Here is a 111,425-nt window from a genome sequence, read left to right on the forward strand (position 1 = left end):
CAAAGGGAACTTTCTTCCCAGCATCTGCTTCTCAATAGCAAGAAACCCAGCGGTAAAGGGCTTCTTTTTCTTTCTTTCTTTCTTTTTTTTTTTTTTTTAAAGAAATGGAGTCTCACTATGTTGCCCAAGTTTGAGCACAGTGGCATGACCATAGCTCACTGCAGCCTTGAACTCCTGGGCTCAGCCTCCTGACTAGCTGGGACTACAGGCTCTCGTCACTGCGTCCATGTAGGGCTTTTGAGATGTTAATTTGATAGCTTTTGACAGGGCAAGGGTCTACTAGGAAGAGCAATATGAGCTGGGGCCCAAAAGCATTGGTTTGGACCGAAACCCCTGTAGCACATGTGCCCACGAGGGGGTCAGCGGCGACGGTGATGGGGTCTGGAGAGGAGTAGCCCTGGCTGACGGGTTCTGAGGCTCACCACAAGGGACACCAACACCAGGCACTCCACACAGGTCTCTCATTTAATTTGCACTGCAAGGCCTCGAGCCCAGGGCTCTCTGTCATGTCATTTTACAGGTGAAAAAAGCAAGGCTCAGAGAGGTTAAGCAACACACCCTTGGTCACACAGCAATTGGCAGAGCCAGGATCCAAGCCCGGGCACACTGGCTGGGAGTCTGTAGCCTTTAAACCATGTGATGGCTGAGAACCTGTGTCGTGCTGGATTCAGCTACGTATTAACTCACAAATGCTTTGGGTTGTTCCTGCTCACAGGGAAGGCACCGGTTTAACCCTGTTTGAATAGTTCCTGAATTGTTATGAGAGGTTCTCAGAGTATGGCATTTGATTGATATCCTCAGAGTATTCTCATTTTGTAGACGAGAAAATTTGGAGGGAGAGAGGGTATTGTACTAAATGTCTGGGAGGCCAGGTTAGCCATGGATTAAGGATTCAGACCCATGGCTGTTTGGAGTCTAGACTGTTGGTCAGCCCACCAGGCCACACACGTTCTCAATTCCCAATTCCTAGTGCTGGCCTGGGTGCAGGTTGATTTTGTGTGTCATCTTGCAGGGTGTTTTGGAGAAATTAACGCTTAGATTCATGAACTCTGAGGAAGCAGATTGCCCTTTATAATGTGGGTGGGCCTCACTCAATCTGTTGAAGGCCTGACTAGAACAAAAGTTGACCTTCCCTGAGCAAGAGGGGACTCTCCAGAAGATGGCCTTGGCCTTCCTCTGCACTGCTGGCTCTCGGGGGTCTCCAGGCTGGCAGTCCACACTGTTGATTTGGACTTGTCAGCCCCAACAGTCACATGGGCCCGTTCCTTATAGTAAATCTCTCTACACACATCCTGTAGAACCATGACTGATAGTGGTTAAGTATCTCTCCAGAAATCTACATTTCTCCTGTGAGAAAATGGAACTCTCAACTTAAGAGGAAGCTAGGCCGGGTGCGGTGGCTCACGCCTGTAATCCTGGCACTTTGGGAGGCCGAGGTGGGCAGATCACGAGGTCAGGAGTTGGAGACCAGCCTGGCCAATGTGGTGAAACGCCGTCTTTACTAAAAACACAAAAATTAGCCAGGCATGGTGGCATGCGTCTGTAATCCCAGCTACTCGGGAGGCTGAGGCAGGAGAATTGCTTGAACCCAGCAGGTGGAGGTTACAGTGAGCTGCGATCAACCCACTGCACTCCAGCCTGGGCAACAGAGCAAGACTCTGTCTCAAAAAAAAAAAAAAAGAGGAAGCTACCTGTCTCAGGTAATCCTTTCCAACACCGTCAGGCATATGCTGCATCCCCATTTTACAGAGAGGAAAATGGAGGCCGAGGTCGGTGAAGTGAAATGTGCAAAGACCCACGGCAATTTATTGCTTGAGACAGAATCAAGCCCCTCTTCTAGCACCAAAGTCCATGGTATTCCACTCTCACCTCCCACACCCCCTTTCTCACCATCCCACACACTCCGGCAGCCCCAACATGGGGGAGAAGGTGACAGTCACTTGGCTCTCTGGCCTAAGGTCCCCTGCCACCATCAAGGACAACTCCCTTGCCAGCCTTCCACCCACCCGCTTAGTTTAAGGTCTAACGCTAATATTGGGTGCTGCCTGGCCTCTAAAACTGGAAGGGCCTTGAATGGCTTAACTGCAAGCTCCCCTCCCCACTCTCCTCCCACGGATAAGGTCCCCCCAGCCGGGCCTTATCGTGGCCCCAGGCGCATCTCCTGTTTATCCCTGAGAAGCAGGCTTCACTCCCCAACCACCCTAGGAATTAGTCACACGAGCCCATCACATCCTCCTGTGGGAACCAGGGGGACCCCGTCCTCTCGTTACTGCAAACCGGCTGCCCACCACCCCTGCCGTTCACTCTGCCCTCGAGTGCTGCCCCGTGTGGCCCTGCCTGGCCTGCAGTGCTCCCCCTCCCAAGCTGCGAGTGATGCGACTAGCAAACAGCTGTGCACCTCAGGTGTCCCGTGTTGGGTGCTGTGTTTGACCATCCCAAAACCCCAGTGTGGGAATCCCTCCCTCACCAACAGGGTGGAAAGGAGGTGATCAAAATGTACCTCTGGTGCAGGGACCATGGGGAGAGGGCCGCTGCTAGAGGGTGGGCAGGCCACCTGGCCAGCGAGGCAATGTGGCAGAGCAGTGGCCCAGCGACATCAAGGATTAGGAGATAGGCCACGTCTAAGGCGGCCTTGAATGTCGAGGATTCTGTAGAAATCAAAAGGACAAACAACTCAAATGCCTCTGGTGTCAACAACAACCAGCAGACATGTCGGTCCCGGAGGAATGGTCGGGCTCTGGATGGGACAGTCACGGGGACAGCTGCCTATCTGATAAGGGGCCACCAGGGAATTCACAGCAGTTTCCAACAGCAGAGCCCCACAGAGAGCAGAGACAAGAGACCTGCGCCTGGGAAGGAGACAGGGACAGGACTCTGGGGCAAGCATGAGAGAAGGATTAGCAATACCGCCCCCTAGTGGCTTCCGCAAGTGCCCGGCCTGTTAGGAACCCGAGTTCCTTGCTTTGGGGGTGGCTGCAGTCACAGGGCACTTACTCCTTCCTGTAACTGTCACGTGAAAGCAGAATGCCGCCGGCATGGGGGGGTGACTTTTCTCCAACACTCATCCTCTTGGGTCGTGGAATATGGATGCTTGTCATGAAATGGCTGAGCTCAAAGTATTCCATTCCACTTCAAATTTTCCAGACTTCCCAATTCCCCCGTCGGGGGTTCCCTACGCTGAGGGCCTGGAGTCTCCTGAGCTTTGGAAATTGCATGTGTCCGGCTCACTCGCAGAGGCTGACTCCGGAACTGGACAAAGCCCAGGCTTGAGGTGATGTTCTTTTGCTTTGCTTCTGAGCACAGCCAGCTCCACAGACTCGGAGGGCCGGAGGAGACAAGGAGGAACTTGCAGGAAGAGAAGTCTTGGAGCAGGAGGGGCTGAAGCCAGCCCTCACTTCATCCCAAACTACACAGACTCACTAAGCGCTCTGACCAGGAACAGAGACCAGAGTGATTTCAGAGAAAGAACTTGTAGATGACACTTGAAATGGCTTTTACAGATAATATTCTATGACGGAAGGAGACATCAGGTTGTTCTGGGTATTAAGAAAACAGGGGCTGGCCGGGTGCGGTGGCTCACGCCTGTAATCCCAGCACTTTGGGAGGCCAAGGCAGGTGGATCACAAGGTAAGGAGTTCGAGACCAGCCTGACCAACATGGTGAAACCCCGTCTCTACTAAAAATACAAAAATTAGCCGGGCACGGTGGCAGGCGCCAGGTACTCGGGAGGCTGAGGCAGGAGAACCGCCTGAACTCAGAGGGCAGATGTTGCAGTGAGCCGAGATCACGCCACTGCACTCCAGCCTGGGCGACAGAGCGAGACTCCATCTCAAAAAAAAAAAAAAAAAAAAAAAAAAAAATCCAGCACTTGGGAGGCTAAGGTGGGAGGATCACTTGACGCCAGGAGTTCAAAACCAGCCTGGGTAACATAGTGAGACCCCAGGAGTGACATCTACAGAAGAAAAAATTTTAAAATGAACGTGGTGCCGCATGCCTATAGTCCCAGATACTCGGGAGGCTGAGGCAGGAGGATCGTTTGAGCCTGGAGGCTGCAGTGAGCCAAGATGGTACCACTGCACTCCAGCCTGGGCAACAGTGAAGCCCTATCTCAAAAAAAAAAAAAAAAAAAAAAAAAAGGAAGAAAAAAAGGGCCAGTCTATTACCCCCTCCGTATAATCATTGCTACAAATTTGTTACAGACTCTTTGAAAGGGGCAACACCTGTTGCTTCACGCCATCTCTCAGAACTGAAACTTGAGGGAAAAACAGCCCTCTGCAGGGGACCGATATCAGTGGAAATATTTTCCCCTCCATGCTGACCTTGTCTGCGTTAAGGCAGGACATAAGGTACAGGGGCCAGCAGAAGAAAGTGCCCTCCACAACCACCACCTCTCACAACTGAGTGGTTAAAACCACCACAGAATTTGCTAAAAGCAGGACATGGAAGGTAACAGCTAGATGACATGTGGCTCTGCCTTCCATCTGGGACAAAAGGGCCAGGCCAGAGACAGAGGGCCACCCAACCGCATCCCCAGAGGCTGTGCACAGGCAGGCATGGGGTCGATTCCAAAGGCGAGGGTGAGAGGGAGGCCGGGTGACAAACAGGGCAACTCCAGCCAACCTGGGGATTCATGCCAAGTGGGGAAGCAATGGGGGACCCCAAAACACCCAGCCTGCCCAGAGAACACACCGGGTACCCTAGATGACAAGGATATCCTGCTCCTAGAAAAATCTAGAACGCCCCATCCAATCACTTTCCCTTCTCTCTTGCATTACCTTTCGACCTTCTCGGCTTGGCCCTCCTCACTCCAGGCTACAACCCAGTCTCCAACCCAGCTCTCCCAGGGCGCCTCACTGTTCTGTTTTCCCTGTATTTACTTATGTTGGTCTCCCCAAGCCAGGATGTAGGCCCCAAGAGGGTGGTGGCTTTTGTCTGGTTTGTTCCTGAGGTGTCCTCTGGTACCCAGAGGATATTTGATAGACATTTCTTGAATGAATGAATGAATGAATGAACAAAGGCATGGCCTTGCACTTACTGCTTTCATCATCCTCTCCCACCCCTGTCTGCTCAACAATGCTCCACTCTGGGTCTGGCCATCAGGGGCGGAAGCCGGCATCTAAGGCCACTCTGTTCCCAAGACCGGACAGGGACGTGGATCACTTAGAGGAGGTGGGGCGGAGACATGGGGCCTTCAGGCCTAAGGAAGCACGACTGCTGAGTGGATTCAGTGGGGACAGTGACCCCCAGTGGCCACTGAGAATTTGTGCATGAAAACAAGTGTGTTACTTCGACATGCCAGGGAAGGGAAGTGCGATCTGGCTCAACTTCCAGCCGCGTTAACTCAGTTTCTCATTTCTCTGTGGGTGACCCCCCTACATTTTCTCTTACCCCTCTCCCCTACCAAAGCAAGCAAAGTCCAAGGTTTTCTAGCCGTAGAGACTTTTTCTGGTGAAGAAACAGGCACAGACCCATGAAGTAATTTGTCCAAGGTCTGTCTGTCCTACACACACCTCCAAGGTTGAACTGTAGCTTAATAACCAGGGAGGCTGCAGGAGTCCTGGGAGACCCCAGACCAGGGAAGAAGGGGCTGGAGCAGCTCATCCTCCACCTCCTCCCTCTCCCCACTTGATGTTTCCAGAGTCAAGGACTCGGGACCTATGTTGTTTAAGTGAACGCTGACAACTATTTAGGTAAGGAGGGCCAAGGTCATCATTACACAGATGTGCTTTCAGCAAAGACGATGGAAGTGGATGTAAGGGAGGAAACTGGAGTAAACAAGGACCCCAGGAGACTTTCTCCCCTACCCTGTGGCACATCCTCCTGCCCCTCCCTGCTGGAGGGCCCTGGCCCTGTGGGCACTCGCCGAGGATGGCTGGGCCCGTTATCCACGATAACCCGAGGAGGCACCGCATACCCCTGTCTACCATACAGGCCTCTGCATGAAATGGAGGCTTCACCCTCTGCTGCCCATGCTGAGCCTCCAGCTTTCTTCCTTCAAACGCCAACCTATCCCCACAATCCCAGATTCCAGGGAAGTCAGGTCAAGTTCTCCCAAGCAGTCTCCTCAAGCCTGAGCCTGATTTTCTTCTAGGCACCCCCAGCAGCAGAAACTAATATTCAACAGTAGGGTTGCTGGAGACATCTGGAAATACTGCTCAAAACAGAAACAAAGACCCCTCCAAGTACAGATCCAGAACCATGAGAAGCATCTTCAGCACAGCAGCCACTGTAAGGTGGAAGCCTGCCTAACCTTCAGGCTGGGCTCCCTTTGCAAAAGCTTTCCCAATACACTGCCCAGATGGTCGCAGGCAGTTTTAGACTATGACACTGAAGGGACTTCACTTGGTCTTTTATTGCCAATTTTGATTTATATTTAAGGATGATGGCTGAGAAAGGCAGGCCATCAGGGGGCCCCCCACCCCAACTCCCACTATCAATGCACAAGAAACAGATTTGTAAAACCTAATATTGTTCTTCTTTTTCTCTTTTTTTTTTTTGAGACAGAGTCTCACTCTGTCACCCAGGCTGGAGTACAGTGGCACCATCTCAGCTCACTACAAACTCCACCTCCTGGGTTCAAGCGATTCTTGTGCCTCAGCCTCGCGAGTAGCTGGGATTATAAGTGTGTACCACCGTGCCTGGCTAATTTTTGTATTTTTAGTAGAGATGGGCTTCCACCATGTTGGCCAGGCTGGTCTCAAACTCCCAACCTCAAGTGATCCACCCACCTTGGCCTCCCAAAGTGCTGGGATTACAGGTGTGAGCCACCACACCCAGCAAAACCTAATACTGTTCCTCCCCAGGTATGGCCAGGAAGTAGGCTGCTCAATAAGGACAGGGGACCCATGGTCATTCATCTGTCTACACAGGATCAACAACTGCAAACCGCAACTCACGCCAGCCGCATGACACTGAAAGCTGTCTCTTTTCAGAAGAGCTGATGGCACCTCCTGCATACTGTCCTTCAGTCCACGGCCCCAGCAAAGGAGGATGTCAATCAGTGACGGGGCAGAGATAAGAAAATACTTTCGGCCGGGCGTGGTGGCTCACACCTGTAATCCCAGCACTTTGGGAGGCTGAGGTGGGCAGATCATGAGGTCAGGCATTGGAGACCAGCCTGACCAACATGGTGAAACACCATCTCTACTAAAAATACAAAAATTAGCCGGGTGTGGTGGCGGGTGCCTGTAATCCCAGCTACTCGAGAGGCTGAGGGAGGAGAATCCCTTGAACCCAGGAGGTGAGGATGCAGTGAGTAGAGATTGCGCCACTGCACTGCAGCCTGGGTGACAGAGCGAGACTCTGTCTCAAAAAAAAAAAAAAAAAAATGCTTTCAGTGGAAATGCATTTAACCAGAACAGACCGTATCCAGGGAAAGTTTTTTCCCTTAGATTTCTCAGTCTTGGCTGCGCATCAGAATTACTCCAGGAGCTTTAAGAAATCCTAATATTCAGACCATACCCCAGACCGATTAGGCCAAATCCTCCGAAGCACGAACCCAGGCACTGGTATGTCAGCTCTTAGGTGATTTCAACATGCAGCTACAGTTGAGAACCACCCGTCAAAACAGATACCATTTGACCAGGCATGGTGTCTCACACCTGTAATCCCAACACTTTGGGAGGCTGGGGAGGGAGGATTACTTGGGCCCCAGGAGTTTGAGACCAGCCTGGGCAACATGGCAAGAGCCCCATCCCGCCGGGCGCGGTGGCTCACGCTTGTAATCCCAGCACTTTGGGAGGCCGAGGCGGGCGGATCACGAGGTCAGGAGATCGAGACCGCAGTGAAACCTCGTCTCTACTAAAAAATACAAAAAAAATTAGCCGGGCGTGGTGGCGGGCGCCTGTAGTCCCAGCTACTCGGAGAGGCTGAGGCAGGAGAATGGCGTGAACCCGGGAGGCGGAGCTTGCAGTGAGCCGAGATTGCGCCACTGCACACTCCAGCCTGGGCGACAGCGCGAGACTCCGTCTCAAGAAAAAAAAAAAAAAAAAAGAGCCCCATCCCTAGAAAAAAGGTTTGAAAAATTAGCCATGTGCAGTTGTGTGCACCTGTGGTCTCAGGAGGCTGAGGCAGGAGAATCTCTTAAGCCTGGGAGGTCAAGGCTGCAGTGAGCCATGTTCAGGCCACTGCATGCCAGCCTGGGCGACAGAGCAAGACGGCATCTCCAGAAACAAACAAACAGGTATCATTTGGCATTTTAATACCTTTTCATATTGAATGTGAGCCACACCTGCATTATAAGTATACATGTGTTCACCTTTCCATTCTCTACAGTGTAAATTATCTCTAGGTTACCATCTTCCATCTAAAATGGAGGCAGACTCTCTGGCTTACTAGGTTGTGGATTAAGCAATAAAGTGATGCGTCTTCCCAATTATTTTCTTTGTTGCTGGTGACCTGAGTTAAAAAGGTGCCTCCTTGTCGGGCACGGTGGCTCATGCCTGTAATCCCAGCACTTTGGGAGGCCAAGGCGGGCGGATCACCTGAGGTAAGGAGTTCGAGACCAGCCTGACCAATATGATGAAACCCCGTCTCTACTAAAAATACAAAAGTTAGCCAGGCGTGGTGGCATGCGCTTGTAGTCTCAGCTACTTGGGAAGCTGAGACAGGAGAATTGCTTAAACCCGGGAGGCGGAGGTTGCAGTGAGTCGAGATCGCACCACTGCACTCCAGCCTGGGCAACAAGAGCAAAACTCTGTCTCAAAAAAAAAAAAAAGGTGCCTCCTCAAGTCCTCAGCACAATTTCCATCAGACTGAACTGCAGGTCCTGAACTGTCTGGCCAGCTTGACTGTGAAGACGGCACTGGGGTTAGTGCCTTCCTATGTCACAGCGACAGTATTGCACATTAGGAAATTCAACTGTGACAATGCCTCTCAAGGGGAGGCAGCAACACTAGCTTCTAAACGAGGCCTCAACCCTCTCACCCACGCAGCCAGAGATCTCCTGAGCTAAGACAAGCCTCCAATGTCTGTGACTGCCACCTTCGGTGACAGCATCACTTCGAGAGCCCACAACTCTCATGCTTACTTCTAATAAAGGGAACACATGATCATCTCGGCCTAGAGAAAGCAAAGGCAGACATAAATTGCTAAGTAAAGATACTTTGTTTGGTCCAGGTGCAGTGGCTCATACCTGTAATCCCAGTACTTTGTGAGGCTAAGGTGAGAGCATCGCTTGAGCCCAGGAGTTCGAGACCAGTCCGGGCAACATGGTAAAACCCCATCTCCCCTAAAAATATAATAATTAGGCCAGGTGCAGTAGCTCACACCTGTAATCCCAGCACTTTGGGAGGCCGAGGCAGGCAGATCACCTGAGGTCAGGAGTTAGAGACCAGCCTGGCCAACATGGCAAAACCCCATCTCTACTAAAAATACAAAAATTAGCCAGATGTGGTGGCACACGCCTGTAATCCTAGCTACTCGAGAGGCAAAGACAGGAGAATTGGTTGAACCCAGGAGGCGGAGGTTATAGTGAGCCGAGATCGTGCCACTGCACTCCAGCCTGGGCAACAGAGTGAGACTCCATCTCAAAAAAAAAGAAAAAAAGAAAAAAATATATATATATATAACATATACGTGTGTGTGTGTATATATATATATATATGTATCATATATATGTGTGTGTGCCTGTGTGTGTGAAATTAGCATGGCATGGTGGCACATGCCTGTAGTCCCAGCTACTCGGGAAGCTGAGGTGGAAGGATCACTTGAGCCCAGGAGGTCGAGGCTGCAGTGAGCTGAGATAGCACCACTGCACTCCAGCCTGGGCAACAGAGCAAGACCCTGTCTCAAAAAACAAAAAAGATACTTTTTTTGCTTTGAAAAACCAATCTAAAAAACTAACCTATTTAGATACCGAATTGTATATGAAATAAAATCTCAACTCTCTTTTTAGAATAAACAGATCCATAAAAATGCTAAGGAAATAAACTACAACATTAACGAGGGTTACTTCTGGTGGGAAGATGATGGGTGATTCCCATCTTTTTCACTGTTACTAACAGAATAAGCATCGTTACCTTTAAAATCAGAAAACAAACACAACTACCTTCCAAAGTTTAATCAATCAACTCCTTAGAAGTGAAATCTAACAATCACTTCAAATACTCTAAAATTCAACAGAGTAAAATCTCAAATTACTTTCTCATCTTCCTAATTCTTATTTAAAAGGAGTCCCTCCATGAAGTGTGTGAACTTTCACGAGGATGCCAGGGAGGACTCACTGATTTCCACACCGGATAACGTTGAACCGCTCCAGTTTCAGAAACTCATCAAAAAGAGGATTTACTATGTTAAAACGTTCATGTCCCCAAGTTAAAAACGGATACTGAATATAACGGCATCCATATTTCTGGAGAAAAATCAGTACACATGTCACTTCTGTTATAGAAATCCATTTACAGTGTGTCCCACTCCATGGAAGCCCTGGTCTCAGGCACCTCCAGCTTTACCGTCTCCCTGCACACACCGGGGGCCTGGTTGGCTTCGAGCAGAAGCCGAAGTCCCATCAAGGGTCCAGACTTTCCGTGCCTCCTTTGTTTTCATCAAGTCTGGGCCGCTTTAGCTCTGGTGGACTGCCCTGAGCGTCTCCAGGCATCTCTGCAACATTAACAAACATAAGGTTGGCAAGTAAATGAAGAATTCTGGAAGTCAGGGGTTGACATTTACAGAATACAGAGCTAAGACACAGAACTGAGCTGCCTGACGAGATCCTATACTAATATAATGGAAGTTCTATAGAGTGGTTCTCAACCAGGGGCGATTTTGCCTCTCAAGGGACAGTGGGCAATGTCTAGTGGCATTTTAGAATGTCATGGGCAAGCTGGGCGCGGTAGCTCACGCCTGTAATCGCAGCACTTTGGGAGGCTGAGGCGGGTGGATCATTTGAGGCCAGGAGTTCAAGACCAGCCTGGCCAACATGGTGAAACCCCGACTCTACTAAAACTACAAAAATTACCCGGGTGTGATGGCGCATGCCTGTAGTCCCAGCTACTCGGGAGGCCGAGGCAGGAGAATTGCTTGAACATGGGAGGTGGAGGTTGCAGTGAACCGAAATTGTGCCACTGCATTCCAGCCTGGGCGACAGAGCAAGACTGCATCTCAAAAAAAAGAAAAAAAAAATGTCATGGGCAAGAAGTGGCACCCAGGGATGCTGCTAAACATCCTATAATACACACGACAGTCCTCCACAACAAAGAATTACCTGGCCCAAAAGGTCAATAGTCATCAGGTGGAGAAACTTGATCTAGACGATCTCCTACTGAACCTACTCCCTGGCTCACCAGGATGCTCTCACTGGCCAGGTCCCCCCCTGCTGAGGCGTAAACAGGCAGCCAGTGGGTTTAAACAATGGTTCCAATAAGATGCATCCTTGCTGTCTCAGAACTGACTTAAAATTAGATGGCATTAATTTCCAAAAGAACAAAAGAAAAGATACCCTACCTTTAATTATATTAAACCAGTAACAGTATTACTTACCTGACTGAATTTCTTCTGTAGAAGGCGTGGAAATCACACTGGTTGGTACAGAACTTGGTGGAGTGTCTGTCTTTAAGGGTGTTAAGTTTATTCTCCTTGATTTAAAAAAAAAAAAAGTAGAGGGGTGATGGCTCATTAGTGTCACAGGAATTGTTTATGTATGATACCAACCTTCACAACTACCAAAGGAAATACTTCAATTTTCAGCTGAACATACGGTTCAAGGCATTAAATAGTAAGATGTGCCCACTTGTTTAATAACTGAGGATTACATTCATGCATTAAGTTAAACCATCACATTTATAATCGTCAACTTAAACCATAACCAGTCATCGAAAAGTTTCAAAACCTGTGTTCTGTTCATTACCCACGTTCTTGTGAACACTCTGCTGGCTGCTGTAAAAGGCAGTCAGATATGGTTTCTATATATGGAAAGCGCCAAAACACAGGTAATACTTTTTTAAAAACCAGAGTGTTGGGCCAGGCAACGCCTGTAGTCCCAGCACTTTGGGGGGCTGAGGCGGGCAGATCACTTGAGGTCAGGAGTTTTCGACCAGCTTGACCAACGTGGTGAAACCTCATCTCTACTAAAAACGCAAAAAGTCAGCCAGGCATGGTGGCGCATGCCTGTAATCCCAGCTACCTGAGAGGCTGAGGTAGGAGAATCACTTGAACCCAGAAGGCGGAGGTTGCAGTGAGCAGAGAGCATGCCATCGCACTCCAGCCTGGGCAACAGAGCAAGACCCTGTCTCAAATGAATAAACAAATAAATAAAAACCCAGAGTCTTAATTTTCAACAACTATTCTTGTTTGCAAAAGATTACACCTTCAAGAAGCTTGGTAAATAATTCAGAAGAAATCAAGGGGGGAAAATAATTTAATACCAAAAATAGTTCAAGGAATACCTTCCGTCACATAAAAACAAATAGAAAAATTGTAAAATACATTGCTAATCTGCAGAAAGAAATGAAAGATTTTAAGAGGGCGTTAAAGCCAGCAACCCATACACATATTATGAACTTGCCAAAGACCTGTTGGCGCAGGAGAGGCTGAGAGGCACAGGGCGCTTCTGTCCAGCTGGCCATCCCCAGCACTCCCCTCTGCATCCCCCTTCCCAGCCCTCCTCCTGACTCAGTTTATGGGAAGGTTGGGAGGCAGAGGGCTTGGTAGAGAAGGAACTATACAGGATCAGAGGGGTAACTGAACATCAGCTGCAGGGGAAGGATGAAAACGGGAGGCTGTGCTGCCTGACGGCAGAAGGATGTGCTAAGTGGCTCTGTATCCAGTAGGAGTGGCAGACACAGGCGTGCGTGCCAGCCACACTGACGTAAGCAGGGAGGAAATGACTCTGCACCTCCTGGGGATTATTTGTTATCAGATCAGGACCCCCGTTTCTCACCGACCAGGCTGCTGGAGACATCAAACGTGGTCTCAGGAAGACACTCCTGGAATTGCCTACATCCTGGGCAGAACAGCATAAATAAAAAATGGGACCTGCTTCCTGTCCTTGGGGGCTCACAACCAGCAGGGGAAACTGAAGCATCAAAGCACCTGCTATGGAATCTGATGTGTGGTGACAAGGGAAAGGCTGAAGGGCCACAAAGACTGCAAACAGAGAGGGTACATTCAAATGGGTCTTTCAGGAGACTCCTGGCATCACCAAGAGGAAGAGATGTCCTGGGCTTCCCCAGAGAAGGGAAGGACAGAGGCCTCAAAGGGCAGAGTGTGCTCTGGGAAGATGACATTCAGGACTAGGCTAGAGATGAAGGCCACAGACGCAGGAGAGAGAGTGGCCACAGTCCTGGATGACAGGCTGCAGCCAAATCACAGTGTGTGTGTGTGCATAGGAGCCTGGGCTTTATCTGACAGGCAGGAACTGGAGGAACAAACAGAGGCCTCTGTGTAAGAAATAACACTCTCGGATTTGAAGTTAAGAACCTCTGTGGCAACCTACTGGCATGAAGCATTCGCCACCTGAAATTTCACCTGCAGCAGAGTGGGAGCATTCTGTTTGCCTTTTGTGTCTCATTTTGCAGTGACATCTTGTTCTAACAAGTTCTTACCGGGGTGTTGTCTTGCTCCAGGCTTGCAGTGTGTTCAGAGTGACCCTCCGGGATGGGTGGGCTTTTGTGTTTTGACTACTGGACTGCAGGGTCTTCTCCTCCGAAGGCCCCGGCAAGGGGCTTTTGACAGCAGGACTGATGGAGGGAGGGTCCCTGATGGCTGCTGGGGCTGGGGCCTGTCTGGCCTGAGGCGGGGTCGTGCCAGGGCTGCTGGGGTCTTGGTTTCTGCTGGCTGGGGTTCCCTCTACCGGTCTGGGTCCTGGCGAAGACCCTCGATGTGTCTGACTCTTGGTTTTCTTTGCTGTATCAGGAGTTCTCATGCTCAAAACTGGCTTCTCTTTCAAAGGAATTCCAAGTTCATCTTTCTCAAATGTCACAAATGAGCAGTAACCATCCGTGGAAGAAATGGCCAGGAAGGCGCCATCGCTGGACCTTCGTCCCCAAAACAGGGAAAAGTTACAGACCTTACCAACACCCTCACATCTAGTTAGAAGAGGGAAGTTCGAGCAAAATCACAAGCTTGTTTGAAGGCAAAAACCAGGGAAAAGATATGACTGGAAAAGAGCGTGTGATAGCGACTCACTCGTGCAGTTTCATCGCAATTTGCTAAGTCGCTGCAACCTATCTGTGCTACTAGCAACTTTCACTTGAATAGGCTGGGTGCGGTGGCTCACGCCTGTAATCCCAGCACTTTGGGAGGCCAAAGCAGGTGGATCATTTGAAGTCAGGAGTTCGAGACCAGCCTGGCCAACATGGTGAAACCCTGTCTCTACTAGAAATACAAAAAAAATTAGCCAGGCATGGTGGTGGGCGCCTGTAAATCCCAGCTATTCGGGAGGCTGAGGCAGGAGAATTGCTTGAACCCAGGAGGCAGAGGTTGTAGTGAGCCAAGATCGTTCCACTGCACTCCAGCCTGGGTGACAGAATGAGACTCCGTTTCAAAAAAAAAACCTCACACTGGGCCAAGCAGGCCACGGGGGCTGAACTGGGGACTGAAAGGTGGCAGAAGGGCATTGCTGAGTGACATCTTCTACACAGGCCCAGCTTGGGGCACTTCCCTGTCCTGGGCAGCAGGGGCATGCAGGGAAGGGCTTCCTCCCAGAGGGCCTCAGGAGTCCCCAAATGGCTAAGGAGTCTACAAGGCCTCCCCTCAGTTTATCAGAGTCCAGTTAACCCCACAAGGCAATCTCAATGCCATCAAAACCCACCACTGTGAAAATAAGAAGCAAGTATTGTGGCAAACTAGAAATGGCTTTCCTTTTAATGTTGATTCCTTTAAAAAACAAAATTGGGGCCGGGCGTGGTGGCTCACGCCTGTAATCCCAGCACTTTGGGAGGCTGAGGCAGGAGGATCGCTTGAGCCCAGGAGTTTGAGACCAGCCTGGCCAACAGGGCGAAACCCCATCTCTACTAAAACCACAAGAATTAGCCAGGTGCAGTGGTGCACACCTGTAATCCCAGCTACTTGGGAAGCTGAGGCATGAAAATCACTTGAACCTGGAAGGTGGAGGTTGCAGTGAAACGAGATCACACCACTGCACTCCAGCCTGGGTGACAGAGTGATACTCGGTCTCAAAAAAATAAATAAGAAACAAACTTGGTGAATATGTCCCCCAAAGCCATCTTTAGTAATGAAATGCTCCCTAATCCCGGGGTGTCTTCCAGGATACGGCCACGGTCTCCTTCACTCACTCTCCTTCATTAGCAGCCACTCACCATGAAATGTCACTGAGGGTGTGGTAATGTATATTAGACACGTAACCGAAAGGGAAGGACTGCTGGGTGTCATACAGAAGCACGGAGTCCTCCGAGGCCACAGCAAACACCAGGCGGTAGGGCAGACTCATCAGCTCCACACCTGGGGGTCGGGGACACAGATAAAGTAAAACCGCAGAAACAAGGCTTCTGACCGGGTGCAATGGCTCACACCTAGAATCCCAGCACTTTGGGAGGCCGAGCCGGGTGGATCACTTGAGCTCAGGAGTTTGAGACCTGCCTAAGCAACATGGCAAAACCCCGTCTCTATCAAAAATACAAAAATTAGCCGGGCGTGGGGGTGTGTGCCCGTAGTACCAACTACTCAGGAGGCTGAGACGGGAGAATTGCTTGAACCCAGGAGGCGGAGGTTGCAGTGAGCTGAGATTGCACCACCATACTCCAGCCTGGGCAGCAGAGGAAGACTCTGTCTCAAAAAAAAAAGAAATTTATAAGAATAAAAATATATCCAGCATCCACTAAGGTAAAATTCAGTGTCTGGTATCTAATCAAAAAGTACCAGGCAAACAAAAACAGGAAGATATGACCCACAATGAGGAGAAAAAAAATCAAAACCAATCTGTATACAAGGACATTGAAAGAGCTATTATAACTGCATTCTATATGCTTAAGAAGCAAGAGGAAACTGAGGCGGGTGGATCACCTGGGGTCAGGAGTTCGAAACCAGCCTGGTCAACATGGCAAAACCCTACCTCTACTAAAAATAAAAAAAGTAGCTGGGTGTGGTGGCGCACGCCTGTAATCCTGGCTACTTGGGAGGCTGAGGTGGGAGATTCACTTGAACCTGGGAGGCGAAGGTTGCAGCGAGCTGAGATTATACCACTGCATTCCAGCCTGGGCAACAGAGCAAGACTCCTTCTCAAAAAAAAAAAAAAGAAAGCAAGCAGCAAGAGGAAAAATGGAGCATGGAGAGGCACAGAATATATAAGGAAAACCCAAAGTGAACCTCTAGAGATGAGAACCACAATGACGAAAAACACACTGGACGGGACCAAGGGCAGAGCATGCAGGAGACAGGGTTAGCAAACTCAAAACACAGCTATAGAGACTTCCAAAATCAAACACTGGAAGAAGAAAAAAACAAAAAAAGGAAGCAGTATCAAAGGCCAGGAACTAATTTCAAAGGACCTAATATGATACATGTGTAATGGGAGTATTTGAATAAGAGAAGGGAATAACAGAAATAATATTTGAAGGAAAAACGGCTGAAACTTCCCAAATGTAATAAATATAATAAAAACTATAAACTGATAGATCTACGAAGTTGAATGAACCCCAAGCACAAGAAAACAAAGAAAATGGCTGGGTGTGGGGGCTCACGCCTATAATCCCAGTACTTTGGGAGGCCAAGGTGGGTGGATCACTTGAGGTCAGTAGTTCGAGACCAGCCTGGCCAACATGGCAAAATCCCGTCTCTACTAAAAATACAAAAATTAGCTGGGTGTGGTGGCATGTGCCTGTAATCCCAGCTACTCTGGAGGATAGGAGGGAGAATCCCTTGAACCTGGGAGGCAGAGGTTGCAGTGAGCCAAGATTGCACCACTGCACTCCAGCCTGGGCGACAGAGCAAGACCCCATCTCAAAAAAAAAAAAAAAGAAAAGAAAAAAAGAAAATTGATAGTGAGAGACATAGACAAACAAAAGGAGTATGTCTATTCCTTTTAAAGTGCCTTAGGCAAGAAAATATATCCTGAAGAAAGAAAAAAAAAAAACTGACATGTATTTTGATAACCCTAGTCTTTGCTCCAGCTTTTAAAAATAACTAAACCGGGCCAGGCACAGGGGCTCACACTTATAATCCCAGCACTTTGGGAGGCCGAGGCAGGTGGATCACTTGAGTCCAGGAGTTCAAGACCAGCCTCGGCAACATGGTGAAACGCTGTCGCTACCAAAAATACAAAAATTAACCAGTCTCATAACCTGGTCTCAAAATAAATAAATAAATAGATTTAAATGTAAAAATAAAATATTTTAAAAATAACTGAACTGAACCAAACCCAGATACCCACCTTTCCCCATAAGACAGAATCCGAATCTCCACCCCACTCTGGTTGACCTGTTTCGGAGAGAAAACATAATACACCCCTGAGGCTCTGAGGATACCTGTTTCCACCACTGGCCTCAGTTCAAAGTAGACCGGACAGCAGCGAACAGCAAGAGTGGCTTTTCCAGGACACGGAAGATGAGCGATGGGCCTAATGGATTAATTGCAGTGTTAGGAAAAGGCACTGTGACTCAGCAAAAGCAAAAATAAAAGGTAAACATTTTGGCAGGGTGCGGTGGCTCATGCCTATAATCCCAGCACTTTGGGAGGAGGAGGCAGGCGGATCACCTGAGGTCAGGAGTTCAAGACTAGCCTGGCCAACATGACGAAACCCCATCTCTACTAAAAAAAAAAAAAAAAAAAAAATACAAGCTGGGTGCAGTGACTCATGCCTGTATTCCCAGTACTTTGGGAGGCCGAGGCAAGCAGACCATTTGAGGTCAGCAGTTTGAAACCAACCTGGCCAACATGGTGCAACCCCATCTCTACTAAAAATACAAAAATTAACTGGGGGTGGTGGCGGGCACCTGTAATCCCAGCTACTCGAGAGGCTGAGGCAGGAGAATCACTTGAACCCGGGAGGCAGAGGTTGCAGTGAGCAGAGATCGCACCATTGCACTCCAGCCTGGGCGACAAGAGTGAAACTCCGTCTAAAAAAAACATAAACATTTCAAACATTTCCTTGACTGCATACCTTCTAAGATTCTTCCTGGAGAAAACATAAGTGGTATTCATTACATTTTCACCAGATTCCACACATCCAGCTGGGGAACAGGGAAGGGAGGGAGAGGAAAGAAAAGTCACTGTTTCAGCAAACTGTTCACCAACAGAAACACAAGAGCCTTCAGTTCCGGTTTTCAAAATAGTTGCCCCTGAAGCTATAGTCTCTGGACAATGTTGTGACTGAGCACAAAAACAAATATTCTGGCACTGTCTGTTCTCAGCCCTTACTCTAGTTCTACCTACCTGTCATCTCCACCTACCTGTGGGCAATCCCCGGGGATCTGGTTCTGATCTTGGGCCGGGAGAACATAGCGAGCCTTTGCCATAGGGCACCTTTGAGCCTCCAGGCAATTCCTTGATTGAAGCACCATGACTAGATTCAGCTGCCCAGGCTCCTTTCTCCCTAGGACCCTCATCTCTATTTCCTGGATTCCAGCCTTGGATGCCATCCAAAGGCTGAGACTCGCCTTTCCTCAACTTCCCTATCCAGCCATGAGGCTGCCAGGAGACCTTGCCCTCTGCTGAAACCTCCAGCCTCCTTCAGAACCTGACTTCGCTCTGGGGAACAGTCCCCATCTGAGAGCTCTTCTCCACTCACCCCCTGCTGTACTCAAAACAGTTCAGCCCTGTCAGAGAGACCATCATACACTGCTGCTCTTGGAAACATCTCCCTGTTTTATGCTATTTCTGATACATATACACACACATAACTTTACATATGACTGTTTCATATCCACCAGGGAGGGCAGTAGACAGTATCAATAGTCTTTTTTTTATTATTGTTAATACATTCTACATAGCTGCCCTCTTTTTTTTTTTCTTTTGAGACGGAGTCTTGCTCTGTCACCCAGGCTGGAGTGCAGTGGCATGATCTTGGCTCACTGCAACCTCCACCTCCCAGGTTCAAGCAATTCTCCTGCCTCAGCCTCCTGAGTAGCTGGGATTACAGGTGCCTGCCACAATGCCCGGCTAATTTTTGTATTTTTAGTAGAGATGGGGTTTCACCATGTTGGCCAGGGTAGTCTCGAACTCCTGACCTCAAGTGATCTGCCCTCCTCCGCCTCCCAAAGTGCTGGGATTACAGGCATGAGTCACAGGCCCCTCTTTTCATGCCACTCCATTCTTCCATCCCCAAGAAATCCATTTTAACATTCAACAAACCATTATGTCATCTGTATATTTCCTCCATGCTCACATAATCATTACAATCAGTTATAACTCAATCACATGTATACCTCTATGATGTTTTTTATTGAGTCCATTTGTTTTACAAAACAGGGTATTATTGACACTTCTCCTTATTTTGCTTGTTTCAATCAACTACTCATGAAAGTTAACTTGCATAGCACTGATGCATTATTTTTTTGTAGCTGCATAATATTTACTGCAAGTTTCATTCACCCAACCTCTGTTAATGTGTATTTTTTTTTTTTGCTTTTGGTTTTTTACCACTATAAACAATGCTTGCAATAAGCATCCTTGAACATATACTTTTTTTTTTTTTGAGACAGAGTCTCACTCTGTTGCCCAGGCTGGAGTGCAGTGGCTTGATCTTGGCTCACTGCAACCTCTGCTTCCTGGGTTGGAGCGATTCTCCTGCCTCAGCCTCCCGAGTAGCTAGGATTACAGGAGCACATCACCACGTCTGGCTAGTTTTTGTATTTTTGGTAGAGACAGGGTTTTGCCATGTTGGCCAGACTGGTCTTGAACTCCAGACCTCAGGTGATCCACCCACCTGGGCCACCACACCCAGCCGGTTTCCAGTCTTAATTGGGTCTTCTCCATTTCTAGAATGTCCTCCTATATTTCCTTACAAGAGTTTTCTATTTTTCCTTTTGTGCTTAAGTACTGAATTCACCTGGAATTTATTTTTTACATCTAGACAAGGGGTCCAACTTTACCTTCTTCCACATAGCTGGCTACCCCAGCACTGCTCACTCAATAATAGAGTCCTCCCTTTGCAAGATCCATCTCTTGTACAACATGGTGGTTACGGTTCATAACAATGTATTGTATTCCTGAAAAATGCTAAGAGAGTAGATATAAAGTGTTCAAACCACAGAAATCCTAATTATGTGAGACCATGCTATGCTAATTAGCTAGATTTAGTCATTCCACAATATACATATACTTCAAAACATCATGTCGTACACAACTACATACAATTTCATGTCAATTAAAAAAAAAAAAAAAGATGGGCCGGGCGTGGTGGCTCATGCCTGTAATCCCAGCACTTTGGGAGGCCGAGGCGGGAGGATCACGAGGTCAGGAGATCGAGACCATCCTGGCTAACATGGTGAAACCCCGTCTCTACTAAAAATACAAAAAATTAGCCAGGCGAGGTGGCGGGCGCCTGTAGTCCCAGCTACGCAGGAGGCTGAGGCAGGAGAATGGCATGAACCCCGGGGGGCGGAGCCTGCACTGAGCCGAGATCACGCCACTGCACTCTAGCCTGGGCGACAGCGAGACTCCGTCTCAAAAAAAAAAAAAAAAAAAAAAACAGATGAGACCAGGTGCAGTGGCTCATGCCTGTAATCCCAGCACATTGGGAGGCTGAGGCAGGTGGATCACCTGAGGTCAGAAGTTTGAGACCACCCTGGCCAACATGGTAAAACCTCATCTCTACTAAAAATACAAAAATTAGCTGGGCATGGTGGTGGGCACCTGTAATCCCAGCTACTTGGGAGGCTGAGGCAGAAGAATCACTTGAACTCAGGAGATGGAGGTTGCAGTGAGCCAAGATCACGCCAACGCTCTCAAGCCTGGGTGACAAAGGTGAAACTCTCTCAAAAAAAAGAGGAATAGGTCTTTGTCCAACCTCAACACTTCCCAACCTTCTTAATGACATATTCTTGTCCTATCTGCTTTCAGTGTCTAATTCTCTTGAGAATTATTTAAGTAACATACAATTAATGACAAATAAATAATAGATTTTTTTCCACTGAAACAGCACCTGAGGTCATATACTAAATCGCCTTATATCCTGAGATCTTTTTCTGGATTCCGTGTTCTGGTCCACTCATCTATTTGTTTGGTCCTATAGCAACACCATATTGATTGCATAAAAGTAGTGTTACAGGATCTTCTGACATGTGTTGAGGCAAATGCCCTCCCAAGTATCACTGGTTTTTTTTCATACTTTCTTGGCCATTCTTCAGCATTTATTCTACTAAACAAAGCTGAGATTTCATCCAATTAAAAAAAAAAACTTTAATGCAATTCTAACTGGAAATGAAATTAGTATGTTAATTGTTAGAACATAATATATCTTTCCATTTGTTCAGAACTTGCTTTATAACCTTCAGTAAGACCTTCTAGACTTCTCCATAAAGGTCCAGCCCCTTTCTTATTAAATTTACTTCTGCCTGGGTGTGGTGGCTCACACCTGTAATCCCAGCTCTTTGGGAGGCCGAGACGGAAGGGGTGCTTGAGCCCAGGAGTTTAAGACCAGCCTGGGCAACATAGCAAGACTGTGTCTCTACAAAAAAATAAGAAAATTAGCCAGGCATGGTGCTACACGCCTGTGGTCCCAGCTACTAGGGAGGCTGAGATGGGAGGATTCCCTGAACTCAGGAGCTTAAGGCTGATGCAGTGGGCCATGATCACACCACTGTACTCCAGCCTGGGTGACGGAGTGAGACCCTGTCTCAAAAAATAAATAGATAAATAAATTTACTCTATGTATTTGGCAGGCTTTGCACTACTGTGAATGAAATATTTCTCCTCCTTCCATTTCTAAGTACTCACTGCCAATATAGACAAAAGATACGAATTTATATATATTTTACAATATCCAGCCATCTTATCAAATTCTTTTTAAAATTCTAATACTATTTTTAAAATCTCCTGGATTTTCTAGAAATATAATCCTATTGCAGTTTTTTATCTGTTCTTTTCCAATCTTTGTAATTTCATTTTCCTGTTTTTCCCACACTTACTAACACCACAAAGAATAATAACGTTGATAGCAGACATCCGTTTGCTACTTGATTTTAATTGAAAATATTTATAGAGTGGCCACTTGGTAAAGGATTTGCTACTGGGGCTGGGCGCAGTGGCTCACACCTGTAACCTGTAAGACCATCACTTTGGTAGGCCAAGGTAGGCAGATCACCTGAGGTCAGGAGTTTGGGACCAGCCTGGCCAACATGGCGAAACCCCGTCTCTACTAAAAATACAAAAATTACCTGGTCATGGTGGCAGGCGCCTGTAATCTCAGCTATTCAGGAGGCTGAGGCAGGAGAATTGCTTGAACCCAGGAGGTGGAGGCTACAGTGAGCCAAGATGGTGCCACTGCACTCCAGACTGGGTGACAGTGAGACTGTTTAAAAAAAAAAAAAAAAGGCCAGCACGATGGCTCACACCTGTAATCCCAGCAATTTGGGAGGCCAAGGCAGGCGGATCACCTGAGGTCTGGAGTTCGAGACCAGACTGACCAACATGGAGAAACCCCATCTCTACTAAAAATACGAAATTAGCTTGGCGTGGTGGCTCATGCCTGTAATCCCAGCTACTCCGGAGGCTGAGGCAGGAGAATGGCTTGAACCCAGGAGGCGGAGGTTGCTGTGAGCCGAGATCGTGCCATTGCACTCCAGCCTGGGCAACAAGAGTGAAACTCTATCTCAAAATAAATAAATAAATAAATAAATAAAAATTTTTTTTAAAAAAAGTCTGGGCGTGGTGGCTCACGCCTGTAATCCCAGCACTTTGGGAGGCCGACGCAGGAGGATCACAAGGTCAGGAGTTCGAGACCAGCCTGACCAACATGGTGAAACCCCATCTCTACTAAAAATACAAAAATTAGCCGGGAGTGGTGGCACACACCTGTAATCCCAGCTACTCAGGAGGCTGAGGCAGGAGAATCGCTTGAACCTGGGAGGCGGAGGCTGCAGTGGTGAGCTGAGATCACAGCACTGCACTCCAGCTGGGCAACAGAGTGAAACTCCGTCTCAAAACAAACAAACAAACAAAAAAAAGGATTTATTACTGGGTTTAGTGAATAACTTTTAATAAATGTTTAGTAACTAACTTTAGTAAATATGACCTAAACAACTACTTATTCTTGGGCCTGAGACTTCTTGAGCCAAAGTGTCATTTGCACATGTTCCACAGTGTTCTTTAAAGCCCCACCCACACAGCTGCATGTGTGATTCACGCCCTTCTCAGGCCCTCCCTGGCTCAGCTGGGATGGGACTCAGTGGCAAACCTGGCCAGTGCCCTCCCGTTTGGCCCAACCCTGGGCTATGTTGTCATCTTTATGCACTGGATGGTCCTGGAGCCATGGCAATGAGCAGACATTCTCCTCTGAGAACACTGTGGCCACAATACTGCCTAGCCTTATCTTGCTGGGCTGAGCCCCTTGCCTTCCTAGGGACATAGGGACAATAAACCTACCTAGTCCTTGCTACTTGGCTGACCTTTTGATTTTGACCACTGCTGCTTCCACAAGTTTGTCCATGAGTCTAATCCTGTTCACAAATGCGCTTCTTTATTGAGGAGAATAAAAACAATAAAGGAGCTTTATCTTTGGCTTTAGCACTACGACTTCCATATATATGCTAATGAATGAAAAAGCATTCATTAAAAGGTTTAAATAGTAAAGTTTCTTTTTTTTTTTGAGATCAGATATCACTCTGTCGCCCAGGCTGGAGTACAGTGGTGTGATCTCAGCTCACTGCACCCTCTGCCTCCCAGGTTCAAGCGATTCTCCTGCCTCAGTCTCCCAAGTAGCTGGGATTACAGGTATGCGCCACCACACCCAGTTAAGTTTTGTATTTTTAGTAGAGACGGGGTTTCACCACGTTGGCCAGGCTGGTCATGAACTCTTGACTTCAAGTGATCCGCCCACCTCGGCCTCCCAAAGTGCTGGGATTACAGGTGTGAGCCACTGTGCCCAGCCAAAAGTTAAATTTATCTAAGAGAAAATGTCTATCATTTTAATCTCATAACTCCCAAACTTTTCTGCACATTAGAATCACTGGGAAATCTTTTTAAAATTCCAAAAGCCAGGCCACCCAGACCAATTACACTACAATCTCTAGGGGTGGGACACAGGCGCCAACGTGTTTTTTGAAGCTCTCCTGGAGGTTCCAATGGGCAGGTAAGTTGGGGTCCCCCACTCTAATCAGCATTCACTGAGCTGATAAGCAGCAGCGTAAAACAGGAGCAGACATCCCCACTCGGCCATCATTCCCTTAAGTCCAAAGCTATGAAACACACCTGGCGTGAGGAGCAAAGATCCGTCGGGAGTGAAACTCAGTCTACGGAAGAAAGACTTCATGCTGTCGTCGTGAAACATCCGGTAGCTTCTTGCCTGTCGCACACAAAATTTATTTTTATTATTTTGTTTGTTTGTTTTCTACACACAAAGTTTAAACATTTTTCCAAATCTTTGCACTCACAATAAAGGCTTCCCAACTGCTGTATGTGCCTATGGTTTTCTTTACGTAGTGTCGTTTATTGTTGACATAATCATAAATGAAACTGAAACCTACTGCAAATCAAATAATTGTGCAGCACCGCAAGGGTAAACATTCATGAAAACTGACCACACATTTTTGTTAGGTAAAGCTATATGTATGTATGTGTGTTTTATGTGGTTCTAAAATTATTTTTAAAAACTCTTAAGAACACAAACCACAGGGTCAACAGTGGCATATCTGGGGCCTGAGACTGGCAGACAGTGGGAAGATGACCAGGAGACCTCTGCTTTCTGTCTGTGTGGATTCATTAGAATTTCCAACTGAATGCACTCTTTAGAGACAGAGTCTCGCTCTGTCACCCAGGCTAGAGTGCAGTGGCGCAATCATAGGTCACTGCAACCTAGAACTTCTGGGCTCAAAGCAATCCTCCCGCCTCAGCCTCCTGAGTAGCTGGGACTATAGGCACATGCCACCACATCCAGCTATTAATAAATGCACCCTTTAAAAAAAGAAAATAGTGGATTATTAAACTGGTAATCATTAATCTTTTAAAACAACATTTCTTTAACACCTGTCTGGGACAGTTTTTACTACTATTTATAAACATCAAGCATTTGCCAGACATGGGGGCTCACACCTGTAGTCCCAGCACTTTGCGAGGCCAAGGCAGGCGGATCACTTGAGTTCAGGAGTTCAAGACCAGCCTGGCCAACATAGCAAAACCCCATCTCTACTAAAAATACAAAAATTATCTGAGTGTGGTGGCACACTCCTGTAATCCCAGCTTCTCAGGAGGCTGAGGCAGGAGAACCGCTTGAAGCCAGGAAGCAAAGGTTGTAGTGAGCCAAGATCGTGCCACTGCACTCCAGCCTGGGTGACAGAGCCAGACACTGTCTCAACAAACAAACAAGCATTTAATTCTTAAGAACACAAGGAAGCAGGCATTACTATTCATATATATATGTAATAGATATATTTTTATATATATAAAATATAAAATAAATAATATAAAAATATATATTATATATAATATAAATATATAACATATAAAAGTATATATTATATATAATATATATAAAAATATATATATATACACTTTTTTTTTTTTGAGACAAAGTTTCGCTCTTGTTGCCCAGGCTGGAGTGCAAATGGCGCAATCTCGGCTCACCGCAAACTCCACCTCCCAGGTTCCAGTGATTCTCCTGCCTCAGCCACTGGAGTAGCTGGGACTACAGGCGTGCACCACTATGCCCAGCAAATTTCTGTATTTTTAGTAGAGACAGGGTTTCACCGTGTTAGCCAGGCTAGTCTCGAACTCCTGACCTCAGGTGATCTGCCCACCTCTGCCTCCCAAAGTGCTGGGATTACAGGCGTGAGCCACCGTGCCCAGCAAGCATTACTATTCTTACTTCACAGGTGTGACCTCTCAGTGCCTGTCAGCGCCCAGCCCACACCGCCTTACCCTGGTTCCTTGGATGCATTTGCACCACGTCCCCGGGTGGAGCCAGTAACCAGCTTGCTCCCCTGCACCTCGCTGCCTGCCTCAGTAGCCTTGATTCCTTTACAAATAGGGTCCTATTTTCATTTGCCAATTCTTTGAAAGTCAAAATCCTTCCTATTCCTAAATACCAGTGTTTTGGCTGGGTCTCTGCTGTCTGCTAGCAAAACTCTCTACCTACCTGCCAAGATAGTAAACTGCCTGCTGCCAGACAGATCCAACGCTCAACCTGCCTGTCTTCTGTTGCCTCATGTAGGGATCTTCCCAGATCAGTAGTGACCAGCCCTTGCTACACCTGAGAATCACGGAGGCCCTGCTTACCTCCAGCCAAGTGAATCGCGCCACTCAGGCTGGGGCCAAGGCATCCGTATTTTTATTTTTATTTATTTATTTTGAGACTGAGTTTCGCTCTTGTCACCCAGGCTGGAGTGCAATGGTGCAATTTCAGCTCACTGCAACCTCCACCTCCCAGGTTCAAGCAATTCTCCTGCCTCAGCCTCCTGAATAGCTGGGATTACAGGCATGCACCCGGCTAATTTTATATTTCTTGTAGAGACAGGGTTTCACCATGTTGGCCAGGCTGGTCCCAAACTCCTGACCTCAGGTGATCCACCTGCCTCAGCCTCCCAAAGTGCTGGGATTACAGGCATGAGCCATCGTGCCCAGCCTTACGTCATTTTATTTTTGAAATAGAGTCTCGCTCTGTCGCCCAGGCTAGAGTGCAGTGGCATGATCTCAGCTCACGGCTGAGACCTCCGCCTCTCAGGTTCAAGTGATTCTCATGCCTCAGCCTCCCGAGTAGCTGGGATTACAGGCATGCACCACCACACCTGGCTAATTTTTGTAATTCACTGAGATGGGGTTTGGCCATGTTAGCCAGGCTGGTCTCAAACTCCTGACCTCAAGTGATCCGCCCACCTCAGTCTCCCAAAGTGCTGGGATTCCAGTCATGAGCCACCGTGCCCAGCCAGCACCCATATTTGTAATTCTTCCCAGGTGATTCCACGGTGCAGCCAGGGTTGAAAACCACTGTCCTGTCCTCCATCAGTGGCTCTACCCTGGTCTCCAGATGTCCCCATTTCCATACAGACTAGCCCACCACAGTAACCGAGGAAGCCTTATTGTAGTTCTGGAATCGGCTCCTTGAGGCCAGTGATTTGGCCGCAAAGGTATGGGAGGAGCTCATGACTTCCTAAGTCTCAGTTAAAGCGCTGCTGAAAAAGAACGGCAAAATATTTTATACCTCTCCTTCAGCCCCTATTCCAGACAGCATCTTCGAAACATTGAAAGCCACACGCTTCTTCTGTATACTGTACACTCGCAGCACCCTGAAGAAAGAACATGTCTGATTTACCACTTCTAGTAAATGAATTATGCTTCACACAGAAACCACTTATTACCAACAGCCTATTACCACCTCAACAATTTTCAGCCTGCAAAAGCTTTTACCAATGATATTCACAACTGGGTAATTAAGAAGGAAGCAAGTATTAACAACCTAAAGGATATTACAGGCCAGGCGCGGTGGCTCACGCCTGTAATCCCTACACTTTGGGAGGCGGAGGCGGGTGAATCACTTGAGGTCAGGAGTTCGAGACCAGCCTGGTCAACATGGTGAAACCCCATCTCTACCAAAAATACAAAAAATTAGCCGGGTGTGGTTGTGGGCGCCTGTAATCCCTGCTACTCGGGAGGTTGAGGCTGAAGAATCACTTGAACCCGGGAGGAAGAGGTTGCAGTAAGCTGAGATAGTGCCACTGCACTCCAGCCTGGGCAACAGAGCAAGATTCTGTCTCAAAAAAAAAAAAAAAAATTTTTGATAAGTCACATTACTCCCACTAGCTAATCAGATTGTTTTACTGATGACTGTCTGAATAAAACACACTTGTCAGAAAATAAATGGCATTTAGAATACAATAGGAGATTCTATGAAAAATAAACACTAACTCCTCCATACCACTTTTATTCCAAGGCCATCTTATATTCAATTTGTTTTAATTAAAAGTAGTTAGATAAATATTCAAAAGGACTATTAAGTAACATAGGAGGCACTCCTCATTTTTTTAACTCTTTGTTCCAACAATACAATTAAATGCAATTATGCCAGTAAACACAACAACAAGACTTCTTTTCAGAAAGGACAAAAATAGTTTATTTTTATATCCATTTAAATGGAGTCATTAAAATCACTGGGCTGGGCGAGGTGGCTCACGCCTGTAATCCTAGCACTTTGGGAGGCTGAAGCGGGCAGGTCACCTGAGGTCAGGAGTTTGAGACCAGCATCGTCAATATGGTGAAACTCTGTCTCTACTAAAAATACAAAAATTAGCCAGGCATGGTGGCACAGACTTGTAATCCCAGCTACTCAGGAGGATGAGGCAGGAGAATCGCTTGAACCTAGGAGGTGGAGGTTACAGTAAGCCGAGATCGCACCACTGCATTCCAGCCAGAGTGACAGAGTGAGACTCTGTCTCAAAAAACAATTAAAAAAAATAAAAATCACTGTAGCACACCTGTAATCTTAGCACTTTGGGTGGCCAAGGCAGACAGATGGCTTGAGCTCAACAGATTGAGACCAGCCTGGGCAACATGGCAAAATCCCATCTTTACAAAAAAATATAAAAATTAGCCGGCTGTGGTGGTGCACACCTGTAGTCCCAGTTACTTGGGGGGCTGAGGCACGAGGATTGCTTGAGCCCAGGAGGTCAAAGCTGTAACTGCACAGTGAGCTGTGACTGCACCACTGCACTCCAGCCTGGGTGACAGAGTGAGCCCCTCTCTCAAAAAAAAAAAAAAAAAAAAAAAAATAGTAATAAAGATTTACTAAGTTCAGGGCCGGGCATGGTGGCTCATGCCTGTGATCTTAGCACATTGGCCAAGGCAGGCAGATCATTTGAGGTGAGGAGTTTGAGAACAGCCTGACCAACATGATGAAACCCTGTCTCTACTAAAAATACAAAAATTAACCGGGCATGGTGGCATGTGCCTGTAATCCCAGTTGAGACAGGAGAATCGCTTGAAACCAGGAGGCAGAGGTTGCAGTGAGCTGAGATTGTGAGATTGCGCCACAACACCTGCCTGGGTGACAGAGTGAGACTGTCTAAAAAAAAAAGATTTACTAAGTACAAACTTCGTTTAAGGCACTTGTCCTAATTAATTTCCAATTTCTGATTATGCTGTAAGAATGAGTATGAAAACAAGAACAAAAGAATCAAAGCTAGACTATGATAAATCTTGGTTAAGTTGCGATAAATACCTCTCTTCAGAAAATTCCAAGTAAATACAAAGAAATTCCAAGTAAATGCCAAAGCTGAATTTACCTGTCACAGCTCAGAGTAGCAACATATTGACCCAAAGGGTCCCAGGTTACTCCTTGGACATAACTTTTATGTTCATTAAAAATTGATATCTTTTGTCCTACAAAAAAAACACACACATATGCACCAAAACAGCATTACCAAAACCTATTTGAGCCCAAATAGTATAAACTATGACTTAAATATTATTCCCTTTACCATGCATCACTCAGCAGGCAGTAAGTGAGAGTCTCTGTACTAAACCCTGTGTCAGGCTCTGGGGTCACAAAGATGACTTCATGCAGTCCCCACCCTCAGGGAGCTCACAGATCAGACAGACCCATCAACAGGCAAGCATCACACATGTGGACCGGGGGAGAGGAGCTGACAGCACAGGGCAGAGGGTCTGAGAAGATCTAAGTTCAGCTCCCCAGGTCAGGCAGGATGAAGAGGAGATGAAGGGTGGAAGAAGGTATTGTCAGGGAATTCCCGGGTTAAGACAGCTTAGCGAAGTGAATATGGAGCAGGGAGAGGTTGCTGAGAACTGCTAATGGGTACAGAGGAGGGCCAAGAACAGAAGATAAGGAGGAAAGGAGAAGTATTACAGAGACCTTGTGTGTAAGGAAAAGGCTGTGAGTATTCGAGCTGAGAGGTTGTCTGCATTTTAAAGGTGAAACAGGTTTAGGAGATGACAAAGAGGGTCGCTAGTTGGGAAGTGACCGAGTAGACCAGGAGAGAGATGAGGAGGGCCCAGAGAAGACAATGCGAACAGGGATGGAAAAGGGACTTCGGGGAAAATATTTAGCACACAGAGATCGCCTGCATAAAAAGACAAGAGAGTTATGAAGCCTTGGCCATTCCTTTTTTTTCTTTTTTTTTTGAGACAGGGCGTGGTTCTGTTGCCCCAGGCTGGAGTACAGTGGCGCCGTCAGAGCTCACTGCAGCCTCAACTTCCCAGGCTCAAGAGACTCAGCAGCCTTAGTAGCTGGGACTATAGGCATGTACTACCACACCCAGCTAATTTTTGTATTTTTTTGGTAGAGAGAGGGTTTTGCCATGTTGCCCATGCTGGTCTTTAACTCCTAGGCTTGAGCAATCCTCCCAAAGTGCTGGGATTACAGGCGTGAGCCACTGTGCCTGACAAGCCATTCTTTTTTTTTTTTTTTTTGAAGTTTTTGGTGAGGTTCAGTAACAACCCATCACACTTATGATAAAACCTAAAATCCCGGCCAGGCGCAATGGCTCATGCCTATAATCCCAGCACTGTGGGAGGCTGACGCAGGCAGATCGCTTCAAGTCAGGAGTTTGAGACCAGCCTGGCCAACATGGGGAAACCCCGTCTCTACTAAAAATACAAAAATTAGCTGGGAGTGGTGGCGGGCGCCTGTAATCCCAGCTACTTTGAGGGCTGAGGCAGGAGAATTGTTGAACCCGGGAGGCAGAGGTTGCAGTGAGCCGAGATTGCACCACTGCCCTCCAGCCTGGGAGACTGAGGGAGACTCCATCTAAAAAAAAAAAAAAAAAAAACACGCACACAAAACAAGACAGGATGGAGGATGGAGGATGGCTTGGCTGGACAGCACGGAACTAAAAAGAGCAAAAATTTTTATAGACTGGATGAGAACTGGGCTGACACGGTGCTGCGAGGGCAGCCAACAACTGCCCTACCCAGGTACTTGAGTTGTAGAATTGGCAGGAAGAGATTTGGGAGAAAACAAAGTTTGACTAAAGGATGGCGGGGGATAAAAATGATTAGGAGCTAGCCACTACTTGCTTTTGGCATTTCACAGCTATTTTTACACCACTATAACTTTTCACATGTCCACTGTCTCCCCAGCTAGGGAACAGAATGTCCCTGGCTTTCCTTGATCTTCTAAAATGGAAACTTGATCCCACCTACCCCATCAACTAGCATGCAATGCCCTATAAATTATAAGTGACTTGTTAATCTTCCCGAGATCCTAACCTCCATAAAGGCAGGGCCCGGGCCTGTCATCTTATCTGCTGGCCCCACCACGTGGGATTTGCCTGGCCTCAGCATCAGTAACTTGCAGCACCACTGCTAAGCCTCTTGCCCTCTGACAATCCATGGCATATGGGACTAACCCCTATCCTGTTGAGCCAACCACCTAATTTAGTTCACTAAAACAATTTTTTGTGTTGCTTTTAAAGTTAAAGCAAGTAGGCCGGGTGTGGTGGCTCATGCCTCTAATCCCAGCAGTTTGGGAGGCCGAGGCGGGTGGATCACCTGAAGTCAGGAGATTGAGACCAGACTGGCCAATGGTGAAACCCCGTCTCTGCTAATGATACAAAAATTAGCCAGGTGTGGTGGCAGACACCTGTAGTCCAGCTACTCGGGATGCTGAGGCAGGAGAATCGCTTGAACCCGGGAGGTGGAGATTTCAGTGAGCCAAAATTGTGACATTGCATTCCAACCTGGACAAGAGCAAAACTCCATCTCCAAAAAAATAAAAATAAAAGATAAAGTTAAAGCAAGTTAGGGCCAGGGGCGGTGGTTCATGCCTATAATCCCAGCACTTTGGGAGGCTGAGATGGGTGGATCACCTGAGGTTAGGAGTTTGAGACCAGCCTGGCCAACATGATGAAACTCCATCTCTACTAAAAATACAAAAATTAACTGGGTGTGGGGGTGCATGCCTGTAGTTCCAGCTACTTGGGAGGCTGAGGCAGGAGGATTGCTTGAACCTAGGAGGCAGAGGTTGCAGTGAACCAAGATCGCACCACTGCACTCCAGCCTGGGCGGCAGAGCAAGATCCTGTCTCCAAAAAAAAAAAAAAAAGTTAATGCAAGTTAGACTTTTAGGCTTTTATAGATGCTTAGAATATTTCTTCCTGCTAGTAACAAAAATATATCATTTACCTTTACTGACATCCCATATGATGGCTGTGTTATCCACAGAGGCAGAAGCCATTAAATTCCCATCAGTTGCCCAGCAAATATCATACACATCTTCTAAGTGGCCCCTAGAATCCAAAAACAAAGAGGAAAAATGCTATTACTCCCCAGGTATAGCAGCTTAGGACTGTAATCTCAGCACTTTGGGAGGCCAAGGTAGACAGACTGCCTGTGGTCAGGAGTTCAAGGCCAGCCTGGCTAACACGGTAAAACCCCATCTCTACTCAAAATACAAAAATCAGCCAGGTGCGGTGGCTCACGCCTGTAATCCCAGCACTTTGGGAGGCCGAGGCAGGCAGATCACAAGGTCAGGAGATTGAGACCATCCTGGCCAACATGGTGAAACCACGTCTCTACTAAAATACAAAAAATTAGCCAGGCGTGGTGGTGCACACCTGCAGACCCAGCTACTCAAGAGGCTGAGGCAGGGGAATCGCTTGAACCTGGGAGGCGGAGATTGCAGTGAGCCAAGATCGCGCCACTACACTCCAGCCTGGCGACAGAGTGAGACTCTGTCTCAAAAAAAAAAAATTAGCCAAAAAAAAAAAAAAAAAAAAATAGCCAGGCGTGGTGGCGCACACCTGTAGTCCCTGCTACTTGGGGGCTGAGGCAGGAGAATCCCCTGAACCCAGGAGGCAGAGATTGCAGTGAGCCGAGACCATGCCACTGCACTCCAGCCTGTGCAACAGAGTGAGACTCCGTCTCAAAACAAAACAAAACAAAAAGCAATTATTAACTCAAAAAGGGACAAGTTATCAAAAATATAAGGGCAAGCTCCAGAACTAAGCATTAAAATGAGATTCCAAAATTTCCACTGGCACTATATTAGCTATAGCTGTAAAAAACTACTTTCAAGGACAGCTAGATCTGACCAGTCGTGGTGGCTCACGCCTGTAATCCCAGCACTTTGGGAGGCCGAGGTGGGCGGATCACCTGAGGTCGGGAGTTTGAGATCAGCCTGACCAACATGGAGAAACCCCATCTCTACTAAAAATACAAAAAAGTTAGCTGGGCATAGTGGTGCATGCCTGTAATCCCAGCTACTCGGGAGGCTGAGGCAGGAGAATCGCTTGAACCCAGGAGGCAGAGGTTGCGGTGAGCCGAGATCATGCCATTGCACTCCAGCCTGGTCAACAAGAGCGAAACTCCATCTCAAAAAAAAAAAAAAAAAAAAAAAAAGGATAGTTGTATCTTTAAAATTGAATACTTTTTCTAAGAAAAATTTATAGCAGAAACTAAGAAAATCCATTTTAATTATGCTTTCATCCTTTAAAACTATTGTCTTAGGACTGTTTCACATACATAAAACTTCTAAATTAGACCAGCCTGGGCAACATAGTGAGACCCTGTCTCCACAAAAAATTTAAAAATTAGCAGGGCACGGTAGCATGCACCTGTAGTCCCAGCTATTTGGGAGGTGAGAGGATCACTTGAGCCTGGGAAGTCAAGGCTGCAGCGTACTGTGATCACAGTACAGCACTCCAGCCTGGGCGACAATGAGACCCTATCTCAAAAGAAAAGAAAAAAAAAAAGTCAAAAGGTATATTCCATTTAATGCACTCATCGTAAAGAGAGATCACTGCCACGGTCCCTCCCAAGTTACCGCAGAGTCTTCACAACCGTCCAGTTCTCCTTGTTCAGCTGGGCCTCGTCCTCATCCTGAAAAGCTATCTGCTCCGGTTCCTTGTTATCATTCACCTTCCACAACAGGATGACAGCATCTGCGGGGCGATTCAGTAACAGTGATCCACGCTTCACCCACACTCCTTCATGTCAGGATTTTTCTTTTCTTTTTTTTTTTTTTTTGAGACGGAGTCTCACCCTGTCACCCAGGCTGGAGTGCAGTGGCGCGATCTTGGCTCACTGCAACCTCTGCCTCCCGGGACCATCCTGGCTAACTGTCTCTACTAGAAATACAAAAAAATTAGCCGCACGTCAGGATTTGTAGGGTATTAAAACAACATTTATGCTGTTCTGTGGACACTATGGCCAGGATGATTTACTTCCAAGCATTTCAACAGGGAAAGTAGGCAAATTGCCTTCTGAGCTAAAACTCCAAAATCAAATTCATAATAGATCAGAGCTATACAAAATCACCTTAAACAGAAGGGTCCCTAGGCCAGCAAATGCCACTGCAAAATGACTGGCTATGTTAACAAATCTGAAGGCATAACCTATAAATAGCTGAATAGAAAAACAAAACAGCAAAGAACCCCCAGTGCAAGGGTTGGCAAATGTTCCTAGCTGAGAAACCTTCAGCAAGTCACTTAGCATCTTGATGTCTCAGTTTCCTCACCTGTAAATGGGGATAATAGGCAGGGTGGGGTGGCTCACACCTGTAATGCCAGCACTTTGGGAGGCTGAGATGGAAGGGTTGTTTTAGCCTAGGAGCTCAAGGCCAGCCTGGGCAAGAGAGCAAGACCTTGTCTCTACTAAAAATCAAAAAAATTAGCCAGGTGTGGCAGCACACACCTCTGGTCCCACTATGCAGGAGGCTGAGGTGGGAGGATCACTTGAGCCCAGGAGGTGGAGGCTGCAGTGAGTCCTGATCTTGCCACTGCACTCTAGCCTGAGTGACAAAGCAAGACCCTGTCTCAAAAATGGGGATAACAATGTATCTACCTCATAGGCTATTGTGAGGATTAAATTGGTCAATGTGTATAACACACTTACAACACAATGGCTGGCAGATAGTAAGCCCCATGTAAGTGTCAGCTATTAATATCATTATAGATATCAGGTACTTTAGCCTGAGGTCACCCATTGTCTGAGTCCAATAACTCCCCACATTCTGACTCTACGATTACCACGTAACCTTCTGACCATCCTTTAGCTTCCCTTTTAGGAATGTGCACAGCAGGAGAGTGAATGAATGAGGTTGTGAGGACATACGCATTCCCATTCTTTTTTTTTCTTTTTTCTTTTTTTTGAGACAGAGTTTCACTCTTACTGCCCAGGCTGGAGTGCAATGGTGCGATCTTGGCTCACCGCAACCTTCACCTCCCGGGTTCAGGCGATTCTCCTGCCTCAGCCTCCCGAATAGCTGGGACTACAGGCATGCACCACCACACCCTGCTAATTTTGTATTTTTAGTAGAGACGAGGTTTCTCCATGTTGGTCAGGCTGGCCTCTAACTCCTGACCTCACGTGATCTGCCCACCTCAGCCTCCCAAAGTGCTGGGATTATAGGCATGAGCCACCGCACCCAGCCTGCATTCCCATGCTAAGTTAACCGGAATCCTAGTCGCACACATTAGTCTGGGAGCTTGGTTAAGATGCCATTGGCCCTGATGGATGAACACTCTCCACGTGCTGACAACAGCAGGTTTCTGGGCCTCCAAGGCCAAGGGACTTTGGAAAATGGGGGCTGCCATGTGCAACCTCAGGGCAGACAGCAGGTAGCCACCCCCAGGTGGAGCTCCTGCTCCCCATCTTTCCCCCTACAAATCAGCGTGCACGCGCGCACACACACACACACACACACACACACATACACACACACACCCCTTCATGCACTCTGGGCATCATGGCACTGAACTCAACCAGGTCTCTTTTCCTCCTTCTGCAAAAAAAAAACTTTAGATTTGTTTTATTTTGTAACAGTTTCTAGATTGTTTTAAAGTATGGTAAAAAGGTTTACTTTTTTATTTTTGAGACAGAGTCTCACTCTGTTGCCCAGGCTGGAGTGCAATGGCCCAATCTTGGCTCAGTGCAACCTCCACCTCCCAGGTTCCAGCAATTCTCCGCCTCAGCCTCCCGAGTAGCTAGGATTACAGGAGTGCACCACCATGCCCAGCTAATTTTTGTATTTTTAGTAGAGACGAGGTCTCACTATATTGGCCAGGCTGGTCTCGAACTCCTGACCCCAAATGATCCACCTGCCTCGGTCTCCCAAAGTGCTGGGATTACAACATGTGTGAGCGACCGCACCCAGCCTGGTTTACTTTTTCCATATAGTTTTATCCCATTTAAGCACAGGCAGAAAGCAAGAATCAATCTATTCCCACCAAACAAGCAAGCACAAATCACAAGGCCATTCATTAATGACACTCCCAGTATGCTCCCTCCCCAGCACCCTCCAGCAGCCCGGCACTGCAGACACCAGGACTCCAAAGCAGCATCAGTCACAGCAGGGAATGGGAGAAAACACACGGATGTCAAACCAGAGGAGCTGCCAAGCTGGGTACCGATGCGGGATCTTATCCCGACGGGCACTGCTGGAGCGTTTCAGAGGCCACTATGGGTATTATAAGAAGTATGGGCCGGGTGCGGTGGCTCACGCTTGTAATCCCAGCACTTTGGGAGGCTGAGGTGGGCGGATCACGAGGTCAGCAGATCGAGACCACGGTGAAACCCCGTCTCTACTAAAAAATACAAAAAATTAGCCAGGCGTGGTGGCAGGCTCCTGTAGTCCCAGCTACTCGGAGAGGCTGAGGCAGGAGAATGGCGTGAACCCGGGAGGTGGAGCTTGCAGTGAGCCGAGATTGCGCCACTGCACTCCAGCCTGGGTGACAGAGCGAGACTCCGTCTCAAAAAAAAAAAAAGAAGTATGTCACTGTGAAGAAAGGGAGCATCACGGGGGTTTCCACAGTGTTGGCAGCTTATGTGCTTTTCAGCTACTGCTTTTCTTACAGGGAGATCAAACACGAGAAGCTACTCAGGGCCCACTGAAGAGGGGCCAGTGGGAGGGCACGCTGCACTTCTGAGCACAGCACCCCTCCATGAGGAACTTGGCCATTGCTGAATTCTTTCATATCCCACTTTAGAATTCATGCCCAAATAGCCTGGGCACGGTGGCTCACGCCTGTAATCCTAGCACTTTCGGAGGCCGAGGCAGGCAGATCGCCTGAGCTCAGGAGTTCAAGACCAGCCTGGCTGACACGGCGAAACCCCATCTCTACTAAAAATACAAAAATTAGCCGGGGGTAGTGGCGGGCGCCTGTAATCCCAGCTACTCGTGAGACTGAGGCAGGAGAATCTCTTGAACCTGGGAGGCGGAGGTTGCAGTGAGCCAAGATTGTGCCACTGCACTCCAGCCTAGGTGACAGAGTGAGACTGTCTCAAAAAAAAATAAACTCCCAAAGCCAATTAATTAATAACACAGTCCTAAAGCCAATTAATTAATTACACAGAGACACAGAACTGACTCATTACCACAGATGTTAAACTAACAATCAAACAAAACCAGAACAATCGCCTTGCTTAGGATGTGACAGAATGGTAAGTGCCTTTCCACCTTGTCCTGGAACAGCCTGGTGGGAGCTAGCAGGAAAGCAGCTGTTTTCAAACAGGTGTTCCTGGTTTCATCTTGCTGTCCTCCCTCCCCGACTCTACCACATTCCCTAGAACAGTATTTTACTGAACTACCTAAATGACAGATTGAGAGGGTCAGCCACAGCTGAACTAAAAAGCATATCCAGGCCAGGCGCAGTGGCTCACGCCTGTAATCCCAGCACTTTGGGAGGCCGAGGCAGGTGGATCACCTGAGGTCAGGAGTTCGAGATCAGCCTGACCAACATGATGAAACCCTGTCTCTACTAAAAACGCAAAAAAAAAAAATTAGCCAGGCGTGGTGGCGGGTGCCTGTAATCCCAGCTACTCAGGAGGCTGAGGCAGGAGAATCGCTTGAACCCAGGAGGCGGAGGTTGCAGTGAGTCGAGATTGCACCACTGCACTCCAGCCTGGGGAACAAGAGCGAAATTCTATCTCAAAAAAAAAAAAGCATATCCAGCTCAAATCTCACTATCTGACACAAGACACACAGGTATCTATCTGGTTCCTGAAGAATCTCTGAAGGACAGCAATACTCACCATCTCCTCCCGATGCTAAAATTTCCCCAGTTGGAGAAAAACGCACAACATTGACGGCTTTGGTATGACGAGCAAGATTGGACAAAAATTCCACGATGGCTTTTCCATCTGGTCCCTTTTCTACCTTCCAGATCTGTCGATACCAACACATTCATTTGAAAAACATGGAATGGGCACATATTATACTGTCTGTATTAAAACAATACCATGGGCTGGGTGCGGTGGCTCACAACTGTAATCCCAGCAGTTTAGGAGGCCAAGATGGGTAAATCACTTGAGGCTGAGAGTTTGAGACCAGCCTGGAAACATAGTGACACCTAGTCTCTACAGAAAATTTAAAAAATTAGCCAAGTGTGATGGCACATGCATGTAGTTCCAGTTACCCCGGAGGTCAGGGCTGCACTGAGCCAAGATCAGATCAGGCCACTGCACTCCAGCCTGGGTGACAGAGCAAGACCCTGTCTCAAAAAAAAAAAAAAAAAAAAAAAAAAAAAACAAAAAACTATGCTTATTTTCAGAAAGAAAATTTAGTTTTTCTTTTGAAACATAAAATCAAAGAACTCCCTATCTAAAACATAAATGTCTACTGTCCCCCTCTGCCTTCTTTCTAGAGCAACTTGTTACCCTATAGGAACCAGGATCAGGATCCCAAAACAATGAACGTCCAGTTATAATAATCTAGGGAAAATGAATCAAATAAGAAAGCAGAGCCAGGGGAGGGGGGAGGGACAGCATTAGGAGATACACCTAATGCTAAATGACGAGTTAATGGGTGCAGGAAATCAACATGGCACATGGATACATATGTAACAAACCTGCACATTGTGCACATGTACCCTAAAACCCTAAAGTATAATAAAAAAAAAAAAAAAAAAAAGAAAGCAGAGCCGGGCATGGTGGCTCAGGCCTGTAATCCCAGCACTTTGGGAGGCCAAGGTGGGTGGATCACCTGAGGTCAGGAGTTTGAGACCAGCCTGGCCAACATGGTAAAACCCCATCTCTACTAAAAATACAAAAATTAGCCAGGTATGGTGATGAGCAGCTGTGGTCCCAGTTACTTGGGAGGCTGAGGCAGAATAGCTTGAACCTGGGAGGCAGAGGTTGCAGTAAGTCGAGACTGCACCACTGCACTCCCGCCTGGGCAACAGAGCAAGACTCCGTCTCAAAAAAAAAAAAAAAAGAAAAGAAAGAAAGCAGCTCTCTTTTGCTTTTATTGTTCACCGCAGGCCCTGGAAATTTAGCATTCTGGGCTAGATGACAAAGTAGTTTGAGTTTATTGACATATGTTAATTCATTCATTCATTTACTTAAGAGAAGGGTCTGGCTCTGTTACCCAGGCTGGAGTGCAGTGGAGTGATCGTTGCTTGCTTCAAACTCCTAGGCTCAAGCGATCCTCTCACTTCAACTTCCCAAGTAGCTGCACACCGCCACGTCCCACTACTTTTTCATTTCTGGCTGTTGCCCAGGCTGGTGTCAAACTCCTGGACTCAAGTGATCCTCTCACCTCAGCCTCAAAAAGCACTGGGATTACAGGCGTGAGCCACCGCGCCCAGCCGACATTGGTTTTAAATAAAAGAGTGAAAACTATTGCTTCAAGCAGTGTTCCCGGATGTCTATCTCTGCCCCAGTTTACCCTGACAGCAGTGTCCACGCCGGCAGACGCCAGTCTGTGGATCCTCCCAGCCGTCCCATGCTGGAAGTCCAGGCTGTACACGGGCTCCTTGTTGTGCCAGGCTATTTCACAAGTGATGACTTTCATCCTCCTGAGTCTCCAAGGGGCAAAACGTTTCTCGGGCACCGTTCTACTTCTTCAAGACAGAAGAAAGCTGCAAAATGCTGGTGATGGATTAAACAACAGTGTTAACAGCAGCAAAGGGTTACTGAGCGCTGAATAGGGGCCAGGAGCCATTTAAAATGCACACTGCATTGGGAAAGGATGTTAACGTTGCCATCTGACAATAACACCTTGCTAGCTCCACCTAAAATGCTTCGCTGGGTCCTGACATCCACAAGTTTATGATACGCCGCTACATCCAGAAAAGCACAACGAAACACCCAGGTAAAGGCTACCTAGGGGCCCTGGCCGTCTGCACGGCCTGTCCCCGCTTAGTGGGGGCTAGGGGCGCGCCCTGAGAGCCCGGGGAGGGGCCCGCCCCGGGAGGAGCCTCCCGGAAGAGGGGGCCAAACGGGGTAGGGGATCGGGGCGGCGAGGCGAGAGGAGAACCCCGCCTTTCCCAGGGACCGGGCGCTGGGCCTGGGAAGCTGAGACTGAGGCCGCCGGGAGGAGGCCGCGCGCGGCCGGGGGTGGACGGGGCCCCGCCGCCCCAACGCGCGCCGCTCCGGAGCTATCCCGGGGCCCAGGGGCCCGCCCTCGGCGAGGGCCTCTGGCCCTGGACAGACGCGACCAAAAGAGCCGCGGAGCTACCCGGGCCAGCCCCGGGAAGCCGTACCTGCAGGGACCCGGACAGTCAGAGGCACCATCACCTCCCGCGCAGCGCGCGCCGCTTCCCGCGCGCCGCAGGCCCCGCCCCCCGCATGGGCGGGACCTCATGGATGCCCCGCCCCTCCAGCGCCCCTCAGGTCCCGCCCGACGTGGGCGGCACCCCAGGGAATCCCCGCCCACTCCTAGGAGCCAAGGCGAGTCCTCCTCTGGCCCTGGGGTCGGAATCCTGGCCGGAATTTGTGCCTGCCAGACCCACGACCGCAGGAAGAATGGATTCGTATTACTTATTATTATTATCCATTACTTATTCCTTGTTGATTCGTTCTTTTAGCAAATGTTTACAGAGCCTGGGCTGTGTGTTAGACCGACCCTATGCTGGCGCTGGGCATTTGGAGGGCGAACACAACCGGTTCTCTTGCCCCTTCTGCAAACAAAAACTGAGATTTCTGGGTTTTCTATATTGGCTTCTAGAACATTTTGGAGAGTTCAAAGCTATGAAATTGTTCAGTACCTAGCGCAAGATTGCTTACATTTTATTATTATAGTAGATGCAGTTATAAACCCTTTTTAAGAACAGACTAACATTTTAAAGTGAGGCTGTAAATCAATCGGTAGGCAGAGATAGATACCGCAGACTTTCTGAAATGGGACATTTCCAAATGAGACCTAATTTATCTGTGGGCTTCGCAGAAGGCCAGGAAACAAATACCTCTGGATGCGCTGCTTTTACTGGATAAAAGAAACACACAGGTTTATCTGAGGAGCCAACTGCTCTAGGATTTTTGGAAAAAAAGAACAGACATGGATTCTTATATAAATACTGGCTGATGCTTTTAGCCAGCTTTATGAAAAGTACAGAAATTGCCTACAAATCCGTGTCTCATGTTGATAAGAATGGCCGTATGCTCCTTGAAGCCTGATTTCTACAGGAAGCTAGAATAACATAATCCGGATATGCAGTTTTTAGATTTTTCTCTCCAGGATTTACAGAGCTTGGACTGGAAATGACTATATACTTTAGATAATCTGGCTGTTCTAAAAGTACAGATTCCTGGCCCTACCCAGCCCCATGATTCCGAACATCCAGCAGAGGCCCGTGCTCGAGGGGCTTGCATTTTCATAAACTCCCCGGTGAGTGTGATCATCAGTCTGTTTTGGAAAGCTCGGGATTCTTCGTGTCTCTCAAACATCAAATTTCTCCAAATTTCTCATAAATGCTGTTCATTCACAAATGAATAATCTGCCCACCTCTTGAAGTGTCACGACTCTGAACTGTGGATTTAAAAGATAAAAACACATGTTTTAAGTACTAAAAGTACATGAAGGAGTTGGCTTTCTTGGCGAACATTTTAGAGATTGACTTCAGTGCCAACTTGAAGAGCCAACACGGGCAGGGGATGCGGCTCTAGAGAGAGGCCCTGGGCTGTCAAATATTTTCTCAAAAAAAAAAAAAAAGTAGCCGGGCGCGGTGGCTCACGCTTGTAATCCCAGCACTTTGGGAGGCCGAGGCGGGCGAATCACGAGGTCAGAAGATCAAGACCACGGTGAAACCCCGTCTCTACTAAAAATACAAAAAATTAGCCGGGCGTGCTGGCGGGCGCCTGTAGTCCCAGCTACTCGGAGAGGCTGAGGCAGGAGAATGGCGTGAACCCGGGAGGCGGAGCTTGCAGTGAGCCGAGATCGCGCCACTGCACTCCAGCCTGGGCGGCAGAGCGGGACTCCGTCTCAAAAAAAAAAAAAAAAAGTATTTGCTCAAAACCTCAAAGTTTGCACCACAAATGTTGGAATAAAGAATTCCTGCTGGGCACAGTGGTTCATGCCTGTAATCCCAGCACTTTAGGAGGCCGAGGCAGGCGGATCACGAAGTCAGGAGATGGAGGCCATCCTGGCTTACATGGTGAAACCCCGTCTCTACTAAAAATACAAAAAATTAGCTGGACGTGGTGGCGGGCACCTGTAGTCCCAGCTACTCGGGAGGCTGAGGCAGGAGAATGGCGTGAATCCGGGAGGTGGGGCTTGCAGTGAGCCGAGATCGTGCCACTGCACTCCAGCGTGGGGGAGAGAGCGAGACTCTGTCTCAGAAAAAAAAAAAAAAGGAATTCCTATAACGCAATTCTAACTAGATTCCTCAACAACCACTGACGTTCAGCTTGGGCCCCAAGCATCCATTTTGAGCAGAACTGCCTCAATTTAAGGGGACCAATGTTATTTGGTTCCTGACAATTTTTTAATAACGAAAATTGATATAAAGGGACTAACTCTTAACTCAGCTTCGAAAAAAACTTCTCAACGCATTTTAATTTGCATTTGTAAGTGTGAACATTCTAAAATCAAAATCTGAGCCGGGCATGGTGGCTCACATCTATAATCCCAACACTTTGGGAGGCCAAAGCAGGCAGATTGCTTGAGGCTAGGAGTTCCAGACCAGCCTGGCCAACATGGCAAAACCCCTTCTCCATAAAAATACAAAAACTATACAGAGTGGTAGTGTGTGCCTGTAATCCCAGCTACTCAGGATACTCGGAAGGCTGAGGCAAGAGAATCGCTTCAACCCGGGACTCGGAGGTTGCAGTGAGCTGAGATGGCACCACTGCACTCCAGCCTGGGCGACGGAGTGAGATTCTGTCTCAAAAAAAAAAAAAAAAAAAAAAAAAGCTTTGATAACAGAAATACAAAGTTCAGTACAGGGTTGGAAAAAAATGTTGAGAAAATATCAGAATAAGAAAACTAGGAGAAGCCAGGCGTAGTGGCTCACGCCTGTAATCGCAGCACTCTGGGAGGCTGAAGCGGGCGGATCACTTGAGGTCAGGAATTTGAGACCAGCCTGGCCAACGTGGTGAAACCCCATCTCTACTAAAAATAGAAAAAATAGGTCAGGTACGGTGGCAGGCACCTGTAATCCCAGCTACTCAGGAGGGAGGCCAGAGAATCATTTCAACCTGGGAGGCGGAGATTGCAGTGAGCCGAGATTGCACCATTGCACTCCAGCCTGGGCGACAAGAGCAGAACTCCATCTCAAAAAAAATAAAATAAATAAATAATAATAATAATAGCCAGGCATGGTGGCGCCTTTAATCTCAGCTACTCGGAGGCTGAGGCACTAGAATCACTTGAACCCAGAAGGCGGAGGTTGCAGGGAGCCATGATCACACCACTGCATTCCAGTCTGGGCGATAGAAACAGACTCAGTCTGAGAAAAAAAAAAAAAGAAAAATAGGAGAAATGACAGAAATCAATACAGGAGATTGAGAACAACAGGACCTCTGGCACACTAATGGTGGAAGTGTAAACTGATGTAAATACTTTAGAAAACTGTTTAGCAGTGTCTAATAAATTTAATGATATGCCTACCCCATGACTCAACAATTCCACTCCTTGGCATATATATCAGGAAAACAAAAGCAAACTCATACAAGAATCATTATTCCTAATAGCCCCAAACTGGAAAGACACCAAATGTCCACCCACAGGAGAAAAGGTAATCAGACTGTGCCATATTCATACCACGGTATTCTACTCAGTAATCCAAAAGAAATACTGACTGTGATAGCTAATTTTATGCGTCAGTTTGCCTGGGCTAAGACATACCCGATAGATGGTCAACATTATTTCTGACTATGAGGGTGCTTCTGGAAGACTTTAGCATTTGAATCAGTAGAATGAGTACAGAAGACCCTCCCTCACCAACCTGGGCAGTATCAGGGGCATCATCCAACCTGTTGAGTCTGAAAAGAACAAAAAGTACAGGAAGGGCAAATTCTGTCTCTTCTTGAGTTGGGACATCCTCTTCCACCCTCAGACATCAGAGCTCCTGGTTCTCAGGCCTTTCGACTCCAGGACTTAGGCCATTGGTGTCCCTGGTTCTCAGGGCTTTGGAGTGGGACTAAGATATACCACTAGCTTTCTTGGGTCTCCATCTTGCAGACAGCAGATCATCGGACTTCTCAGCCTCCATAACCACTTAAGCCACTCCTCCTGATCAATCTCTTGCATCTATCATATTGGGCTCTGTTTTTCTGGAGAACTCTACACTGACTGACACAGGCAGCAACATGGATGTGTGTGATGCACACAAGAAGGAGTTATTATTTCAAGTGATTGGCAAACACAGAAATTTTATACTACCCCAAAGAAAGCTTACCTTCAGTCATACTATGGCTAAAAAATATTGGTATTGTTACATATATGCATACCTATGTATTTATGTATACATTGGGAAGAGCAAATACTTAATGTGGTTAGGAACCCAGATTTTCAGCAGAAGAGACTATATTTATAGTCTCTTTTAGTTCAGTCCACTAAAAAGGCCTAGAAATGCCCAAACTAGATCAGGCACAGTGGCTTATGCCTGTAATACCAACACTTTGGGAGGCTGAAGCAGGAGGATCACTTGAGCCCAGGAGTTCAAGACCAGTGTGGGCAACGTAGCAAAACTCTGTATCTAGAAAAAAAAAAATCAGCCAGGTATGGTGGCATGCACCTATAGTCCCAGTTACTTGGGAGGCTGAGGAAGGCGAAGCACTTGAGCCCAGGAGTTTTAGGCTATAATGAGCTATGACTATGCCATTGTACTCCAGTCTGGGCAACAGAGCAAGACCTATCTCAAAAAAAAAAAAGGAAGAAAAAGAAATGGCCTAACTAGAAACAATGACTATATCTATGCCTAGATTATGATCTTCAAATAGCATTTCCCAAAATGAAGCAGAGCTTTTGGAGAAATGGCTGTCACCAAGTCTAGACCAGGAAATTTATTAGATGAATTGAAACACCTTACATCTGAAATACCCTGGAGTATACAGAGTACAGAAAAACAAACAAAAAAAACCAAAACCATAAATTAGGGCTCATTCCTGTAATCCCCGCACTTTAGGAGGTTAAGAGGTGGGAGAGTGCATTGCTTGAGCCCAGGAATTTGAGACCAGCCTGGGCAACAAGTCAAAAATCTATCTCCACAAAAAATACGAAAATTAGCTGGGCATAGTGGTGTGTGCCTGTGGTCCTGGCTACTCAGGAGGCTGAGATGGGAGGATCACCTGAGCCCGGGAGGTTGCGGCTGTAGTGAGCCGTGATCACGCCACTACTACTCCAGCCTGGGTGACAAAGCAAGAGCCTGTCTCAAAAAATACATATTTTTTTAAGGCCAGAAGCAGTGGTTCATGCCTGTAATCCCAACACTTTGGGAGGCCAAGGTGAGCAGATCCCTTGAGCCCAGAAGTTCTTGAGACCAGCCTGGGGAAAAACAAAAATAAAAAAAATCAACCAAGCAAGGCGGGTTGGACAAGCTTGCTGGTACCTCAATTGCCTCCATGAATATCACATTTTGAGAGAGATTCCCACCAAGGGAGTCACAAAACAAGGGACAATTGCCTAGAATAAAAAAAATTCTATACTCAAATTACCTTAATTCAGTCTTTGTTCAGATCACAGTACAAACCAAGAGCCTCACTTCCAACAGGAACCCCATGGGAGGTTAGGAAGACTTGACTCCTTTGTGAATATAAAACACCATTACATTTTGTTATGAAGATACAGCCAGCTGGTCGTGATGGCTCACGCCTGTAATCCCAGCATTTTGGGAGGCCGAAGCGGGCAGATTGCTTCCGGCCAGAAGTTGGAGCAGCCTGGGCAACATGGCAAATCCAGTCTCTACAAAATATTCAAAAATTAGCTGGGCACAGTGGCATGTGCCTGTAGTTCCTGCTACTCGTGGGGGCTGAGGTGGGAGGATCACTTGAGCCTGAGAGGTTGAGGCTGCAGTGAACTATGATCATGCCACTGCACTCCAGCCTGGGCAACAGAATGATACCTTGTCAAAAAAAAAAAAAAAAAAAAAACTACAGCCAAACTCTAGATATTCACATTATCAAGCACATACATAACCTAAACATTGTTAGCCAGGTTGGGGTAAAAGTCCTTTATATTCAAATTTAAATTTATTCTGTCTTGTTACCAAGACATTGAGTCCTGATGACTCTCTTAAGAAACTGTGGCTCTAAAAGGTTTATTGTTAACTCTTAACCAGACTTTCTTCCTATAGGCTAGTATATGAAAGTTAACTCTGTGATCAATAAACAATTCTAAAAAGCAACACATTTATTTTTTCCTCTACGCCAGTCAGATATTAATAGCATTCATTTTGTGAGCTGTGACCAACATTAATGCAGATAGGATTCTATTTAGATTTTCAAGCCACTTCAGTGAGTCCCCATTTACGAGACACTGCACAAAATAGGACTTAACCAATCAGGTGCGGTGGCTCAAATGCCTGTAATCCCAACAATTTGGGAGGCCCAGAAGGGTGGATTGCTTGAGTCCAGGAGCTTGAGACCAGCCTGGGCAACATGGCGAAACCCTGTCTCTACAAAAAATAGAAAAATTAGCTGGGCATGGTGGTGCACGCCTCTAGTGCCAGCTACTCGGGAGGCTGAGGCAGGAGGAGCATTTGGGCCTTGGAGGTTGAGGCTGCAGTAAGCCATGATCACACCACTGCACTCTAGCCTGGGCAACAGAATGAAACCCTGTCTCAAAAAAAAAAAAAAAAAAAAAGACAACCTACTGTGGACTTTCTGAAATAGGAAGAAATGGGTAGTGTGTCTGGGCAGTTTTTGGGTGGTGTGTGGCCAAATTAACACAAGCTTTCAGCTTCTTTACAGCAAGAAGACAAGAACCCAGTAGAAAAGAATAGACAAAGAACACGTATAGAACACAGAAAATTAAAATGGCCAACATAAGGACTGAGACAAATGTCAGCTGTCATATTTTCACATATCAAATTAGCAAAAGTAAGTTTGAGAGACTTTGAGGAAAACACTCATATTTATTACTCGTCATAAGTATAAATTTCTGCAACTTTTTTTGGATGGCAATATTTAAATGTACATGGCATACATTCTTTGACCTATCAATATTCACTGTTAACAATTTACACTCTGGATGTAATCGGAGAATCATGTGTGGTATGTATTAATCTTCACAGTACACTTTTTTTTTTTTGAGATGGAGTCTCGCTCTGTCGCCAGTCTGGAGTACAGTGGTGTGATCTCGGCTCACTGCAACCTCTGCCTCCTGGCGTTAAGTGATTCTCCTGCCTCAGCCTCCCAAGTAGCTGGGATTACAGGAGCCCACCACCACGCCCAGCTAATTTTTGCATTTTTAGTAGAGATGGGGTTTTACCACGTTGGCCAGGATGGTCTCAATCTCATGACCTCATGATCCACCCACCTTGGCCTCCCGAAGTGCTGGGATTACAGGCATGAGCCACTGCGCCCAGCCAGTATATTCTTTCTAACGAAAAGTATGTAAGTAAGTAACCATTAGGAGCACATTCCTATGATGAAATGTTACTTAAGCCTTTTGAAAGAATGATATGGAAATGTTTAGTTATGAATTATATGGTATAATCCCATTGTCTAAATATCGATACAAATATATGCAATCTAATGTAAATAAAATACATACACATGAATGTGTGCATGTATGCACACAAAAGCCAATAGTGGTTACCTTTAGAGGCCGTGGAGAAAGTCTTTTCACTGTTCATTTACATCTCTACCAGGGGCACCGCTCTGCTTCCCCTCCCTCCCCCTGCTTGCCCCAGTGAGAAAGTGGATATGCTAATCCCGTTTGTTTCATAAACCACTCAAGTTCAACATTTATAAATATTCAACAGAAGACACAGCTCCACAGTACTTGGCTCTGACGGTGCACTGGAATTAACCCGGGAGGCCTTGAAAAATACTGTTATCTGGGTCTAACCCCAAGGACACTGACTTAATTAACGTGAGGTGCAGCCTGACTGGGAGTTTAAAAAACTCCCCAAGTAATTCTACTATGCAGCCAGAGGTGAGAACTTAAATGATTCCTCAATGATGTATGACCCAAGTTTAAGAGGTCTTATGTGACAGCAAGAATCAAGCATCTGAGATCACAGGCAGCGTCACCAACTGGACCTGCAACATGAAGAATTTGAGGCCCAAAGGTGCCATGCCCTCCTGCTCTGTGTGCTCACTCAGCTTTCACTGATTTTGCCACCCTAGGTCCTGTTTGAAGACTGTGGACTGTTTTGGTTTACTTCCTCATACCTTTCGTGTTTTAAAGTAATAAACGTTAGTTGAAGCAATACTGTCCCCCACACGCAACAAATGAGAAAGGTACATACATCATGAAAGGCCACATTGTTCTGTTAAACAACAGTTGTTCTGTCTGAAACTGTTAGCCACATTTTCGAAGTCTCATATCTTGGCAATACTTCAATATCTTCAAAAAGAGCAAAAAATATCTAAGTGGTTCCAAAGAATCAATTTAGCAAGCAAGTTTCTCTTACTAATCCCATGATTAATTTTCCCATCAAGCCAGATAGCTACAGGAAATATTTTTGCAAGAATACATACAGAAGCTGGCCAAAAGGAAGGGAAAAATAGCAACCTGCAAAAAGAATCACTGCATGAGTTAGATATTCACAAAACTTACACATGATTTACATAGCTGCTATTATTTAGGCAAGGTTTCTCTAGAGTAAATGATTTATACAAAGAAAAGTCTTTTTTTTTTTTTTTTTTGAGACAGTTTCACACTTGTTGCCCAGGCCTGGAGTGCAATGGTGTAATCTCGGCTTACTGCAACCTCCACCTCCCAGGTTCAAGTGATTCTCCTGCCTCAGCCTCCCGAGTAGCTGGGATTACAGGCATGCGTCACCACGCCCGGCTAATTTTGTATTTTTAGCAGAGATGGCATTTCTCCATGTTAGTCAGGCTGGTCTGGAACTCCCGACCTCAGGTGATCCGCCCGCCTCGGCCTCCCAAAGTGCTGGGATTACAGGCGTGAGCCACCGTGCCAGGCTGAGAAAAGGCTTTTGAAAACAGAATACACATACTCTGAGGAAAGAGGAGCTCAGCCTCAGTCTTAATGGAAACAGTCTTCAAAAAATAACCTGCAATTAAAGTAGTTAAAATGAGCTCAAGTTGAGGGTCTAATGAATACATTTTTAGTTTTAAAATAATTTGAGGTTAATATTAAGTCTTTAAAAGTAGCATTTGAACAGTTAGCCATCATATATTTTTATTTTATTACAAGATATTTTAAAATTTGGGAAATTACAATTGTGACAGAAAACCAGCTTCATACCAAAAATACACTTTCAATTACTCTATCAGGCAAATAAAAACAATCTTCATTTATTTGCTCTTTCCAGAATTACTATACAGTAAAAATCCAATACTGTATATGACTGACACGTATTAAACATACATACAAAATGAACGGATTGAATGTTCAAAAACAAAGGTAAAAATAAATAGCAATGATAAAACTTTGGAAAAAATAATGCACATTTTAGTTGTGGAAAATATGGTTCTTATATATACATAGTTTATACTTATTAGAAAGCCATCTCTTTAAAATTGCACAAAACATGGGATCAATAAAGCATAGAATTTTATGGCATGTAATACTATAATCCTAAGGAAATTTGTTCCTTGACTCCAGGATATAAAACACTTAGGTTTGTAATATAATAAAAGGTATGTAGTATTGTTTGAGAAAGACTGTCTTCCTCAACTCACATTAACCTGTAGTAATCCTACAAAAGGCTGTACAGGAAATTTCACAAAAAGAAATATTAAAAAATCATCATGCCCACTTCATGCTGACTAAAACAGCCAAAAATGGGCTTCAAAGTAAACTTGGTGGCCATTTAATATTTCAATACCTTTTTTCGGTTAAAGATTGTTTCTTCGTTCTATAAAAACACTTTGTGTTTAACCGTGATTGGCAATCTCAGCACAAGAAAATTCTGGCAAAATGGAGTTGGTTTTTGCTTACCTTATTTTCATGAATAAAATATTTCATGATAGGAATTTATACAAAAGAAACATTAATGCTCAATTCACTTATAACCACAGTTGTATCAGGAGTGTTACTACATTATTTAAAAATCCTATTTAAACTCCTTTATAAGAAAATCAAAGGTAACATTTCCATTTGTATTATGGCATAGCCCTCGACTTAGAGAAAAATACACTTTGGGGAACCAGAAAAAATTGCACAAAGCTTAGGGGCAACCTGAAAAGCTCTTGGTGAAAAACACTTAAGTACTCTAGGGCAATAAAAAAATATGTGCAGGCTTAATTACAAATATTTACATTCAAAACAGAGTCATGAGTTAGCTTCAGCTGCTCAATGCCAACAATTCACAGGTATTTCAAAACAGAAGATAATGTGTCCACAATATTTGTGACCACATTTGAATGCATAGAATACAGTAAAGATTATGGTTTTCAGTCTGTTGCCTATCATATCAATAAAACAAAATTAATTATATTTTGAAAGCTGTACAACCAAAAGAATTGGGCAAATATTTTCTTATCTTACATAACATATACTTTAAGTACTACTGATTTCACTCATTTGTTCAACAACTTGTCCTAAAATCTCATCAACTACATCAACATCATAATTCACTTGCTGAAGATCAAGATCAGGCACAATCATAGCCAGCAGTTGTCCTACGTTAACTCGAAGAGATCGGAGTTTGAGGCTGCAAATACAAATATGTAACTTATTAGATGAGCATTACAAGTTAAGATTCATGTAGACCTTAAAAAGTAAAATATCAAAATCAAATCTCTGTAGAATAATATACAATTAAACAAAAAGAAAAGCAAAACCTCCCCTAGAGAACTCAATTTACTTTAATAATTCACTTTTATCAGTTAGGTGCACTTGCTCATGCCTGTATTCCCAGCATTTGTGAAGCCAAGGAGGGAGATCGCTGGAGCCCAGGAGTTCGAGACCAGCCTGGCCAACATGGTGAAACCCTGACTCTACTAAAAACACAAAATATTAGCCGGGCTTGGTGACAGCACCTGTAGTCTCAGCTTCTCAAGAGGGTGAGGTGGGGGATCACCTGAGCCCAGGAGGTCAAGGCTGCAGTGAGCTGAGATGGCACCACTGCTCTCCAGGGTTCACGCAATTCTCCCACCTCAGCCTCCCGAGTAGCTGGAAGCACAGGCGCACACCACCATGCCCGGTTAATTTTTATTATTATTATTTGTAGCAGTGGGGTTTCACTATATTGCCCAGGCTGGTCTCAAACTCCTGGGCTCAATCAAGCATTCTGCCCACCTCAGAGTGCTGGGATTACAGGCATGAACCACCATGCTTAGCCGGAATTATCTAAAACATGTTCTATAAGATATCCATAGTTGTATAAGAGGTAATAAAAGGTTCTGTGGTCAAATAAGCTTGCAAAACGTTGTGTTAAACAATGTTAAAGAAGCTTTTTTTTTACACCGGGCACAGTGGCTCATGCCTGTAATCCCAGCACTTTGTGAGGCTGAGGTGGGCGGATCACCTGAGGTCAATAGTTCAAGACCAGCCTGATCAACATGGTGAAACCCCATCTCCCCCTAAAAATACAAAATGTAGCTGGGCGTGGTGGCGCACACCTGTAGTCCCAGCTACTGGTAAGGCTGAGGCAGGAGAATTGCTTGAACCTGGGAGGCAGAGGTTGCAATGAGCCGAGATTATGCAACTGCACTCCAGCCTGGGCATCAGATCCAAGACTCTGTCTCCAAAAAATAATAATAATAATAATTGTAGGACTGCTCTGATCCTATTACATGCTTAAGTTAACGTGCATTTACAGAGAACAATGGTTTGCTGAAAACACTGGGAAATCATAGATTAAGATAATTATGCCTTCCAAGTTTATGAATATCAACATTCTAGACTTTTTAAAAAATGCCCAAAAGTATTTAAGCAATAAACACCTAAACTGTAAGGCAGCTTTTGCTTCAAATATTATGGCAAACACATAAAATGAGTGTTACGGTTGTTCTTGTTCCCTACTCCACTATAATATAATAAGTCCATATTTAATTTAGATACTGATTTTTCTCACGTGGAAATCTATGAAGAGATCAAGATGTTCTTCCTTAGTCTGATAATGCAGAGAATGTGATTTTGGGCATTTTTTTTTGTGAGCTTTTATGGTAAGAGTCCACTAGACCTTTGATAATCCTTTAATCGTTCCCATGCCAGCTTTTTTTTTTTGAGACGGAGTTTTGCTCTTGTTGCCAAGGCCACAGCGTGGTGGCACGATCTCGGCTCACTGCAACCTCCTTCTCCCAGGTTCAAGTGATTCTCCTGCCTCAGCCTCCCAAGTAGCTGGGATTACAGGTGTGCACCACCATGCCAAGCTAATTTTGTATTTTTAGTAGAGATGGGGTTTCACCATGTTGGTCAGGCTGGTCTCGAACTCCTGACCTCAAGTGATCCACCCATCTTGGCCTCCCAAAGTGCTGGGATTACAGGCATGAGGCACCACACCTAGTTCTGAGACAGAGTCTTGCTCTGTCACTCAGGCTGGAGTGCAGTGGCACAATCTCGGCTCACTGCAACCTCCACCTCCTAAGTTCAAGCGATTCTCCTGCCTGAGCCTCCTGAGTAGCTGGGACTACAGGCACCTGCCGCCATGCCCGGCTAATTTTTGTACTTTTAGTAGAGACAGGGTTTCACCATGTTGGCCAGGCTGGTCTTGAACTCCTGACCTCAGGTGATCTGCCTAACTCAGCCTCCCAAAGTGCTAGAATTATAAGTGTGAGCCACCACGCCTGGCCTGTCTACTTGTTTAATAGGACTTCTTCCTAATATCATCTGTACTATGGCAATTTTTAATAATTTTGCGATTTCCTGAAAGATTAGAGAGCATACAGTGAAATAAGGACAGCAAGCCATAAACAAATGGTACCAAGTACGACAGTAAAAGAAAAACAGGTTGAAGGAGTGAGTTTCAGTAAAAGTCTCCTGTCTTCTACTCATGGTCAAATTCCCCCTATTCTTCAATATCTTGTCCATTTTTACTTTCCTTCAAAAAACATTCTAAAACCACTCTGATCAATCAAATGCTTTATTCCTGCTAAATTCCTACTCCACTTAAATACAACCTAAACGGTCAGAAACTGGAAAGGAAAGATAATCAAGTGTCACTTCTTTTGTATCTATCATAACACCAGGGTCACAGCAGACAATAACTTCTTTTGACAGAACAGTATCTATTTGATGGGTGCTAGCAGATAAAAATAAATAGTATCCTAACCATACTTGCAGCCCCACAAAAACGCCTCATTTAATATTACCTTTCTCCATCCATATAATTTACAGACTCCTCAGTGTTACTTGAAGTTGAAACATCTGCTGCCGTCTGTTGATTTGTAGATTTTAACTGTTCGACTTCAGTTTTGAGTTCTTCACACTGTGAACGGATTTGTGACTTTTCCATTTCCAGCAATTCAACCTAACAAAAAATATAAATGAACTTTATAACTGTAAAACTTAAAAATACTAATGGCAAAGTGAAATTTCAAGCTAAGAAATATAGAGAACCTGCTTGACAACATTATCAACTATCAAAAAACAAATACACAAAGAAAAACCAGTAGTTTTCTATAAACAAGGCTTCATTCGTTTACAGCTTCACTTCTACATCTTTTTACACTGAGAGAATACAACATATTACCACTTGATTTAAAAAAAAGTGGTACCTAGAAAATGAAAAACCAGCCCGGCATGGTGGCTCACGCCTATAATCCCAGCACTTTGGGAGGCCGAGGTGGGCAGATCACCTGAGATCAGGAGTTTAAGACCAGCCTGACCAAAATGGAGAAACTCCATCTCTACAAAAAATACAACATTAGCTGGGTGTGATGGCGGGCGCCTGTAATCTCAGCTACTCGGGAGGCTGAGGCAGGAGAACTGCTTGAACCCAGGAGGTGGAGGTTGCAGTGAGCTGAGATTGCATCATTGCACTCCAGCCTGGGCAATAAGAGCGAAGCTCCGTCTCAAAAAACAAAACAAAACAAAACAAAACAAAACAAACAAACAAAAAAACCAGAAAAACCAAGATACTAATGCCTAAATTATGTCAATGTCACAGTGTTTTTTATTCTTGCATATTCATCAGCTTATAATTAAGTTACAATAGTGAGTTTATGCTTTTTATAAACAGATGGTCCCTGACTTACAACGGTTTGACTTAATGATTTTCCAACTTTATGATGGTGCGAAAGTTATATGCATTCTATAGAAACCACACTTTGCATACCAATACAACCATTCTGTTTTTCATTTTCAGCACAGATTCAATACATTACATGATATACTCAGTATGTTGTGATAAACCAGACTTTGTGTTAGATGATTTTGCCCAAATGTAGGCTAATACAAGTGTTCTGAGCACTTTAAAGGTAGGTTAGGCTAGGCTAAGATTTGGGGAGGTTGGCTGTAATTAAATGAATGTTGGAGTTAATGCTGTTTCCAACCTATGATGGGTTTTTCAGGACTGACACCTCATAAGTTGAGGAGCATCTGTATTTTGTCATTCAGCTCCTGAGCCAAGACATCAAGATTAGTGTTTGCATGAGTAGCAAATATTCCCAAGGAAGAGACAGCACAGCACCACGCCATGGTTCCCAAACTCTTTTTAGCAGGAAAATCCTTTCAAAGGCCTCACACACAAAAATGTATAAAATAGTTTAAAAGGACCTACCTGAATTTGAAGTAGGGGCATATGAAGAGGCTACTGATATTTATCATTTGTCTCCTGGTATTTATCGTTTTTCTCCTTCTTTCTCAGTAAAAGAACCCATGCATAAAGACTGCATTTCCCAGGCACCCTTTAGCCAGATGACTCAGTTCTGACAGTCAGCACATAAGCAACTCAGGCCAGGCATGGGGGCTCACGCCTGTAATCCCAACACTTTGGGAGGCCAAGATGGGTGGATCACTTGACGTCAGGAGTTTGAGATCAGCCTGGCCAACGTGGTGAAACCCTGTCTCTACTAAAAAGACAAAAATTAGCCGGGCGTGGTGGCGTGTGCTGTAATCTCAGCTACTCGGGACGCTGAGGCAGGAGAATCGCTTGAACTCGGGAGGTGGAGGTTGCAGTAAGCCGAGATCGGGCCACTGCACTCACTCCAGCCTGGGCAACAGAGTGAAATTCAGTCTCAAGAAAAAATAAAAAATAAAAAAAAAAAAAAAATATATATATATATATATATATATATGTATATTAATCAAAGATTGTAAAAGGGATAAGTCAATTTCTCTCAGGAATCTTGAAAGACATAATCTAGAAAAAGGAATGACTCCATAACTAAAGTATTAACTATACTTAAAAGTAGAACTGATGCCCAAAAAAGAACATAATTAACTGTATTAATGAGGTATTAAGTTAATATTGGTATTCTGAACAGGACATTTACCATACCTGGCTACCCCCAATATTTTTCAGGAATGCACATCTCAAGACATTGGAAGAACCAAAAATGCCCCTACACATTTCCATACGCCTCCAAGAGGCCCTCTCCTCAGTTGACAACCAGTAGAATAACAGACACTCGATAAGAACAGAATTATTTTTAAGTAAAAGCATTCCAATCTAGCAACTGGCAGCTTTTTTTTGAGACAGAGTCTCACTCTGTTGCCCAGGCTGGAATGTGGTGGTGCAATCTTGGCTCATGGCAGCCTCCACCTCCTGGGTTCAAGCGATTCTCCTGCCTCAGCCTCCCAGGTAGCTGGGACCTATAGGCGCCCACCACCACGCCTGGCTAATTTTTCTATTTTTAGTAGAAACGGGGTTTCACCATGTTGTCCAGGCTGGTCTCGAACTCCTGACCGCAAGTGACTGACCCACCCACCTTGGCTTCCCCAAGTGGTGGGATTACAGGCATGAGCCACCGCGCCCAGCCAACTGGCAGCTTCTTAAGGTTTAAATGGCCCTGAACTCCACGACTACAAGTTGGATGATATAACTCACCTCATTTTTATACTGGTCCCTCTCAATACTGCATTTGTCCAGTTGTCTAAACACATCGTCAAGCTGCACAGCCATCTCATCCATTTCACTTTTACTCTCATTATTGGAACACTGGCTGCATTCAGCCTTTACATGTTGCAAAGCACTACATTGTTTTTTCAGCCTTTCTATTTCTTCCAAAGCTTGCTGATACTGAGATACCATACGGTCTGGACTTTCAGATTTGCCATTAATACTTTCAAGTAAAAATACAGCATCGGTTTCAGTGGACTGATGGCAAGTTTCTTTCTTAACATACTTGTCATTCATTTCTAGTATCCTCTGTTGTAACACTTTGATTTGATCAGTAAACATACGACACTGTCTTTTATAATTCTCTTTTTCCTCGGTGACAAGGAGTAGCTGGTTTCTCAGTTCCTGTAATTGGCAGCCTGCATCATCTGCAGATTTATCAGTGGTTTCCTGGGTTTCATGTATCTTTGCCTCAGCTTCTACACAGGAGGGCAGAATCACTGCATCATTTCTTACGTCTATCTCGTCTTCAACAGTTTCTTCTTTTTTAACAACTAAACTTGGTACTTCAGTCTGGGTAGCTGCAGTATTTCCCTGGTCGCATCGGGATGATGAAGTGCTTGTTGAACCAGTCTGGCCACAAGGTTCACTGTCACCCACAAGCTCGACCTGAACACCACCTTGCTCAACGTGACCCTGTTCTGATTTCATGTCAACATCATGATCTACTGCAGGTTTGGGGGTACTGTTTTCTTCTAAGATGATGACATCTTCATCATCGTCATCACCTTTATAAGCTGAATTTTCAAACTGACTACTCAATCTCCGATTCTTTGCATTCAAAATTGAGGAACGAGTAGAAAGCCTCCGTTTCAAGCTGAAAAAAATTTTAATATAAAATATAAGATTATAAAATATGGACAAAATAGATGACCTTGAAGTAATTATTCTAACAAATGCAGTATTATAACAGTTTTTTTTGTTTGTTTTTTGAGATTAGTGTCACTGTCGCCCAGGCTAGAGTGCAATGGCACAGTCTTGGCTCACTGCAACCTCTGCCTCCAGGTTCAAGTGATTCTCCTGCCTCAGCCTCCCGAGGAGCTGGGATTACAGGCACCCGCCACCACGTCCAACTAATTTTTATATTTTTAGTACAGATGGGGATTCCCCATGTTGGCCAGGCTGGTCTCAAACTCCTTGACCTCAAGCAATCTGCCTGCCGCAGCCTCCCAAAGTGCTGGGATTAGACGCATGAGCCACTGTGCCCAGCCTATAAGTTTTGAAATACTAAGAAATACCCAGGCTCATTTTTTTAAAGTGACGCATTGTATAGTACCAATCACTGATTTAATGAAGTAGAGATTATTTTCTCTTTTTACAGATGAAGACAATGGACTACTGAGCTCTCTTTGAAGTATCAGATCTATTTACTGCCAAACATCTCTGCATTTGATGACCTCCAGGCATTTCAGTGTACACATTTCCAGAACAGAATGCTACCCACCCCGGCCCCTTCTTTGTATTCTTCAGCTCGGGGAATGGCATCACCAGTTTCATTTCCCCATAATAATTTTTATCAGTAATCAGTGATCAAAGGTAAGCCATAAAGCAAACCAGTATTTCTTATCCTTTCATATGAAACAATTTTATCTGAATTAAAAATTGCCCCAATTTCTTCATTTGCATCATTCCCTGTTCATTCATGTTAATATGTGCATAGTTCACATTTATTTATCACCATTTGATTGCCTTTTTCCACACTTGGAGGAATATTTGTACTGGTTTGCTATTTGGGCCTTGTGTTGGACCTCCTAGATCTCAGGAAGGATTTTCCTCTTTTTTGGACTGTCTCATATTGAGGGAGCACAGCCTGCAACAGCATCTTAATGAAGGGTACACAGAACATAACAAATGCAAAGTTTTGCATGATGAAAACATCTTTATTTCTCTCTCAAGTCTATTGCTAGCTTAACTGTTACATAGGCTTCCAGATTGAAAAATTTTCTCAGAAATTTAAAAGCATCATTCCATTTTCATCTGCCGTTCAAGTGTTTCTGCCATTCTAATTCCTCATCTCTTGCACGTACATAATCTGTTTCTTTCTGAAAAAATCTTTTATTCCCTGCGTTAAAAAATGTCATGATCCTGGCCGGGCGCGGTGGCTCACGCTTGTAATCCCAGCACTTTGGGAGGCCGAGGCGGGCGGATCACGAGGTCAGGAGATCGAGACCACGGTGAAACCCCGTCTCTACTAAAAATACAAAAAAATTAGCCAGGCGTGGTGGCGGGCGCCTGTAGTCCCAGCTACTCGGAGAGGCTGAGGCAGGAGAATGGCGTGAACCCGGGAGGCGGAGCTTGCAGTGAGCCGAGATCGCGCCACTGCACTCCAGCCTGGGCGACAGAGCGAGACTCCGTCTCAAAAAAAAAAAAAAAAAAAAAAAAAATGTCATGATCCTATGTCTTTGAGTGGCCCTCCTTCCAGACATTCTGCTCTGTAGTTAATGGAAATGCATTTTTTCTGGTATGATTTCCCATTCTGGAAGGCAGCTACGTTTACTACACCGTACCAGTGCCTACTTCCCATTCTGAAACTCCCTTATTCAGATGGTGGCTTTCCAGTACAGATACTGTATCTTTTCTTCTTTCTCTATCTTCCAACTGTTAAGCTTTTCATTCTAAATGATTTATTTATTTAAGTCTACATCACTTTCCCCCAATAAATTTCACAATGTCTTCTTCTATTCCCTTTGTTTCAGTCTGCTGTCCCATGTGGGAGATGACACATGTGGCTATCCAGGGCTATCTGCGTATACCTAAGAGTGAAACTGACTAGCAGTAGTTAGGGCTGAGCTTGTGATTCAAACGGTGCTCAAACTGCCATCATCATTTAGGCTTCTCTCTTGGAGCCCAGTGAGGAGGGAAAGGTGGATTTCTGACCATTCAGTATCCAAACTTTCCCTTACTCATTCGGTTTCATTCTGCTCATCTACATCTTCAGCAGTAAAAACTGCTCCATAAAGTAAATTACCTATCTTCTGACAGAGGCAGAGAAAGGGCACTTGCCAGACTTTGCAGGTTGGAAAGAGGTCTCGACTTTAAGTTTCCAACCAAGCCTCTGGTTCTCACCCCTATCTATCTTCCACCTTCAGCAGTCCCCAGAGCTTCCAAGTTAGGAGACTTTCTAGGGACCTGTGGAGTAAACTGGTTTCTACCATCCTCCAGCAGGCTTAGGTTTCAGCTTCCCTTGGTTTGCTGTTATCAAGTACTTCTTGCTTACTCTGCCCTGTTTAATTTGGAGTTACTCTATTATTTTTCTTACCAAGCTAATTCCTATTTGTATTTCCTAAGACTTAGATACACCCTTTCCACAAACTTTGGTTTATAAATTTGAGAATAAATATGGCTTTAAAAACTGTTTAATAGGCTGGGCGCAGTGGCTCATGCCTGTAATCCCAGCACTTTGGGAGGCCGAGACAGGCAGATTGCGTGAGCTTAGGAGTTTTGAGACCAGCCTGGGCAATACGGTGAAACCCCATCTCTACCACAATACAAAAAATTAGCAGTGCATGGCGGTGTACATTTGTAGTCTCAGCTACTTGGGAGGCTGAGGCAGGGGAGTTGTTTGAACCGGGAGGCAGAGGTTGCAGTAAACTGAGATTACACCACTGCACTCCAGGCTGGGCGACAGAGAAAGACTCTGTTTCAAAAAAAAAAGGTTGTTTAATCAAAAATTTCCCTCTTTATTCTTGTCTTCCATTTTGATGACAGCCAACTTTTAAAAAATTTTATTTACAACCATAAAAAAGAAAGAAATAATGTCCTTTGCAACAACATGAATGCAGCTGGAGGCCTTTATCCTAAGCGAATTAATGCAGGAACAGAAAACCAAATACTTCATGTTCTCACTTATAAGTGGGAGCTAAGTGCTAGGTACACATGGACATAAAGATGGGAACCATAGACACTGGGGACTACTAGAGTGGGGAGAGAGGAAAGGAGGGGGGCAGAGCTGAAAAACTACATATTGGGTACTATGCTCAATAGTGGATATGGTATCATTCATACCCCAAACCTCAGGATCATGCCATATACCCATATAACAAACCTGCATGTACCCTGAATCTAAAAGTTAAAATCATTAAAAATACTTTTAATCTCTTATCTGTAAACTACAAAACCATCCTTACAAAGAAAAGCCAAAAATATTAAGGAGATCTGTAAAATATGAGTTCTTAATAAAGTGGCAATCCAGCTCCAAAATGAGTGTCCAATACACAGGTTATAAAGAGCAAACTGGCCGGGTGCTGTGGCTCACGCCTGTAATCTCAGTACTTTGGGAGGCCGAGGCGGGAGGATCACCTGAGGTCAGGAGTTCGAGACTATCCTGGCTAACATGGTGAAACCCCATCTCTACTAAAAATACAAAAAATTAGCCGGGCATGGTGGCGCGTGCCTGTAATCCCAGCTACTCGGGACGCTGAGGCAGGGGAATCGCTTGAACCAGGAGTCGGAGGTTGCATTGAGTTGAGATCGCACCATTGCACTCCAGCTTGGGCAACAAAAGCGAAACTCAAAGAAAGAACAAACTATTCTAGAATTTGCCCTCTTTGATTTATATATGCATAAAGGCAGTTAGTTATTTATAATCTTCCTTGGGGTCAAAAATTCCTTTGAGAATTTGATAAAAGTTACAAAACATCTCAAAAAAAAATCTGGCCCACTATCTTAGAGAAGCTTGTTTCAATATTCCTCTTTGAATAACAAACATCAGTATAGTCAGTCTGATCCACTAGTTTGTAGACATCACGTTCATTCTTCTTCACTTTTCTTCATTCTATTAACTTGGAAGAGGCCATCTACAAGACTACTGTTTTCAGAACTTCAGGAACCAACGTAAGTACCACCTCATCACAAAGCCTTTGCTGATCAATCCAGTCAAGATGGCTGACTATTCAATTCATGCATCACTTTCTCTTTGTCCCTTCCTTCTCCATCCACTCCTCCAATAAATTAAGTGCCTACAGTGTGCCACAGGCTTTGCAAAGAACTTCCGGGTCACTATAGTGTCGTACTGTTAATTGCTTCATTTTTTTTTTTTTTTTTTTTTTTGAGACGGAGTCTCGCTCTGTCACCCAGGCTGGAGTGCAGTGGCGCGATCTCGGCTCACTGCAACCTCCGCCTCCCAGGTTCAAGCAATTCTCTTGCCTCAGCCTTCCAAGTAGCTGGGATTACAGGCATGTACCACCACGCCCACCTAATTTTTATATCTTTAGTAGAGACGGGGTTTCACCATGTTGGCCAGGCTGGTCTCGAACTCCTGACCTCAAATGATCCACCCGCCTCAGCCTCCCAAAGTGCTGGGATTACAGGCATGAACCACCACGCCCGGCCTGCTTCACATTTTTTTAAGTCCTGATCATCTTAAAAGCAGGAATTGTCATAATATATAGAAATTCAAAGAGGTAAGAATGTGATCAAACTCTACAATGAATACAATTAATGCTTTTTTTTTTTTTTTTTTGAGACGGAGTTTTGCTCTTGTTGCCCAGGCTGGAGTGCAGCCTCAGCCTCCGTCTCAACCTCTGGAGTGGCTGGGATTACAGGTGCCCGCCACCACGCCTGGTTAATTTTTTGGTATTTTTAGTAGAGATGGGGTTTCGCCATGTTGGCCAGGCTGGTCAATTAATACTTTTTAAGGAATTTAACAGGTGGCAGAAGTAGGGTTTAGCCTAAGTTTAGACAATAAAAGCAAGACAATTTGTCCTGAAGATTTTCACATTCATGGAACCTACAATTCACAGTGGAACTACAATGATCCTGAATTGCATCACTGTCATAGAAGTGCCAAGTAAAGGCTCTGTTTAATATTCCCCAAATGGAAAACCAATCTTAGCCACTGACCTGTTGCTCTCAGGTTCAGACTGGGGTGAAACTTGATGATTATTTAGAAGTCTTGTCGCATAAGAATTTGTTCCTTCTGTAAGATGTCTTCTTGGAACACTTTCCTTAGGAGAAGAAAAGCTTGGAGTTGAAAGAGCAGTTGGCCGAAACAACAGTTCAGCATTAATCTGTTGGAGGGAAAAATCATCACCTTAAAGGAATTATTTCTAGTGTGACATGCCCAAAACACAAGATATAATCTTCCTTTTCCCCCTTATCCCAGAAGACACAAAAACAATTCTAAACATGTAAATTCCTTGTGCTATACCAGGAATCAACAAGTAAACCAATGAACTAATTAAATCCAGCCTGCAAGTAGGCTAAGAATAGCTTTGTATTTTTAAAAGGTGTGAAGAAACAAAGCAACAAAACAAAGAATATGCAAGAGACTTTATGTGGCCCACAAAGCCAAAAAGATCTACCATGTGGTGACCTCTTTGCTACTAGACTTATCAAGACCCAAACTTCTCAAGCAAGAAGCACAACTGCCTACTTGTATTCAGATGGCCCCTGATTTACAATGGCGCCAACTTTATGATGGTGCAAAAGCAATACCCATTCAGCAGAAACTGTATTTCGAGTACTCAAGCATTTTTGTTTTTCACTTTCAGTATTCAATAAAGTTCATGAGATACTCAATACTTTATGATAAAACACACTGTTAGATGACTGCCCAATGTAGGCTAACATAAGAGTTCTGAGCGCAATTAAGGTAGGCTAAGTGAAGCTATGATATTCAATAGGTTAAGTGTATTAAATGCATTTTTGATAACAATACTTTCTGTGTTTTTTGGGCTTTTTTGTTTGTTTTTTGTTTTTTGTTTTTTTGAGACAGAGTCTCAGTCTGATCCCCAGGATGGAGTGCAGTGGTGTGATCCTGGCTCACTGCAACCTCCACCTCCCGGGTTTAAGCAATTCTTGTGCCTCAGCCTCCTGAGTAGCTGGGATTACAAGTGCCTGCCACCACATTCAGTTATTTTTTATATTTTTAGTAGAGACAGGGTTTTGCCATATTGCCCAGGCTGGTCTCAAACTCCTGGCCTCAAGTGATCGCCCACCTTGCCTTCCCAAAGTGCTGGGAACACAGGCATGAGCCACCACAGCTGGCCAAAAACGTTTTCAACTTATGATGAGCTTATCAGGATGTAACTCTATGGTAAGCCTAGGAGCATCTATACTCAACCAAAGCTCTTTAACACAGTAAGTATTAAGACAGAAGAGAGAGGCCAGGCAGAGTAGTCAACACTGGGAAAAACACTATGGCTTTTGTCCAGGTTAGCACTAGAATACGGCTTCCTGGGTGTTCCTGGGATGTCTTCCTTAACTGCTTATCTAACAGTACAATTTTTAAAGTTTGTTTCCCTTTCCTCAGGAGATACCCAACTAAACAATCAAACTAACAGTTTGAATAATGTTGGATTAGGAAGCATTGGAAAGGTGGGCTAGGAGAAGTACAAGAGAAGAAAATGAACTAAATAAACCAAATCCCTTTGATATGTATTAAACATATCACTATTGATTAAACTAAGCACTACACAACATAAGACACAGCTATAAAATGGAAAGCTTGGACAGGTGTGGTGGCTCATACCTGTAATCCTAGCACTTTGGGAGGCTGAGATGGGAGGATTACTTGAAGCCAGGAGTTCAAGACCAGCCTGGTCAACATAGTGAGACCCCATCTCTATTTTATTTATTTTTTGAGATGGAAGTCTCGCTCTGTGGCCCAGACTACAGTGTAATGGCACCAATCTCTCTCACTGCAACAGCTGCCTCCCAGGTTCAAGCGATTCTCCTGTTTCAGCCTCCCGAGTAGCTGGGATTACAGGCATGTGCCACCACATCCAGCAATTTTTGTGTTTTTAGTAGAGACAGGGTTTCACCATGTTGGCCAGGCTGGTCTTGAACTCCTGACCTCAGGTGATCCACCCGCCTCGGCCTCCCAAAATGCTGGGATTACAGGTGTCAGCCCCCATCTCTATTTAAAAAAAAAAAAAAAGAAGGCTTAATTACCCGAGGGATCATTTCCGGTTGTCTGATCCTGAATTTTTCCTTGTTGCTTTAAAATAAAGATGAAAAACATGTTGTTATTTCTCAATCCCATTTCCCAATGACATACCTGCCATTTATGCAGTTTCTAAGATACTCTGAACTCTGTTTCTATTTCAATATAATCGGCAGTAAGCCCTTTGGGAAATACTTTCTACCTTTTATCTCAGTAGTACCCTAATTTCAGCCTGAATTTTTCCATCCTCACCGGTATAAACTGCAGATCTTTGGTGTTTTTTTCTCCACTAAGACCAGATAACTCAGTCCAGAATCACAGGCTTTTGAACTAGAACATCACATAGGTTTTGTTTTGTTTTTTGTTTTTTTTTTTTTTTTGAGAGGGAATCTTGCCCAGGCTGGAATGCAGTGGTGCAACCTCGGTTCAATGCAACCTCTGCCTCCTGGGTTCAAGAAATTCTCCTGCCGCAGCCTCCCGAGTAGCTCGGATTACAGGTGTCCACCACCACGCCCGGCTGATTTTTTTATTTTTCGTAGAGACAGGGTTTCACCATGTTGGCCAGGCTGGTCTCGAACTTCTGATCCACCCACCTCAGCCTCCCAAAGTGCTGGGATTACAGACGTGAGCCACCATGCCCGGTCTTCTTCCTTTTTTTTGAGACAGAGTCTCACTCTGTCGCCCAGGCTAGAGTGCAGTGGTGTGCTCAGCTCACCACTGCCTCTGCCTCCTGGGTTCAAGTGATTCTCCTGCCTCAGCCTCCTGAGTAGCTGGGATTACAGCACGCACCACCACACCCAGCTAATTTTTGTATTTTTAGTACAGACGGGGTGTCACCATGTTGGCCAGGCTGGTATCAAACTCCTGACCTCAAGTGATCCACCCACCTCAGTCTCACAAAGTGCTGGGGTTACAGGTGTGAGCCACCGCACCGGGCCCACAGAGGTTTCTATACTTCCAGTACTATTGCTGGATTTCATTAAAGAATAGTACACTACGAATCAAAGCCATCTGAAAAGCTCTTCGTAACTTGGCCTTCTGTGTGTGGTAGATCAGCCTGAAGTCTCCATTGGCTGACTATCCTTATTCGGCATCTGTCCCACTTCCATTTTCTTTTTTTTTTTTTTTTTTTAAGACAGAGTCTTGCTCTTGTTGCCCAAGCTGGAGTGCAGTGGCGCGATCTTGGCTCACTGCAACCTCTGCCCCCCGGGTTCAAACGATTCTCCTGCCTTAGCCTCCCAAGTAGCTGGGATTACAGGCACCCGCCACCACACCCGGCTAATTTTTTGTATTTTTAGTAGAGACGGGGTTTCACCACGTTGGCCAAGCTGGTCTCGAACTCCTGACCTCAGGTGATCCACCCGCCTCAACCTCCCAAAGTGCCACATCCATTTTCCATTATTCCCATTCACATACTCTAGTTAAACTGAGCAAATGTTTGTTCCCTGTACATTCTCATCGTACCCATCCTTCAAGGCCTATTACAAAAATGACCTCCTTCATGACGTTTTCTGATCTATTTCTGCTCTCCCACTCACGAGACAGAACCACTCTCCCTATGAGCTTTCTTACAGCACTGGACCAGAGCTTCTATGGCACTCACCAACACATAACTGGTAAAATTCATGTCTCACCTCTTCTGTTACACCTTCTCTATAAGCTTGAACGGGGGAATATTCATTAATGATCCCTCTACATACAGCTCAAAACAGCAGATTGCTCTTACACAAAACATCTGGCACATATGGCAGCAATAAGCATGAAAGAAACAGCAGGTATCCACAGCATAAGTTTTTGTTTTTAAAGCCCTTGATATTACGCACTCCACATTATAAACTTTTTCAATTACACATGCTTTACCTTGGAGAAGCATCAAACAATGTTGCCAAGGCATCACTGTTCGTAATCTGGGCATTATTACCCACCATACATAATACAACACTCACGTCTTTTTGTAGGTTTTTTCATAAGTGGGATGTACCAAATCCTCATCTTCAGGTTCTTCTGGAACCTCACAATTTCTATTCAGAAAAATCACATAGGAATAACATGTCACCAGCGCCTATTCATACATTGTGAACAGTACTTTCCGTCTTTCCAAAAAGGGTACTACCAACTCTATGGTACCTGAACTGTGGGTCAGGGTTATTGGAGCAATACCATTTTTCAGGAAGTTGATCCATCCCATCAGGTAATTTCCGCCACTTTAGACAGGCATCACACTGAACCCATGTCTGATCAGGACGCTTCCTGTCCCAAAACAAGAACAAAATATTAACACAGAAATATGGACTCTAAATACTTCATCAGATGCTCCATGTCATTTCTACCACAAGATGCCGTTATTTAATTCCTTTCCTAAAAATTAAGACGTAACTCTTTCAAAATTAGGCTGGGTGCGATGGCTCATGCCTATAATCCCAGGAGTTAGAAACTAGCCTGGACAACATGGTGAAACCCTGTCTCTACAAAAAACACAAAGATTAACTGGGCGTGGTAATGCACACCTGTGGTCCCTGCTACTTGGGAGGCTGAGGTGGGAGGATTGCTTGAGCCCAGGAGGCAGAGGTTGCAATCATGCTACTGAGCTCCAGTCAAGGCCACAGAGAAAGACCCTGTCAAAAAAAAAAAAAAAAAAGGAAAGGAAAGGAAAAAGGAAAAAAAGAAAAAGGAAAGGAAAAGAAAAGAAAAGAGAAAAGGCAAGACACGGTGGCTCATGGCTCTTGCCTATAATTTGGGAGGCTAAAGCAAGAGGGCTGCTTGGGCCCAAGAGTTTGGGACCAGCCTGGGCAACACAGTGAGACCCTGTCTCTACAAGATATTTTTTAGAAATACGTTTTAAAAACAACTATTTTGAGCTGGGTGTGGTGGCATACACCTTAGTCTCAGATACTCAGGAGGCTGAGGTTGGAGAATCGCTTGAGCACAGGAGTATGAGGCCAGCCTGGGCAACATAGTTAGACCCCATCTCTCAAAAAATAAAACACAACCATTTTGGTTACCTTCAAAAGATTAAAAGTCACAAGCCAATTTGAACAATGTGACTTAAATGTCTTAATAGCATTGAATTTTTTCTATAATAACTTGATATTTCAAATGCCTTGCCCTGAACTTTAGTGTCTACAATGTTAAATCTACAATATATTGTATTTATTAGCATAATAAATCACTTAAGTCCAGAAAACAGAATTCTGTTGTTATAATTTAAGTAACTTTAAATAAGACACTTTTGCCCTCTTACTTCTGAATAACTAAAATTAGTATACTTTTAGTTTACAAAATGCTTTCATATTTTTCTCATTTAAAAATCAAGGCCGGGTGCGGTGGCTCATGCCTGTAATCCCAGCACTTTGGGAGGCTTAGGCAGGTGGATCACGAGGTCAGGAGATCGAGACTACCCTGGCCAACATGGTGAAACCCTGTCTCTACTAAAAATACAAATTAGCCGTGCGTGGTGGCAGGTTCCTGTAGTCCCAGCTACTCAGGAGGCTGAGGCAGGAGAATGGCATGAACTCAGGAGGCAGAGCTTGCAGTGAGCCAAGATTGTGCCACTGCACTCCAGCCTGGGTGACAGAGTGAGCTTCCACCTCAAAAAAAAAAAAAAAAAAATTCCTGTAAAGAACTTGTATATATTCTTTTTTTAAATTATTTTTTGTTTCTACTTTATTTATTAATTTTTTTAAGAGATAGGTCTTACCACGTTGCCCAGGCTGGTCTCTAACCCCTGAGTTCAAGCAATCCTTCTGCCTTGGCCTCCCAAAGTACTGGGATTACAGGTGTGATCCACTGGATACAGCCTATGTAGACTTATTTTACACATGAAAACTTCACCTTAATGTCAATAGCTTTTTAAATCTAGTTTTATTTCATTTTTTTTTTTTTTTTTTTTTTGAGACAGAGTTTCACCCTTTTCACCCAGGCTGGAGTGCAATGGTGCAATCTCAGCTCATTGCAATCTCTGCCTCCAGGTTCAAGCTATTCTCCTGCCTCAGCCTCCCAAGTAGCTGGGATTACAGGCGTGCGCCACCATGCCTGGCTAGTTTTTGTATTTTCAGTAGATACGGGGTTTCACCATGTTGATCAGGCGGGTCTCAAACTCCAGACCTCAAGTGATCCGCCCACCTCGGTTGGCCTCCCAAAGTGCTGGGATTACAGATGTGAGCCACCGTACCTGGCCTGCTTTTGAAATCTAGCTTTGAAAAAGCATTTAGATATTTATTAAAAACTTCAAAACAGGATGAGCACAGTGGCTCACACCTGTAATCCCAGCACTTTGGGAGGCCAAGGCAGGCAGATCACCTGAGGTCAGGAGTTCAAGACCAGCCTGGCCAACATGGTGAAACTCTGTCTCTACTAAAAATACAAAAATTAGCCAGGCGTGGTGGCGCATGCCTGTAGTCCCAGCTCCTCGGGAGGCTGAGGCAGGAGAATTGCTTGAACCTGGGAGGTGGAGGTTGAAGTCAGCTGAGATTACGTCACTGCACTTCAGCCTGGGTGACAGAGCGAGACTCCATTTCAAAAAAAAAAAAAAAAACCCAAAAAAAAACCCCAACAAACCAACCAAACAAATCCAAAACTTCAAAACAATCTAGAGGTTTATATGGCATAACTTTATACTTTATAAACTCGTCTCAGGAAATTACCACTGTTAATTTTTTAAATACTAGCAGAAATTTTCTACGCTTATGAAGTATGCATGTGTATACTGACACGTTAAAAAAATACAAGCTGGGCACGGTGGCTCATGCCTATAATCCCAGCACTTTGGGTGGGAGGGTCACCTGAACCCAGGACATGGAGACCAGCCTGGGCAACACAGTGAGACCCACCTGTATAAAACTTCTTTTAAATATAAAAAAATTGAAAAGTACAACAGGAAGTCTACACACTGAGCTACATCTTTCTTGTTTTTCATTATATATCTGGGTTATCTTTGTAATAATGTATAAATTATGAATATGTATAATGTATAAATTATGTATAGTAATGTAAAAGAACACACAGATAAAGAACACACAGATACTGTTCATTCATTCATTTATAGGACTGTTATCCTGTGATGTGTTACTAAGAAACTGTCAGGCATATTATTTAATTCATATAATTCGAGGAGGCAAATGCTCTTAACGTTCCCATTTTATACACAAGAAAATGAAGGCTTACAAGAGGCCAAGTAATATGTTCAATATCACATGGCTACTTAAGCAGAATGAGAATATGAACTCAAGTGGGGTTTCAGCCCCATCATCCTAATGATACACTAAACCAGTGTTTTTCAAACTATTATATAATCCATCCATAGCATCTTAAAATGAAATAACATTAACATGCATCACATATGGGTAAACATTGTTTTATGAATGTTTTGTGTGCATGTCTACAGGTTTACATTCTACTCACTGATTTTGCAGCGTGCTAATTCATGTTGCAGAATTTACTCCTTACTATGAGTTACAGTCCTAAGTTTGTGAAACATTGTACAACCCCTTTACTCTCTAATACCACATCTTGATATCTAAGTGAAATGATATTTTTTAAAAATGTACTTACTGTATATCTTCAACTGGCAAATTTAGAGGATATTCTGTATTTTTCTTCACTTTCATTTCATTCCAGTAATCATTCAGCTTTTCTCCTAGTGCTGTTATTGTAAGTCTTAAAAAGTAAATCATAAAATCAATTCAAGAAAAATATTCTTTTCAAACATAAGATAAATCATAAATAATCTAGTAATGAGTACATAGCCACTGTGAAGAGAAAAAACTCCAAAACATATAGTTAATAAAGAACATTCAAGGTACAGGTGACCCTTGAACAACACAGGTTTGAACTGCACTTATATACAATTTTCTTTCAATAAATTAGAAAAATTTTTAGAGAGTTATAACAATTTGAAAAAAACTTCCAAGAACTGCATTGCCCAGAAATATCCAAAAAATTAAGAATAAGTTAGGTATGTCATGAATGCATAACATGCAAATACTAGTCTATTTTATCATTTACTACCATAAAATATAAACAAAGCTATTTAAAAAGTTAAAATTTATCAAGACTTAAGCATATACAGACTGTAGGTGGTTTCATTTGCAGTCAAGAGAAATGTAAACAAAGATGCAGTCTTAAATTATAACTGCGTAAGATTAATTATAGTACATACAATATTATTATAGCAATTTCATAGCCACCTCCTGTTGCTATTTTGGTGGGCTCAAGTTTTTTATTTGCTTCAAGTGCCTTATGACATGCTTATCTCCATGTAAGCATCTCCAAGAAATTTTGTATTGCAGTAAAAATCGTTCAGTGCAATACTGTAAACCTTGAATAACACCACAGGACCCACACAAACTGCCACTAGTGATGCTAGTTGTTTTCCCAAGAAGCAAAGTCATAATACAAGAAAAAGTATAAACTGCTTGATATGTGGGTTGAGCCGCCTGAGTAGCTGGGGCTACAGGCACTCACCACCGCGCCTGGCTAATTTTTTTTTTTTTTTTTAATTTTTTGTAGAGACACGGTATTGCTTTTTTGCCCAGGCTGCTCTCGAACTCCTGGCCTCAAGCTATTCTTGTCTCAGCCTCCCAAAGTGCTGGGATTACAGGGATGAGCCACCATGCCCAGCCTGTTTGGACAGGTTTTTAATGCAAACAAAAGTACTCTATTCTGGGAAAAAATGCCACAAAGAACACTTATTAGCAAAAAAGAGGAGCGTAAACCAGGATTTAAGTCCAAGAAGGGACAGGCTAACTCTACTGCTTTGTGCAAATGTAGTCAGGTTTATCATCAGGACTGAATTATCTATAAAGACGCTAACCCTCAAGCCTTGAAGAGAAAAGACAAACACCAGCTGCCAGTCTTTTGGTTGCACAAGCAGAAGGCCTGGATGAGAAATCCTTTTTCTGACTGGGTCCATTGATGCTTTGTTCCTGAAGTCAGGAATTAACTTGCCAGTAAAGGACTGCCTTTTACAGCTCTTTCGATATTGGACAAGGTACTCTGGCCACCCATAACCCCATGAGTTCAACACCAAAGGCATCCAAGTGGTCTACTTGTCCCGAAACACAACGTCTCTAATTCAGCTCTAGATAACAAGGGGGGTCATAAGACCTTTAAGGCTCATTACCCACAGCAAGACTACGGAAAAGATTGTTAACGCTGTGGAAGACAATTCCCACAGAGAAAACATCATGAAAGTCTAGAATAACGATACCACTGAAGATGCCATTATTAATACAGAAAAAGCTGTGAAAGCAATCAAGCTCAAAACAATAAATTCCTGCTGTGTCCACATGTTGTGCATGACTTCACAGTATTTATAAGATAGCCAGTTGAGGAAATCATCAGAGAGATTGTGGATATACAGGAAAAAAAAAAAGGTAGAGGGCAAAAAGTTTCAAGATATGGATGTTGCAGGAATTCAAGAGCAAACAGACACCACACCTGAGGAAATCAATGGAAGCCTACTTGATGGAGATGAGTGTTTCTGAACCAGTGTTAGACAGTGAGGAAGAAGACAGAAGAAGCAGTGCCCAGACAACAAACTGACATTAGACAATCCGGCAGTTGGGTTCCAATTATTCAAGACTGCTTTTGATTTCTTTTACAACATGGACACTTCTATGATACAGGCACTGAAACTGAAGCAGACAGTGGAAGAAGGATTGGTACTGTACAGAGATATTTTTACAAAAATAAAAATGCACTGGGCACGGTGGCTCACGCCTGTAATCCCAGCACTTCGGGAGACAGAAGCAGGCGGATCACAAGGTCAGGAGTTCAGGATGAGCCTGGCCAATATGGGGAAACCCCATCTCTACTAAACATTCAAAAATTAGCCGGGTGTGATGGCGCGTACCCGTAGTCCCGACTACTCAGGAGGCTGAGGCAGAAGAATCGCTTGAACCTGGGAGGCGGAGGTTGCAGTGAGCCAAGATGTGGGCAATAAAGCAAGACTCCGTCTCAAAAAAAAAAAAAAAAAAAGAAAGAAAACAAAAATGGAAAAAAGTCAGACAGAAATTACAGTGTATAAAAATTAAACTGAGTGTGCCTGCCTCTCCTTCCACCTCTTCTTGTGCCATGGCAAAACCAATCCCCCTTCTTCCTCAGCCTACTCAACATGAAGACTACGAGGATGAAGACATATAAACCACTTCCACTTAATGAACAGTAAATATATTTCTCTTCCTTATGATTTTGTTTTTGGTTTTCTTTTTTCTTTTTTTTTTTTTTGAGACAGGGTCTCGCTCTGTCACCCAGTCTAGGGTGCAATGGCGTGACTTAGGCTCACTGCAACCTCCACCTCCTGGGTTCAAGTGCTTCTCCTGCCTCAGTCTCCCAAGTAGCTGGGATTACAGGTGCCCACCACCATGTCCGGCTAATTTTTTTATTTTTAGTAGAGATGGGACCGGGGGTGGTGGATCACACCTGTAATCCCAGCACTTTAGGAGGCTGAGGTGGCCGGATCACCTAAGGTCAGGAGTTAGAGACCACCCTGGCCAACGTGGCAAAACTCTGTCTTTACTAAAAAAAAAAAAAAAATACAAAAATTAGCCGGGCTTGGTGGCAGGCGCCTGTAATCCCAGATACTTGGGAGGCTAAGATAGGGAGAATCGCTTGAACCCAGGAGGCGGAGGTTGCAATGAGCTGAGATTGCACCACTGCACTCCAGACTGGATGACAGAGCAAGACTCCATCTCAGAAAAAAATAAGTAAAATAGTAGAGATGGGGTTTCACCATGTTAGCCAGGCTGGTCTCGAACTCCTGATCTCAAGTGATCTACCCGCCTCAGCCTCCCAAAGTGCTGGGATTGTGGTTCCCTGGTGGTCTAGTGGCTAGGATTCAGTACTTTCCAAAGGGCTGGGATTACAGATGTGAGCCACCGCACCAGCCTGAGCCATGGCACCCGGCCATGATTTTCTAATAACATTTTTTCATTAGCTTATTTTAAGAATACAGTATCTATTTAACATACGAAATACATGTTAATAGATGGTTTTCTTTTTTTTTTTTTTTTTTTTTAGCGAAAAGGTCTTGCTCTGTCACCCTGGCTGGAAAGCAGTGGCACTATCCCAGCTCACTGCAGCTTCAAATTCCTAGGCTCACATCATCATTCTGCCTCGAGCATCCTGAGTAGCTGGGACTACAGATGTGTGCCACCATCCCCAGCTTAATCAACTATTTATGTTATCAGTAAGGCTTCCATTCAACAGCAGGCTCTTAAGGTTTTGGGGAGTTATATGTCGATCTTTGACTGAGGGGTAGTCAGTCCCCCTAATCCCTGTGCTGTTCAAGGGTAAATGGTACTTAACATTGTCAACTACCAGTACAAGCTGAACATCCCAAATCCAAAAATCCAAATTGCTCCAAATCTGAAACTTTTTGAGTGCCAACATGATACCCAAAGGAAATGCTCATGAAAGCACCTCGAATTTCAGATTTTCAGATTTGCGATGCTCAACCAGTAGGTATAATGCAAACATTCCAAAATACAAAAAAATCCAAACCAAAACACTTCCGGTCTCAAAGATTTCGGATAAGGATACTCGACCTGTAATAGAGCTTTATGTCTTCTTTTCAACCTGCCCCACCCCTCCTTTTTTTTTTTTTTTTGGCCTTATTACATTAGTTATTTCCTCAAGAACATTTAGTGAAGAGCTGATATCCTTAACTCTCCCACCCTTCTAGGGAAAGCTATCACTGTTCCCCAGTAGTAATGTAGTTTGCTGTGTGTGTAAATACTCTGTTATTATGCCCTTTGATTCAGTTTTTGTAGGTGTTCTTTTTAAAAATAATTGCAAGTGCTTTTTCTCTATCTATGTAGATGACCACAAGAGCTTTCTCTTATTTAACATCAATATGATGAACTATACTCATTTCTTACATTAAAACCACCCATGTTGTCTTAGAACACAGCCCACTTGGTTTTAATGGTATTATTCTTTTAGCATGTACTGGATAGTATTTACCAATATTTTAATTAAGACTTTTAATTCTGTGATAAGAGATTGACATAAATTTCCTTTCCTGTACTCTTGAGCTTACTATCAAGATTATGTGGTTTCATAAAAACTTTGACTACTGTGAACAGTGCTGCAATAAACATGAGAGTGCAGGTATCTCTTCAAATATACTGATTTTCTTTCTTTTGGATATATATCCAGCCATGTGATTGTTCAATCATATGGTAATTCTATTATTAGTTTTCTTGAGGGACCTCCATCCTATTCTCCATAGCAACTATACTAATTTACTTTCCCACTAATAGCGTACGAGGGTTCCCCTTTCTCCACATCCTTGTCAGCATCCATTAATGAATAAATGAATAAAGAAACTATGGTACATACACACAATGGAATATTATCCAACCACAAAAATGCTGTCATTTGTAATGACATGGATATAAATGGATATACCTGGAGGACATTAAGTGAAGTAAGTCAGGTATAGAAAGACAAATATCTCATGTTCTCATTCATATCTGAGAGCTAAAAAATACTGACCTCAGGATATGGGACAGGTAGTGGGGAGAGGGAAATAAAGAGGGGCTGGCTAATGAGTATAAAAATACAGTTAATTAGGAGTATGATCCAGTATTTGGTAGCACAATAGGACAACTGGGCCAGGCGCGGTGACTCACACCCATAATCCCAGCATTTTGGGAGGCCGAGGCAGGCGGATCACAAGGTCAAGAGATCGAGACCATCGTGATCAAAATAGTAAACCCCATCTCTACCAAAAATTCAGAAAATTAGCTGGGTATGGTGGTGCGTGCTTGTAGTCCCAGCTACTCGGGAGGCTGAGGCAGGAGAATCGCTTGAATCCAAGAGACAGAGGTTGCAATGAGCCAAGATCTAGGGGCCACTGCACTCCAGCCTGGTGACAGAGTGAGACTCAGTCTCAAAAAAAAAAAAAAAAAAAAAAAAAGAGGACAACCATAGTTAACAATAACATCTTATATATGTATATTTCAAAGTAACTAGAAGAGTAAAATTGGAATGTTCCTAACACAAAATACGGCAATTGCTTGAGGTGATGAATATCCCAGTAACCCTAACTTGATCATTACATGTTGTATGCTTGTATCAAAATATCACATGTATTCCATACAAATGAACTATTATGTATTGTTTTAAATCGTTTTTTTAAATAAAAAGACTGATGCCACTTCTCCCTTAAATGTCTGAATTTAGTATGTGGGAAGTTTTCTAAAAACTGATTCAATTTCAAAGGAATGTGTCCACATCATCTAAAATGGAGAAAATTTATCTGTGCTATCTGCTTAATGTTTCATGTCTGAAGGCTCTGCAGTAATTTCTTTTTCATTTCTAATATTGACGATTTGTATTTTCTACTCTTTTTCCTTAATCAGTCTTGACAAATGCTTATAGACTTTATTAGTCCTAACAAAGAACCAAAACTTTTTGGATTTTTCTTTTTTTTTTTTTTTTTTTTTTGAGGCAGGGTGGCTTCCGTCAACCGGGTGGGAATGCAGTGACACAATCACGGCTCATTGCAGCCTCAATCTCCTGAGCTCAAGTGATCCTCCCACCTCATTTTTTTATTTTCTGTAGAGATAAGCTCTCACTATGTTGTCCAGGCTGGTCTCAAACTCCTCAGCTCAAGCGAACCTCCTGCATTGGCCTACTAAAGTGCTGGGATTACAGATGTAAGCCACTGTACCTGGCCTTTTTTTTCCTGAGATGGCGGGATCTCACTCTGTCATCAGGTTGGAGTACAGTAGCGCCATCTTGGCTCACTGCACACTCCACCTTCCCAGGCTCAAACGATCCTCCCACCTCAGCCTCCTGAGTAGCTGGGACCACAGACACGTGCCACCATACCTGGCTAATTTTTTGTATTTTTGGTAGAGACAGGATTTTGCCATGTTGCCCACGCTGGTCTCAAACTTCTGAGCTCAAGCAATTTGCCCACCTTTGGGCCCCCTTAGTGCTAGGATTATAGGAATGAGCCACCGCACCCAGCTGACTTTTTTGGTTGAGTCAGTTACCAATTTATTGTCTCTAGGCTCCAAATCCAGCCGAAGTTCTGGTACTCTGTTACTATTTTGCTAGGGCCCAGTGACCTCCCAGAGGAGCTTCGGCTGTGCCCATCAGGCCATGCTTTGCCCACCAGCAGTCTTCTGCTAGCTCCAACAACATAAGGCTCCCTCTACAGACCAGCTCCAACCTATCCACACACCCTATGTCAACCAGAGACCACGTCTATAGGCCAGCATTGGCCAGGCCTTCTATTTACCTATTTAAATTATTGACTTCTTTTTAAAGTTTATTTTCAAAATACTTGCATAACTTCTCTTAAGCTAAATGTTTTGCCATCTTTGTGGATTTTTTATTTTAATTACAAAATTATAATTACATTATCGAACTTTAAGAAAATGGGTAGGTAAGGGACTTACATAGAAAACTAATAAACCATCTCCCATTCTAGGAATTGTAACCTACACCATCACAAGTAGTATATTCAAACCTTTCTTTACTAATAAGGTATCTCTGAGATTCGCAGAAAATAGAGTAGTTCCTGCTTTCTTGGTAATCCATTTCCTAGGAACCTCAGTCAATAATTTAAATAGGTAACATACCTGTACTCATTAGTATAGTCGAAATCTTGTTTATTATGAGTTGGCTTAAGGAAATTACACTCTATAATTCCAACCACTCCAACACCCATGTTGTTTGCCTGAAAAAATAAAATGAAATCAGCATTTTAAGCATAAGACATGATGCTCAAAATAATTACCCTTAAAGAATAATAGTTTGTATATTTTCCTATATTTTATCTTGTATGATTCTCATCACATTTATTTTTATTTTTATTTGTTTTTATTTTTTGAGACAGTCTCATTCGGTCACCCAGGCTGCAGTGCAGTGGCATAATCTTGGCTCACTGCAAGAGCCAAGAGACCTCCCAAGCTCAAGTGACTCTCGTTGCCTCGGCCTCCCGAGTAGCTGGAAGTACAGGCGCGCACCACCAAACCCAGCTAATTTTTCTATTTTTAGCAGAGACGGGGTTTCACCATGGCTAGTCTCCAACTCCTGACCTCAAGCAATCCACCAGCCTCGGCCTCCCAAAGTGCTGGCATTACAGGCATCAGCCACCGTGCCCAGCCAATTCTCATCAAATTTAGACTGAAAAAAACACTGGTAGGTGATTTATTTTCCTGGAAGTTAATTTCTAAATACACTAGAGCCTCCCTCAAAAACCCTTTGATTGTTGACAAGTATCCATTTAGACAAGTATTAACATCCCCAATTTTATACAAGAGAAAAAGGACTACCTGCCAGGCGCGATGGCTCACGCCCGTAATCCCAGCACTTTGGGAGGCTGAGGTGGGCGGATCACCTGAGGTCAGGAGTTGGAGAACAGCCTGGCCAACATGGTGAAATCCCATCTCTACTAAAAATACAAAAAATTAGCCGGGCGTGGTGGCATGCACCTGTAATCCCAGCTACTCAGGAGGCTGAGGCAGGAGAATTGCTTCAACCTAGGAGGCGGAGGTTGCAGTGAGCCGAGATCATGCCATTGCACTCCAGCCTGGGCAACAAGAGTGAAACTCCATCTTTCAAAGAGACAAAAAAAAAGAAAAGAGGACTATCTCTACTAGGATACAATTTCTTAGAGAACAGAAACCACAAATAATTCATCCTGATCTTGTAGTGACTAGCAAAGGCTCTGAAAGGCAATATTCCATACGTTTGTGAGATAAAAGTTAAAGTCATTTACCCAAAGTTAGGTATCCAGTTACTAACAATGAAGTAAAAACCTAGGTTGGTTAAATTAGTTATTTTTTAAATCTGCTAGCTAAAATGTTGAACTCAAAGTATATGAGTCATCTTCTGATTATCTACATATGACTAACAAGTATATTTTGTTCATGATTGTAGCTATACTTCTTAGCCTATGAAGAAAAAAAGTAAAATAATGTGTAACTCATAAAATGAAATTTTTTATAAACACAACTATAGACCAAACCATACAACTAATCCTAATTCTGCTCTATTAAAAACCATCAGGTTCACCATTTCAGACTATTTTTAAACTACAGCAATAACAAGATCCTTCAATTTGTGGTTCTTATCCATCTTCCCTCCAGCCTTATCCTGTCTCTCTCATTCCTCTGTTCTCCACTTAAAATATGGTCCAGCCACATCAAATTACTCCCTTTATGATGTCATACTCTCAGAAGCCTCTTTCTCTGCCTTTGCACATGTTGTCTCTGCCTGGAAAGCCCTTCCAGACTTTGCAGCACAGTGAAGTCAACTGAGACTCATCTCAATCAACACTTTCTCTAAGAAGCCTTTTCTGATGCTTCCAAGGATGTTCCACAGTCCCCTCACAAAACTGAGCTTTGAGGGCATCCTCTGTATTTTATCAACTTTTTATGCTCAGCACCCAGCACAGCAAATCACAATGGGTTTTTGATACTTATTTAATGTTTACTGAATCCACAGAATGCAAATACTAGGCCCAGTCCATCATCTGGTAAAGACAAACATTGTAATTTAGCTGTAACAGCCTATTTTTACAAGGTTGAGCTTAACTAGGAAATATACACAGTGCAAATTTAACTCAGTTGGGAAAATGGGCTATGTATCTTGGTTAAGTCAGATTCATAGGTGATAAAAGAAAAAAATTTACATGCTGTGGTAGACATAAAGTTCATTTACTTCTGCAAATATGCTATATTTGGGCTCATGCCATGTAAAGTAGGTGAAGCAGAGTCAGAACCCCTGTTAAGTGGTATTCAAGGTGAATCCGCATTGGTATACTGTGTAGATCTCACATCATTCTACAAAAAACTCAGAATAAAGTATGATAAAGAATTATCACCAAAATCTTAAAAATATGCAATGGATCCATATCCAAATGCAGTCAAATGATGTATTTGTGTCTAAGATCCACGCTGTTATGTCTTAAGCAAGTTGCTTCATCTATTTGTTATTAGCCCCAATTTCTTTTTTTGTTTTTTTTTTTAAGAGACAGGGTCTCACTCTGTTGCCCAGGCTGGAGTACAGGGTTAAAATCATAGCTCAGTGCAGCCTCAAACTCCAGGGATCAAGCACTCTCCCACCTCAGCCTCCCAAATAACTGAGACTACAAGGACGTACAACCACACCTGGCTAATTTGTTTTTGTTGTTTTGTAGAGACAATGGTTTTTTGTTTGTTTGAGATAGGGCCTCACCCTGTTGCCTAGACTGAAAAGCAGAGGCACAATTTTGGCTCACTACAGCCTCAACTTCTTGGGCTCAAGCAATCCTCCCACCTCAACCTCCTGAGTAGCTGGCACCACAGGCATGCACCACCAGGCCCAGCTAATTTTTGTATTTTTTTTGTACAGACAGGGTTTTGCCCCATTGCCCAGGCTGGTCTTGAACTCCTGGGCTCAAGCAATCCCCCAGCCTAGACCTCTCAAATATGCTGCGATTACAGGTGTGAGGCACCGTACTCAGCTGAGGTAGAGACTTGGTATGCTGCCCAAGCTGGTCTTGAAGCACTGGCCTCAAGCAATCCTCCTACCTCAGCCACATGAAGCACTAGGATTACAGGAATGAGCCACTGTGCCTGGTCCCCAACTTCCTTATGCATAAAATAGGGATAAAAGAAATATTCTGTCCCCACCTCAGGGCTGTTCAGGATCAAATACAAAATTAATATAGTAGACCGGGCGCACTGGCTCAGGCCTGTAATCCAAGCATGTTGAGAGGCCGAGGTGGGTGGATCACTTGAGGTCAGGAGTTTGAGGCCAGCCTGGTCGACATGGTAAAGCTCTGTCTCTACTAAAAATACAAAATTTGGCCTGGCGTGGTGGCACACGCCAGTAGTCCCAGCTACTTGGGAGGCTGAGGCCCAAGAATCGCTTGAACCAGGGAGGTGGAGGTTGCAGTTAGCTGAGATCACACCACTGCACTCCAGCCTGGGTGACAGAGTGAGACTTCATCTCAAAAAATAAACAAACAAATAAATAAAAGAAATCAAGGTGCTGGCATGCACCTGTGGTCACAGCTACTCAGGAGGTTAAGGTGCGAGGATCAGTTGAACATGGGAGTCGGAGGTTGCAGTGAGCCAAAATTGCACCACTGCACTCCAGCCAGGCAGAGTCTCTCAAAAAATAAAAATAAAGCCGGGCACGGTGGCTCACACCTGTAATCTCAGCACTTTGGGAGGCTGAGACGGGTGGATCACCTGAGGTCAGGAGTTTGGGACAAGCTTGGCAAACATGGTGAAACCTCGTCTCTACTAACAATACAAAACAATTGGCTGAGTGCGGTGGCTCACGCTTGTAATCCCAGAACTTTGGGAGGCTGAGGCAGGCAGATCACCAGGTCAGGAGATCAAGACCATGCTGGCCGACATAGTGAAATCCCGTCTCTACTAAAAATACAAAAATTAGCCGGGCATGGCGGCATGTGCCTACAGTCCCAGCTACTTGGAAGGCTGAGGCAGGAGAATTGCTTGAACCCGGAAGGCGGAGGCTGCAGTGAGCCGAGATATTGCCACTGCACTCCAGCCTGGGCGACAGAGCAAGACTCTGTCTCAAAAAAAAAAAAAAAAAAAAAACCAGGCGTGGTGGCATGCGCCTGTAGTCCCAGCTACTTGGGAGGCTGAAGTAGCAGAATCACTTGAACCCAGAAGGTGAATGTGGCAGTGAGTTTAGCCGAGATTGTGCCACTGCACTGAAGCCTGGGCAAGAGTGAGACTCTGTCTCAAAAAAAAGGAAGAGAAAGGAAAGGAGAGGGCAGGGGAGGAGAGGGGAGGGGAGGGGAGTTAATAAAAGTTCCAATACCATAGTGTTATTTTTTACAAATTTACATTAAAAAGCTATAGGCGAAAGGTACAATAAAATCATTTAACATTTGACTCAAGAGCGTATATTATCCTAACTTTTATGGAAAATAGACATTTTCTTTTCAAATAAAAAATAAAGCTTACCCTTAACTGACATCCAACTTTTTCATAAGCTTTGATGAGTCTATTTCTGTGATACATCATTATCCCATAATGATCTTTATTTCTGCAGTTGAATCCAAAGGTAATTCTCACTGTTTTAGACTTAAAATATTAAGGTAAATTTTGAACACAACACCTCACTCAGTTCAAATCATCCTTTCTATTTCATTACTTGGTAAGTCCAAAAGCACACAAAGGAGGGCAAAGCTAGAGCAGACTAGAATCCCTATCAGCATATAAGGGGAAAGAGGCAAAAGAGAATACACCTGACTAACATATCTCTATAAGGAATCATAAAAAGAAAAAGGATACTAAAAATTTGGGTCGATAAACATCACGTTCGATGTAGGCAAGACTCTTCGAAACCAGCTGTGTCTTCACTTTCTGTCCACGTAGGATGATCTGCATTCTTGGCTTTAGATATAATATACTGCAATAAGCCTGGAAAATAACATAACAAGAAGTTAGTATCTACAGGTTTGCTCACTATTACTTAGACATGGATTTACACAGAAGCTCTCCTATTAACTTGATAAAAGACCAATTAACTCTTCAATAAACAGGCTACAAAGCTGTATGTTATTCTGATTTGGTTATTTTTCATTAAAAATAAGCTCAATATACCGTAGCCAGTAAAAATGACTTGCAGAATACAATCAACTGATCTATATAGACACTGATATATTTATTACTGAGTGAAAAAGATTACAAAACAGCACGTATGGTATGATCATATTTTAATTTTTAAAAATGTATATATGTACAAAAAGGTACATTTTCTGATTTTTCTGTCAAGTACGGAGGTGGAGGCTGCAGTGAGCCGAGATCACACCACTGCACTCCAGTGTGGGGGACAGAGGGAGACCCCCCACCTCAGAAAAAAAAGATTCAACACAAAACTAAAACTTAAACATTTCTCCTACTTTTCCTGACTCTTATTTTCAAAAGAAGTGGTGCTTTGTGTCATTTAAAAAACACTGTATTTTGTAGTGTACTAAAACCATACCATCTTCTCTGGCTGCCTCTGAACTTGTTTCATACTTGAGTAAGACTTTTTCAACACTAGGAACACATTAGGATACATCAAGAAATAGTAAGTATCTGCTATTTACTGTTTTAGTAAATAGTAATTCTGCTATTTACTATTACTAATAATGTAATTGCTAAGACCTTAGTAAAAATTACATGAAAAATCTGTAAATGACAAATACATCCACAGCTTGGGATTAGAGAACAGTATCAACATAAGAAATAAAGCAAAAAGTGGCCAGGTGAGGTGGCTCATGCCTATAATCCCAGCACTTTGGGAGGCCGAGGTGGGCGGATCACGAGGTCAGGAGTTCAAGACAAGCCTGGCTAACATAGTGAAACCCTGTCTCTACTAAAAATACAAAAATTAGCCAGGCAGGGTGGCGCATGCTTGTAGTCCTGGCTACTCAGGAGGCTGTGCCAGAAGAATCCCTTGAATCCAGGAGCTGGAGGTTATGGTGAGCCGAGATCACGCCACTGCACTCCAGCCTGGGCAACAGAGTGAGACTCTGTCTCACAAAAAAAAAAAAAAAAAAAAAAGCAAGCAAGCAAAAAGTTAGTATCACATGTCTTTATCAAAACAACTAAAAAGCTTGATATTGGCCAGGCACGGTGGTTCATGCCTGTAATCCCAACACTTTGTGAGGCCGAGGCAGGCAGATCACCTGAGGTCAGGAGTTCAAGACCAGCCTGGCCAACATGGTGAAACCTTGTCTCTACTAAAAATGCAAAATTAGCCAGGCATGGTGGCGCATGCCTGTAATCCTAGCTACTTGGGAGGCTGAGGCAGGAGAATCTCTTGAACCCAGGAGGCGGAGGTTGCGGTGAGCCAAGATCATGCCATTGCACTCCAGCCTGGGCAACAAGAACAAAACTCCGTCTCAAACAAACAAAAAACCTTGATATTAATTTATCGACATTGTTACATCAAGATATTAATTTCTCCAATCTTTTCTTTATTTTTATTTTTTGAGATGGAGTTTCGCTCTTGTTGCCCAGGCAGGATGGAGTGCAATGGTGCGGTGTTGGCTCACCACAACCTCCGCCTCCTGGGTTCAAGGGATTCTCCTGCCTCAGCCTCCTGAGCAGCTGGGATTACAGGCTCCCGCAACTGTGCCCAGCTAATTTTTCTATTTTTAGTAGAGACAGGGTTTCACCATGTTGGCCAGGCTGGTCTCCAACTCCTGACCTCAGGTGATCCACCCGTCTCTGCCTCCCAAAGTGCTGGGATTACTGGTGTTAGCCACTGTGCCTAGCCCATTTCTTTAATCTTAAACAGATACTCATTTTGAACAGGTGCGGTGGCTCACACCTGTAATCCCAGCACTTTGGGAGGCTGAGGCAGGTGGATCGCTTGAGACCAAGAGTTTGAGACTAGCCTGGACAACATGGTGAAACGCTGTCTCTACCAAAAATACAAAAAAATAGCGGGGTGTGGTGGCATATGCCTGTAGTCCCAGCTACTCAGGAGGCTGAGGTGGAAGGATTGCTTGGGGCCAGGAGGCAGAGGCTGCAGTGAGCTGAGATCTCACCGCTGCACTCCAGCCTGGGTGAGAGAGTGACACCCAAAGACGTAATCTCCAAAAAGAAAAACAAAAAACAAAAACCTCACTTCTAAAAGGAAAATCCTAGAGGCATTTATCACAAAATTATATTAATGTACCTTATCTATCTATAGTCTATAATTTATTGCTTTAGGAGGACAATTAAGGTATGTATTCTAGAATACGTTAAATGTTTTTGTGTGTGTGACGGCGTCTCACTCTGTCGCCCAGGCTGGAGTGCAGTGGTGCAATCTCGGCTCACTGCAACCTCTGTGCCCCCACTGCCCCACCTCCAGGTTCAAGCAATTCTCCTGCCTCAGCCTCTCGAGTAGCTGGGATTACAGATGCCTGCCACCGCACCCAACTAATTTTTGTATTTTTAGTAGAGACGGGGTTTCACCATCTTGGCCAGGCTGGTCTTGAACTCCTGACCTTGTGATCCACCCACCTTGGCCACCCAAAGTGCTGGGATTACAGGTGTGAACCACCGCACACGGGCAAATACGTTAAAATTTAATAAGACTTTGAATTTGTTGTTTTTTGAATTAATTAGTCTGGCCACCATATACTGATTAATATAATATACTGATTCTAATAAGATAATAACGTCAGCATATAGTAAAAACTACAAGCATTGTTAGGCCTGATGACTTCATAATTTAAAAAGGGTTTCCAAACAAATAAATCAACCAGTGTGCTAATTCAGTTTAACTAAATTTGTGTGTGTGTGTGATAGTCTCACTCTGTTGCCCAGGCTGAGTGGGCCAGGGAAAATCATGTCTGAGATACTTTCATTCAGAGAGCACTGGCAGCCTTTCTATCACAAGCAGGTAACATGACCTCTCCTAACACTACCATGATTCAATGATTTTCTCACTTCCACAAAGAGAGCTGAATACATACCCTCAGGGAATAGTCACTCTCAGGGGCAATCTGGTCCATCCTTTCCTGCTTCTTGTACCCCTTCTTCCCTGTTATCTCATCTAAATCCTCAGGAATTCTGATATCATATTTATCCTTTTCAAAATCGAACTCTGTTGCATTTTTGTAGCTGTAAAAATAATTTTTAGAAAGAACCAAAATTTAACTTCACAGCAAGATAAGCAAGCAAACACTGTAAGTCATTAAAAAGGTAAGCAAATAAATACACCTACACATGGTGCACGTCAGTCGGGGGTTGGGGGTGCAAAGGCAAGAGAAAAAGAAAGAAAACGGATCCTGGAAGATGCGGAGAAACCGTAACACTCATACACTGCTGGTAGGAAAACACTCAGGAAAACAGTCTGGCATTTCTAAGAAAATAAAACGCAAGTACTATATGATACAGCAATTACACTTCTGGATATTTATTTCAGAAAAATGAAGACTATATTCCCACAAAACCGTGTAAACAAATGTTTACAGCTTTATTTGTAATATCCAAAAACTATAAACCCAGATGTCTTGAATAGGTAAACACACTGGGTTCCATACCTACAATGAAATACTACTCAGAAAGAAAAAGGTGCAAACTGGCTGGGTGCGGTGGCTCACACCTGTAACCCTACCACTTTGGGAGGCTGAGGCGTGTGGATCACCTGAGGTCAGAAGTTCAAGACCAGCCTGGTCAATATGGCAAAACCCTGTCTCTACTAAAAATACGAAAATTAGCTGGGCATGGTGGTGGGTGCCTATAATCCCAGCTACTTGGGAGGCTGAGGCAGCAGAATCGCTTGAACCCAGTGGGCGGAGGTTGCAGTGAGCCGAGATGGCGCTACTTCACTCCACCCTGGGGGAAAGAGGAAAACTCCATCTCAAAAAAAAAAAAAAAAAAAAAAAAAGAAAAAAAAAAGAAAAAGAGAAAGGTGCAAACTATACATACAAGAACCTGGAAAACGCCAGAGAGTTATGCTAAGTGAAAAAAGTCAAATCCAAAAGGTTTCCATGTTGTTTATGTAATATTCTTAAAATGGCAAAATTATAGAAATAGAGAACAGATTAGAGGTTGCTAGGGATTAAGGAGGGAGTGGGGTTATGAGGGAAGTGGGTATGGCTATAAAAGGGCAACAATGAGGGATTCCTGTGATGACTAAAGTGTCCTGCATCTTGACTGTATCAATGTCAAAATCCTGTCAATATCAATAGTACTACTGTACTTTTTTTTTTTTTTTGAGACGGAGTCTCGCTCTTTCGCCCAGGCTGGAGTGCAGTGGTGCTATCTCAGCTCACTGCAAGCTCCGCCTCCCAGGTTCACACCATTCTCCTGCCTCAGCCTCCTTAGTAGCTGGGAATACACGCACCTGCCACCACACCTGGCTATTTTTTTTTTTTCTTTTTTGTATTTTTAGTAGAGACGGAGTTTTACCATGTTAGCCAGGATGGTCTCGATCTCCTGACCTCGTGATCCACCTGCCTCGGCCTCCCAAAGTGCTGGGATTACAGGCGTGAGCCACTGCGCCCAGCTGTACTATAGTTTTGTTAGATGTTGCCACCAGGGGAAACTGAATGAAGTGTACCTAAGATCTCTGTATTACTTCTTACAACTACACATGAATCTACAATTAATGTATTAATTGTAATCACCCTGACTAAATAGCTGAGTATAACCCACGCTCCCGGGACTGTGAGATTTCACCCCATGACTCTCTTCCTCTAAAAGTTACTCCCAACAAAACTTGACAAGTTTTCTCAGAAAGTATAACTGAAAAAAATCCTCCAGGAGAAGGAGGGGTAGGGAAGTGAAAGCAAGAAAAACGAATTCAGGTATCAGAATAGCACAAGTTTTTTCAGTTCTTTAGGCTTATCACTACCTGTGCTTTATTCCTGTGATTCAGTATGTTTTAGATCTTTCAGTATTAGACATTAGTCTTAAATTTTAAAATTTATTTGCAAAGGATTTTATCCTCACAAAGATAAAGGATTATAAATTTTAGCAACACAAAAATCTCACCTATATTACTTTTCTCATCAGGTGCTACATCACTTTTAGTTTTAAGTAATGGACACAATGAAGAAAGATTTATCTTCCTAAATTTGTCTTCTCATTGCTTTTTTTCTTTTTTTTTTTTGAGAAGAGGGGGTGGAATAAATGAGAGAGAATAGAGTGCTAATGGAGACTGAATGGCAGGGATATAAATTTTTTTTTTTTTTTTTGGCCAGGCGTGGTGGCTTACGCCTGTAATCCCAGCACTTTGGGAGGCCGAGGCGGGTGGATCACCTGAGGTCAGGAGTTCTAGACCAGCCTGGCCAACATGGTGAAACTTCGTCTCAACTAAAATACAAAAATTAGTCAGGCGTGGTGGCAGGCGCCTGCAATCCCAGCTACTCGGGGCGCTGAAGCAGGAGAATCACTTAAACCCAGGCGGCGGAGGTTGCATCAGCTGAGATTGCGCCATCGCATTCCAGCCTGGGGGACAAGAGTGAGACTTTGTCTCAAAAAAAAAAAAGGGAAAATTTTTTTTAACAATATGAAAATATCTCAAATTGAAGCTGAAATGGCCTCTATAACATATCCTGGGAAAAGACAAATCAGTAACTACACCAAAAAATGAGTACCTTTCCATGTATTTCTACTGTGTGTAACGAGAGATGAATATAACGACACCAACCTGCACATACACTTTACTTCCCAAACGGTCAACATCTATGTCCACATTTACCTTCTAAGATTCCAAATGATGATCCTCGTCCCCTTCTTGCCCATAATAGCATCAAGTTCTGCCAGTAACTTCTGTTCCGTGGAAAACAGAGAATGTTCCAGAATTGCAGCAAGGCTGGCTTTTGATTCTGCTAAATTAATCATCTGTCGTATATCATAAGTTAAAGACTCAGACTGACAACATATTTTTCATAATTACAATATGAAAACCAACTCTATAAACTTAAATAACAGAAAAACTATTTGTAAATAATTTTATAAGGTTTTTTTGTGAGATAGGGTCTCACTATTGCTTAGGCTAGAGTGCAGTAACATGATCAAGGCTAACTGCAGCCTAGCTGGGACCACAGGCACCCACCACCACGACCGGCTAATTTTTAATTTTTTTTTGTAGAGATAGATAGGGTCTCCCTACGTTGCTTGGGCTGGTCTCGAAATTCTGGGCTCAAGCAATCCTTCTGTCTTGGCCTCCCAAAGTGGTGGAATTTCAGGCATCAGCCACCGAGCTCGGCCTATTTTCTAAGTTTTAACATGGCGGTTTGATTCAAACGAACATCAAGAAGAATAAAAAATGAGCAGGTTATTATTCCTAACTAACTTCTTTCCAATATTCCAACGTGTTCATACGAAAGGCATTTTCCTGAAGTTATCCTGCCTTTCGTGGTCACTAGTCAAATTTTCAAGCCAGACCATAAAGTCTTACTAGTCTACAATAACCCTGAAGTAAACAGAAGAGCTATGGGAAGTTTAACATAAAATGTTGAGTATTTCCATAGTAGGATTCCAACAGAGAAGAGAAAGGGACAAACCCTTAGCCTCAGGTGTAGGGTAAATGCAGAGGACAGAGGTAAGAAATGGAACAGGTGTTATTCAAAGGGAATAATTTGGAAGAAGGCAAAAACATAGAATGTTTCCAAATTATTTCTTCAGTTTCTCCACAGCTTTTATTTCACAACCAAAAGGATATGGTGCTTGTTGAATGCCACTATTGGAACAACAACATGCTCCGCTTTTATGACTTCCAAGTAGGTCTGAGACAAAAGGCCCACGCTCATGCTTTCTCCATTTTTGGTAAAAACGATTGCGTCTTTACCCAGACGCATAGAACCCGACTTGAAGCCATTTCCATATAATCCAACCGGGACATGACCATTCATGGTGACTTTGTCACTGAAGCCGAAGCTAAGAAGAAAATAAAGATTTTTAAAAATAAATACCTATAATCAAAAATAAATAAATAAATACCTATAATCTTTTTTTTTTAATTCATTAATTGTAATACCAAGTAAAAAGCCTGGATTCAAATACTGGCCTCACCCTTCCTAGCTGTATAATCTTAGGCAGATTACTTTTTTGTTCTTGTTGATTTTTTATGTATTGGGCAGACTACTTTTAATGTATCTTGACATGTTTTCCCAGCTCTGAAATGAAGGAAACCAAATCTACATTACAGGGGAGAAAAAGGATCACAAGTACTAACATGGAAACTCATCGCTGGCACACCCTGACTAAATAGCTGAGTATAACCCATGCTCCCGGGACTGTGAGATTTCACCCCATGACTCTCTTCCTCTAAAAGTTACTCCCAACAAAGTGGTAGGTTTTATTACAAACAATGGTTAAAGCTAACTTACACTAAAGTTATCAGTAATTGATATAAATATACTACAACTCTAAAGGAATGGTAGACTTTTAGGGAGTTGGAAGTAGGGTGGGGTAGGTGATGAGAGTGGTGAGGATTGACTCATCATCTACCAGTAGTAGAAAATCATGCTTAGAGAACAGCTCACACTGTACATACAGCATTTCATTTCAAAAAACAAAAACCAAGAATAGTAAGGATGGCATGGAAAACCCTTTAAGTAAAAGCAACAATTTTAAGAAGTGTGGCACATTTTTACCTACCTTAGCATTTTATGTAATTTATCAGAAGTCATACCATTCCCATTGTCGGTGAATGTCAAGCATATATGCTCATTTATCACTGTTTTGTCAATCCATATTTGTTTAGCGTTCACATCAGGATCATAAGCGTTATCTGGGAAACACAAGTTTGAAGAAATTCTGATTTTACACTTTAAAAAGAGCAATTAGTTCAGAACAATCTATAAGAAGCAATAGAAGACTATGTTTTAAGACAACTTTAAAAGCTGCAATTTTTAGTAATTCCTCTGATTTAAGAACATGAAAATAAACTGCATCCTGGTATATATTAATTGACTATTACAGAATTAACACCCTCCATGTTAAAGAGACAGCAAAGACTGGTACCCAGCACACCAAAGAAGTACAAAGGAAGAAAAATCACTACCCTGCAGAGATGATTAAAAGACGGACTAAGTCTGCGCACGGTGGCTCACGCCTGTAATCCTAGCACTTTGGGAGGCTGAGGCGGGCAGATCACCTGAGGTCAGGAGTTTGAGACCAGCCTGGCCAACATGGTGAAACCCCATCTCTACTAAAAATACAAAAATCCTCCAGGCATGGTGGCACATGCCTGTAGTCCCAGCTAATCCAGAGGCTGAGACAGGAGAATCGCTCCAGCCTGGGAGGCAGAGGATGCAGCGAGCGGAGATCGTGTCACTGCACTTTAGCCTGGGCAACACAGCAAGACTCTGTCTCAAAAAAAAAAAAAAAAAAAAAAAAAAAAAAACCAAAACAAAACAAAACAAAAAAGGCTGACCATGGTGACTCACGTCTGTAATCCCAGCACTCTGGGAGGCTGAGGTGGGCGGATCACCTGAGGTCAGGAGTTTGAGACCAGCCTGGCAGACAGGGTGAAATCCTATCTGGATTTAAAAAAAATACAAAAAATACAAAAAATTAGCCGGGCATGGTGGCGCGTGCCTGTAATCCCAGCTACTCAGGAGGCTGAGGCAGGAGAATTGCTTGAACCCAGGAGGCAGAGGTTGCCGTGAGCTGAGATAGCGCCACTGTACTCGAGCCTGGGCAACAAAAGCGAGACTCCGTCTCAAAAAAAAAAGACTACCTGGCTATTGTAGGGGAAAGAGATCTGAGTGTCAATGGAAGGTACACAATAATCAATGAATAAATGAAAAGGCAGCAACATTTTCTGCTAAGCTACATACAAGGATGGAAGATTTACTTTCTACTATTTCTTTAAATTGTGACCCTTTTCAGTTTAACCAAGTTAAACCAAGTTTCTGGTGGCTTCTACATTTTTATTTCTGTATACTTCTCCATTTAACATCCTTGTTTAGCGTACTCATTTCTCTCAGAATAGGTGTATGAAGAAATACATTAAAAAATGAAAAATAGGGCTGGGCACAGCGGCTCATGCCTGTAATCCCAGCACTTTGGGAGGCAGAGGTGGGTGGATCACCTGAGGTCAGGAGTTCGAGACAAGCCTGACCAATATGGTGAAACCCTGTCTCTACTAAAAATACAAAAATCAGCCGGGAGTAGTGGCATGTGCCTGTAGTCCCAGCTACTCGGGAGGCTGAGGGACAAGCACTTGAACCCAGGAGGTAGAGGAGGTTGCAGTGAGCCAAGACTGTGCCACTGCACTCTAGCCTGGGTGACAGAGCGAGACTCTGTCTCAAAAAAATAAAAATTCCTTCTTTTTCTTTTTTCTTCTATCTAAGATAGAACCCTTCCTTGATAAAGATTCTAAACTATATCTAAGAATTCCTAAGAATACAATTTCCCTTTATTATCTGTTTTTAAACATATGCCTAAATTTTTCAACTAGGCTTATGTTTGTGTGCATGAATTTTTCTTTTCTTTTTCTTTTCCTTTTTTTTGGAGACAGGGTCTCACTGTAGCCCAGGCTGGAGTAAGGCTCACTCCACTGCAGCCTTGACTTTCCTGGCTCAAGTGATCCTCCCACCTCAGACTCCCGAGTAACTAGGACTACAGGTGTGTACCACCACCCTGGCGAATTTTTGTATTTTTTGTAGAGATGGGGTCCCACTATGTTTCTCAGGATGGGCCCCAACTCCTGGACTCATGTGATCCTCCTGCCTCAGCCTCCCAAAGTGTTGGGATTACAGGTGTGAACAACTGTGTGCCCAGCCTATGCATGAATTTTTCCCAAGAAAAAAATCATGACCGGCCGGGCGCGGTGGCTCAAGCCTGTAATCCCAGCACTTTGGGAGGCCAAGGCGGGTGGATCACAAGGTCAGGAGATCGAGACCATCCTGGCTAACACGGTGAAACCCCGTCTTTACTAAAAAATACAAAAAAAAATTAGCCGGGCATGGTGGCGGGTGCCTGTAGTCCCAGCTACTCGGGAGGCTGAGGCAGGAGAATGGCATGAACCCGGGAGGCGGAGCTTGCAGTGAGCCGAGACCGCGCCACTGCACTCCAGCCTGGGCGACAGAGCGAGACTCCATCTCAAAAAAAAAAAAGAAAAGAAAAAAAGAAAAAAATCGTGACCCATAAATGCAAATCAGACCACAACCTTGCCGCTTTCTCACGTTCACTGAAATGCTGTTAAAATACAATCCTAAACCTTAAACTTCCCATTTATTGAAAGAAGCAAGAATTTATCACATATCTAACACAATACTAATCCTCCTACTGATATCAGAAAAATGAATCCATGCTGTATGTTACATATACTTTTGTGCTACTAATAAACATAATTCTGCCAGTCACTGTGGTGCACACTTGTAATCCCAGATACTCCTGAGGCTGAGGTGGGAGGATTGCCTGAGCCCAGGAGTTTGAGACCAGCCTGGACAACATGGTGAGATCTCGTCTCAAAATAAACAAACAAACTCCCCATAATTCTCACTGTTTACTTTTATAATAAGAATAAAAATATTTTCAAAATAAACACTTGAGGAACTTAGCAAAGTAAATCCTAAACACTATTAAATACTTGGGTAGTATTAAAGAGAAAGCTGAACAGTGACTAATCTGACATCCATGTGAATAGCTGTTATGCTATGTAATTTTTATCATTAATGTTATCATTCAAGGTATTTGTTTTTTTTCTTGCTTTGTCGCCTGCCCAGGCTGGAATGCAATGGCACAATCATGGCTCATTGCAGCCTCGACTTCCCAGTCTCACGTGATCCTCCCACCTCAGCCTCCTGAGTAGCTGGGACCACAGGCCTGCACCACCATACCCAGCTGATTTTTAAAGTATTTTTGTAATGACTGTATCTCACTATGTGGCCCAGACTGGTCCTGAACTCCTAGCCTCAAGTGCCTGGCCAAGACATGCTTTTTTTTAAAAAAGGACACTTGTACTAAGTTTTCAATAAAAGGTTTTTAAAATTACAATTGTAGGCCGGGCACAGTGGCTCACACCTGTAATCCCAGCACTTTGGGAGGTTGAGGCGGGCGGATCACGAGGTCAGGAGATCAAGACCATCCTGGCTAACATGGTGAAACCCCGTCTCTACTAAAAAAATACAAAAAAATTAGCTGGCCATGGTGGCAGGTGCCTGTAGTCCTAGCTACTCAGGAGGCTGAGGCAGGAGAATAGCGTGAACCCAGGAGGTGGAGCTTGCAGTGGGCCGAGACTGCACCACTGCACTCCAGCCTGGGCGACAGAGTGTGACTCCGTCTCCAAAAAAAAAAAAAAAAAACTACAATTGTAAGCAACAAATGGTATATGAAATGTCAAACTACATACCTATTAATTCAGCAACTGCACTGAATGGCCAGGTGTGACTAGTAGAATTTGTATGTAAAAACTTCGGGCAAAGCTGAAACAAACAAAAGGTTCATGTAAATTAATTCAAGTCTTACTTTTGAAAATAAAAACCAGTATTTTTATCCCTGTATTAAACAACATTGAGACCAAACAAAAGCGACTTAGCTGCTTGCTCCAGGATACATCTGGAAGATACAATCTAGAATATATGATTCTTGGAAGATAACATTGGGAACCAACTAAACAGCTTACTCACCAAGATTTGGTTCAAAACCCTTGCCCTCTTTATGTCTAAAATGTCATAACTGTCCAATTCCAAACAGGGACCTACCTTGCCAAGACCTACCTTAAAATGATTCAGCCAAGGCCCTAAAATCCTATAAACACCATCTCCTAATTTCTCTATTCTGAGACACAACTAAGACTTTGTCAAGGAGGCATTTTCTCCTACGTGTATCAGTCCTAATAAACTTAACTGTGCTTGATCAATAAGTTTTTCTGGCACTGTGACTTCATTATTTACTCCAAGTTCATTATAACTGAACTTGTAGCAGTGCAGTAGTATACATCTACAAACTCTTCAAAGAATTCAAATAAGATTTCCAATTGTTGGCCAGGCGCGGTGGCTCATGCCTGTAATCCCACCACTTTGGGAGGCCGAGCCGGGCAGATCATGAGGTCAGGAGACTGAGATCATCCTGGCTAACACGGTGAAACCCCTCTCTACTAAAAATACAAAAAAAGTAGTTGGGCGTGGTGGCGGGCGCCTGTAGTCCCAGCTACTCGGGAGGCTGAGGCAGGAGAATGGCATGAACCCAGAAGGTGGAGCTTGCAGTGAGCCGAGATCGTGCCACTGCACTCCAGCCTGGGCAACAGAGCGAGACTCCATCTCAAAAAAAAAAAAAAAAAAGAGTTCCAATGGTTAAACTAAACTAAACTTGGCCGGAGGATGCCTCCATACTCCAGTCAGTACATAAGGAACTACAACCTAACAGTATGAAAACTAACTGTACAAATTCTTCTAACTTAGGACAATTTGTACTCCAGTAACAAACAGCTGCGTCTCAGTCAATTACAGAATCCCATCTTCAGTCAATCGCAGGTCACCAGCTGATTCAAATAAGGCAAAATGCCAAGCTGCAACCAATTAAACTATTTCTGTACCTCACTTTTGTTTTGTCCATAAGTATTGCCTGATCACGTTGCAGGCCAGAGTGCTTAGAACCTGTTCCGGTTCTGAAGCCTGTCTTATTTTTTTCTGAGACAGAATCACGCTCTCTCACCTAGGCTGTAGTGCAGTGGCACAATCTCGGCTGACTGCAACTTCCGCCTCCTGGGTTCAAGCAATTCTCCTGCCTCAGACTCCCGAGTAGCTGGGATTACAGGTGTGCACCACCACACATGGCTAATTTTTTGTATTTTTAGTAGATAAGGAGTTTCGCCATGTTCACCAGGCTGGCCTCAAACTCCTGGCCTCAAGTGATTCACCCACTTCGGCCTTCCAAAGTGCTGGGATTACAGGTGTAAGCCACCACACCCAGCCTCTTATTTTTTTAAGAGATAGTCTCTCCCTGCTGCCCAGGCTGCAGTGCAGTAGTGCAATCATAGCTCACTGCAGCCTTGAACTCCTGAGTTCAAGTGATTCTCCTCCCTCAGCCTCCCGAGTAGCTGGGACCACAGGCATAGACCACTATGCCTGGCTAATTTTATACTTTTTTGTGGAGACAGGAGTCTCACTATGTTGCCCAGGCTGGTCTCCAACTCCCAGCCTCAAGTGATCCTCCCACATCGGCCTCCCAAAGTGCTAGGATTGCAGGAGTGGGCCACTATGCCCAGTGTGCCCAATTCTTGAATCATTCTTTGCTCAATAAAACTTTAACTTGTCTAAGGTTTTTCGTTTGAACACAGTACAACAAATTTGCATTGCATCTTAATTCCCAAGGCTTTTATTTCTGATTTTACTCACAATTCATTATGGAAGAATATGCCAGTCAACCTCTTGCTATTGGGAACTCTCTAAATTCCTGAGTAGTGGTATGTATCAAATGTATAAAAACACACAAGTAGTTTTTTTGTTTGTTTGTTTTTTGGTTTTTTTTTTTGAGATGGAGTCTCGCTCTGTTGCCAGGCTGGAATGCAGTGGCGCCATCTCAGCTCACTGCAAGCTCCGCCTCTCGGGTTTACTTACACCATTCTCCTGCCTCAGCCTCCCGAGTAGCTGGGACTACAGGGGCCCACCACCATGCCTGGCTAATTTTTCGTATTTCTAGTAAAGACGGGGTTTCACCGTGTTAGGCAGGATGGTCTCAATCTCCTGACGTCGTGATCCGCCCGCTTCGGTCTCCCAAAGTGCTGGGATTACAGGCGTGAGCCACCACGCCTGGCCAAAAACACACAAGTAGTTTTAAAAGGCAGAGCCTTAAAAATTTCAGTATGCAGAGAATTTTCATGCAATTTTTTTGTTCATTCTGAACAGATTCTCTCCTAATAAGGGGAAAAAAGGTGGAATGCACTTTGCAGTGTGAAGAGCCCTAAAAATATGATTAGACTGTATAGATCAAGCCAACCACATCTGTAGTGCTCACGTGCTGCCACAAGGTGTCAGAAAGGTCTACTTCTCCTCTGTCCACACTTGCTTCTGGACAATTCCAAAACCTTCATTTACCATTAAGTTGAAGCACACAAGTGAGAAACAGTATCCTGAAGAAGACTGTTCAAACTGGTATAGATGCAATTCAGACTTTCTCTGGGAGACATCATATAATACAGCATACATCCATGAAATATGGAGTACAGGTAACTCAGACTTTCTAAAACACACATCACAAACAGTTCTTAATGAAACTAAATTTCCAGCTCTTCATCTTGCACAAGAAGTCTTTTCTCAAAAGTGAGCCATCAGGAAAATCTTCCTGTCCCACTTCCTCCCCTGTACAAATATCATTCTACCACTGATAAAAGAATGATACACTTCTCCCCCACTCTACATCTTAACCATGGGACATGGCCTTGGGGTGTAAAACCTCTGGCTACTGTCGACGAAAAAGAGTCAAACTTTGTAAAATATTTGAAGACGTTTATTCTGAGCCATATATGAGTGACCATGGCCCATGACACAGCCCTCAGGTGGTCCTAAGAACATGTGCCTGAGGTGGTCGGGGTGCAGCCTGGTTTTATATATTTTAGGGTGGTATGAGATATCAATGAAATACATTTAAGATGTACATTGGTTTGGTTCAGAAAGGCGAGACAAGTCAAAGTGGGGACTTCCAGGCTATAGGTAAATTTAAACATTTTCTGGTTGAAGGTTGGTTGAGTTTGTCTAAGGACCTGGGATCAAAAGACAGGAAATGTTTGAGTTAAGACAAGGATTGTAGAGACCAAAGTTTTACTATGCAGAGGAAGCTCTTAGCTAGCAGGCATAAGACAGAAGAGGCTGTAAAATGTTTTCTTATGAGACTGAAAAGGGTGCCTGACTCTTAATTGATTATCTCCTGGATCTGGAAAGAAAAAAACAAAGGGAATGTCCGGGTGCGGTGGCTCAGGACGGGTCTGGTGGCTCACACCAGTAATCCCAGCGCTTTGGGAGGCCAATGCTGGTGGATCACCCAAGGTCAGCAGTTCGAGACCAGCCTGACCAACATGATGAAACTCCATCTTTACTGAAATACAAAATTAGCTAGGCCTGGTGGCTCATGTCTGTAATCTCACCTACTTGGGAGGTTGAGGCAGGAGAACTGCTTGAACCCAGGAGGCAGAGGTTACAGTGAGCTGAGATCCGGTCATTGCACTCTAGTCTGGGCAACAAGAGCGAAACTCCATCTCAAAAACAAAACAAAACAAAAAAAACAAAAAAAACAAAAAAAGGGAAAAGAGGATTCTCTACACGATGTACATTTTTTCACAAGAGACAAACTTTGCAAGGCAATTTCAAGATATGACAAGGAAATCTATTTAGAATTATTTTTATTTCTTTCCTTGTTATGTGATGTTATGCCAGAGAGGTATAATAAAGCAGGTCTGACCCCAACTTCCTGTCATGGCTTGAACTAGTCTTTCAGATTAAATGTTAAGAGTGCCCTGGCTGAGAAGGAAGTCCATTCAGATGGTTGAAAGAGCCTTAGAATTTTATTTTTGGTTTATACTACCAAAACAAGGAGAAAATTATTAGTCAACTACTATAAACCCTTAGAGCCTCCTGTACTTCTGACAGACCAACCATAAATTGGGCATTCACATGATTCCCCTCTTTATGTTTGATAATGTGCTATAATAATGCTCACAAAACCCAAAAAAACACTGATTCATTGTAAGCAAGCCTGTCCAACCCTCAGCCCGTGGGATGCACGTGGCCCAGGACAGCTTTGAATGCAGCCCAACACAAATTTGTAAACTTTCTTCTTTTTTTTTGAGATGGAGTCTCGCTCCGTTGCCCAGGCTGGAGTGCAATGGCACGATCTCGGCTCACTGCAACCTCTGCCTCCCAGGTTCAAGCGATTCTCCTGCCACAGTTTCCCAAGTAGCTGAGATTACAGGCAACTGCCACCACGCCCAGCTAATTTTTTCGTATTTTTGGTAGAGACGTGATTTCACCATGCTGGCCAGGCTGGTCTCGAACTGCCGACCTCAGGCGATCTGCCCACCTCCGCCTCCCAAAGTGCTGGGATTACAGGCATGAGCCACCCTGCTCAGCCTGTAGACTTTCTTAAAACGTTATGAAGTTTCTTTCGTGATTTTTTTGTTGTTGTTGTAGCTTATCAGCTATTGTTATCATTTTTTTTCTTTTTTTTTTTTTTTTTTTTTTTTTTTTTTACCTCATCAGCTATCGTTAGCATATTTTATGTATGTGTGGTCCAAGACAATTCTTCTTCCAATGTTGCCCAGGGAAGCTAAAAGATACAATGTAAAGGATATTACAGCCTGGGCCCAGTGGCTCACACTTGTAATCCCAGCACTTTGGGAGGCTGAGGTGAGTGGATCACCTGAGGTCAGGAGTACAAGACCAGCCTTGTTGACATGGTGAAACCCTGTCTCTATTAAAAATACAAAAAATTAGCCAGGCACGGTGGCTCATGCCTGTAATCCCACCACTTTGGGAGGGTGAGTAGGTCACCTGAGGTTAGGAGTTCAAGACCAGACTGGCCAACATGGCGAAACCTCGTCTCTACTAAAAATACAAAAAATAGCCAGGTGTGGTGGTGCGTGCCTGTGTCCCAGCCACTGGGGAGGCTGAAGCAGGAGAATCACTTGAACCCAGTAGGTGGAGGCTGCGATGGGCTGAGATCGCACCACTGCACTCCAGCCTGGGCGACAGAGGGAGCATAAACTCAGGTGTGGTTAAAAAAAAAAAGGGGGGGTGCTTATTATTATAAATAACAAAAGATGTTCCACCCATGGTTATCAGGAAATACCAAAGATTTCAGGAGCTCCAGTGCCAAGAACCAGGACAAAGAACAAATATACATTTTTGATCATATCAAATGTATGTAAATGTGAAATAAAAAATATAGGACAGCTGGGCGTGGTGGCGCACGCTTATAATCTCAGGACTTTGGGAGGCCGAGGCAGGTGGATCACTTGACGTCAGGTGTTTGAGACCAGCCTGGCCAACATGGTGAAACCCCGTCTCTACTAAAAATACAAAAATTAGCTAGGCCTGGTGGCACACACCTGTAATCCCAGCTACTTGGGTGGCTGAGGCATGGCAATCACTTGAACCCAGGAGGCGGAGGCTGCAGTGAACCAAGATCATGCCACTGCACTCCAGACTGGGCAACAGACCAAGACTCTGTCTCAGGAAAAAAAAAAAAAAAAAAAGGAGGACACTGTTTTGGACTAATCTCCTGCTCTAGGCCTCCAAAAACAGACTAAAAATCAAAATGGAGTCACCCATGCTAAAATTTCAGTCACCAAACTGAAAGTAAGTTGTTATCTGACCTTCAGAGAAATCAAGGGAGATAACAGCCAATTTACCAAACAGGCCAGTTTCAGTCATCAACTGGTATGATAAATAAGTTCCCTCCATTTTGTTGTTTTACAACAAAAAGTAACTTGATGTCAGTCAGTTATTTATCTATTGTTTTTAACTTTGAAATGACATATCTGCTTTTTGTTCTTTGTTTCTGCTTTCTTTCAGCCTTTTTCTGTTTACAAAGCCAACCTCCTCTGTTCAGTTCACTGGAACACTTTTATGGAAGAAGTGTTCTAGAATAGGAAATAAAGGCCAAGCACAGTGGTTCACTCCTGTAATCCCAGCACTTTGGGAGGCTGAGGCGGGCAGAACACTTGAAGTTAGGAGATGAGCCTGGCCAACATGGCAAAACCCCATCTCTACCAAAAGCCAAAAAAATTAGCCAGGCATGGTGATGAGCGCCTGTAATCCCAGCTACTCAGGAGGCTGTGGCAGGAGAATTGCTTGAACACAGGAGGAAGAGGTTGCAGTGAGTGAGAGATCTCACCACTGCACTCCAGCCTGGGAGTCTCTGTCTCAAAAAAAAGAAAAGGAAATAAAGCCAATTAAGATCTTTAAATTTGAGGCCGGGTGCGCTGGCCACTTTGGGAGGCTGAGGTGGGCGGATCACCTGAGGTCAGGAGTTCAAGACCAGCCTGGGCAACATGGCAAAACCCGTCTCTACTAAAGATACAAAAATTAGCCGGGCATGGTGGCAGGTGCCTGTAATCCCAGCTACTCGGGAGGCTGAGGCACAAGAATCGCTTAAACCTGGGAAGCAGAAGTTGCAGTCAGCTGAGATCGCGCCAATGCACTCCAGCCTAGGCAACAGAGCGAGACTTGGTCTCAAAAAAAAAAAAAAAAAAAAAAAAACTTTAAATTTATAATGTTGTCTTCTGACATACAATAAAATATTCACCTTAAGCAAAGAAGGAAATCCTAACGCACACTACAACATGGATGAACCGTGAAGACATTAATGAAATAAGGCAGTCACAAGTCAAATATTGTATAATTCCACTGATATCAGTATAGCAGTCTCCCTTTATCCTCAGAGAATGCATCTCAAGACCCTCAGTGGATTCCTAAAACTGCAGATGGTACCAAACCATATATATGCTATGATTTTTTCCTATACAAACGTATGATAAAGTTCAACTTATAAATAAGGCACAGTAAGAAATAAACATTATTTATTTATGTAGAGATGGCGTCTTGCTCTGTTGTCCAGGCTGGAGTGTGGTGATGTGGCTCACCGCAACCTTCACCTTCAGGTTCAAGTGATTCTCCTGCCTCAGCCTCCGGAGTAGCTGGGACCACGGTTGTGTGCCACCATGCCCAGCTAATTTTTTAGTTTCACCATGTTGGCCAGGTTTCACCATGTTGGCCAGGCTGGTCTCAAACTCCTGATCTCAAGTGATCTGCCCGCCTTAGTCTCCCAAAGTGCTGGGATTACAGGCATAAGCCACCAAGCCTGGACAAATTAACAATAATTTATTCTTTTTTTTTTTTTTTTTTTTGAGAATAAGTTTCGCTCTTGTTGCCCAGGCTAGAGTGCAATGGCGCAATCTCAGCTCGCTGCAACCTCCACCTCCCGGGTTCAGGCGATTCTCCGGCCTCAGCCTCCCGAGTAGCTGGGATTACAGGCACCCGCCACCATGCCCAAATAATTTTTGTATTTTTAGTAGAGACTGCGTTTCACCAGGTTGGCCAGGCTGGTCTCGAACTCCTGACCTCAAGTGATCCCCCTGCATTGGCCTCCCAAAGTGCTGAGGCGTGTGCCACTGCGCCCAAATTAACAATAATTTAATAATAAAATAGAATGATACAACGACAGAGAATCTGACATCCCACAGCTACTAAGTGACTAATAGGTTGGCAGCATATATCCACAGTGTGGATACACTGGACAAAGGGATGATTCACATTCCAGGAGCTACTCATATGGGGGCAGTTTAGAATTTATGAACTATTTCTACAATTTTCCATTTAATACTTTCAGACCATGGTTGACCTTGGGTAATTAAAACTGAAGAAAGCAAAACTGCAGATAAGGGGGGACTACTGTAGTCAATTCCTAGACAGAAAGTAGAATGGTGTTTGTCAGGTGCTGGAGAAGTTACTATTTAACGGGTACAGGGTTTTAGTTTCCCAACAAGAAGAGTTCTGGAGACTGGTTATTACACAACAGTGTGAATGTACTTAGCACTACTGAATCGAAACTTTCAAATGGTTAGCATAAATTGTTTGCTACATGTGTTTTATTACAATAATAAATAATCAAACAGCAAGTTAGCAAACTGAACAATGTGATACGCCTTTCTCCCTTTCATGCCAATTTCCAAGAGCTAGCAGCCAGAATTATGCCATGGCAGGAGACCAGATGTAGAATTCCTCCTTGGGAAGCTGATTTCTCGAAGTTCTATTTGGTTCTTTAACAATTCCGCCTGGCCTTTCTGGATAGCATCTTGTTTTTGTTGCTCTCATTTTTTAAAATTTTCAGTTTTTAAAAATGTACTTATCTTATGGTCCAACAGTTCCCATTTTTTATGGTCTACAAATACCTAGAGCACCCCCAACAAAATGACTCCTTCCTATGTGATCACCCAACAGTGAAGCCCACCAAAGGACTAGCTCTATTCACGTATGAAAATCTTCCAGTCAGCTTTTAGTGTCTCACTTAAAAATGTGAGAAGGCTGCCAGGCGCGGTGGCTCACGCCTGTAATCCCAGCACTTTGGGAGGCCGAGGTGGGTGGATCACTTGAGGTCAGGAGTTCAAGACCAGCCAGGCCAACATGGTAAAACACCATCTCTATTAAAAATACAAAAAATTAGCCAGGCATGGTGGCACATGCCTGTAATCCCAGCTACTTGGAAGGCTGAGGCAGGAGAACTGCTTGAACCTGGGAGGCGGAGATTGCAGTGAGCTGAGATCATGCCACTGCACTCCAGCCTGGGCAACAAGCGTGAAACTCCAGCTCAAAAAAAAAAAAAAAAAAAGTGAGAAGGCTGTTTCAAGACATTTGAAAGTGTTTAAAATTAGAAACTAAAAACAATACACAGTAAAAGAAACATGAAGAAAATAGAGATAATGCAGTGAGCAAAACAAAACTTCAAAAATACTATGGTTAGGCCGGGCATGGTGGCTCACGCCTGTAATCCCAGCACTTTGGGAGACCGAGGCAGGCAGATCACAAAGTCAGGAGATCAAGACCATCCTGGCTAACACAGTGAAACCGTCTCTACTAAAAATACAAAAAATTAGCCGGGCGACGTGGCAGGTGCCTGTAGTCCCAGCTACTCGGGAGGCTTAGGCAGGAGAATGGCGTGAACCTGGGAGGCGGAGCTTGCAGTGAGCCGAGATCGCGCCACTGCACTCCAGCCTGGATGACAGAGCGAGAAGACTCCATCTCAAAAAAAAAAAAAAAAAAAAAAAAAAATACTACGGTTAATGTATCTAGCAATAAGAATGAACATTTTGTCCAGGGAGAATTCACAAAGACATTTAAAAACTAAGACGTTGCTTGTAACAATTAAAACTATGGTGGCCGGGCTTGGTGGCTCATGCCTGTCATCCCAGCACTTTGGGAGGCCGGGGCGGGCAGATCACCTGAGATCGGGAGTTCAAGACTAGCCTGACCAACATGGAGAAACCCCATCTCTACTAAAAATACAAAATCAGCCAGACGTGGTGGCGCATGCCTGCAATCCCAGCTACTCGGGAGGCTGAGGCAGGAGAATCGCCTGAACCGGGGAGGCAGTGGTTGCGGTGAGCCGAGATCGCGCCCTTGCACTCCAGTCTGGGCAACAAGAGCGAAACTCCGTCTCTAAAAAAATAAATAAATAAATAAAAATAAAACACTATGGTAAGAGCAAGGTAGGAGATAAGTGGAGGAAATCCCCCAAGAGGAAAAACAATAAGACAGTAAATAAAAAAGAGAAAAATGGTGCGAAGAAAATTGTCAAAATAAATAAGAACATTTTCCAGATGTTAAGGACTTGAGCTTCCAGCCTAAGTGCCCAATAAAATGCAGAGGTTCTATTAAACAATAAAGCACGTCTTTAAAATTCGGAAAGAATTTCCAATCCAGAATGCAAATCCAGCCAAATTATAATTAAAGAAAGAGCAACGGTAGCATGAATGTATTTTCAAGAAATGACAAAATTTTTTTCTTCCCGTAAACCCTTTTCTCAAGAAGCTACACTTGTTTCTGGAAGTGGTGTTATTGTTAGTGGTGGATATTCTCCACCACTAACAATAACAAAAACAGCAAACATTATTGTGCACCTACAGCACGCACAGCCCTTTTATTTATCTACCTGCTCATGTAATTTTTAAAACAACACTTTGAGGTGTGTAAGATTATTATTGCCATCATTCAGATTGGAAACTCTGGCACAAAGAGGTTAAATGACTTGGCCAAGGACATACATCTGGTTATGAGTCAGGATTTGAACCCGAGAGAGTAGGCTTCAGAATGTCAGTCACTAAGCTACATACCAGACAGAAGGATATGTGAGATGGAGACACATGAAAAGAGGAAGGAAATTTCCAGACAGATGTTAAAGGGAAGTCCCCAAACTACGACTGAGCCGATGACTCCCAACTGACTTCCAAATGACAAACACACTGGGTGTGTCTGAATCCATCTGGAAAAGAGCTCCCAGTTCTCTGGATGTCCGGATGATCAGTACAGAGAAAAACCAAGAAAACAAAATATAAATCAATTAACTTCAGGGAAAAGGTTTGTATAGGAAAGAAAATGCAATCATACTACACTGGTTAGCTCATTTGTAAGAGTAACAACAAACCATATAGTAATTCAACCAAAAAAAGTGAAAAAAGCATTGACGTATGGGAGGTGGTGAAGAGTGTGCATCAGCTAAATCCACAGCAGGATTTCTGAAAAAAAATCAACAATAAAAACCAAAGTATAGGCATTCCATTTCACTAGAATTACAGGGGTAAAAAGCAGAAAATTTAAAAACTTTTTGTCACTCTGCATTTCATCCTGGGATCTCTGACCTCCTAAATGAGTGTTTAAAATGTGTATACATTGGGCCGGGCACAGTGGCTCAGGCCTGTAATCGCAGTGCTTTAGGAGGCCAAGGCGGGAGGATCACCTGAGGTCGGGAATTTGAGACCAGCCTGGCCAACATGGTGAAATTCTATACATACTAAAAATACCGAAATTAGCCGGGTGTGGTGGCCCACGGGTGTAAACCCAGCTACTCGGGAGGCTAAGGCAGAAGTGCTTGAATCCGGGAGGTGGAAGCTGCAGTGAGCCGAGATCGTGCCACTGCACTCCAGCCTGGAGACTGAGTGAAACTCTACCTCAAAAATAAAATAAAATAAAATAAAAAAGTGTATACACTAAGGGTTCACCCTTTGTGCCTTAAAATGTAGGACTTTTGACAAATGCATAAGCTCAGTAATTTTCATCTCTATTAACGCATGCATTTGAGAACTATAAGCAAATAATGTTTCTGGCTATATTCCAATAAAATTTTATGGACACTGAAATTTGTATTTCGCACTAAACCTTCTTTTTTTCTCAACCATTTACAAATGTATAAATCACTCTTAGCCTTCAGGCCATACAAAAACAGGTGCTGGGCTGTATTTGGCCCATGAGCTGTATGTAGTTTGCCAACTCCTGACCTAAAGCAAAAGCAAAGAGGCTGCAGATGGGAGATTTCTGTCAGTAAGGTTCCCAACAGCCCATATTACCCACAAAACAAAGACCCAGCACATGGACAGCAGCTACACCCAGAGTGCCCGCTAACAATGCTGGTCTCTACACACTGACCATTAGCTCTGCTTCCTTTCTCCCCTCAATCTTGAAGAGCCAGAGTCTACAAGGGCCCGGTGGCCGGGAAGGGAGAAGAGAATCAAAGGACAGAAACAGGAAATCAACTCACTCCGTTTCTCCACTACAGGTTTCTGGGCCTGAACAAGACTCAACCTCGAGAGGGGAAGGAGAGAGAAGCGGGAAAAGGAGATAGGGGAAAGAAAGGGGGAAAAGGGAGGGAGAGAGACTAGAGATTTTAAACTAGGTAAAGCCAGACTTTACAATACCTTAAGCTAATGGGAAAGCGTTAGTCAACCCAGATTCACACAAGTGGGGAATAATTAATGTTTACAGTCAGTGGTTAAAAAAAAAAAGAAAAAGAAAAAAAGAATAAAATTGTCCTCTATATTCAAACTACCAAAGCCTAGCTCACTCAATAAGCCAGTTACATAACCAAAGATGGACCTTTATCCAGAATACGTAAAGAACTCTTACAAATCAATAAAGATCCTCCCAAAAGAAAAATAGAAAATGGTCAAAGGATATGAACAGGCGATTCAAAAAAAACAAAACAAAAAACCACAAAGACTAATACATGCGAAGAGCTCAACAACACAAATGGTCAAGGAAATGCAAGTAAAAGCAAATATCATTTCACAAATATCGGACTAGAAAAAATTTAAGTCCGTCAAAACCAGGTGTTAGAATCTGCCTAAACGAATGAAAGAAGTCCCAGAGCAATGCACAAATTATTCACTACATGTTTGTACCCCAAGCAGTCACTACCCATTCGAATGTTAAAATTAGTGGCACTAGCGCAGTCATTCTTTGGCAAGAGTCAACAACCTCCAGAAAAGAGGAACATTTCAGCATAACATCAACTGCGCTCACAAGGAAGAAAAGTTTTTTAGGATAATCAGGTGGGGAAGCCACGCCCACATTTCCTGGACGTGAGATTTCAAGTTATCTTATGTGACCGCTCCCTACGATTTAAGATACACGAAATGTTCACAGAGTTTCCAAGAACTCGAAACGCCCCAAAACAGACGCAACGCGGGATAAAGAGAGCTCAAGCTCAGCGATCTAGGGTCTGGGCCCCAGGGCTTCCACTGCCAAGGAAGCTGCGGCCACTGACAGATATCAAGCACACTCATCCCGACTGCACTCGCCCGCAGGCAGGCCTGGAGCCCCGTCACCACCCCCGGGACGTCGAGGCCGCCGGCATATCTGGACGCGGAACCCGCTTCCCTCCCACCACTACGCCCAGCAGACAGAAGAGGGTCAGGGGCCGCGCGGCATCGGGAGCAGACCGATCTCCCGCCGAGGCCTCGCCCGCGGACGATAGCTGCGGGGAGACTAGGAGGGAGCTGGGAGGAGGAGCCGCGACCCTGGCCCGCCCCGAAGCGAAACAGAAACACAATGCAGAGGCGACGGAACGCAGCCCGGCCCGCGCCGCCCCAGCCCGGCCCGCAGCCGAGCCGTTCCGCCGACGGGAGCGAGATGGCCGCCCCCTCCCCGGGCCCCGCCGCAGCCCCCGCCGTCGCGTCGGCCCCACAAGCCACCACCGCCCACTGCCGGCCCCCCCTCGCTTGCCCGCCTGCCCGCCCTCCTGGGACACGGCCCGCTCCACCCCTCGCGGCTGCTCACCGCGCTGAGGCGTATCCCGCGGGGTGATTGCGCCGCCATCTTGAGCGAGCTACAAAGCCAGGACCGGCCTCCGCCGCAACCCGACTGGGAGGCGGCGGAACGACTGTGGAACCCTGTGGGCACTGCCCACTTCCGGGGAGGGGAGCGCTTCTGGCCCCTCCCGTCCACTTCCGCCTCCAGGCAATGTCGAATTGGGAGCTTGGGGAAGGTGAATTGCCTGGTTGGTTAAAGCAGGGTACACTGGGAGCTGAGCTTCGAGAGCGGGGCCCTGCGGGCCTAGGGCGCATGCGCGAGGCGCGGCGGGCCTGTACCCTTCTCGACACCCAGCTGGACCTCGAGACTCGCGGATCTAGAGTTTGAAGCCTGGCGCGAGATGCGGTATAACCGAGACAGGTGAACAGTCACTTGACCTGGTCGGATGTGAATTGCGCAGAAAAAAGCCATTCCATATCCACCAGTGTAGACGTGAAACCTTAACGAAATAAAGACAGAAATTAATGTAGACTGGATTTGCCCTGAAAATTATCAATCTAACTCATGATTAAAAAAAAAAAAAGAGTTCTAGGGTCGGGCGCGGTGGCTCACGCCTGTAATCCCAGCACTTTGGGAGGCCGAGGCGGGTGGATCACCTGACGTCGGGAGTTCGAGACCAGCCTGACCAACATAGAGAAACCCCATCTCTACTAAAAATACAAAATTAGCCGGGAGTGGTGGTGCATGCCTGTATTCCCAGCTACTCGGGAGGCTGAAGCAGGAGAATGCCTGAACCCAGGAGGCGGAGGTTGCAATGAGCCGAGATTGCGCCATTGTACTCCAGAATGGGCAACAAGAGTGAAACTCCGTCTATGGCCGGGCGCGGTGGCTCACGCCTGTAATCCCAGCACTTTGGGAGGCCGAGGCGGGTGGATCACGAGGTCAGGAGATCGAGATCATCCTGGCTAACACGGTGAAACCCCATCTCCACTAAAAATACAAAAAATTCTCCAGGCGTGGTGGCGGGCTACTCTGGAGGCTGAGGCAGGAGAATGGCGTGAGCCCGGGAGGCGGAGCTTGCAGTGAGCGGAGATTGCGCCACTGCACTCCAGCCTGGGCGACAGAGCGAGACTCCGTCTCAAAAAAAAAAAAAAAAAAGATGGATTAAAGACTTAAATGCAACACCTAAAACCATAAAAACCCTAGAAGAAAACCTAGGCAATACCATTCAGGACATAGGCATGGGCAAAGAATTCATGACTAAAACACCAAAAGCAATGGCAACAAGAGTCAAAATTGACAAATGTAATTAAACTAAAGAGCTTCTGCACAGCAAAAGAAACTATCATCAGAGTGAACAGGCAACCTACAGAATGGGAGAAAAGTTTTGCAATCTATCCATCTGACAAAAAGCTAATATTCCAGAATCTACAAAGAACTTAAACAAATTTACAAGAAAAAAACATCAAAAAGTGGGTGAAGGATATGAACAGAAACTTCTCAAAAGAAGACATTTATGTGGCCAACAAACATATGAAAAAAGCTCATCATCACCAGTTATTAGAGAAATGCAAATCAAAACCACAGTGAGATACCATATCATGCCAGTTAGAATGGCAATCATTAAAAAGTCTGGAAACAAGAGATGCTAGAGAGGATGTGGAAAATAGGGAATGCTTTTACACTGTTGGTGAGAGTGTAAATTAGTTCAACCATTGTGGAAGACATTGTGATGATTCCTCAAAGATCTAGAACCAGAAATACCATTTGACCCAGCAATCCCATTACTGGGTATTATATACCCAAGGGATTATACATTATTCTACTATAAAGACACATGCATACATATGTTTATTGCAGTGCTGTTCACAATAGTAAAGACTTGAAACCAACCCAAATGCCCATCAATGATAGACTGGATAAAGAAAATGTGGCACATATACATCATGGAATACTATGCAGCCGTAAAAAAGGATGAGTTCATGTCCTTTGCAGGGACATGGACAAAGCTGGAAACCATCATTCTCAGCAAACTAACACAGGAACAGAAAACCAAACACCGCATGTTCTCACTCATAAGTGGGAGTTGAATAATGAGAACACTTGGACACAGGGAGGGGGACATAACACACTAGGGCCTATCAGGGGGTGGGGGCTAGAGGAGGAATAGCATTAGGAGAAATACCTAATGTAGATGGCAGGTTGATGCGTGCAGCAAGCCACCATGGCACATGTATACCTATGTAACAAACCTGCATGTTCTGCACATGTATCCCAGAACGTAAAGTATATTAAAACAAAAAACAAAAAAAACAGCAAGATGGTACCTATACCAATGAATGAGAACCACCACACTGTAGCTAGGACTCAGGGAGCAGGAGCAGTCTGGCCCACTCGGATTCTGAAAAGTAAACCAACCAGCATGCCTTTCCAGGACAAAGCCCCACATGGGGTGAAAATACTGGGAAGAAAACCAACCGAGCAGCAGGGAATCAATAGGGTCAAAGGAAAAACGACATCTATAAATGTCAGGAAAACTAATTTAATATGAAAATGAGGTATGGGCTGGAATGAGGTGAGGTGAGGTGGCTCACGCTTGTAATCCCAGCAGTTTGGGAGGCCAAGGCGGGTGGATCATGAGGTCAGGAGTTCGAGACCAGCCTGGCCAACATGGCGAAACCCTATCTCTACTAAAAATACAAAAATTAGCCAGGCGTGGCTGGGCGCGGTGGCTCACGCCTGTAATTCCAGCACTGTGGGACACCGAGGCGGGCGGATCACGAGGTCAGGAGATCGAGACCACCCTGGCTAACACGGTGAAACCCCGTCTCTACTAACAATACAAAAAAGTAGCCGGGTATGGTGGCGGGCGCCTGTAGTCCCAGCTACTCAGGAGGCTGAGGCAGGAGAATGGCATGAACCCGGGAGGCAGAGCTTGCAGTGAGCCGAGATCACGCCACTGGACTCCAGCCTGGGCGACAGAGTGAGACACTGTCTCAAAAAAAAAAAAACAAAACACAACAACAACAACAACAAAAAATTAGCCAGCCGTGGTGGTGGACACCTGTAATCCCAGCTACTCGGGAGGCTGAGGCAAGAGAATCGCTTGAACCCGGGAGGCAGCGGTTGCAGTGAGCCGAAGATGGCGTCATTGCACTCCAACCTGGGCAACAGAGCAAGACTGACTAAAAAAAAAATAATAAAAAATAAAAATAAGGTATGATTTCTTTGTTCTTTCTCCACTTCCACTGCTCTATGTGACTACTCTTCAAAGAAAATGAACTATATGGCCAGGTGCCATAATACATGTCTGTAATCCCAGCACTTTGGGAGGCTGAGGTGGGAGGATTGCTTAAGTCTGGGAGTTCAAGATCCGCCTGGGTAACAAAGCAAGACCCTCCTCTTTGCCAAAAATTAAAAAAAAAAAAATGGCCTGGCACAGTGGCTCACGCCTGTAATCCCAGCACTCTGGGAGGCCAAGGCAGGCGGATCACTTGAGGCCAGGAGTTTGAAACCAGCCTGGCCAACATGGTGAAACTCGGTCTCTACTAAAAATATATGTTTTTTAAATTGGGTCAGACGCGGTGGCTCACGTCTGTAATCCCAGCCCTTTGGAAGGCCAAGGCAGGCAGATCACCTGAGGTTGGGAGTTTGAGACCAGCCAGACCAACATGGAGAAACCCTGTCTCTACTAAACATACAAAATTAGGTGGGTGTGGTGGCACATGCCTGTAATCCCAGCTACTCTGGAGGCTGAGGCAGGAGAATCACTTGAACCCAGGTGGCAGAGTTTGCGGTGAGCCAAGATCATGCCATTCACTGCACTCCAGCCTAGGCAACAAGAGTGAAACTCCGTCTCAAAAAAAAAAAAAAAAAAAAATTAGTTGGGCGTGGTGGTGAGTGCCTGTACTCCCAGCACTTTGGGAGGCCGAGGCCGATGTATCACCTGAGGTCAGGAGTTCGAGACCAGCCTGGTAAACATGGTATCTCTACTAAAAACACAAAAATTAGCTGGGTGTGGTGGAACACGTCTGTAATCCCAGCTCCTCGGGAGGCTGAGGCACAAGAATCACTTGAATCTGGAGGCAGAGTTTGCATTGAGCTGAGATCACGCCACTGCACTCTAGCCTGGGCGACAGAGCGAGACTCTGTCTCAAAAAAAAAAAAAAAAAAAAAAAAAAGGCCAGGCACGGTGGCTCACACCTGTAATCTCAGAACTTTGGGAGGCCAAGGAGGGCCGATCACGAGGTCAGGAGTTCGAGACCAGCTTGGCCAACATGGTGAAACCCCGTCTCTACTAAAAATACAAAAAATTAGCCGGGCATGGTGGCAGGCGCCTGTAATCCCAGCTACTCGGGAGGCTGAGGCAGGAGAATCGCTTGAACCCGGGAGGCGGAGATAGCAGTGAGCCGAGATGGCGCCACTGCACTCCAGCCTGGGCAACAGAAGGAGATTCCATCTCAAAAAAAAAAAAAAAGGCACAGTTGGCTGGGTGCCATGGCTCACACCCTTAATCCCAAGACTTTGGAAGGCCAAGGCTGGTGAATTGCTTGAGCCTAGGAGTTTGAGAATAGCCTGTGCAACAATATAGTAAGACTCCATCTCTATTTAAAAAAAAAAAAAAAAAAAAAGGAGACAGTAAATGTCTGAAGAAACTGACCTAGAACCACCAATACCAAGGCTTACTTTAGTAAAATTATTGGACTTTAGGCCGGGCGTGGTGGCTCACGCCTGTAATCCCAGCACTTTGGGAGGCCGAAGCGGGCGGATCACGAGGTCAGGAGATCAAGACCACGGTGAAACCCCGTCTCTACTAAAAATACAAAAAAATTAGCCGGAGTGGTGGCGGGCGCCTGTAGTCCCAACTACTCAGCGAGGCTGAGGTAGGAGAATGGTGTGAACCCGGGAGGCGGAGCTTGCAGTGAGCCGAGATCGCACCACTGCACTCCAGCCTGGGCAACAGAGCGAGACTCCGTCTCAAAAAAAAAAAAAAAGACCACCGCCATTGTGTCAAACAG

At 44.5% G+C, this 111,425-nt stretch overlaps 2 protein-coding genes across 6 annotated transcripts; both read right to left on the bottom strand.

The window, feature by feature from the left end:
• Positions 1-10,045: 10,045 nt before the first annotated feature.
• CHAF1B (chromatin assembly factor 1 subunit B) lies at positions 10,046-40,586 on the bottom strand. Of its 2 annotated transcripts, XM_055279645.2 has the most exons (14): positions 40,478-40,586; positions 39,661-39,863; positions 38,028-38,160; positions 33,820-33,937; positions 32,181-32,284; positions 29,325-29,421; positions 27,248-27,332; positions 24,304-24,397; positions 18,056-18,125; positions 17,421-17,512; positions 15,258-15,399; positions 13,542-13,973; positions 11,479-11,573; positions 10,046-10,599 (listed from the first exon to the last, which is right to left on the bottom strand). In XM_055279645.2, the coding sequence occupies exons 2-14, from the start codon at positions 39,784-39,786 to the stop codon at positions 10,508-10,510; spliced, it is 1,680 nt and encodes a 559-aa protein (XP_055135620.1). In that variant the 5' UTR covers positions 39,787-39,863; positions 40,478-40,586; the 3' UTR covers positions 10,046-10,507. The 2 variants fall into 2 exon arrangements, with proteins under 2 accessions (XP_055135620.1, XP_063495357.1); XM_063639287.1 differs by lacking the exons at positions 17,421-17,512; positions 18,056-18,125 and having other exon boundaries at positions 40,478-40,568.
• An 8,924-nt stretch (positions 40,587-49,510) lies between these two features.
• Positions 49,511-106,704, bottom strand: MORC3 (MORC family CW-type zinc finger 3). Of its 4 annotated transcripts, none has more exons than XM_055279642.2 (17): positions 106,435-106,704; positions 93,024-93,096; positions 89,321-89,453; positions 88,383-88,597; positions 87,417-87,564; positions 84,682-84,829; positions 81,518-81,646; positions 81,188-81,307; positions 76,838-76,935; positions 69,792-69,896; positions 66,369-66,491; positions 66,188-66,262; positions 64,250-64,295; positions 62,198-62,364; positions 56,285-57,173; positions 53,607-53,764; positions 49,511-51,004 (listed from the first exon to the last, which is right to left on the bottom strand). In XM_055279642.2, exons 1-17 carry the CDS (start codon positions 106,471-106,473, stop codon positions 50,851-50,853), a joined length of 2,820 nt encoding a protein of 939 aa, XP_055135617.2. In that variant the 5' UTR covers positions 106,474-106,704; the 3' UTR covers positions 49,511-50,850. The 4 variants fall into 4 exon arrangements, with proteins under 4 accessions (XP_055135617.2, XP_063495335.1, XP_063495337.1 ...); XM_063639265.1 differs by lacking the exon at positions 106,435-106,704 and adding an exon at positions 95,630-95,728; XM_063639267.1 differs by lacking the exon at positions 106,435-106,704 and adding an exon at positions 95,332-95,349.
• Between the last annotated feature and the right edge of the window lie 4,721 nt (positions 106,705-111,425).

The sequence above is a fragment of the Symphalangus syndactylus genome, chromosome 5 (assembly GCF_028878055.3).
Source record: "Symphalangus syndactylus isolate Jambi chromosome 5, NHGRI_mSymSyn1-v2.1_pri, whole genome shotgun sequence".
NCBI lineage: Eukaryota > Metazoa > Chordata > Mammalia > Primates > Hylobatidae > Symphalangus > Symphalangus syndactylus.

Excerpts from the sequence above, each read along its gene's own strand:
- MORC3 (XM_055279642.2), bottom strand. The coding sequence starts at position 106,473 with ATGGCGGCGCAATCACCCCGCGGGATACGCCTCAGCGCG. Across the intron at positions 76,936-81,187 it reads AAGTTGGATGTCAGTTAAGG|GCAAACAACATGGGTGTTGG; the intron begins GTAAGCTTTATT and ends TTATTTTTTCAG. Across the intron at positions 51,005-53,606 it reads AATTATATGGATGGAGAAAG|CCTCAAACTCCGATCTCTTC; the intron begins GTAATATTAAAT and ends TTGTATTTGCAG.
- CHAF1B (XM_055279645.2), bottom strand. The coding sequence starts at position 39,786 with ATGAAAGTCATCACTTGTGAAATAGCCTGGCACAACAAGGAGCCCGTG. Across the intron at positions 32,285-33,819 it reads ACGGTTGTGAAGACTCTGCG|GGGCCACTTAGAAGATGTGT; the intron begins GTAACTTGGGAG and ends TTTGGATTCTAG. Across the intron at positions 13,974-15,257 it reads ACCCTCAGTGACATTTCATG|GTCCAGCGATGGCGCCTTCC; the intron begins GTGAGTGGCTGC and ends TTGGGGACGAAG.